Consider the following 144,179-nt stretch of genomic DNA (forward strand, 5'->3'; position numbering starts at 1 on the left):
GTTGCTCAAAGAAAACTAAAGTCGGGTGTTTGAAATATGATGTGTACCTTTGTTTAACTGTACAAAGTTATTATTTTGCAGAAGCTCATTCATAGAGTTTGCACTGGTTTGTAAGTAATAATATCTGGTTGGGCCTATTTCATATTTATTTGTTTCAGCATTTATTCTAATCAGTTAAATAACAATTAAAAATTACAGACCATCTAAAGACAATATACTCAGTTTGTTATACTACTTTTGATCAGGTATTATTAATATTTTTTCTCTTCATATTTGTTTGTACAAATTTTTAACATGTAGCAAGAGGACTCATGTATTAATAATTAATATAATTATGAAAAATATAACAAATATTGTACTTCCATTATTTAAAAGCTTATTATTGCCAAACCCATCAATGTTTCAGCCGGACTCTTTTTTATACGACCAAGACCGAATGTCCATTGTAATGGACATGCCAAAAAATAATGTTATAAAAATTATTTTCGAAAAATGACTGTAAGTACTTAATTGTAGTTCTATTATGAATATTATTCTCAAATTTGGTTAACATCGGCTGAAAAATATGAGCTTGGGTCTCAGGAGGGCAAGATTTTATTCCTATTGTATTTTATTGTACTTTCTCGTTCAATTTCTTTTGTAATCTTGAATTTTATTTTAATATTTATTTTAATCTGTTCTATTGTATGTGATTTTATTCCATTTGTAATTTATTGTTCTTGTTCAATTTCTTTGTAATCTTGAACTTTGTTTTACTTTTATTTTAATCTGTACTTTTTGGGGTTAGGTGGTAGATCAGCAACAGCTGAACCTCACCCAGCAATAAAGTCAATTCAATTCAATACTTGATTAGTTCTAGTAATTTGTTACTAGAAAAAGAAGCAAGATGGATATTTGAGTTTAGAGGCGAGACGTTGTGTCCACTAAACTCTTGATTTTTTTTTTGAGTGAAAATACTTTGAAACAAGTTACCTATTTCAAATCATTGAAAGCTAGGACAAAGGTAGTATACAGGAATCGTGATTATTGCTATTGACAGGAAACAACGATAATTCCTCATCTGACAGTGACATCCTTTGTCGCAGATACAACATAAAACAAAGAAACTCGCCTTTGAGAATTTCGACCTAAATTCATATGGCGATTTCTGTCCTACTTGCATGCAGATGTCATGTGAGGTCCTTCATGTAAGAAGAAAGTCTTTAGTGCGTCTACCAAGTGTATGTATTTAGTGTACTGGGATCATTTCAAAACAATATAAGGTGCAAAAATAATCATAAACTAATCACGATTTCTTAAGAAAACAACCACTCGCTTTGGGTATCAGCCAACGAATCCTGAATATTTTTAAGTTAAGAGTCAGAACAAGATTGGTCTGCAAAATTAACAAATATAAAGATGCTGATAAAGTAAGAAGTCAAGGGTTGGAATCTTAGAACGAAGACGTTTGTCCTCAGAACCGTCTTAGATATAATGAACTTGAGTGAAAAAATTGGAAAAATGTGTCGACTAAGATCTGGTGAATTTTGTTTTATTTTTTATTTTGATTTGCTTTATTTTACTTCGCTTTTTGCGCCACTTTTGGCTAATTTGCGAAGATGGAGATGGGTGATGACATGATGAAATTGATGAATGGACACTCACAAACATCCACGCCCAGGCCGGGATTCGAACCCGGGACCCGTACTGTCGTAGCGCGATGTGCTAACCACTCCGCCATGGGGCAGGCAATATCTGGTGAAGAAGAGCAAATATTTTATATTATGAAAACTCTGATCTTAAGTTCAATAGAGAATTTATTGCTAGGTTTGTTTCTTTTCAAGACACAAAATTGAACACAATCAAAGAAGTGGCTCGTTGTTAGAAAACTACCAATATTTCCTCCCTTCCTCTACTAATGAGAAACTGGTCGTATGGATTACTACTTTCCTAAATACTTTCAAAATACCAGGAAGAGTTGTTAGAACTAGACTTTAAAAAAGGAAGGAATCCAGCGTTTTGGAAATAGAGAAGAGAGAGAGAGAGAGAGAAGAGAGAGAGAGAGAGAGAGAGAGAGAGAGAGAGAGAGAGAGAGAGAGGTGTCCCTTACAGAAGCTTTCAAAACAGGTCAACTGTTCTTCATTTAAAGAGATTCGACGAGTGGAATCTCATTACGACAGTAGCCAGTCTTCGAATAACATTGGAATCCAGATTTGACTGTGATTAAAATGTATGATAGTTATCTCCAAGAGACCCCCAGGTCACAAGGCACAAATTTCAAAACAGAGTTTTGTTTTAACTCCACTTTGTGGAAAGAGAGACTAATCGGAACTGGCCCTACAGTTTGAAATGAGATACGAAGCACTGCAATATTCCTTCAACGGTGTAGTTTCACAAAACACGACAAATGATTTAACAACGTGAGTTTGACTTTATATCACCCCCCCCCCCTCAAAAAAAAAATTAACTCTCTGCTGAACCTTTCATGATTGAAAATTTTTAAAAAAATCTGACGTATATGGAAAATTGACAGATCGTCAGAGGGAAATTAATAAAAGAGGATATGGGAATTCTTTTCTTGTCAAGTGTCAATGTGAGATGCGTGGAATGTGATTTAGAACAAGTTATATACGTGTCCAAATGCCAGGAAACTGCACTATGTTATAAACGACGATTTGCTACCTACAATTTCATGGTATGTAAGTACTTAAGGTGCAACGTTCCACCAGCGTACTACACACTTCACGCTAAACACTACACCAGTAGGCGATGCGAAAGTGTACCCATATACGCTAGATTGTAACCAGCCGTAGACATGTACTCAAAGTATCTCAGGGCTTGCGGGGTTTAGCAAAGAAAGGTAAAAGGTAAGCCACTATAACTTTATTAATCTTTACTCACACCTGTAAATTACCAGATTAGCACACTTACACCAAATCCAAATGTCATCACTGCTCTGAAGGTCTAGAAGATAAGGGAGGACAGGGACCATACATTTGTTCCTCGCAGTGAGGTGGGTATTAGGGACCTTTTTTAATTTAGGGGCATCAATTTGTCCGTTTAGCCATATAGCCGCCTTTGTAGTCGTCACGTGCCGCGCCGACAAGGAGGGACAACGTGCGAACGCGCCCAAGTCAATTGAGAGGGACGGGCGTGAGCCCGTGGGAGTCGCCCAAGTCTCAAAGGTGTTGGGGACAAAGGACGCTGCGGGTCACTCGGGCTACTGCAAGGAACGGACAGGTCCGTTGGTATGTCCAGGCAGCAGTAGCAAGAGACGGCAAGGTACAAAGGATAGGTCCGAGCAGTGTTGCCAATCTCCGAATGCAGGATTTCCCTTTTACAAGTGTAAAATTTCCCTTTTTTGACCTTAATTTCCCTCGATTTTCAAAACACATCCTAAGCTGTATCTTTGTATTGGTATAACTGTTAATCAGGACCGTATATAGGAGGTTTAGTGGGTTCAAACCCCCAATTGAATAAAATACTAGAAACTGATCATAGTTTCATAATATAATTATCCTAAAATAAACATTTGAATTTTAAAATAAAATATTAATGTATTGAAAAAATCCCCAAACCAAAAAAAAATTCGTCTGCGGCGCAATGATTGTCGGACTTTGAAACCCACCCATTGTCAAAGCTTAGCTAGGGGCCTGCTGTTAATATTTTTCTTTTGACGCCTGTTTTGCCTGAGGAACGTACTTTATTATTATTATTATTAAATATTTATGAAAATCATAAAAGTGTGAAGTAATGGGCAGCCACTCAATACGATTTTTTTTACATGTTTCCTAGATATCTTTTCATCCGCAGATAAATCCCCACGACGTTTTCTAACCTTTTTGGGAGTTGCAGGTAACTTCCTATCAGTCACCTCTTACATTCTCCTTGCAACGACACAGGACACACAAAGTCACACACACAGCCACTAAGACACGTTCTGAAATGATGGATGGAACAAGAAAAATTGAAAATGGCGTCCCAAATTCTTTCCAGGTGCAGCGCGGCTCGTGCCTTGAGGCCTTTCTAGGAAACGCGACAAATATAAGATTGACTGGTCAAGGTCATCTATAACAGGGAGAAAGAAAGCTTACTGAAAAGTGTCACTGTTGCTAACTATTCATTTGGAAAAAGTACACGCTGAAAAAATATATTTTCAAACTTTTTAAAAGAATGAAACGAAAATGTGAGTTTAAATTTCCCTGTTTTTTAGCTATTTTTCATTAAATTTCCCTTTTCCCTTTTCCCTTTTCACCCTCAAATTTCCCTGTGCCGAGGGAAATTTCCCTGCTTTTGGCATCACTGGGTCCGAGAGCACCCAGGAGACTTGGGCTTAGGCCTCCACGACCTAAGGGACCAATCCAAGCTCGTATTGGACAGACCTGGTAGTTAGGTAGGTTATCTGCTTCTCTTCTTTCGCTTTGTCTCTGATGGACACAATTATTTCAAGGAAGTGTTTAGCCTGTGCAGGAATACATTCTAATCACATTATTTCATGCATGTTAATACAGTGAAATAAATGTGAATTAGGTTTAAGCTTGTGTTGCAAATAAAAGGCACATACTTGATTTTATGTATTCGGCGACAGTGATAGATTGATTTAATTGATTGATAGATTTGCTTTATTTTACTTCGCTTTTTGTGACACTTTTGGCTAATTTGCGAAGATGGGGATGAGTGATGACATGATGAAATTGATGAATGGACACTCACAAACATACATGCCCAGGCCGGGATTCGAACCCAGAACCCCTGGCGTCGTAGCGCGATGTGCTAACCACTCTGCCACGGGAGCCGGAGTAACAGTGATAGAAAGTGCGATGGTAGACAATCGTGAAGTTTCTCGTAATTTAAATGCATGTTCATCGTATGAGTTTTTGACCGAAAGAGTTTCTTACTCCTTTGGGGATCACTTTTCTTAGCTTACAAGTTTTGCACAACTGACAAATGTATCTGAATGTTTGCAGTAGCGGCGATTGGGTGCCAACATTTGAGGGGCAAGAACAATATATATTTCTTGGTAGAAAAGGCTTAGCATAAAGAGAACCATAGTGCGGGGGCATAAAGTGACAAAATGTGGAACTGCATCCCCCACTTCCCACTCCTAATCGCCACTACTGCATGTTTGGATTAAAATGAACGTCTTATTAGGAATAATTTAAAACATACACGGAAAACCAATTCTTTGTTCATTGTCCATGAAGTATTCCTAGGCTAATGAAAGGCTATTTTGACAAAATATCACTCATAAGTAATAAACAAGTAAGATTGAAAAATCTGTTCAGAATTGAAGAGATTATTAGCTAAGTTGCTATTCGTTTTCTGAACTGTCATGTTACTAATGCGGAAGAAACCACACACGTATGATTACATGAGCATAATTTTTTAGGTAACAAAATGATTTAGGACACAAGGAATTCACCGAAGTTCATCACCGTACCAGTAATAATTAATCTATTTTTTATAGATGACTTGGGTTGTATGGCGTTGCCATTTCGAATACATTAGAATGTCAACCTGTACAGCATACCCTGGAAACTTCATTCTTTCAGGGCAACGAGTCCCTGGCGCCTGGAACCACTGTCAAAGTAATAATTTATGAGGGTTTGTATTTTGAGTGTCAGCGTGTGTTTGTTATCGCCCCTTCGTTACTTTCATCTAATCACCATTGAACCTTATCGTCGTTATTATCAAAATTAGCAGAAAAAATGACTTTAAATAAACAAATCAACCACAACGTACTCTTCCAAAAATGGAGTTTCATTAGCTCGTACCTCTTAGAAAGTTGAGGTGGTAGTTTCAATTGAACAGCATTTCATTAGTGGATCAAGGCAGTTAATTCCGTAAACATTGACGTTGTTTTCCGAAAGTCTCAATTTTTCTCAGGCAATCACCCTCTTAAAATGGACTCATCTTCTATGGTCATAAAATGACACGTTTGGTGCGAGTTCTTTCTGTATATTTTTTCCCCAATGGCATAACGCTGTAGAATTATAATGAAGAGGTCATGTGTTGGACTCCCCCCCCCCCTCCTCTGGTAGAAGCACAATGCACACTGGTTCGTACTACACGTTAAACTGTAGGTTTAGTCCCGATTAGCCCATCTGAGCATAAAAGTGGGCTTAGAAACAAACTAACAAAATCGTATTCTGGATACTTCGTGACATAACTTTTTTTCTTTACTTCAGCTGCATCTACAGATTCTGTCGACATTTTCGGCTGATTCGTGTGGCAAATTTTATGTGTCGAACGAGGATTTCTAAATATGATAAGCCAGGCATTAGCAATTGAATAATTATGTAGCTTTTTCCATACATAACTGGTTTATTAAAATTTATTCACTTCGGTATTGTAGTGATTATTGTGATTGCTTCTTATTAGTGGAATGAATATAAAGTTGATATTTCGCATACCATATTGATATTTGAAGATGGCAGGTATATAAAAATTGTAATGAAATAAAAAAAAGACACTTCTGGAATTTGAATGCAGAGCTAATTAAAACTATATTATACTCTCTAGCATACTTAAACCCGAAGGTTTATGGCTGCAGCAACACAAGCCTTCTATCTGTTTCTATCCGGGGCAAGATCAATCCAATCTTTCCCATCCTTACCGATTTCTTTTAGGTCCATCTCAACGTTATCCCTCCATCTTCGTCTTGGCCTTCCTACTGGTCTCTTACCATCAGCTTTCCCAACAAGAATCCTGTAAACTATTCTTTTCTCTGCCATTCATGTCACATGGCCTGCCCATCTAAGTCTTCTTGATTAAATTATTCTAATAATAATAATTATTATTATTATAATTATAAAGTCGAAATAATTTATTGTGTTGCTGGAGGAAGTAACGCTAAGATGATGTTTTTATTTGGAGATTATTTTAACCTTTCCCAGGCCGGGATTGATATATACGTATGTGGAGGCACAAATACCTCGCTCCAATCACCTCTACACAGTTTCAGTTCTTTCAGTTAGAACTTCTCGCCAAGTTACATGGTGTGGTTTCTTATAATATTTTTTACCACATCCAAAGTACCTAATTTTTTCATTATGTGGTACTTTTCAAAGCAGTTTTTCCCAGTGAAGACCCGGAGTGCAGTCCTCAAGTTCACCCTAAATTCTGATCTATTCTTGATCATACCCTGCATAATTTTGAGCCTCCTAAGCCTACTAGCTGCTTCTAATCATGATCACATTTTTTATTTCAATAGCTCTAGTAATTACTTTCACTTTCTAATGACAAAATTGGCTTTATATGGGATGATAGTATGTGAACATTTCTAGCATAGACAATATTCAGGAGTAAAATGTACATGTTATGAACACCAGAATACACTTATTTATTGAATCATTCATATATCCCCAAGTACAAATGTACTTATTGAATTTGATTGGGTGGGCAATCGGGTGGGCAATCGGGTGGGCACAGAAATTTTTGGGTGGGCGCTTGCCCACCCGTGCCCACCCCTGTCGCCGTCCCTGGGCGTTACAAACTTAACACTTGTGTGCTAAACTAATCACGTTACAGTAATGATTTTATAATGTATGTACAAGACAAAGAGATTCAACAATGCAAGTTACATATTAAGCAACAATTTCTACGCATAGGATTAAACAAAAGATAACTGAATGCGTAAGTCTCGCAGGGTATTTAGCATGTTTTCCCAAACTAAATAGCTTACAATAAACTATGCACAACAATATATGTTTCATGGTTAACAACAATGCAGTCAAAATTAGATAAAGGTAAAAGTATAAGCCTCGCAGGGCATTTCGCAATCAATAATTATTATACATTAAAGAATATGGCGATCACACAGGATCGTTAAATGTGGTGACCATGCAGGGTTTTTACAAAGGTTGTAATTGCTGCTAATGGTATGATAGCATCATCACCTCGTCAAAGTTTGACAGAAATGCTTATGAATGAATCACTGTCTTTCGCTGCCACTAGGATCTATATTTCCCCTTTCTCACCTAAATCAGATAATTGTAGAGAAATGAATGTGTTGAAGCACAGTATCAAACTTCTATTCTTATAATTGAATACTTTGTTTCAGTCGAAAAATTACAATCATTTTCTACAAGTATTTTAAGTATTTTGTAACAAAAATTTTCATTTCTTCATGGAAAAGCAAGGAAAAATAGTGATAAACTACCACAATGATGCGGCATTACAATAATAGTAACAACAACTCAATACGCTAAAACATAATGCAAGAAGTTGCTCAATCAAATAATGACGCACTTTGAAAAATGTGTCGTATCTCAAGCGTTCGGACATATCACACTCGTCACAAATGGTCATATCTTGTTTACTCCACTTTTTATACCACTAGATATAACATTTTTGAAAACATTGCTTGAAAAGAAACTTTAATCTTCAGTAAACACACATCCGAAATAATAGTTTCCGAAGTGAAATATTATTTCTATAGTAATAGTTTAAAACTGTGTGAAGTGGAAAACCTTTAAATCGCTCTCCTGAAAAATTGTAAAAATTGAGATACGACACTTTGTGATGAGGTCGACGATATGTTACATGAAATCACAATGGCTGACTCTGCAAATGTACTAATGTTTATTCTTTACATAGTAAATTTTCACTTTAGCAACTTGTCAACATTTCCAATACCTTAAATGCTGGTGACACAAGTACACATTTATATATAGTTAACTACATCGCAATACTCATAAAGATCTTCCTGTTCTTGACAGAAATAATCGACAAGGGAAAAATATAGCATCCATTACTGAGTACAAAGGTACAAAATTAACCACAATGTATTTCGAAATAGGCTAATATAATTGGACAAAGTCGTAAAATTCTATTGATGTACATTATGTTTCTTTCACATCATGTATATCATGAAGCACATAATTCTTGTAAACCGGAACATAGCATGAAGAATTAAGTGAATATCCTCTACTATGACTAGAAAGTAAATGTGTCAAAAACGTGACTTTTGAACTTTGAACTGCACAATTTCAGATAACGTATGTGCAATGGTAATACGGACATATAAATAGCAATCAACATTTTTCGTATGAAATAAAGGAATATAGTAGTTACAAGTTCGGCATCCATGTAATTAACATTACCATTCAGCTATGTTCACAAATTCTTAAATGTCGTATACTTCGCACTGGTTGAACACAGACTTTTTAAATAACATATAATCAAATGTTGTACTAGGATACATACAAACACATAAATTGAGGCGATCAGAATAATAACGGCAGATCCCAACCAAAGTTCATTTTGAGAAAAATGACATTTTCTGTTTAATTTCAAAACTCAGATTTTTAATAATATGACGTAATCTTTTTAGGTTCTTTTAAATATGTTTTTTCAAGTTTATCTGCAAATTCTTGAACCATTGTGGTTAATAGTTTCACAGATTTTGTGCTGTTTACTAGGAAAAAATATACACTACACAAGTGAAAAAATTAGGTAAAATTTACTTATTGAGTTTACCTTTATTTGACATGTTGTATTAATCCAGCTCCATTCCCAGATTTTCACATTCTTCTTCAACGTCAACACCATCATGAACAAGATTTTTATAAAAATCATGATAGACGGGTAGTATATATTTCAATAGTTGCATCAGATCATTGTGTATAGCTTTCTTAATTTTTCTCTGTTCATTCTACTTCTGCTGTAACTTAAACAATGAAACATCCACAGTTTTACCTCGTTTCCTAAAATGAACTGTCCGATGCACGTCAATGTCAGAATAAGATAAACTAAATTTTACAATATCAGGATTATCATTACTGCTCGGAAGTTGAAGACCCATAAATTGCCAAAAAAAGACCTATAAAAAGACTTAAAAATGTCAAAAAAGGACCTAAAAACGAAAAAAAGGACGTATAAATGTCATCCAAATTAATTAATAACTTCAGTTTTAATTACACATTTAATGCATATGCGCGGCACCTCCTTATCTAACTTGAGATCTTGGCAGGCGTGTGCTGTCTAGTGTCTGGTCATATACACCGTGCTGAAAGCTTCAAAACAAGAGAAAGTTGTCACTATCATCCAGACAAGTTACGGTTAAAGGACCTTGTACCGTACCTGCATCAGTCGTCCAAAAATGTTTTTTCTCTCGTTTCAGGGATGGTTCAAATATATTTATTTATTTATTTTTATTTCCTTACTACAGAAAGGATGTTTAAGAGGTGATGAACTGATGATGATTCGAATTAAGAATGGGCAGTAACAACGTAGTCGAAAGAAGGTGAAGTTGCAAAAAAAGCCGTTAAGACCTAAAAAAGGCTAAAAAAGGACCAATAAGCCAAAAAACGCCGAAAAAGTCAAGAAAGTACAAATAAAACCCACCTTTTTCTGGCCTACAATGACCCAAAATGAACATATATTACGTTGGGCCTCGTCTTCGGACACTAGGGGGAAAAAAAGGATTTTTTCCTCAACTTCCGAGCTCTAATTATCATGTTCCATAATCATGGAAGTTGATTGATTGATTGATTTATTTTACTTCGCTTCTTGTGCCACTTTTGGCTAATTTACGAAAATGGGAATGAGTGATGATATGATTAAATTAATGAATGGACACTCACTAACATCCATGTCTAGGCCAGAATTCGAACCCGGGACCCCTGACGTCGTAACGCGATGTGCTAACCACTCTGCTACGGGGGCCGGCAAGAAGTAACCTTACGTAAAAGCAGAGGAGCACCATCAACATATTTTTTTTTATGACAAAGTTTGAACTAATGCTGTTTTAACTGTTTCTGTATAACTTCCGTTTGTTTATTACCCATTCACTTGAGTTTTTCACTCCTTTTTTTACCTTTTTTCGGAGATTCTGACATAACAACAAACTCAGTCATGGACGCTGCCATATTGTCTACAACGCCACTGAACTCGTAGTGGACATAAACAAAAGCACAGACAGTTGGGATATGTCATTTTTTCACTGATAATATTTTCATTTTCCTTACGGACGAATTTTAAAGGTGGAATATGAGAGTTTTGGCATATCCCAATTCTTTTGATACTTCAGCATATGAAAGGTAGATGGCATCAGTATACCGTCATGCATGTATCTCAAAATTTGAGGTCCGTTGGGATCTGCCGTTATTTTTCTGAGCGCCTCAATTTACTTGTAACTTCGATTCCCGGTGGAGGCACATAGTGGTTCGGATTCCACTTTAAACTGTAGGTCCAGTACCAATTAGCCTTACTGTGCATAAAGTGGATTTAAAACAACAAATCAATCAATCAATCAATCAATTTGCTTGTAACTGATCAGGATACAACAAGGTTTAATTTGCGATAGCAATTATTATTCTTACTCTGAAATAAATAGATTTACAGGAACTCTATATGGTACAAATCGCTCATTCAAATACATGTATTTGCCCAAAACACACGACTAATCCTTTGACATGATCAGTCCTTTTCGCATCACAGGTTGCGGCCCGTATCCGGAGTATACACGAAGTACAATGCCCTCAGATCTCGAATTGTGACACATCTATAGTTTCTTACATATTTTTTCTCGCCTGGACCCGAAGTGGCATTCCGGAGAAAAAGAAAACCTCCAACTTCCGCCAATAGTTAATTTATAGAATTTCATTAACGAGTAAGCTGATAATGTTAAATATTGAAAAGTACTTGATAATGCAGAAAACTCGGTGTAAATATCTCTTGCGGTTTTGTAAGCAAAAGCAATCTAAGTTTGGATTGCGCAACTGTTGACGACACTGTTCTTCTCAGCGATTTTTCGTGGAACTGACAAGAACGTGGTGAAACAGCAAACAGGTTCTTTGCTGGCAACCCTTGCACACTGTTAATAATTCGAAGAATGGACTTGTTATCTTGTTGTCTGGAATCGCCACGTGAGGGCTCTGCTCCCTTGTCGCTAATGTGTTTTGTTCCCATTCATTGGGCTGGTCTTGCTTGATGTTTGTTTGAGTGTCTGTTATGTTGGTTCTGGTAATAATATCGGTGATTCTCCTGGTGTCGGTTTTCAAGCGCTACGCACCGGATGGATTCCCACCTGGTAAGTATACAGGTGAAATTAACTTCATAAATAACTTGCAGTATTGTAAAAGTAATTGAATATTTTGTGCGGCGATTGTGAATGGAATCTAGGTCGGACGCGATAGGGCTTAATGAATGAATTGCTTTCTTACATGTTTCATTAATTCGGTGTCTTTATTTAGTATCTTGGTAGGCTTATTTCTGAAGAATAATTTTGAGGAGTCTATTATCTCTCAAAATTACAAGCCTGAGTTTCAACTAGCTAAAAATACAAAGGTGCCCTTCCTACACACACTTTAACAACTGTATATTAGCAAACTGTATCTCAGAAAATATTTTATGATAGACAATAGTATGCATTATGTCCCTTTAAAAAAACTTTTTTTAACCGAAAATTATCATTTTTGCGTTTGATCAGTTCTACTGGGTAATGAGTTACAATTACTTGTACTAAGTAACAGTTCGTCAGTTCAGTTACTAATGTAACGCGTTAGCACCGTAGATTATACCTGTCAGTCAAGTACTTCCACGACGGAGAGGTCAGCGTAAGGCGCTGCAAAGCGAGAGATTTTCAGTTCAAATCTTGGTTAAGACATAATTGTATCGTTGTATTTATCCCATTATCTGAGCTGAGTTGTTTTTTTTAAAACGAGTAACTGTAATCGAGTTACTTTTTAAGAAGTACCTTTTGGAGCACTTGAATACATGTAACCACGCAGTTCCAGACTATTAATGGATTGATATTATAGTTACAATAAACCAAACACGTGACTTACAATTCATGTATGTCCACTTGGTATGTCTGAAGAACAGCGGCGGAGTAAGCATTAATCATCTATGGATGCTGACGGGGTGCGGAATGAAAGTTAGGGTGTACGAAGAAAACATGAAACATGCATGCATGTTTTAACCATTACATCAAATGCCAATCAAGTTTTAGTAGCCTTCTATGAAAATATTCCAATGAAACTGAACACTACAAGTGACGCTTCGTTTTTGTTTGGTTTGACCACAAAAAAACACATGTTTTGTAATTTGAAACGAAAACAGTTTGTTTGAATTTTGTTATAAGTCCACTTTAATGCACACATAGTGGAATTGAGACTGGACCTACAGTTTAATGTGAGATCCGAACCACTATGTGCCTCCACCGGGTTTCGAACCTGGAAACCTTGATTACAAGGCGACGACGCTACCACTACGTCTTCGCAAAGTCACGAAAGAAGCTTGTTAAGGCTGGCCAATGACATATATTGCGTCTTACAAAAAAAAAGAAGAAGCATTTCTTAACCACAATAATGACGAAATAAATACAGAAGCCGCTGACCATTGCAGAGACTGTTCACAAGTGCATGAAAGTAAATGCAGCTTATCTTCCAGATAAGAATCCAAGGCTTGGCTATTATGAGAGGGGTCTCATTTCAATAGAAAAATGTATATTCTCAATATGACAACATGGTTTTAATAAGTGATAAAATAATATTACAATGCAAGAGTTAATAGTGTTTTCGGTAATAACAGGTTTTGAAAAGGGGTGCTCAAGAGGGTGCGGAAAAATTAAAGGGTACGCAAGCACCCCTTCGCACCCCCCCCCCCCCCCTGGCGCCACCCCTGCTAAGGAAGCCATACAGTAAAGTATCCGGTTTCAAATTTTCAAATATCAGACTAAAGTCTCGAATGAGACCGAGAGTGTCGGAAACTAACTCGTCCCGACTCGACAAGACTTCAAGTGTATTGTCTCGTTCTCGTCTCGATGTTGGTACCGTCCTTATCGATTCCCGGTCAGTCTGCCATTATATTCATAGCGACTAAAGAGTTCGATTACAAAGAATTTTATAAATTCAATTCCAGAATTTAAGGCCATTGTGGAGTAAAAGTAGACAGTAAATGGTAATGCTGTTTTGGACCGAAATCTAATCTACCTTTTGTCAACATTTATCCTTTACCTTGTTGCATGACAACTGAATGACTGTTTCTGTTCTACTTTTACTTATTCTACACGTGAAAAGCAATAACAACTACCTGACTTATCAATGGCCTCGAACCACTTCTCATTAGCCTCTATCTTTATGAATCCTCCCGCAACAAATTGGGGTCATTGGCAAAGACATATTACATGCACTCTAGTATTCTGCTTTGTTCTCTAATGCAATGAAAGAGTAGACAAAATTAAGAATAGACATCGGTATTACGGCTTCGAATAGCATATGCTTAAAGATGTGACCTGTAATGTTGTAATAGTCCAAGCAAACGTTTTAAAAATGTGTAGTATGGTGTAGATATTTTATAACCCATAATCCGTAGCTCGACAAGCCTTGAAGGGCATTGGGCTATCTTCCGACCGCAAGTCTCCCTCCCACAATCCTACCTACAGGTGTGGAGTTCTTTAACCGGTAATGGGGTGACGTGGGGTCAGCACGTCGAACCCTCAGCCGTTATAGAGATTTCCGAGACAGTGTTACGCTACTTACTCGTAGCTCCACAATTTCCTCACGATGGTGGGTTGCCACCGGTCCTTTACACAGGCCGAGAAGCCAGAGACTGAACCCACACAGAGAAAAATGTTTGTTTGGATTAACCATAAAAATGGTAGTGGTGAACAAATCGTTTGTTTAAATAGGCATCAATCAAACAATTGTTCACCAGTACCAAAAGATTTGGTCAAGTTCTATTTGTTTGTCGTAAACAATTTTTTGGTTACCAAAACCAAATATTATTTTGGTAAATCTAACAGAATGTAGCCTTTTTGTTTAGGAAAACCAAATAATTTAGTCAAAATTACCAAACGATTTGTTAAATAATTTATTCATATTTCATAATTACTCATGTTATAATCTGGCTAATTTTAGCTAGGGTGGATCGTTTATAGAAACTAACTGATCTCAAAATACACATTTAGAATAGAAAGTTCACGTGAAGTAACCGTTTTTGTAGCGTGTTTGTTTTTCTGCGCCACACTTCCCATACTTATATAGTCCACAATCAAAAAGGTTGCTCATGGGAGATTAACTTTTATTCACTGCAGTACATTTTCTTCTTTAATTTGTAGCTGTGATGTTCACATATCATTCGAAGAGTGTTAAAGCACAATTTTTCACTATGATTACAATCAAACGTACCATTATTTGTTGTACAAAAATTTATGTTAAATTTTGACAGAACCATCTAGCGGCCGGTGTAGGAAATTCAATATAAAGTAAGTGTATACTGACCTTTTTTCAGAACATTAGGTTACACAGCAACATAAAGACTCGCTTCAAATAATTATCTATCTACATGAGTTTCAATTTTCGACAAAGGATTTTCATGCTACACTAGACGAAACTGGACAATCGTTATTTCAAATTCGAAAGCACGCTCACGCACATACTATAGTAAATTTAACCAAACTTTTTGTTTCTCTTTACTTACATATGTATCATTTTGTTTACGAGTACCATATTTCGCCTGACCAAATTTTTTGGTATTCTTAAACAAAATTATTTAGTAATTACAAGCAACATTTTTTTATCGGAAACAAAAAGCATAACCGAACAGCTCAACCAAACTTTATTGGTAATTCCAAACAAACCAGTTTTTTCTGTGCAGGCGGACTTGAACCCATTCCGTTCCCCGGTCGGAGCCCAAAGCACAGCGCTTTAAACCGCCCGGCCGCTGAGGAGGACATGGATATCAGGTGTTTCGTGTGTTAGTTTCAAATATTTCGCCACTCACTTGTAATGCCATACTAGATTTCGAACATACGTGTTTAGCTCATTTAAGAATTTCAAGTGAAAAGCTGTAAACTTGCAGAATTGGTATATATATATATATATATATATATATATATATATATATATATATATATATATATATATATAACTAACTAACTCCCTTGCCTTCTTAAACCCGAAGATTCATGGCTGCAGCATCACAGGCCTTCCATCTTTCCCTATCTTGAACAAGTTCTATATACTCTTTTTTATCCCTACCGATTTTCCTTAGGTCCATCTCAACGTTGTCCCGCAATATACAATGTCCCGTTGAATACAAATTATGTAGTTCTAAATTATGTAACCTTCTCCACTCACCTGTCTCCTCATCCCTTTTAGGTCCAAAGATTTTCCTAAGGATCATATTTTCAAATACTCTCAATTTATGTTCCTCTTTCAATGTAAGGGACCAAGTTTCACATCCATATAATACTACAGGCAAATTTACTGTTTTGTATATTTTAACTTTTAGTTTCTTAGATACTAAACGAGAAGACAAAAGTTTATGAAGAGAGAAGTAACATGCATTTCCTGAATTAAGCCTACTTTTTTTCCCTCTTTAATATAATTTTCATTTGTTAATATTACTCCTAAGTATTTGAATTTGGAAACTGGTTCAAACGAGTTGTTATCAATAATTAGATTTTGATTATTACTTAACACTTGGTTTCGGCCTGTAAGAATATATTTAGTTTTCTCTTCGTTAACTTCCAAACCTATCTCTTTAGCAGTTTTGAAAAATAGTTTAGCATTATTCTTAATTGTATTCACATCATCCCCCAGTAAGTCTACATCATCTGCATATGCTAACAAATGAGTCACACCATTTAATTTTAGTCCTTCTTTAGTTTCTTTTACCTTCCTTACAGCATATTCTAAGGCAAAATTAAAGAGCAATATAGATAATGCATCTCCTTGTTTTAACCCATAATGAATTGTAAATTTGTCAGACATATTAATACCAACACGAATTTTACTTTCTGTTTCACTGGTGCATATTTTTATCATACTAACAAGCTTCTTAGGTATTCCAAACTCGACTAATATATTATATAATTTTTCTCTTTTGACCGAATCATATGCTTCTTTTGAAATCAATGAATAGCTGATCTACATTTTGATTATATTCCCACTTTTTTTCAAGTGTCTGTCTGATGTGAAAAATTTGATCTGTACTTGATCTGTTACGTTTAAATCCACATTGATAATCACCTATAATTTCATTAGCATATGGGGTTAGTCTTATTAAAAGAATGTTAGATAATATTTTATATATTGTTGAGAGTAGAGAAATTCCACGGTAATTATTGTAGTTCATTTTATCACCTTTCTTGAACACAGGAACAATTATGGATTCTTTCCACTGTTGAGGGATTTCTTCTTTATTCCATATTAAACAAATTAATTTATGAATTTGACATATTAATGAATTTCCACCATATTTAATTAACTCAGCTGGTATTAAATCAATGCCAGGTGCTTGGTTATTCTTTAGCCTTTTAATGGCATCTTTAACTTCAGTCAAGTTAGGTTCTGGAACTAAAGGTTCTGCTGTGTGTACTTCATTTACTTCCGATTTATCTCCTACATGAACATTTAAAAGGTCATTAAAGTAGTTCTTCCATCTATTTAGAATATCGCTTGGGTCAGATAGAAAATCACCGTCTTTATCTTTTATCAAGTTTACTTTAGGTTGCCACCCCTTTCTAAATTCAATAAATCTCTGATATCTTTATTTTTGCTGTTTGTTTCAATTTCGTTAATTTTGCTTTTCAAGTAATCTCTTTTTTACTTCTAAACGTGCTGTTAACTTCTCGCTTTATTCTATTATAATTGTTTAGATTTGTATCATCAGAGTTATTTAACCACCTAAGTCTAGCTTGATTTCTTATTTCTATTATATTATGACATTCATTACAAACCATGGCTTACTTTCTCTTGGTTTATGGTATCCTATACTTTCTTTAGCTGCTGATTCTATTGCAATACGTATGTGCTCCCAATTCTTATTTACGTCTGTTTCATTTATATTTTCATCATCATTTAAATCCTGCAAAATATCAAATCTATTTGACAGTTTAATTTGGTAATCTTTCTTAATTCATTCATCAGTAAACTTTCCTGTATCAAATTTTATAACTTTTAGATTTTGTTGCTTATGATTTATCACTGAGAGTCTTTCTTGTAATTTAGCCATTACTAAATAGTGGTCACTGTCACAGTCAGCACCTCTATGTGTACGAACGTCAATTATACTAGTATGCCTTCTCTTATCAATGAGAATATGATCTATCTGATTATGAGTTTTACCATCTGGAGAAGACCAGGTATATTTATGGATATCTTTATGTTAAAAGTGGTACTTTTCACAATTAAATTCTTTGAGGTTGCAAAAGTAATCAATCTCATACCATTATCATTACTTAATTCATGAAGACTTTCTTTACCAATCGTGGGTTTAAATGTCTCTTCTTTGCCAATCTGTGCATTACAGTCACCTAACAGAATTTTCATATAATACCGAGAAAATTTATCAAAGACCTGTTCTAACTCTGTATAAAAATCATCTTTAGTATTATCATCTTATATATATATATATATATATATATATATTGTATAATTTGCCTCCCTTTCCCCTCCCCCGATTTTCTCAAACTACGCAGGAAATTTGAAGGAATTTCGAATTGTTTTTTTTAAATTTATGACATTTTCTCCTTGGATATTTTAAAAACCATTTAGTGGGAAGGGTCCCAGACTTTTCATTCTTCAATATGTATTAAAATACTTGTTTTTGTAGCTGTTTTATGTTGGACGTTATACTAGATTTTGTAGCCATGCTTTACATAGAATAAGTTCATGCCCTGACCCACTTGTGGTAGTGGTACCGGGAAATTTCTTCCATCACTTTTGGACATGGTCACATCCGAGAGCCAGACGTTTTTCTAACGCTGCAATTCCAGTAGAATAAAATTTTCTGTCTTCCTCCCGTAACCAACCCTTCACAGCAGCCATGACATCACATTCATTGTAAAATTTCTTACCAAGCAGGCCTTCCTTTAGTGTAGGATTTAGGTTGTAGTCCCTCGGGGCCAGATCTGGATAAGAAGGTGGATGTTCCAAGCTTTTGAAGACACAGGATTGGATATCCGCTGATATGTTTTTGAGCATCTGTCATCATTCGAGGCACCCAACGATAACTTACTTTTTTAATCCCAAATGGTCAGTTAAAGTGGTATGAATGCGATCGTTTGATATGCCATCAATTTCAGCAAGTGTCCTACACTGAAAAAAATAAAGGTGTGGAAACTCACCTTTTGGGGTGAGTTTGGCTTGTCACAAATAGCCGTCCCCAAAAGGTGAGTTTCCACACCCCATATTGGGGTGAGTTTTTCTCACCCTAGTATAGAGTGTGTTTTTCCTCCCATAGGGTGAGTTTTCTCACCCTAGTATAGAGTGTGTTTTTCCTCCCATAAGGGTGAGTTTTCTCACCCTAGTATAGAGTGTGTTTATCCTCCCATAAGGGTGAGTTTTCTCACCCTAGTATAGAGTGTGTTTATCCTCCCATAAGGGTGAGTTTTCTCACCCTAGTATAGAGTGTGTTTATCCTCCCATAAGGGTGAGTTTTCTCACCCTAGTATAGAGTGTGTTTATCCTCCCATAAGGGTGAGTTTTCTCACCCTAGTATAGAGTGTGTTTTTCCTCCCATAAGGGTAAGTTTTCTCACCCTAGTATAGAGTGTGTTTTTCCTCCCATAAGGGTGAGTTTTCTCACCCTAGTATAGAGTGTGTTTTTCCTCCCATAAGGGTGAGTTTTCTCACCCTAGTATAGAGTGTGTTTTTCCTCCCATAAGGGTGAGTTTTCTCACCCTAGTATAGAGTGTGTTTATCCTCCCATAAGGGTGAGTTTTCTCACCCTAGTATAGAGTGTGTTTTTCCTCCCATAAGGGTGAGTTTTCTCACCCTAGTATAGAGTGTGTTTATCCTCCCATAAGGGTGAGTTTTCTCACCCTAGTATAGTGTGTTTTTCCTCCCATAAGGGTGAGTTTTTTCACCCTAGTATAGAGTGTGCTTTTCCTCCCATAGGGTGAGTTTTCTCACCATAGTATAGAGTGTGTTTTTCCTCCCATACGGTGAGTTTGAGGGGTTCGTGAGGAAGAGGTAAATGATCTTCGTTTAGTATAATAATGCTTACCTTTAACCTTGAAGAATCAGTCAGATCTTTTCTATCTTATCCAATATGAATTCAGAATAAGATAGAGCAATCATAACTTCATTGTAATTTCTTCCCAGATGGCAAATGTATCAAAGTAGAGAAATGCAATGTTAACTCTTGCATTGTATAATATACGACATCACAGGGGAAACAGTGTTTCTTCATTTAATGCGTTCAGATTTTAATGTGATTAATTGTCTTCTTTATAAAAAGAATACCATTCAATTCAGCATTAAATTTTGACAAAGCTTAAAAAACATAGAGGAAACTAGATGCGGCACGCTCACCAAGGTATTCATGTAGAAGAACAAGCCATCCATAAATTACATGAAGCTTGCAAGGAATATTATGTATCGATTTCTAAATCATACAAAAAAGCCGCAACTTTTAATGTACATACATATTTTCCAATAAGTCTTTTTTGAAACTTCCACTTGATGATTAGAAGCCAATTGGGACTGGATATATGTACAGTCACATACACTGCTGGGTTGTAATGATTTAATTGAAAGTCAATGGTGCTGTTACAACCCAGAAGTGTCCTTGCGTGTACAATATAACATGAAGGGGATTAATCTTCAGAAGTTAATTAAAAAATAACAACTTTTTCTGTACTGTTTGGAAAGCAACACTCATGCTCACATACATTGCTAGGATAAATAAATGACATACTTAACACAACAAAATACTGTATATTTGTATATCCGTAGATAAATTTTATGTATACGTTGGATGGAAGTATATACATACATGGTAAGGGGATAATCTCTGAAAAATACTACCTTGCCACTAAATGCATACACATTAAGCAATAATTCAACCTTACCTTTCCTTTGCTTTTGTTTCTGGACACTCAGTTCAATGCCACAATCATTACAATGTGAGTGATTTTTGGTGCTTTTAGAACCTATTTCAGTACTTTAATAAATTAATTAGAAACGAAAATGTACATTCTTAAGAAGACAGAGCAAATTTAGTAGAATTTATAAATGTTCATATACATAATTTTTAACCACTCTATTTCAAATACAGAGCTTATTTTTTTTCGCCCCAAAGATTAGGTTGAAGAAATAAAGTTACAGTTAGCAAAAAATTCAACTTTATTTACAATATTCGTACATTTCATCTTGCAATAATTCAACATAGTTCTCACAATTTTATCCAAAAAAAGAGGATTGATTTTTCAGTGCCAATTTTACTTCATTGCTAAAAATATGCATGCTGTATTCCTTTAAAATGTCTGTATGGAAAGGCGTCCATGATCTGAAAGGAGAAAAAAATGTAAGAGTAAATAAGAATATAACCAAGAATGTATTTAGGTCAGAGTGTGATAGTTTAGAATGTACTTATAACATTTATGAATCTTAATACTTCCCTGAAAAGTATACGAGTGATGTGTGCATACAAAATGATTCAAGCTTAAGTAGCCAGCCTTCGTGGATGAGTGGTTAGGAAAGCATGCTAAAACGCCTGGGGTGTCGAGTTCGAATTCCAGCCTGAGCACAGGTGTTCTTTGTGAGTGTCCTTTCATCCATTCCATCATATCATCACTCATCCTCATCTTCGCAATTAGCCCAAAAGTAGCAGAAATGCGAAGAAAAATAAACAAAATCAATCAGTCAAGCTGTCAATTGATAGATTGAGTTGGTGTTTTAAGTCCACTTTATGCACAGTATGGCTAATCGAGACTGGACCTGCGGTTCAAAGTGGGATCCGAACCACTATGTGCCTCCACAGGGTATCGAACCCGGGACCCCTTGATTATAAGGCAACGACCTACCACTGCACCATCGGGGAGGCCCTCAAGCTACTCAGTTTCTACATTGAATGAGGTAGCGCTAAATTGGCAATTTATTTTACACAGCATTTCCCATAATATTTAAAGCTCGGGGGGGGGGGGTTAAACCCAGTAACCCCTCTTGTGTACGCCACTGATTGAATGAACAGGTGGAGAGACTAAGATTATGTCACCCTATTATGCAAAGGTAATATAAACATGCATGCTTTTATTTCATAAGCAAGGAGGGTGATGATGAGGCTATAAACAGGCAGGAAAAAATATCGAAATGAGGGCTGACTACTGGGCACGCCACAGTATATAACTGGTTTGATTTGATTTGATTTAGTTTATTTTACTTCGCGTTTTGTGCCTCTTGGCTAATTTGCGAAGATGGGGATGAGTGATGAAATGATGAAATTGATGAATGGACATTCACAAACAACCAAGCCCGACCGGGATTCGAACCCGGGACCCTTGGCGTCGCAGCGCGATGTGCTAACCACTTGGTCACAGGATCGGGCAGTATATAACTGGAAATGGCACACTTTAGGATAATATTTTGTGCTGAAACATCGGTGTCGGGATGGAGGTGGAACATATCCGTTGACCCCCACCCCCTGGAATTGCCATCGGCCATTTCAAGTCACAAAAAGCAGAAGTTGTTATAACATAAATAATGTTTAGAAAGCTTTTATTGAAAAGTTAAAACTTAAAGATAAAACAGAATAACTGTGCATTTCAGTACACTAACTGTATAAAATGTAAAAAAAAAAAATTATAATCATAAGGAAAAGTTGTACTTGATATTCATTCATCTAGTAGTCCTCCCAAATGATTTAATAATAGTAATAATAATAATATAATTTTATTTTTTGTTATAATAGTTATTACTGTAAAATTATTATCATAACCATGATTCTTATTGTTAATATTTGTTCTACTATTAAGTTAAGTCAATGGGTTGCCCCCCAACACACACACACAAACACCTTTCTGGTGTCGCCTAAGAGCTCAAACACTACCATTCAATGTTGGTGTGAAAAATAATTTTTTACTAATTTTTGAGTGTTTAGCTTTAGCTTTCTTGTGTTTCTGTTAGTTCTGCAGGGTGTGAAATCCTGGAGGGACAGGGGGATTTCCCACCACCAACAATCTTGGCCTCAAAAATCCCCCCACCAAAAATTTCTGGGGGGAAGATTTTTTGTTATAACAAACGAGAGATAAGCAATTACTTTTAATTTCAAATATACTGTACTAAGTATAATATCGAACACACAAATTAGTGTAGTTGTGAGTATTGAATGCTTTCTCTCTCAAGAGATCATTAACAAATCTACAATACGCACAATTAAAGTAAGACAAGAATGCAAGAAAATTATAACTATGAAATCTAATTGATTTATATTAACATAAAGCACAAACAAAACAAAAACTTACACATAATAAAAGCACTTCAACTATTTCATAATTTATAACATCTTTAACCAAGTTACTAAAGGAATTAGTTGGCTGCTTTACAATATCTGATATGTATAAAAGTAACAAATTAATTTACTTTTAATAATACACACATGTGGCGGAGTGGGGGAATGTAGATTAAGAACTTTGTTCCCCCACCAGTTTTCAATGATTTTGCACCCTGTAGTTCTGTCCTGTCAAAGTGTATGTGTAAACATCATGTAGCGAAAAGGCAAAAAGATTTTATTTATTCTGTACATTATACTAGCATGTAACAGGCACAGTGCCAGAAGGAGAAGTGAGTGGATGCCTCATTCCATCCCTTCACCCAGCAGTCAAGAGACACATACCCTTGACAATTTTAAATATTTTCTATAGAAACAAGACATAGCTATATGAAAGTTCAACTCTCCAAAAATAAAATCATGGATATGATTCTGTTTTCAAGTAGCAGAAATAAAGTTCTATTAAAAGTTTAGTAGGCTACGAAAGAAATACATAAAGATTATAATTTGTATATTTATGTTAAGGTGCATTTTGGAAATGCATATCCAAAGATTATTAATTACAAAATGAAAGGTGTGTATGTATGGTTCGCACACGCAGCATTATATTTTACGTTCCTAGTTCTATTTATGTGATTCTGACATTTTCAGATTACATACAGGTTAATTGATGTATTTACTTACATTTCCATTTACAAAATCAGGATCATCTTCAAACATCAGAGGTGGTTATTTTAGTTAAACAGCATTCAATGCCTGAAATAAGGAATAAATTTAAATTAGATTAATCTTGAAAGTAGCAAAACTTTAACTCCTTCAATACAACAGTTTATTGTACAACTATATTTGTTAATAGATGGAAGACTATTTGAAGCGTTCAAGTAGATTTAACATATAAAAGTTAATTATCATGCAAAGTTAGTATCATTTGGATCCCCCCAGCAATTTAAATTCTCCTAAGGAATGTCTATACATACAGTGGAAGATTGAATGAAAGAAACCCAGAATGATGAAAGTTTAGATACTTTTCAAATAAGAATTAATTTCTTTATCTGTTTGTTTTCTTCTACATAACTTCTCAAAGTGAATTTAATTTCCAAAGACAAAATGTGTATGTAGGCTTTCACAGGGTAACTGATAGCCAATAAATGTAGCATCACAGACCCTCACTTTGTAAGTTGAAAAGAGAAAACAAATAAAATGTATGAATCACTTACTTCATCCCACATCTATAAGAACACTAAATTGTACACAAGCAGCAATCGATTCTCAGAACTTAAAGATGCTGACACAGAAGTATATTTGCTGTGTGGTCTAGTCAACCATATTTTTTTTCACTAATCCTCCATGAAATTAATTGTGTAACAAAGATATTAGGAAAGGTATGTAAAGAGTGAGATGCATAAATATTTCCAGGAAAAGTTCAATGGAGTTCAATTCCTTAAATACACATGGGACGTCAAAAAATATTGAAAATTATGAACAACTTGCCTGGTAATATTTTAACATCTCGCTGTACACATTGTGTAATTAGTATGCCATATCAATTTCAAAATACTTCTTAAGACAGCCACAACAAAGTTTTACACTCCAGCCTACAATGTGTATAACTATGAGTACTGTCCTTCCCAGTGGCGAACACTCCCTTTGAAACAGAAAAGACCGAAGCTGAGACACCCACCCACCCTTTCCTATTTCCAGATTTGTTGTTTGAATTTGTTTCTAAGACCAATTTAATCACAGAAAGGCTAATCGGGACTGGACCTAAAGTTCAAAGTGAGATCTGAACCATTATGAACCGCTACCAAGTATCGAACATCGGACTCCTTGATACATGTATTTAAGTATGCATGTACTTTTGACACTTTCATTTTCTTTTCACACTCACCATGTTGACTAAATGTTCAATACTAGCTGACCACCTCTAGCGTGTGCTACACCTGGGTACATATAGTGGTCGCCACTGGTCTTCCCATCTCAGCATATAAGCTTACTTCCTAAGAGACCTCTGTCATTTCAAGTTCCTACAGCTTAAAACTTATGAAAATAATGAATAATAAATTCCCTTGAAAAAAGAAGAAAATTAGATATGAACTACTCTACTTACATTGCATATCTGTGTAAACCAAACCCATGCAGGATCCTTGAAAAACTGCTCTCAGCAAAGAGTGGCTTAATGTTCAGTGTAGGTTGGAACTAAGGCAAGTGTGTTTGTGGGCATTATCCGTATCCACTGCTCTATGCATGGCACATTCCTGAAAAGGAGTTGAAAATTAAAATAATGCTTAAAATTTTATGTTACACAACCATATTTATGTGTAAAAGAAATCTAAGACAACACTCTAAAAGAAATTCTAGCTGCTGCTTGAAATTGTAAGTTTCCTTAACTTAAATTGTTAATGTTTAGAATCCCCCAAGGACCGAAAATTTGAAGATACTATGGACGCACACTACAGAAAACCTCACGAATATCAGCGTCTGAGTGTGGGAAGGCGTTCATTGCTCCCGAAAATTAATGTCATTGTCATGGCCGTAGGCAGGAAAAAATTTCGTGGGGGGGGGGGGTTTAATTCATAATTATTCCCAGGGCGTAGCCAGAAATTTGAATAATAGAAATAATAATAATAATTGTACAATAATAATTAAAATTTCATAATAATAAAACAATTTTATTCCATAATAATTATTATTATTATTATATTATTGTTATATCCTTGAGGGGGCTTACTCAATCCAGCAGATGAGTGAATATCCAGCATAAGTTTCTTTCTTTCTTTTTTTTTTACGTTTCATACAGTGTGTACTGTAATGCACAATTATTTTACTTCGTCATTAAACTTTAGATACCTTCAAGAAAATACTTTAAAAGTTAGATGGAAATTTTAGTCATAAAGTTTTTGTTGTTTGACTTTAAAATTAAATTTTTGGAATTTTGAAAAGTGTAGAACCAGTTATTCTCTTTAAAAGCTTAGCCTGGTGCATGGATTGTAACCTCAATCGTGAACGTAATGCGCTACGAAACTGGAGGTACTAGGTTTGAACTCCTATCAAGGGGGATTTATTTTCGACTTTATCGGACGGGGAATTTAAAAGCTGGAAAGGGAATTTTGGGACAATCATAAGGGAATCTTCAGTCTATATTCCTTGTAACGCAGGAGCAACACTGGAAAGATGACAGCAGAAGTGATAATGGAGGGGCCGCGGGCGGGCTGCGATTCCGAGAATAAATCCTGTTTCACTCAACTTTCAGAATTCCAAATGTATGAAAATTCAAGCTCGATCGTTTCAACATTGTCTCCTTGTATTTTTGTGATGCTTCGAAAGAAAAATTGAAAATTTGTTACAGATTTTGGTTTCTGAACATCCATTAATGCAACATGTCAGAAGTTTCGGGGGGGGGGTTGAACCCTAGAACCCCCCTCTACATACGGCCATGGTCATTGTATATTTAACTTTCACGCCCTTGCTTAGAATGTGTCTTTTTTCCTTTAAAAAATTGTGATATTAGACGCAATCGACTACAACGAATGAATGAAGTGAGTTTAAGCAGCACCTTACAAATCTTATAAACTCTTACAGAAGCCTGTTTTGTAAATAATATTTCCCATGGAAATTAACTTTACGTCCCACAGTATCCCACTGCATTATTTTGGCCTCTTTACTTAAAAATCAATTACAAATCCCTCTGGGGTACGTTCCGACAGCCAATAACGAAATATTATGAATTGTGTGCAACAAGTTACTTTACAACTTTAGGAACATCACACACCAAACGAAGGTGTCAGTCGCAGTCAGAATAGTCGACACCAAAGCGGGCTCTAGCCCACCACGAAATATTTTTGGCCCATCTCCTCCTAACACAAATAGCCAACAGTTAAAAATTAGGATTGCTTACAGCACAGCGAGAATCACACAAGGTCAGAAGAACACAAAGAGAGAGGGACAAGGTAAAAAAGAATAACGGAAATGGAAACAGAGGAACCAAGAGAGCAAAGAAAAATTGAAACATATGAAAAACGGAGAAAGAAATAAAGATGATAGAGAATCCTAGTAACAGTGATAATTGTAGTACGGTCAACATTTGTGACGTTGTCCCCCCAAACATACACATATTCTGTTTAAAGTATGTCATAAGATTATCCTTTGTTTGTACCGGATTGTATCGCATTTACTTTCGTTTGCAACATTACAGCGTTCGAGTATTCACAAATTGAACTTGGGGTGGGGTGGGGGCTTCGGGAAGCCCGTACAGTTTTATCCCAGCGCATTTTTTCGATTTTAACGTAACGGTTTGAGAGTAAATTAAATCAAAATTTGAAGTTCCCTCGCCCCCAATTTTAAAATGAAGGACAAAATCATTACGTTCTACAATTGAAATAACTAAACTAAACAACTAAAAGCTCCCCATTATGGAGGAAGAAAAATCAAGCAACTTCTTGGATAGAATTTCGTTTGTGCACTTGAAATTTTATTTTTTATCCTTATAGTTTTCCAGTTATATTTCTCCAAAAATGGGAGTGGGAAGAACGGAAACGAACTTAAACCATGTTTTCTCTGTCTCCGTAACCATAGGCGTAAATTGGCGGGGACAAGGATCCCCAAAATTTTCACATTTGTTAAAATCTTCAAGTTAGGCGACCTGAGGAGCAAAGTAATAAAGAGTAATATTTGTGATTTCGCTAGTTATTTATGAAATAATCCCTGGACTCTATTTTTATGAGATGGAAAATTTTTCGTGACTCTTCCCCTAATCTCCCAAAGTTAAGCCTCAGGTTTCATCCTCCCCCCTCAAAAGTAGGCTCCAGGTTACAGGGCTCAAAGATAGGGACACCATGACGAATCTTAGCACGTCGAGCTGCAACGCCAGGGGTCCCGGGTTCGAATCCCGCTTGGGCATGGTTGTTTGTAAATGTCCATTTATCAATTTCATCATTTCATCACTCATCCCCATCTTCTCAAAATTAGCCAAGAGGCACAAACCGCGAAGTAAAATAAAACAAATCAATCAAATCAAATCAAACCATGACGAATGTCAATCCTCGGACGAGGAATATTGAAAGGGCTCACACTGTATGCTACACAATGTCCTCTCACCGTGTACTGTCATTATTTCAAAATGTGAAACAAATTTTGGTCTAATCATTGCGGATACGACAATCTGAGTATATATGTATAAAGAAAACTTACAGTGTAAAAATATTGAAAACGTTATTGAACTTACTTACCTTTGAATGTTGCTTTCTTATCTCCACTTTCAAATACCCACTCAGCAGACAAACTATTCTGGCCAGTGGCCACCGCACAGACGACCTCACACAATGGCAAAGGCAAGCCTATTCTGGGATGACTTCCTGCTGGTCCCAGACGTCTTCGATTGGTCCTCACGAAAAGCGCGGGGTATACGACGCGTGACTCCTAACAAAAGACACAGAAAAGTGAATGTCCTTCAAACAAAGCAACGATCTTTGGGGGTGGGGGTGGTTTAGATAACTTTTACACTCTGTTGTTTGTGGAGGGCCACCGGGAGGGCCATGGGAGCGATCTCCTTTCCCAACTGCCAGTTCTTGGATATGATATTATACCTGATATTTTTGAGACTCAGATTTTGATTTTTTTTTATTTGATTTAGTTTATTTTACTTCGCGTTTTGTGCCTCTTGGCTAATTTGCGAAGATGGGGATGAGTGATGAAATGATGAAATTGATGAATGGACATTCACAAACAACCAAGCCCGACCGGGATTCGAACCCGGGACCCTTAGCGTCGCAGCGCGATGTGCTAACCACTCGGCCACAGGGTCGGGCTTGAGACTCAGATGTTCCGCCTTTTATCCCCAAATTTAAAAGGCTCGAGAATATTTATAAAATAAGTCAACTTTATGATCAAGATAAGCTAATCGGAAAAGACACTACAGTTTAAATTTGTATTTAATCACTGTGCAATATGCTTAAAAATGAAATCGAACTGAGACCCCTTGAGGGAATAGACTTTTGTGTTCTCTGCGTATTCACTATATTTCTCATATGTGCTCATTCAGTTTACATTGTGGCAATAGGAGGTCAAGAGGAATTATGATACAATAATAACCACCTATTCCACTCCTCGACCTCTATTTTTGCAAAGGAATTCTCTATCTTCTAGAACACAAAAAACAGCGTCGTTCCTGTTTACAGTATAATATGTTGTTTATATATAGCAGTGCAAGTGTGTGTTAGAATTGAGGTTCGGTGAGGTGAGGCATTCGAATGAAATTCGCCCCTCCCAACTGTAACTTCTGGATCCGCCACTGGTTTGTGGCAATTTGAAAGCGCTCTGTGGATACCAAAGTTCTAAGAAAATAAAGGACAGAATTTCTTTCCTCCACAAATTGATTGAGCTGGTTTATTTTATTTCGCTTTTGTGTCACTTTTGGCTAATCGCGAAGATGAGAATCAATTGATGATATGATTAAATTCATGAAGGGACACTCACAAAGAAAACACATCCCCACTCCTGGATTCGCTGCGCTACCCACACCGCCATGGAAATTGGCTTTCCTTCATAAGGTTAAGTACTTCATAATAATATTAAAGTAGAATATAATATTGTAATTCTCATCCAGAAACAGCCCTATAGAAGGAGGGGGGAGGATAAGGACAGTTGATTCAGGTTCCGCAACAAACAACTTCAAACTTCCCCAGAACTTATTAGTTATTAGTTGACATTGATACTTTCGAATACACATGATTAGTTGACCAAAAATCTAGATTTTTACCACCTAAAAAACTAATGTGAACATGAGAATGTTATTTTTGTCGCTTTTATATAAAGAAAGGTTCAAACTTAGTTTATTGTGTAATGCTGGTTATTATCAGTTCGTTACAATAATCTGTAATGAAAATGTGTATAATAATAAATGAGTATTTAATGTCTTATTGTTGAAAATATTGTCTTTGCATTTACTGTAGTGTCCTAATATACTGATTGGAACAAAGAACTCCAGAAAATGTAACTTATATAGTGGTCGTTACCAAAGAAAATGTACTTTTCCTGCGGGATTTGTAAGCAATAAGTTCTTCTCAATAAGGGGACCCCCATGGACAGGGTGCAGAGCTGTGGTGCAACGCTCTCGCCACTTGGGGTCCAGGTAGTTAATAACAAGCGTTAATGTGAAGATATGAAGAACGTATCATCCAAAATAGAATAAGTAACTTCAATTTTTTTTAACTGGTCGTTGCACTACTAATAAAACTGTATCTTAGATAGTGGTAAGCAGGTATAATGCTGTTTTTTTTTCTTTCTCACTGCTAGGCAGACACGTCATTCGAGGTATTACATATATCGATTGTCTTCGACTGTTGACTAGAACAATAGAATTAAAGCATGGGCGTCGCCAGAAATTTTTAAAGGAAGATCAGCCGTTGGTATAAAATTTATTATTATTATGATTATTTTGATTGATTGATTTGATTTATTCTACTTCACTTTTGTGCCACTTTGGCTGAAACCGAGCACAATTTAAAATGAAGACAAGACCGAGAGTGACAGCCGTCTGTATAATCGAGACTTATACTGTCCGAAAGCCTTGTATTTTTCAAGGGTTTGGTAAATCGTAGTGTAAATTATTTTTAGAATTCGTTATAATCAAAATTTCTTTAATATGCAAATTGATTTACTTTTTATTTAAAGATGTTTAATTTTCTAAAACTTTCGTTTTTAAGTCCTATTACTAAATGTCTTTAAACATTTTTTTTATATATTTATCATTGAGATAATCTAAACGAGACGGAGGCTTTTCCTTCGGGAAAGAAAGAGCAACGAGAACGAGTCTGCTTACCGCGACGTCTTGCGAAGAACGAAAGAGGCCAGACAGGTTCCTTCATTCACGACTCTCCCGACTCTCGTCTCAGCTTCTAACCTAAATTAATGTTCCACTTTTATTAATTTTTGTAAAAGTAATCCTATGTTCAATTCCATTGATTCACTTCATTTCACCATATTTTGAGAAATCTTACGTGCCAGTGTAATGCAAACTGTCTGTAATAAGTAAGCCGTGACAGAGCACGTTGAATAGTAGACTCAAGGATTTTTCTACAGAATGCTTGACGATCAATTAGTTGGCTTATGAACAGGTCCACACATATATACAAACCAATAATAATCTCTTGATTTAGTAGGCGACGTGCGCGTGGATTACAAGGAAGAGGAGTTCTTTATAGGGGTGGTCAGGCCAACAATAAAATTTAAACAGTAATATTAATAACAATAATTATTATCATGCTTATGATTATTATTGTTATAAACTAATTGAAATAAACCAACTTTATTCCAAAAGTATTATCATTACTATTATTATTATTATATCCTCCTTGGGGAGAATTTTCTTCTCGATCCACTTGATAAATGAATTTCCAGCGCAACAGTAACTTGACTGAAATGCATATAGTAATTAAATGTTGTTATTAACTTCTATAATAATAATAAATCGTGACTCTACAGCTCTCGAAGGGCCTTGACCTATCTCCCGGCTGCTAGTCTCCATCCCACAATCCTACCTAGAGGTGTGGAGATCTTCAACCAGTAATGGGGTGACGTGGGGTCAGCACGTCGAACCCCCAGCCGTTATAGGAGATATCCGTGACCGGGTTACACTACTCACTCGTAGCTCGCCAATTCCCTCACGATGGTGGGTTGCCACCGGTCCTATGCACAGGCCGAGAACCCAGAGACTGGACCCAGGCGGACTCGAACCCATGCCGTCGGAGCCCAAAGCACAGCGCCTTAGACCGCACTGCCACGGACGAGGACAATTAACTTTTGTACAATTTGTTCAAGAAAAAGCTTTCAAAGCTAGTTAGAAATTTTAATCACAGCGTTTATCAGCGGAATATAATCGTGTACCCGAAATAAAACACTGCTTCGACTTGTAATGTCATTTCCAGGGAAGACTTCAGGTTTGGAGCTTTGACGCGTGACGCGCACAGCAAGGGGTTGCTCGTTACAAAGGAGAGAAAGTCCAGAAACGGAACTTTGGAGGATATTCACGTGTGGTATTCAACACGTCGTTGCAAAATTTATTTGTTGCCACATCTATTTGAAGACAGTGGCTCAGAAAGGGAACCAACTTGCCTCATTCAATGTAGCGTATATTTGGAAATGAAACAAGAATAACAAATTGGAACTGAGTTTATGGTATTGTGTGCTCATTGAAATTAATTAGCCTAACCAAAATTTCTTTTGAATATTTAGAAAAGCGGACTAATTTAGAAGCTTTTATGATTTTTGTTTGTGCTGCTCTAAAGATTTCAAAGATATGGATAAGCATTTTAGGTTGTACATTGACTGTGATGTAGGGGGTGGGGGGAAAATAATGAAAGTTGAATGTCTTCTGGAGTTGCGGTCCCTTGCAAGGATAAAACGCAAAGTGGGATGAAACATTTCCTACTAGACTATTTTTTTGTTGGCGTTACCGCACTTAGGCATACCTTTTGAATAAATGCAAAAGATAGTCGTTGGTGTAGTAAACTACCAAGCAGAGGGTTCTAGGTTCAAATTTTGGGTAAAGGTTGAATATGTCCTTTTCTTTGTCTCATCAGTGTTATCCTCATCGTTACAATTAAACCATTCGTCAAATTGTAAATTGAAGTATTCGTCACATGTCATATTGGTGGCGTACATAAGTTGTTTGTCAGAGAACTTTAAAAAAAGAATTTCAAATGCAGGAAGGATGGGAATTCTAGGAACATGACTATAACACAGGCCCGTAGCCAGGATTTTATTTCGGGGGGGGGGGGGGGGGGCAGGGGCTCATCTCTTATCAGCACAGGCGTCGCCAGAAATATTTGCAGAAAGGGGACAGGCCATTGATAAAACTTTATTGGTAGAAAGAATAATGACCACAATAATTATTACCAGTTTACTACGGTTATAATTATCATTTTACAATAACAAGTATTATAAGTTATTGAAAATAAATTAATTTTAATCCAAATTATTTGTTATTATTATTATTATTGTGTAAATGGAGAGAGACTGCTACTCGATCCACTGTGTATATCCAACTCATTGTCCATTTTTTCTTACATTTTGTACAGTTAGTTTACTGAAATTCATAGTTATTGTATTTTGTTATTAACCGTTACACATTCCGTTAGAAAAAGGCTTTAAAAGTTTTTCCCAAATTTTACTCATAAAGTTTATATTGTATGGCTTGTCACAAAGAAAACTACAATTTTTGAGAGATGGTGGATCAATTTATTCTTTGGATAAAATGATAGAATATAAAAATATAAACTGGTTCCTCTATTATACACTAAACTTTTTTCGATCTAATGTTTAATCCTGCTAAGAAAGAAAAAAATAATTACCTCTATGCACTATTTAAATTAGATATTTGTAGGATTTCGGGTGGCTTCAGCCTCCTTAGCCCTCCCCCTGGCTACTTGCCTCATAACAAGAAGGCATAACCCTTCTCTTACTGTCATAATCCTTTACGATAATCCCAGTGACTTCGGAAATATTAAATTGTTAATTGTGGTGGGGTCACATTTGAAACATTAAGTTTATTTTACATCTCGGCAAGAGAATTGTCTTGACGCCTCTCGTTAAACTTACTGTAAAGTAGTAAGGTTAAACAAATTATTTAAACGTTAATAAATAATTCCAATTACATTGAGTACTCAGGATGTGTACTCCTGGTGTTATATCTGTAATCTGTGTTTTGCATAAGAGCTTCCTAATAGCCGAAAAAAATAATGAAATAAGAAATGGAAAAGTGTAATGCAGCCCGGCACATAAGCGTTATGAATGAACACTAGAAATACCGACTCCAAATAACAAAATGTACTTCTCCAAGATAACACTGATAATGAAGGCACATTATATTTTCATGATAAAATAACTACAAAGATACAGTCATACCTTACTGAAGGTTCGAACAACAAAAAAGAAGAAATATTGTAAACAAAAAAACACAGCTTTTTATGCCTTAATTTGTACGCACTTGCACAGTTGCATATGTCACACATTCTTTCAGGCTATAAACATGTATTTCCTTTGTTTAAGTGCAGTAAGAAATGTAGCAGCAAATCTAAACCTCAATATGAAATGTGAGAGGAAAAATCATATTTTTCTTTCGGCTCAAATTTTGTTAATTACTGACGTAAAGCAGTGAAATAGTACTTGAAAATATGAAATGACTATTCAAATAGATTATTCCTGAAATTTACATGTAACATACAGGTATTTATTTCGTACATTTTCTAATTATAAAAACATCACAGGGATCTCAAAACTGATAGGTTTATTCCAAGGCCGTCGACCGCTAGTATCTCCCGCAGGAACAACGTCGACGGACCTTGGGTTTTCGACCTATTTTGAAAGTATTTCATGAGTTGGTCACTCGAACCAGCGCCACTTGCAGTACAGCGCCTCTGTTGAATATTTAGAGAACTGCTACAGGGTGGTAATTTGTTGGGAAAAGGGTTCAGCAGGTAGACAAATTGCTCGGAGAGCCTGGCAGGGGGTCCAGGACCACAAACGTTGTCATGTCGGCAAAATTCTTTCGCTATGACAAGGCCTGTGAGTGGATTTTCAGTGGGAAAGTTTGTACATGTGGCATCACGGTGCAGCCGAAACTCACCCAAAGAGGTGTATAGGAAAGGTTTTCACGACAGATCTGCACTCACCCTAGGGTAGGGAGGAGAAACTCACTCAAAAGGGTGAGGATTCCGAGTATTCTGACCTTCGAAGCCACCAAAGAGCGAAACTCACCCCAAACACACCTTTTTTTTTTGCAGTGTAGTGTTGATTAGTTACTGCACACGATCGATAGTTTCCTCTGTAATGACTGCTGATGTTCTTCCGGTACGTTGTTCATCTTCACATGACTCACGACCGCAGCCGAATTTCCTATTCCACTTCTTTACCATGGAATATGAAGGTGCATTATCCCCCAATGTCTGCACCACATCATTGTGTACTTCTCGAGGTGATAGAACTTTCAACCGTAGATACTCGATCACACGTCGCAACTCTGAAGGCTTCATTGTCCAATGTAGCCTTACTTTCTGTTACGTTTACACCTCTAACACAAAAAGCTTATTAGATACAGGGACGTCGTTAGGAGAGGCACTGGCCCCTTGAAACGTTCACGTGGCTCCGATAAACTGTTCTACACTTGCTGAAAAGTTTACTTTCATGACAAATATTGCAAAATTGTGTTTCAGTAAATTTCGCTTTAAGTTTGAAACACTGTTCTTGAATGTGAGTGGCACGAACCCCAAACAATACATTTCTTTCTCGTTTTCCTGGTTGTAGCTATCGTGGATGTCAGTGTAGGAACCTAGCACTTCGATGTTTCTCGGAATTTTGAGGGAACGGTCTTTCCACTCCTCGCAGTCGCAGGTCAACAACAGGCAAGGTTGGGCGTTGGGTGTTGGGTGTTGCCATTGCGTACGAATAATGTTTCGAGCTTGAGTAGTTTGTAACCAGATTGACGAACGACTGCTTGGCAGCGGTAATCCACATACGAGTATATGCAAACAGTTACAAGTGGTCCCGAATCCGAGCACAATACACGCTAAAATAAGTATAATTGTGGCAGGATGTCTATGTAGATTATCATATCTCCGGGTAAGTAGTATTATTCGCATCACCTAATTATTTTACTATTGAGACTGTCTAAAACACGCAACTTGTTAAAAGCAATTATCTTCACAAACTGTACGATTTCTTGAGTCGCATATTTTTTTTCGATTTCGTGAAGACCGATTTTGAGAATCCTAACAAACTATGCCTCCCCGATGGCGCAGTGATAGCGTCGTTGCATTGTAATAGAGGGGTCCCGGGTTCGATACATGGATGGAGGCACACAGTGGTCCGGATCTTACTTTAAACTGTAGATCCAGTCCCGATTAGCCTTACTGTGCATAAAGTGGACTTAAAACACCAAGTCAACTCAACTCCTTAACAAACATTGCGAAGAATCGAAAATTTAAACAAATAAATAATTTTTTGTCGTTTTGAAATAAATTATTATTATTATTATTATTATGGCTATTTTTTGTTCGTATGAATCTGCCTCACACAGTAAGTTTATTTTATTGAGTCAAGTACAATAACCAACCCTTGCAATAAGTCACTGGAAAGACATGTGTGGTTGCTCATATACAAAGCATCTATAAATAAATAATAACCCATTGTTCGACAGCTCTGGAAGTGCCTTGGCCTATCTCCCGACTGCCAGTCTCCCTCCAACAATCCTACTTAGAGGTGTGGAGATCCTTAAACAGTAATGGGGTGACGTGGGGTAAGCACGTCGAACCTCCAACCGTTCTAGGGGATATTCGCAAATAATTATTCTTGTGGTAAGGAGTCGTTGTCATTTAACAAACTTTATTGATTTATTCCATCAGCATTATTTAAAATGTAGTGCCATACTAAACTTACCAACTTAACAAAGGAACATTGATTTCTTAATGAGGTATTGCCCTTGTGTTGCAGAGCAGGTTCAGTTTTTGAAGTATTGCAATATTTTACACAGTCCGTTCGAATAATTTTGAGAATGTTGATGTTTTGTCAGAGGGACCACCCCCGAATAAAAATCGTATTTAATAAGGTAATTTTCCGTTGCAACTTTCCTCCGTACAACATGTCTTTTGCCACTCAAGCTGAACAGCCGATTCATAGGTGCAACGACCTTGGCAGAAAGGAACTCTGATTGGCACCATGTTGACAAAAGACTCAAGAAGTCCCGGAAGCCGACAGAGAACTCGAAGAGCTCGGATCCTACGGTGACACACTTTGGTTGAACACGAACAGATGCATTGGTAGGAAATGCAGTGATGTTATGGGCCGTCTCTTTCTGGGAAGTCGGGGACCTTTTGAAACCACACTTTCCCTTCATGCACACCAGGGGGCCTAAGCCAGGTCACCCCCTCTCACAATCTCACAAAATCTTCTCTTCATCTGGCTCTGGTTATCGGCCGCGCCGAAACACACTGCAGGTAGCTAGGACTTCATGAGTTAATTACTTTATGGTTCAGGATGGACATAGGCTTTTCAAATTGCAAGAGAATAAAATTCTACTGTTTGTCCCTTTTCTGGCGGGAGATGAATGACAAAGATGCCGCGGTTCCTCAGGTACTCACACTCAACCCTTGTGCTCATAACCTGCAATGAAGGTAAATGCCATAATAAGCCTTTGTAATGTACCGACTTTACATCCTTCCCTGGTAGCTTTCCACGCATTTTCAAGAAACATCTGCATCTTCTTGCTCTACTGTGTTGATTGGTGGACATATTGATGACTGTCAGCTAGTTCGAAGTACAGTTTAATCCGAGAAGTGGTTTCATAATTAGCTTCTGTAAACGCGAGATTCCGGTAGGATCACGGAGTGCTTGTAATCTCGTTTTCATGCGTTGCGAGTGAAATTTCGATTGATTTGATTCATTTTACGTCGCTTTTCTGCAACATTTGGCTAATTGCGAAGATGGGGATTAGAGATGATATGATGAAATTTATCAATGCAACTACAAACATTCATGCCCAGTCCGGGATTCAAACCCGGGACACCTGGTATCGTAGCACGATGTGCTATCCATTCCGCCACGGGGGCCGGCGAAGTGAAATTGCGAGTTTGAAGCTGCCAGCTTGTCTTCCTCTCGAAAAAAAATGAAGTTGTGTCGACTGATCAACCTAATGTCCAACACATTGCCGTTCCAAATTGGTGTCGACTACCACACAGGAGCCCAGGTTTGACTCCCAGGGTGGTTGATCTCACATGTGATGAAGAATAAGTCAAGTTTCATTTTAGGAAGGAAACGATGTTTGTAGTCAACTTTTTATAGCATGCTCTAGAAATATTACGTTTCAAAATTCTGCATATGTTTGTGACTTTTTCTGATTTTTCTTCATTTAGCGTCCACCAGGAACCAAATTTCCAGGAACCAATAAGTTCTAATGGGTTTTATTGGGTTCCGTTGCAGGACGTGAATATTTTTTCTCGCACGATATAAATTAGGTCCAAGGACTGTATCATTCCATTAAAAAAAGGTTACTGGATCGTATTTAAATTGATCTGGAAAAAGATACATGTACCGAATTGGACAGCAAAGAAGGTTCCTATAATCAATGCTCGAATTCTCGATATGAAAAATCCTACCTGGGGGAGGGGGGTGCTTACACAAATTATCCGACCTGGCGAAATACCTGACGGGAATGCTCTCTCTCTCTTTTTATAAACCCAAACCTAGAAAAGTTTACTTCGAGTTACCAAACAATTTCGCCAAAACGATTTGTTGATTCCAAAAAAGCTCCACCAAATATATTTTTTGGCAATTCAAAAATGGCAATTCGATGACAACATCTCTGGCCAATAAAAATGGGACACACCTAAACTAACTAACTAACTCTCTAGCCTTCTTAAACCCGAAGGTTCATGGCTGCAGCAACACAGGCCTTCCATCTTTCCCTATCTTGAGCAAGTTCTATATACTCTTTTCCATCCCTACCGATTTCCCTTAGGTCCATCTCAACGTTGTCCCTCCATCTTCGTCTTCGCCTTCCTACAGGTCTTTTACCATCAGGTTTCCCAACAAGAATCCTGTAAACTCCTCTTTCCTCTCCCATTCGTGCCACATTGCCTGCCCACCTAAGTCTTCTTGAGTTAATTATTCTAATAATATCTGGACATGAATACAAATTATGTAGTTCTAAATTATGTAACCTTCTCCACTCACCTGTCTCCTCATCCCTTTTAGGTCCAAAGATTTTTCTAAGGATCATATTTTCAAATACTCTCAATTTATGTTCCTCTTTCAATGTAAGGGACCAAGTTTCACATCCATATAATACTACAGCCAAAATTACTGTTTTGTATATTTTAACTTTTAGTTTCTTAGATATTAAACGAGAAGACAAAAGTTTATGAAGAGAGAAGTAACATGCATTTCCTGAATTAAGCCTACTTTTTATTTCCTCTTTAATATAATTTTCATTTGTTAATATTACTCTTAAGTATTTGAATTTGGAAACTGGTTCAAACGAGTTGTTATCAATAATTAGAATTTGATTATTACCTAACACTTGGTTTCGGCCTGTAAGCATATATTTAGTTTTTTCTTTGTAAACTTCCAAACCTATCTAGCAGTTTTGAAAAATATTTTAGCATTATTCTTAATTGTATTCACATCATCCCCCAGTAAGTCTACATCATCTGCATATGCTAACAACTGAGTCACACCATTTAATTTTAGCCCTCCTTTAGTTTCTTTTACCTTCCTAACAGCATATTCTAAGGCAAAATTAAAGAGCAATGGAGATAATGCATCTCCTTGTTGTAACCCATCATGAATTGTAAATTTGTCAGACATATTAATACCCACACGAATTTTACTTTCTGTTTCACTGGTGCATATTTTTATCATACTAACAAGCTTCTTAGGTATTCCAAACTCTACTAATATATTATATAATTTATCTCTTTTGACCGAATCATATGCTTTTTTGAAATCAATGAATAGCTGATGGACATTTTGATTATATTCCCACTTTTTTTCAAGTGTCTGTCTGATGTGAAAAATTTGATCTGTAGTTGATCTGTTATGTTTAAATCCACATTGATAATCACCTATAATTTCATTAGCATAGGGTGTAAGTCTTGTTAAAAGAATGTTAGACAATATTTTGTATGTTGTTGAGAGTAGAGAAATTGCAGTTCATTTTATCACCTTTTTTAAACACAGGAACAATTATGGATTCTTTCCACTCTTGAGGGATTTCTTCTTTATTCCATATTAAACAAATTAATTTATGAATTTGACATATTAATGAATTTCCACCATATTTAATTAACTCAGCTGGTATTAAATCAATGCCAGGTGCTTTGTTATTCTTTAGCCTTTTAAAGGTCATTAAAGTAGTTCACCATCTATTTAGAAGATCGCTTGGGTCACTTAGAAAATCACCGTCTTTATCTTTTATCAAGTTTACTTTAGGTTGCCACCCCTTTCTAAACTCATTTACACCTTTATATAAATCTTTGATATTTTTGTTTTTGCTGTTTGTTTCAATTTCGTTAATTTTGCTTTTCAAGTAATCTATTTTTTTACTTCGAAACGTGCTGTTAACTTCTCGCTTTATTCTATTATAATTGTTTAGATTTGTATCATCAGAGTTATTTAACCACCTAAGTCTAGCCTGATTTCTTATTTCTATTAGATTATGACATTCATTATCAAATCATGGCTTACTTTTTCTTGGTTTATGGTATCCTATACTTTCTTTAGCTGCTGATTGTATTGCATTACGTATGTGCTCCCAATTGTTATTTACGTCTGTTTCATTTATATTTTCATCATCATTTAAATCCTGCAAAACATCAAATCTATTTGACAGTTTAATTTGGTAATCTTTCTTAATTCTTTCATCAGTATACTTTCCTGTATCAAATTTTAGAACTTTTAGATTTTGTTGCTTATGATTTATCACTGAGATTCTTTCTCTTAATTTAGCAATTACTAAATAATGGTCACTGGCACAGTCAGCACCTCTATGTGTACGAACGTCAATTATACTAGTATGCCTTCTCTTATCAATGAGAATATGATCTGATTATGAGTTTTACCATCTGGAGAAGGCCAGGTATATTTATGGATATCTTTATATTTAAAAGTGGTACTTTTCACAATTAAATTCTTTGAGGTTGCAAAAGTAATCAATCTTATACCATTATCATTACTTAATTCATGAACACTTTCTTTACCAATCGTGGGTTTAAATGTGTCTTCTTTGCCAACCTGTGCATTAGTCACCTGACAGAATTTTCATATCATACTGAGAAAATTTATCAAAGACCTGTTCTAACTCTGTATAAAAATCATCTTTAGTATTATCATCTTTATCTTCCGTTGGTGCATGTATGTTTATTAAAATAATTTTACACCACCTACCCTGTAAAACTGCATATGATATCCTATCATTAATAAATTCTACTGTTTTAAGAGCCGAGATAATTGTATTATTTATGAAAAAGCCTGTTCCAAAATTAATATTTTCAGTACCACCATAGAAAAAAGTATAATTTTTAGTTTTACAATTCCCTTCTCCTGGCCACCTAACTTCTTGGACAGCTACTACATCTAATTTATACTTAACTATCTCATTAACTGTCCACTGAAATGCCCCAGGCTGTTAAAGGCTCAGAACATTCCAGGTGCCTAATTTAATATCCTTATTCCTAACGTAGATCTTATTCTTAGTCCAGGGACCTCCCAAAGTAGTCCCCACCCGGAGATCCGAACGGGGGACTATTTTACCTCCGGAATATTTTACCTTGGGAACATGCGTGGCCTTATATTGCTGTTTCTTGACATTATTTTTTTACAGTGCAGAGTTGTCAGCTCTACGCCTAACCCCCAATATGAATGGAGGAACTACTACACAAGTCAAACACAAACACATTAGACAGCACAATTACTACAAATGTATTTAGTAAATAATCTTTGACACTATTTTTATGGGGCTGAAAACTTTGAATCTCTCAACCAAAGATAGTTCCCAAGTTCCGCCCATGAAGATAGTACCGAAAAATACTTACTCGATTGTATTCTCTGCATTGCCAACATTTCATGCACTAGAAATTGTGCCTTCACATTTTCTGTTCCCAACTGTAATATGTCTGTACCTTCTCTGGATGATACGTAAAAGGATTTTCTTGGAATTGCTGACCTGTCAAGGAAGCTATGCTTTACTTCATTTCATATCTACTTGTATGTGAAAACTTCAGTGTTTTAGGTGGACTGTCGAGCTAGGAAAAAGTCATCGTCGAAGTAGTGGATCTTTGGATTTTGTTGAACTTGGAATGGAGGAGAAAGAAATAGGTGCAAGTGGAATCAATGACACCATATTCAAAATACCGTGGTCAGCATTCAAATGATTTCTTAATTAAAATCGTTCAAGCAAAGTTGATTCTGTGTTTCGTCATTTATTTGCAGTAGTAATGTAGTTATATGAAGACATACGGATTATGTACTAGAAACACAATTTGTAATTTTTACACACCTAGATCCTGAAATATCGTCTTCCCTACAGTGCGTTGTGCCTAACCCTACGGCGATGAGAACACGTCAATAGCATATTTCAGGATCTAGGTGTACCATTTTTATTGCCGGTAACTGTACACAGTGGCGGCGATAAGGGGGAGAGGGGCAGTTACCTTTCACTTTTCACCACTTTTTCCCCCACACTATGCTAAACCTTATCTACAACGGGAAATATACTATCTTTGCCCTCCCCCAATTTTGGCACCTTGTCCCCCCCCCCCCGCTTTTCGAACCCAATCGCCGCCACTGAATTTGTATCCGTCATTTTTGTAACCATGATATATTTTCTCCCGCACCTCACTCCATATCTTGAGCATTTTAAGTTTTTTTTTCCGTGGGTATTGAAGGCTCACCCCCCGCCCCATCTATAGATCTGGTTGAATAAATTCAGCCTTGGAATTGAAACTACATAAAATTTATGATTATATTACGACATACTTCTGTATAGTAGAAACAAGACACTTCTGATTTAATTTGCGTGAGCCTATGAGGGTTAACGCTTCCCCTAAAAGTAGTGGTCGAAAACACAAAAATACCTTTTTGAATTTATTCATTACGTCGCCTTTCTTCCGATTCTGACTAATCGCGACGTTTAGAATGAATAGCGATTCGATGAAATTGGTGAAGATGCAGTCACAATTGATCTGAAAAAAAGATTCATGCACCGAATTTTAATTTATCAGGGGGAAAAAGGTTACTAGACAGTGTTTAAATGCAGCCACAAACAAGATTCCTGGACTGTATTTACATTCAACCGGAAAAAGAGTTCCTGCACCGTATTTAAATTCATACTGAAAAAAAGTTCCTGGACCGAATTGAGGCCTAGAACCCATTTGCACTTGCTAATTTTCTCTTCCATATGGGAAATTAATTTATTTACAATTCCTGGACCATTAACAACCCAGGGATTGTTAAAGATCAAGGAACGCATACATTCTAATTTGTTCTGCAGGGTTCCGTAACAGGACCGGAACCTTTTCTCTCCCACAATTTAAATACGTACCAAATTGCGAATTGTTTCGATCCAATACGGAACTTGCACCCTATTTAAACTGATCCGGAAAAAAATGTTCTTTGACCGTATTTAAATTCATCACTAAATTAGGTTCCTGGACCGAATTTTAATTAATCTGGAAAAAATATTCCTGGACCGAATTGAAAACTTTACAGATTGAAAGGTTCCTTATGGTCCAGAACCCATTTTAGGCTTGCTGATTTTCTCTCCTGAACGGGAATTGAATTTATTTAAAATTCCTGGACGGGAGTTGAATTTATTTAAAATTCCTAGACCTTTAACAACCCTGGCCTCCACCCGCAAATGCAGACGCTGTGGCTGCTGCGTAGGCAGAAAAGTTGACTACACTTACAAATAGAATTAATCCGATGTTATATAGCGAATAATAGTTACTTTCATAATATTATCATGAAATATGGATAGCCAAATTACTTATCAAGGATTTTCTGTTATTTACCTATCTTAGTGGGAGCGAAAATTTTTGCCCTTGGTGATTAGCTCGGTTCCTGCAAATTCAAGACGGAATTTTCTAATTTTCATTTCTATTTGGGCTGACAACTCCGTGGTGGAGTGGTTAGCAGGTTTCGCTACGGAGCGGTGTGTTCCGGGTTTGAATCCCGGCCTGGGCATGTGTCTTCTTTGTGGTGGTCCTTCATCAATTTAATCTTAACTCATTCTCATCTTCACGATTAGCCAAGAAGTATCAGAAAAGTGAAGCAAAAATTAACCAAGTCAATCAATCATTTCTATTTCGTTATTTTACGCCACTTTTCTACCTCTTTGGTTACATGCGACGATGAGATTGAATGATGATTCGAAGGAATAGCGATGAGCGAGAGACATGATGCAAGGTCCGAACCTGAGATCTCTGGTTTCGTAGCGCATTATGCTCATGCTTCGGGAGTGGAATCCTTTGAATGTAAATCTATAAAAGTAGGGTGAAATAAAACAACATTGTACTGTGCAAAAAAAGCCATGTTTAGGTTCTCCAAAGAAAGCTACAATTATTCAGTAAAATTAATTTTGAAGGTCAAAGAGAGAAAATGTTCCGGTCCTGTTACGGGACCCTGCAGAACAAATTAGAATGTATGCGTTCCTTGATCTTTAACAATCCCTGGGCTGTTAATGGTCCAGGAATTGTAAATAAATTAATTTCCCATCCGGCAGAGGAAATTAGCAAGTGCAAATGGGTTCTAGGCCTCAATTCGGTCCAGGAACTGTTTTTCCATTCGGTGACGCGTGGTCATCACATCGAGTCCCATCTAGTTTTGAGAGTGGAATTCGCTTACATATTGATTTCAAGTAGCTTCCCAATTGCCCTTACGATGTTGGGATATCAGAAAGTTTGGAGTTCCTACCAGGGATCGAACCTTGAACCTGTAGTACCAAAGACGAGAGCGCAATATTTTTAGCGCGCGGGAATTTTGTTATATCTATTGCCATCATATATTCAGTTTTGCACGTACAAAGAAGATTACTGTTAAGAAATTAGATGTGTGCATAAAATGTATTATATATCGTCATCATTCTCCAATGTGTACAGTACGATGCCACAAAAGACTCGGGCATGTCCCATAGAATAGTGGTTAACGGTGTCGCCTTGCACTAAAGGGCGCCGGATTCGATTCTGGTATAAACAATATACATGGGACACCTATCTTGAACTCATTACACAAACATTTCATTTTCGCACCGTTGTCATACTTGTGAACCAGATTCCAGCACTCCTTTATATCTAAAGCCACGGTGTTCTCTACTTCTCAATTTTCTTCGAGCAAATTTACTAATCTAAGGAGTAAGGACTATGTAAGGATCCGCCCTGGATCGTACTTGGTTCGATGGGTCTATAGAGCCTCGGCTTCACACTCAGTATCGCTTCGGGGCTTGAGTATCGTCGGCTCAAGGTTCGGGTTATTCCGGCTTCTTCAATCCTCGATGTAAGGTCCCTCGTAATTCTAGGTCAAAGGTTCTCAATGTACTTATAGATCTTGACCAAGATTCTATAAGCAATCGACAATCCTTTTTCCCACTAGGTTCTGTCGATATTCAGTTAAGTACTCAACTTCCTTTTCTCTTTTCAGCCTCTGACCAGAGAACTGAAAATTAATCCGTGACCACAGAATAAGAAAAGGTGTTCCCTGACCAGGGACACAAACGTTGACTACTAACAGTCTATCGACCGATCCCGAATTCTGGTATATCCTACGACAATCACAATCCTCTCAATTATATCTCCTGACCAGGAGCATAGAACCGAGAGAACATAAGCCTTCTGACCAGAAGAGCTAAGTAATTGTCCTAACGATAATCCAGAATAAACTAATTCCTAGTAGCGACGTGGAAGTAAGCGCAGAAATACGGGTGTGAAAAGAAAAGACGGTAATACGAGTTCCGTATTTATCTGGAGTTCGAATACAAAAGGCCACGGGCCACCGAGCTTCGCTGCTTATATAGGATTTCTCGGTGCCGTGAAGGATTTACAAACTTTTATCTTAACATCAATTTTACATTACAATAAAATACATATTAATAAAATGTCAATGAGGAACATAATTATCTACATGCAGAAATTACTATTTTTAACCTTCTGTGAATATTAAATATGCAATATAATTTTCATTGTTACACTCAGCATTTAATTTGACTAGGGAGTAGGGCTTCTTCCAACTCCCCTCTCTCCCTGCAACGGCCACGCGAAAAGACAACAAAGAAAAGAAAGAAAGTTTACAACGTTAAAATGTTAAGCAAATTTTTTTTTAAATACAGGTTTTGTCTTGCGCGGGCATAACTTTCGTTTACCTTACCGTAACTAAATTCTGATTACACCGTCTTGCAGTAAAAGAATCAGGGATTAATATGATATTAGTTAAATTATTGTCCGCCAAGGGACACGACAGATATAGCGTGGGGAAGACAGCCTAATCTTTCGTCTTTTCCCCGGTTTCAACGTTTACTTAAAGTTGAGTCTGCCTGGCTTCTACACAATAGCGATTGTTTTCTCGCATTGTTGTCACCGATAAAAAAAAAATTCCCAGCTCAGCTTGCTGGCAGAAAGAAACAAAATCTTTGAACTTTTATTTAACATCTGGATGTATAGTCTATATACGAGGTGGTTCCACTTTTCTTGGTAATTAACCATTAACACCCAAAAATTATAAATACCAAACAAAGGAAAATATTAAGTTTATATACATCCTTGTAACGTGAACACTGCTACACGTTACAATTGCCCCGCCTCTTACGAGAAAATTTGAACAATTTTCTCTTTCACAGAAAAATTGTGAAAATTTTCAAAACTTCACTTAATGTTCATAAACAATTCACTGACAACTCTTGACGTTCCACACTAGTCACAAGAAATCTGGCTTTCTCCGAGGATTTTTCTCCGTCGTTCCTGGGAGCAGGTGAACTTCTTTAGGTTCTGGTAGTTAACCCGATCTACAGGCTCCTTTGTAGACGGCTGCAGGAGAAGTGCGGAGTTGTCCCTCATCTGGGTAGCGATGTATGGACCGACGTACACCTCGAAGAGTTTGGAGATGGTTTGGCGACGACTGGAGCTCAGCTTACGGTTCTTTACTAGAACCAGATCTCCTTCCTTCAAGATCAATGCTTGTCCTTGATTCTTCACTCTTCTCTTCTTCTGTTGGGCTTTTTCTCTCCCTTGAGCTTGATATAATTTAAAGGCCCAAGCCGTCTTCTCATCCTGTGGTACAGGCCAATAAAACCTTTCATGAGGTTCCTCCGGGATGGCTCTATTGAAGAAAAGTTCAGAAGGAGCATATCCCGTAACAGAGGAGACGGAATTGTTCAATAACCAAACCACATCATTGATGAAGGTGGCCCAACGAGTATGCTCTCTGTAGCAAAACAGCCGCAAAAGACGGACGACTTCTTGGTTAATTCTCTCTACCACATTACTGCTGGGATGATAGGCTGTAGTGCAGACATGAGTAATGCCCTTCCTTCTCATATACTCGCTCCAGGTTGTCGAAGTGAACTGGGTACCTCGGTCTGAGAGGATGACTTTTACTCGAGGATAGTGAGCAAAATACGTCTTCTCCAATAAGTTCACAATCTCCTGAGATGTAGCTCTCCTCAGAGGATAGGCCGAAACGAATTTCGTGCCAATGTCAACGGCGGTAAAAATGTAGGAGAACCCATGGGAAGTTGGTAGCTGGCCTATAATATCAATAGACAGCATCTCATGAGGATCCTTGGGTGAAATGTGAAGCTTCTCTCTCAGGATTCCTATCTTATCCATTTTTGTCTTGGCACACATCTCACAGTCCTTCACATACCGAATAACATCTCCGGATAGTTTGGGCCAAAAATATCTATATTTTATTTTAGCTTTGGTTTTTGTAATGCCAAAGTGTCCTAGGTTATCGTGATTTTCTCTAAGTATCTGGGAAACAAATATTGCCGGCACACAAAGCTTCCAAATAATGGATTCACCCTGAACTCTTCTGAACAATAAACCTCCATGTAGACAATAATTCTTCCTAGTTCTACCTTGAGTAATGGTATCAGTCTCTTCTGGAGCTTCCAAGATGCTCAAGATGCTTTGACAAAACAAGTCCTCCCTCTGAGCTTCAATCCACTTCTCCAGTTCCTCAGTTTCTTCCCGTTCTTGCCAAATATAGTTCACCTTAAAAAGTGTCTTCGGAATATCTCCTTCTGGTGAATCGGACACAGGATACCGGGAAAGAGTGTCAGCTATCTCATTATCCTTTCCTCTGACGTAAATAATCTGGAATTGGTAAGCCTGTAGTTTCAAAGCCCATCTAGTTAACCTGCTATTAAGATCCTGAGAGTTTTTTTAACCAGACGAGTCCCTTGTGGTCTGAGTATATTTTAAATGATTGGCCTTTTAAATAAACCGAAAATTTCTCCACACCAAAAATGATGCTCAGACACTCCAGTTCATGGATGGAATAGTGTTTCTCATTGTTTCTCAACTTTCGACTTGCATATTGGATAACATTTACAATTTTCTCGCCACCTTCTGGTTCTTGGAACAATATGCAGCCTAACCCTTTAGCAGAGGCGTCGCACTGTAGACAAAAGCTTAAATTAAAGTCTGGCTGAGACAAGGCACCCGTAGTAACTAACGTAATCTTAATTTTCTGGAAAGCCTGTTCTTCCTCTTCACCCCAGCTCCACTTAACATCCTTCCTTAGGAGGTGACTTAAGGGCTCTACATCCTGTGCTAATCCAGGGTAAAATTTTCTTCTCCAATTAGCAAGACCTAAGAACTTCCGGAGGTCCTTCCTACAAGTCGGTCGAGGAAATCTTAAAATGGCTTCATTTCCAGCGGGGTCAGGTTTTACTTCCTCTCCTGATACTATATGCCCTAAAAAGCGAATCTCCTTTTTGACAAATTCACATTTCCTTAATTTAATGGTCATTCCACATTCTCTCAATCGTTCTATGACCAATTGTAAATGCTGTAAATGCTCTAGGAGCGTCTTGGAGTGAACAAGTAAATCATCCAGATACACGGTCAGATACTCCTCACTTTCTGGACCAAAATATTTGTGCATCACTGAGACAAAAGTGCTGACCGCATTCGAAAGTCCAAAAGGCATCCGAGTAAATTCATATAAGCGACCTCGATAAGAAAAAGCGGTGTATTTTCTGTGGCCAGGGTGTATTTTTACTTGAAGGTAGCCAGACGCAAGATCCAAGCTGGAAAAGTACCTGGATCCTCGGAAACGTTGCAAAGACTCATGGATGGGTTCGACGGAGCTTCTTGGAACTATCATTTTGTTGTTGAGCTGGCGAAAATCAATGCACGGGCGTATTTGTCCTTGAGGTTTATCCACTACAATTAAAGGATTCAAATAGGCAGAATTCGAAGGTTGAATGACTCCCCATTCCTTCCATAGATTTAGTTCCTTTTCTAAAGCTTCACGCTTGGCAACAGGGATCGGATAAGGCTTCCTAAACACTGGCTCTAAATCCTTCAACCATATCTCACACTGAACGTCTCTAGCACAGCCAGGTCTTTCTGAAAATACATGGTGATATTTCATAATCAAATGGAACGAACTATCCTGTTCACTCTTGGACAAGAACTGACTTTCTTCAACCTTTTCCCTAATTTTTTCTTCACTGGCACTCCACTTATCCAACACAGCGACGTTTACTCTGGCTTCCTTGCCTCCGTCGTAATCTATATTAACAGTGAGCGGGGTGCAGCTACTTTGCAGTGTCAACTCGTTCTCCAACAAACAGATATTGGCTCCATAGGGCTTAAGAAACGGCATGCCCAGTAAAACATCAACACCTAACTTCTTTATCACAAATACTTCAGTGTTCAATTCTTGGTCTTTAAATTTAATGCTAATATTCCTTCTCCCACAAATCCTTATCCGATTCGAACCGGTTACTCCAACTATTCGAATTTCTGGATCCTTCTGTAGTTTCATTCCCCTGTACTTCTCAAGTAGTTCCATCCAAATGTCGAAATTTAACAACGAAGCCTCGCTCCCAGTGTCGAGTAAGCAAACAATAGGAATGTCTGCAACTTGAGCTTTAACTTTGGGCGTACTATGGAAAGTAGTTAATTCAACAGACCTCTTAATCCCTTCTTCCACAGCTTTCTCTTCTACTTTGGTTAAGGAGTAGCTGTAATGGATTTCGTAAGCCCTGTTAAAAGTTTCGCCATTGGATACTAATCGTTCCTTACTACTTCCTTGCCCAAGCGGAACGGAACTTAAGCAAGATTCCCATTTAAACCTTGGTTAGTGGGAACCACTGGAGCGCTCCAATAGAACTGACGAGTCTGATCAACAGCTTGTTGTTGCTCAAAGGTCCTCGGTAACTCGGATTCATATGTCTGAGATCCTGAAGTCACGAATTGCCGGTTAGGAGAATTGTAGACTCTTCTTCGAGGAGGAGATGCAGACTTTCTTCTTCTCTCGACGTAACCTCCTTCTGGTGCTCTCGTCTCGGGATCAGATCGGGGTTCTTGTCTATTAGGTCGACTTCTATACCACGTCCTTCCTCTAAACTCCCTAGTTTGACGGTAACCATTATTACCTGTCCTTGGTTCCTCATGGTTACGGACGTTGTTGTTAATATTTCTTCCCGCAGGTCCGTGGTTTTCTCGGACGACTTGTCTCACTGCTGTATTTCTCTGTATTGGTTGCTGATTTCTAAACCTTCCATTATTACTGTTCCCAGCTTCACTTCTCTTGAACCAATCTGCTCTCCAGCTTTCGGCCTCCTCATTCACTTCATATCTTTTCAGGAACGCTGCTAACTCTTCCATTGTCTTTGGTGGGTTAACGAGGCAAAGTTGTCTGACTTTATAAGACATCTGTTTAATTATCAAATTCAAGACCTCACTTTCTATGAGTACTGGCGAAAGATTCTTAAACCCAGCATAGATTCCCCACGCATACTCTTCCATGGTTTGATTGGAGCCTTTAGTGTACTTTCTATTTCTCAAGACGTCCAATTGTCTTTGTTTTGCTTCCTCTGAAGCAAATGTAGCAGTAAACTTTTTACAAAATCCATTGTAGTCCCTAAAATCTTCGTAATGGGCCTGGAACCAATGCTCGGCTTGTCCGGTAAACAATCTGGATAGTAACTGGAGACGATATTTCTCTGGAACTTGCATAAGCTCAAAGTTAACATTTAGTTCCTTCAAGTACTTCTGTGCACTTTGAGTTTCAATGTTACCACTGAACTTAGGGAGTTGATTTAAGTCAGATATTCGAGGTAATTTGACATATCGTCCTCCGATTTTTTTTATCTAATTCCGAATCTGAAGATGGAGTTGAGTTCCTTCCAGGTTTCCGCCTCTTCCGACGAATCCTTCCCGGTGGTCTTTCGTCCTCCGAAGATGAATCACAAGAAGGTCTCTTCCGATTTATTTCTGTCTTCGAAGTTTTTCCAAACCTTCCAGCATCAGAGTTTCCAATGGAGGTCACAACTTTACTGTGTTTAATTCTTTCTTCCATACCTCGAACAATTTGATCTTCCACTGTAGGCCTATCATTATTCTTCCTTGAGATCTTTCTCTTTCTCAGAGGTCCACGTGCACCCTCACTCGCAACGTAATCTGACGTCTCTCCAGCTGACTGATGGTTATGAAAGCCATAAGGTGACTTAACAGCGGTTTCCTGTTGAGTTGAATCTACGCGAAGTCCTTGAAGTCTGTCTCTCAAGGAGCTTATGTTTTGTTGCATGTTTAATTTCAGCTGACGTAACTCGGTGGCCACACAAGTGTTATTCTTTGCAATGTTATCCACTTCTTCACGAACGCTGGTTATATTGTGGGTTACTTCTTCACGGAAGCTGGAGATACTAGTATTTATCTCTTCGCAAAAAGAGGAAACCTTACTTTCTCCTTGACGTAGTTCTTCACCATAATTCTCTAACCTCTCGAAGCATTCAGCAACCTTAGAACTTACTTCCTCATTTTTCCCTAGATAAGCAGTCATCTGTTCCTTAATCTCGGTTACACTCACTCCCAGAGTTTCCATGGAACGAGTAATTCCTTCCATTTCACGCTCTCGCTCAACTGTAAGCGTTGTGTGGAGTACCTCCCACTTCTCATTATTTTGGGACAGTTCCTTGCTTAGAGTTTCGTGCAGCTGTTTCCACCGTTCTTCATTTTCCGATTTATCAGCATGTCGCTTCCTTTCTTCTTCTGCTTTCTCTTCTTGTCGCTTTCTTTCTTCTTCGACTTTCTCCTCTTGTCGCTTTCTTTCTTCTTCTGCTTTCTCTTCTCGTCGTTTTATTTCTTCTTCGACTTTCTCTTTTTGTCGCTTTCTTTCTTCTTCTGCTTTCTCTTCTTGTCGCTTTCTTTCTTCTACTGCTTTCTCTTCTTGTCGCTTTCTTTCTTCTTCTGCTTTCTCTTTCTTTCTTCTTCTGCTTTCTCTTCTTGTCGCTTTCTTTCTTCTTCGGCTTTCTCTTCTTGTCGCTTTCTTTCTTCTACTGCTTTCTCTTCTTGTCGCTTTCTTTCTTCTTCTGCTTTCTCTTCTTGTCGCTTTCTTTCTTCTTCTGCTTTCTCTTCTTGTCGCTTTCTTTCTTCTTCGACTTTCTCTTCTTGCCGCTTTCTTTCTTCTTCTGCTTTCTCTTCTCTTAATATACTCCAGAACTGTTGCCACCTGTTCTCTTCAGCGATTTTTTTAGCTTTCTCTTCCGCCTTCCGAGCTTTCACCCCTGCAGCCTTTTCTATTTGACGTTTCCTTTCTTCTTCTGCTTTCTCTTCTGCTTTCTCTTCACGTCGCTTTCTTTCTTCTGCGGCTTTTTCTTTCCTTCTTTTCTTTTCTTCCATTTCGGACCAAACTGTCAACCACGGAGGAAGTTCAATAGCAGGTTCCTTATTCTCATCGTCATCGCCCTGGCAACCTTTACACCGGACGGCATCTAAATCTTGCCCTTCCACGGATTCAGCCTCAAATTCACAAACGAAATGCTTCCACTGGTTGCAGGAAATGCACCGAAATGCCCCCTTATCTTCATCTTGATCGGAGCAACAATCAAAGTGCAAATTTCCGTCTTCCTCTACAATCGTCGGCAATGAATTGCGTTTAGACTTTCTTGTTGCCATCTCGATGTTTCGTAATTTCAGAAGAACCACCGGATATATACTTCGAGCCCCAAACGTTGCAGCGCCACTTGTAAGGATCCGCCCTGGATCGTACTTGGTTCGATGGGTCTATAGAGCCTCGGCTTCACACTCAGTATCGCTTCGGGGCTTGAGTATCGTCGGCTCAAGGTTCGGGTTATTCCGGCTTCTTCAATCCTCGATGTAAGGTCCCTCGTAATTCTAGGTCAAAGGTTCTCAATGTACTTATAGATCTTGACCAAGATTCTATAAGCAATCGACAATCCTTTTTCCCACTAGGTTCTGTCGATATTCAGTTAAGTACTCAACTTCCTTTTCTCTTTTCAGCCTCTGACCAGAGAACTGAAAATTAATCCGTGACCACAGAATAAGAAAAGGTGTTCCCTGACCAGGGACACAAACGTTGACTACTAACAGTCTATCGACCGATCCCGAATTCTGGTATATCCTACGACAATCACAATCCTCTCAATTATATCTCCTGACCAGGAGCATAGAACCGAGAGAACATAAGCCTTCTGACCAGAAGAGCTAAGTAATTGTCCTAACGATAATCCAGAATAAACTAATTCCTAGTAGCGACGTGGAAGTAAGCGCAGAAATACGGGTGTGAAAAGAAAAGACGGTAATACGAGTTCCGTATTTATCTGGAGTTCGAATACAAAAGGCCACGGGCCACCGAGCTTCGCTGCTTATATAGGATTTCTCGGTGCCGTGAAGGATTTACAAACTTTTATCTTAACATCAATTTTACATTACAATAAAATACATATTAAAAAAAGGTAAAGGTAAAGTGTTCCCCTGTGCATAGCACCAAGCCATGAAGGCGTATAGGGGGTGTGGGGGTAACGCCCCACACTTTCTTGATCCGGTCGTGAGTGGGGGTGATGTGATCAGCATCACGCCCCTGACCGCCTTTACCCCCCAGGGTTTCCCCTAGGTACCCATGTTATTCGACGCTGGGTAGGCGCCGGGGCCGCTTCCACCGTTAGAAAAGTTCCCGGATTTGAACCGGCCGGGGATCGAACCCGGGACCTTGAGCATGGTAGTCAGACGCGTTACCGACTGAGCCACCGCGGCCACTAAAATACATATTAATAAAATGTCAATGAGGAACATAATTATCTACATGCAGAAATTACTATTTTTAACCTTCTGTGAATATTAAATATGCAATATAATTTTCATTGTTACACTCAGCATTTAATTTGACTAGGGAGTAGGGCTTCTTCCAACTCCCCTCTCTCCCTGCAACGGCCACGCGAAAAGACAACAAAGAAAAGAAAGAAAGTTTACAACGTTAAAATGTTAAGCAATTTTTTTTTTAAATACAGGTTTTGTCTTGCGCGGGCATAACTTTCGTTTACCTTAACGTAACTAAATTCTGATTACACCGTCTTGCAGTAAAAGAATCAGGGATTAATATGATATTAGTTAAATTATTGTCCGCCAAGGGACACGACAGATATAGCGTGGGGAAGACAGCCTAATCTTTCGTCTTTTCCCCGGTTTCAACGTTTACTTAAAGTTGAGTCTGCCTGGCTTCTACACAATAGCGATTGTTTTCTCGCATTGTTGTCACCGATAAAAAAAAAATTCCCAGCTCAGCTTGCTGGCAGAAAGAAACAAAATCTTTGAACTTTTATTTAACATCTGGATGTATAGTCTATATACGAGGTGGTTCCACTTTTCTTGGTAATTAACCATTAACACCCAAAAATTATAAATACCAAACAAAGGAAAATATTAAGTTTATATACATCCTTGTAACGTGAACACTGCTACACGTTACAACTAATGACATTGTTCTTGGTGTCTCAATTCTGACTTAAGAGAAAATACATGGATTTGTAAAGACTGTCCAGATCCCACTAAGCTAATGAGTTCATTCTGCATTTAGATTCCCGAATACTGGCCGTGGGTTTCGCAAGTCTATATTCTTAATTTTTTTTGTGTGTGTATATATATATATATATATATATGTTATGTCACATATACATATATGTATATATATAAAGCACACACTTACTGTACATATATGTAGGCCTATATGGTATATTAATAGTTTTGTTAGTTTTTAATGGTTTGATAGAAAAATCTCAAGTTTTACCGCACCCCGCCCCCCCCCCAAACTTATTAACCTAGCTACGTCCCTGATTAGATACATGCTTGAAACTTGCCACACGTACAACGAAAGGTTACATCAGTAATACTACATAATTTGGTTCATCCGACACAACCGTACTTGTGTAATTACAAGTAACGTTTTACGTTACGTCCTCACCATTGATCTACCTTCAGTATAATGTTCTATATTCTAAATGCAGCAAATGTTATGTCATATTAATGTTATGTCATGTTATGTCACTGTAGGACCAATCGTTTTGCCTGTGTTTGGAAATCTACTCACCGTATGGCGTCTGAAGAGGAAATATGTCCACCAGCATCTGGTGATGAAGAAGTTGGCGGAACGATACGGATCCGTCGTTGGACTCAATTTAGGAGGATCTTTAATGGTGTATGTTAATGGTTACGAGGCCATGCAGGAACTGGTAGGAAGGAATGAGTTCTGCTACAGGCCAGATAACTTCTTTATTCGCCTAAGGACTTTCGGAACAAAGAAAGGTAATAATATCATTACGAAAAGCTTATTATAATTGATAATACTTTTTGAAAGTACTTATGCTAACCATGTTGATTCATTGATTAACTTGCTTTATTTTATTTCGCTTTTTGTGCCACTTTTGGCTAATTTGCGAAGATGGAGATGAGTGATGATATGATGAAATTGATGAATGGACACTCACAAACATCCATGCACAGGCCGAGATTCGAACCCGGGACCCATGGCGTCGAACGCTCTAACCACATTCTTTCATGGATTGAGTGTATCAAGCGAAGTATATTTGCTTCGTAAATATCAGTTTTATTTTCAGCATGATTGTTTAATGTCCGGGAATTTTAAATAAATTCAATTCCTGCGCAGGAAAATCAGCAAGCGTAAATGGGTCTTGGGGATCATAAAGAACCTTTTTATCTGTAGGCTAAAGTGTTTCAGTTTGGTGCAGGAAACTTTTCTCCGGATGAATTTAAATCTTGTCGAACTTCCGTATTGAAATGAAACAATACGCAACTTGGACCGAATCTAAATCGTGCGAGAGAAAATGTTTTAGTTTTGTTGCGAAACCCAATAGAACACATTAGAATTTATGGGTTCCTGGACCATTAGCAACCCTGATCATCAGCCTATCTTAACTTTCTGAAAAAAACAAACAAAAAAACATTTTCCTTCCTGATGCTGACATTCATGCCTTTTCAACCCACCCTTGTCGCTTCACAAAGTTTAATAATGGTAGCAATTTATCCATCTATTTCTATGTCCCTTAAGTGTTCAAGATGAACATTGGAATTCTTCTTCAGGCTTGCGTTTGGACATGACAAGCATATTTAACTAACTGCGTGAGGTGATTTTAGCGTTTTCAAACGTTTATGTAAATCGTTATAAGTTCTGTTTTGTTATTCCAATCTAAAGATTCAAGAAACATTTTCTTTCCTTTTTATGAACACTTTTCTCTCAGATTAGTAGTTTGCATGCTTTACTAAAATGAATCCGATTAATATTTCTTCATAATATCCCACTTTTGGGGCACAAAATAACCACGAAAGTAACAAAACAAATTTCTTATGTTTATTGTGCTGTGGCTTATAAGCTCCCAAAAATGAAAATTTTGAAAAAACAAAGGTTTCATCCTCTGTAATCCAAATGGAAGACAGAGAAAAAATCTGAAATTTGAAGCAAAGTGAGACTTCTTGACGCTCTTGTATGGAATATGTTGAGTATGAAGTATAGTCATTTAGTAAAATAATTTTGTTTCAGTTTTTTTTTTAATTCAATGTAGAATTCGATGACTGAGAAATGTGAATTAAATACTGACATGCATATGGAGAAGGAACATTTCCCCAATCTTAAGAAATTGCAGACCTGCTGGCAACACTTCGAAACAAAAAAGGCAAAAGTTTTCACATCAGAGATAAATGTAATTGCCGATCCAGTGAGAGTCTACAGAAATACCCAGCAGTGACACTGATACTCTCCTCCAGGTCATCTCGGTGTTCCGCTGCGTTTTCTGGACAACCTCCGTCTGTTTCGCTTCCTAGCTTCTTCATTAGGTCGGTGCACCTCGCAAGCACAGAGAAGATACGAACGAGTTAATGTTATTATTAGGGCCGCATAGTTATGCATTTTGCACATGTAAATGCATATGCATCATATTTTTAAAGTTCTTGGATATTTTAGAGCCAACAACCGCAACTATAATTGTAGTGTGCATTGGGCGGATTGATTGATTTATTTATTGTATTTTACTTCGCTTTTTGTGCCACTTTTGGTTAACTGCAAAGATGGGGATGAGTGATGATATGATAAAATTGATGAATAGACACAAACATCCATGCCAGGGCCAGGATTCGAACCTGGGATCCCTGGTGTCGTAGTGCGATGTGTTAACCACTTTTTTTTAATTTCCCTTTTAAATCAAACAATTGAGGACTAAAAGTGGTAAACGTTGAAAGTGCCAAAAGCGAAAGTGTTGGGAAATCGCATCGTTCAGCACATCAGCCCGTACTAACGTTCACACTAGTGCCTTTTTACACGCCCTTTGAACTACATAGAGGGTTATCAGCCACTTTTTACGTTTACCACATTAAAAAGCATGGCACATTTCACAGTTTAACGTGGAAAACGGTGTTTAAATTCGTGTGGCACTTACAGCGTTTTCCAATGTTAGTCTTCAATTACAGTAAATCTTTACAAAAGTTTACAGATATGTTATTCAAGTATTACATTTAAAAAGTGGTCATAATGTAATTTTCTATAATCTTGAGACATTTGTTCATATTCTTGTATTAGAGTTAGTCCAAAATCCAAGTAATTGTAATTTTTTTCCCACAAGAAATAAAAACATTAGGTATATTGCTATTAACCATTGAACTGATTTTGCTTTGTACTTGGACAAATGAAACTCTGACAACCACTTCGCCACGGGGACCGGCATTGGTCGGATTAACTTCTTAATAAAAGCAATTCCTGTTTCCTTCCGTCTCTTCTCTTTATTCTTCACTTTCTTATACAAATCAAGCAGATAAGACTTCTTTCCTTCATCCTTGCGGGAACACTTAACATCTTATCTTTTTGGTAGAGAAACAAGAACACAGTCTATGTATGATCTCGAAATTGACGTGTCAGATACTGTAGCCTTAAAATATTGTCCAATTGTATCTTGTGAAGTAGAGCGAGATTTTTTTTCTTTTTTCCTGAGTGTAAAAATATTCTTGCCGAAAACAGGAGTTTGAGTTTCAAGGTTGAAAATTTGAGATATGTTGTTATCAAGCGCAATGAAGACTGTAAGTAATGATTTTTTTCTTCCATTTATAAAACAGAGCGTAAAGTAAACAAGAGTGTGTGGAAGAATTCAGAACTGGAACTTTTACATTTATTACGTGATAAACCATATGAGCTGAATAAGGAACACATACGTATCTCTTTACATGCAGGGTTTTTGCGGTAACTGAAATAAATCCTTCGAAAAATGTCAACTGTTTTTCTAAAGTGCATATTATTTGCATATTTTAGGTATTTTAAGTGTATAACTATCCGGGCTGTATATTATCATCGCTTACGTTGTTATTCTTCACCACACCTAATTTAGTATTTAGGCAACGGAAGTTAATATGCAAGTACACCAAATGAAGTCAGTCGTTTAAGCAGCAGCTAACCGCGACATTTCCCTTGATGTTATGGTTGCACATTTACGAAGTAATGGCGGCTGTATTGTTGCCTAGGATCTCTTCTGGGTCGTTGTATTTCATCACAGATGCAGCAGCGTATTCGAGGCCTCGGTATTCTGTAAAGGAAGACAACAACAAAAATTAAAATGGCTTAAGCTTTCCAAAATATAAATAACTGTGGTTATTAATTATGTCCTAAGGGTCAATTGCAATGCAACCCTGGGGTTTCAACCTGGGCCCGAATAACTTTTGTGAAAGGATACATTTCTTCGTTGATGTTGCTTTTCGAATGACGTAGTACCGTGCGTCCATTTCGATCTTCAGCCGAGAGATCGGGAGAAGCGTGACGGGCGGCGCTGACGGAGATGCCGACATTTGTGTTCTGTAATGACCGCTTATTTTTATGGACATATGCATACATTCATATAAATATTGGAATGCCAGCCGCAAGGTTCACGTTAGAACAAAGAATTCTTATGTATGACACTTACGTGAAAACAGACTCGTGTCGAGACGTGTGTAGGCAATTTGTACAGAAATTCCTAGGCGTTTCACCTCCACATAGAGATACGGTTAGACATCTTGTCCTTAAATTACGAGAAACTGGATCGTTAAATTTTAAAACACCTAAGCAAAAACGACGGATTCTAACCGAAGCAAAACTCGATGAAATTGGTGCAGCGTTAGAACGTTCTCTTAACAAACCTCTACGCCGTGAGATGGACGTGTCAAATTCATCAGCACATACAGCTACTAAGCTATTAAAATTAAAACCGTACCCTTATAACACAGGTTAGTGCTCGTTTTGCAATATTTATATGAATGTATGCATATGACCATAAAAATAAGCGGGCATTACAGGCTGCAAATGTCGGCATCTCCGTCAGCGCCGCCCGCCACGCTTCTCCCGATCTCTCGGCTGAAGATCGAAATGAACGCATGGTATTTCTGTGTGCAAAACCATATTAAATATACTGTACAGGGTCTATATTTTAAGTAATGAGAATAAATCCAGAAAACAAAATTTATTACAGATATCGCTACAAACCTTTAGTAGTCTTCAAAGTATGCCCCTTGAGCTTCAACACACTTCTGCAGGCGAGTTTTCCATGCGTCGTACGCTCCCTAAAAGTCAGCAACTGGAACAGCCTTCAGAGCAGGCGTGCAAGCTCCTTTGACCGCATCCAGAGTTCCGTGGTGGTGTCCTTTGAGGACTGTTTTCACTCTGGGAAAGAGGAAAAAATCTGCAGGGGCAAGGTCGGGGCTGTAGGGAGACTGAGGAATCGTTGTGATGCCAGATTTCGTCATGAACTCTCTAACCACGAAGCACGTGTGACATGGCGCATTGTCATGATGGAGTTTCCAATCGGCGGCAATTTCTGGTCGCACTCGGTTGACCCGTCTCTTCAACCTTTTTAACACCCCCACGTAGAAGGAGCCATTGACTGTCTGTCCTGCAGGCACAAATTCCTGCCCTGTGCGGGGTTCGTCCTCCACGCTCTCCCGGTCTTCTTTGAACATTTTGTGCCACCGAAACACTTGCGCTTGTGATAAACTGTCACTGCCGTACGCTCGCCGAATCATTTCCAGCGTTGCTGCACCAGATTTTCCAAGGCGCACACAAAATTTGATCGCGTACCGCTGTTCCATGCTTTGCTGCATTTTGCTCTTGCACACACTACTTTGCAGACGTCCACGCCACGCGTGATCATGCCTCAACGGACGCCAGCAGGCAACAGCCGCTTGGAGCGCTTTCAAGGTCACACCCCCCACTACCGACTCCAACCGGTCCCAGCGCGCTCTGACGTCTAGTCACGGGAGAAAAGAAATATTCTCATTACTTAAAATACAGACCCTGTATATTTCTAATACTTAAAATATATAGCAAATATACATTATGAATGTAATAATATTTTCATTGATGGATGTCAGGGAAACTACAGGGTGGCTATAAAGTCTGGAAACATAGGAGAAATGATACAGAGCACATGTTCCTAATAAAGAACGTGCTCGACATGTCCGCCATCATTCTCAACGCACTTCTGGAGACGTTTTACAAGACTTCTTTAAATTTTCTTTAACATACGTGGTTCCTGTGCAGCAATGGACATTTCCACTCAATTTTTTTTACAACAATTTTAAAAACTACACCCTGGAAAAATGACCCCTGCAAGTTCTCGCGTTTCTCTGCGTCCAGTTTAAGGCAGAAACGAGACTTCCAAAGTTGCGAGGCTAGCGTTGCGCTGAAAACACGCCGCCGCCATGTTACTACGTCACTCCTTAGGGAGAGCTCGTTTGTCGTCTGCTTCGAGCGTTCAGTTCCGGATGGGTAGCCCACGGTGAGCGAACACGTGCAGCAGTTTCACAAATCTGTACCGATTTAAATACTGGAAGGAGGAGCGATAGGAGAAAGGAAAGCTATGCTTTGTAATGATCATTCTTCTATGAAATATCCGTACTGCTCACGTGCAAGGTAAATGGAAGGGTTCAGTTGCGTGTGTGTTCTCAGGCCATACGAAAAATATTGCTTATAATATTGGTTGCTGACCAGACACTCAAAAATAATTTTTAAACTTATATTTATCGATATTTACCGTAACCTATGTAGTGCAAGATAGGAATTTTCACATTCTTCACTTTATTTATAAAGCCTATTTAACTTTCTTTTCCATAAAGCAATTTCAGTTTGTGTTCCATTTCTGTTGCGCAAATTATGATCAAATATGTTAGTGCAGATAAGAGAAAATACACTGAGAAGATTACATTAGTTGCACAGTACATATCTATACTTAGTTTATGAACGTATAATTATTACAAGGAAATAATGTGTATAACCATGGGCGTATTTAAGGGGGATTCAACGGGTCCAACCCTCCTCTTTTTTTGGTTCACTAAAATTACCAGTTTCCTTGTTCTTTCCTTCGGACTTATTTCATTCTCTTAAATTAGAGACGTATAGGACGGGATACGGATGGGAAGGAAATTTCGTAATTCCACACACCAGATGGGACTGCAGACCAATATCTGCAATTTCCTGATAGTTTCGGAATTTCTGTAATAAGAAACTGCATTGAGACTGTCAAATCAGTTATCCCCCCCCTCGAATCATATTAAAGAAATTTGGTTCTTAAAAACGTAGTGACACAAGATGAACAGAAAAGTATCAATACTAAGTAGCATGACTTCGTGACTACAAACACACAACTTTGTCGGGTCCAACATTCCCTCCCCCCATACTCCCCAACAAGCTTCCGGCCAGCAGTGTCATAGACTTACGAAATAAAGCAACCCTAATCATACCAAAAGTTGATCCATCCCTCCCCCCCCGTGAACTATATATACGCCCATGTGTATAACAATATCCCATACTGAAATAGTACGATATAATTATTTTGAATTTTGTACTGCGAAAAAAGCCGCCTCATCTCGTTACCCCGAACGCATTAATTGGTTAGTTCACAACTTCACCACTAAGGTTCCTATCGAGATGAGACATGGCAGCCTTGGTCTCGTTCTCGTTGAGAGTTGTAAATGTCTGTCTCGTGTTTATTTGTAAATGTCTCATTGACAGTCTCGTCTCAATTTATAAACATCCGTCTCGGTTTGGGAGGGCAATTCTCGTTCTCGTCTCAAGTCTAGAAAAATATAGAATTAACAACGTATGCAAAGGCTTATCATTATAAATACAAAAATATCTCTCTTATTATTTTTTTTGACTCCTCGTTTCGACGGTACAGCCCTCGAAAACTAAATATTATCCTGCTTATATATGCAAACCAAACTGCAGATTCAGAATTATCAGGAATGAACTGGCGTTGTAATGATTATACACAAAATTCATGATTTATCTGAGGAAGTCGCATGTTCAGGTTTGACTCTCGACCTGGGCATGACTGTTTCCTTGTGAGTGACATTTCATTGAACTGGAAATTGTTACATGGGAGGATGTTTGCTCGAGACTTTGAGGACAGCTTCTATTGTTAATGTTAGTGTTGCTCACGAGATGAGGCATGTTCCGTTTCGTCTCATAAAGGGAGATGGGACAAGTGAATGTTTTCGAAATGAGATGGGACAGAAGAAAAAGTTCGTCTCTTATCATGGCAGGTTGGGTGATACTCAGTTGGTGGTAGTGTGTGTGTGGGGGGGGGGGTGTACTCCTGCACCCCGACTTCGAATACGGCTTGTAGTTCTTCATCTTCATTGTAGCGATTAGCCAAAAGTGAGAAGAAATGTGATGTTAGAGATGATAATTAATAAATAATTTATAATAAATTAACCATGCGTTCTCATCGTTGCGGTTAAACAAAGTGAACGGAAAAGCGACGTAAAAGTAGGCTAAATACAAAAATTTGCAATATATATATTAACTGAAGAAAACTGTCATTTACTGCAGGAAATTGAAAAACTCACCGTACCTTTTTATACCGTATCACCTCTTATATTGCAGAAATTGGCGTGTAAACCAGTGTGTTCTAAAAGTATTATCTTAAAATTTGTGAAGAAAATATTATGACGAAAATAACTGTAATTCCAGAAAAGGCATTCCTATAATATTAAGTTCTTGCCAGTCAGAACTAACCTATGTATTCGCAATGATCAAGGCTGTTCACGTATTCAGCCATTGACTGTTACAAGGTTTGCTTTGTCACCCTAGTGGGAAAACTCTCTACCGAGTGGCTGAATTGTAGTAAATACTACTATACTGCTAGGGCATAATTCATCTCCAAGAAATGGAGCACAGATTTTTGCACTGCAAGTTGTAAGATACTTGTTTTACACAGTAGCAAGTGAATTTTCTGTCTCTTCCGCGGTTCATGCTAAGTTGTCGGGACGAGCAGAAGCCCCGCCTCCACGCATTTCTAAGTGATGACGTCAGAGGACCTCCTGTCTGTGGAGAGGACGTTTTCAAATCCGTGACGTAGGAGGTAAATTTCAGCGATGTTTGAAGGCGTGTTTCTCGAGAACCGAAACAAATATCGCCGAGATATTTTGCACATCTCATGTTTGTGTCATTATCTGTAAAATGAATGGATTTAAAACGTTTTTCATGTCAAAGTGGAAATGTCCATTGCAGTGGTTATTCTTTCCCGGAGATACTCCAGATCCAGAAATTTTACTGCATACAGCTCAGCTTTCACAATCCCCCATATGGCAAAATCCATACGCTTCAGGTTGGGTGGCCTTGCTGCCCCTTCTCCTAATTTAGTGTCCGGGAAACATGTCATCCAACTAGTGGCGTACGAAACCTGCGTAATGAGGTGGAGCCCCATCCTGCATAAACCACTCTGGATAGCCACCGATAATATCAAGTTCTGGTACCATTTCATTGCCCAACATACTCATGCATTTTTTTTCCAGTGGCTGTTGATTCAAAGAAGAATGGACCAACAATCTTATCGTCCCATAAACTACTCCATACTATCACTTTTGGGAGAGCCTTGTATTTTACTGTCGGTGAATCAGTTTGGGTTCGTTTGTGACCAGTACCTTAAATTTTGTTTGTTCACCTCCCAAGAAACGTAAAAATTTGTCTCATCTGAGGAAAAAAGATGGATTTACTGTAATTTGGCGAAGGAACCATTCACACATCTCAACCCTTCGGTTAGGATAGTAGATGATGCAGAAGCTTCAATTTGCAGAGATGGCATTTTTCACTCTTTAAAATTTTCTGCACCGTGCTCCGGGGAACACTGATCTCGATGCTCGTGCGCCGCACTGACTTTTTAGGACTATAGCGTGAAACTTTGCAAGCACTGCAGTTCTGGTTTCATCTACCGACGGTCTGCCAGAACGCCGTTTATCCTGAGTCAATCCTGTTTCACGAATTTGTTCAGCAATTTGCCAACTGACTTTCCCTGAAGCCTCCTATTGAACTCGGCCGCCATGTTCTTTCTGCGACCACCCCTCTCGTCCATAAATAACAACTGTCTCCACTCGGTGGTCTTTCGTCAGTGACATTATTCACTTGTAAACAAGCAAACACAAGAATGCAGTCATTTCTCCTATGGTTCCAGACTTTATAGCCACTCCGTATATTTCACATAAACTGCTTAATTTTCGTGAAATATACACTTTTAGAACTAAAGACTAGACTATCATAATTTTATTCTACAGATATTTTCATTAATTGATTAATAACTAACGCAAGTTCAAAACTCGAAAAATATATGCATAATTGAACTTAAAACTGCATTTATCCGAAAAGGTAATTAATACTAAATTCTAGCACAATCAGAAGCATTTAGAATAATTTCAGAGTTTAAGCAGCACTTTTTATTATCCTCAATCCACACGACAGGGAGAGGGGACAAATCGAAATTCTTGCAAAATCTGAAATATCGTCAATACTATTTTCGTTGGTTTTAATAAAAAATTAAATTCATGGTTGAAGGGGGAAAGTGTCCCTTGCCCTACCTTAAGCGTGGGCCGACAGGTAACATTCTAAATGCAATGGATAGTACGGGCGATTTGTGCGACTGAAATTTAACGCATTTTTTAAACTTTCGCAGTTTACCATCACCTCTTCCTACACTCCAAAAAAGCCACGAGTCGCCAGTGTATTTGAGATATGGAGATTCCACCGGGATCCAACCCGGGAACCCTTGAGTGCAAGAAGCTATCAAGGAGGCCCTCGTGTATTAAAGAATACAAGAGATTGATTATTTTATTATAATCCAATGCAGCACATGTATACTCAGGCATTCGGTGCATTGCGAATGACCTTCGAAATGAGACACTCCTTGTAAGTGAATGAATCATTTCCGTCGGTGAGTAACTAGAAAACAATTCTATACTCTGTTCCTTTATCTCTGGAGCGAGGCCGCGCATAGCAGCAGAGAAGAACGAAAATACAGTACACGCTCGGGCTCCCCCCCCCCCACCACGCAATCCATTTCCTCTCAGGTGTTCATTGGCGGAGCCGTGGAGGTTGGCTGATGTTACTTAGTGTGAATGTGGGGATTGAAATTAAAATGAAATGTATTTATTTAAGTGTTGTGAAAAGACTTATGCCTTGATACAATACTGTTTTTTTTAACATTCATGCATAAAACTATTTTACAGAGTAAAATATATATGCAAGTAGAAATAATTATATGACTTACCATCCGAAACGTGATTAGTAGGGTGTAAGAGATGACATTGTAATAAGGGCAGTGAAATACCAACATCTTCACAGAAATGGATCTGGTCGAATGCGGAGTAAGGGGACTCTGTTGTGTGTACTTTCTTTCCTATCCGACCCCCCACTGAGCGTGTATATAACGCACTCGCCTCTTTCATAAAACTAACCACACCATCCGAGTCCTACCATTCACAACATCGGCCAACGGGATCCCAGAGAAGGATTTGTAAAATGCCAAGACCTAATTAACATAAAAGCACCGAATACATACATGGACGTCCGCAGGATTTTTTCCAGGGAGGGGCAAGGAAGGTATTTTTGTCCAGGTGGGCAAACAAGGCACATGTTCCCCAATAATAGTGTTCTTCCCTCACGAAACATTGCTTAAATTTTAATTTACCAGGTTCGTGCAATAATTATAACATATTATTGTGTCTGAAATGAAATTATATACGTGAAATAAAAATTTTTGGTTATTTTTCATTTTCCATGGAGGCCACGGCCCCCCTTGCCCCCCTTCCGGGTACCCATGAATCAGTGACGTGCGGTGACGTCGACACTTGGGTTAGCAGTCAGTGGCGTGCTCGAGGGGGGTTGGTGTGGGTCACACCCCTACCCCCTTTAGGGCCCAGTATTCCTAAAAAAGAAGAATGCCAATAACAGGAAAAGATTGCAAAATGATGAATGAGTACTAAAAAAAGTACACGTAATTAGCACCCACATTCGAAAATAGAAAACGATTTGATTTGACTCTAAGCCAGAGATCCTGGGTTCGAATCTCGGCTTGGCCATGGAGGATATTCTTTGTGTGTGTCCCTTCATCAATTTTATCGTACCAAAAGTATCGGAAAAGCGAAGTAAAATAAACCAAATCAAGCAATCAATCAATGATTTGATTTCATTTTTGTTACTTAGCGTCGCTTTTTTGTCACATTTTGTTAATTGCGAAGATGATGCGATAAAATTAATGAAGGGACAAACACAAAGAACACCCATGCCCAGGACGGGGTTCGAACCAGGAACTCCTGGTGTCGTAGCACGCTGTGATAACCACTCCTCCACGGTTGGTTGATTTGGTGTTATAAGTCCACTTTATGCACAGAAACAAAACAGGTAACAAAACACACATTTTTGTAGTTTCTTCAATAATATTAATTTGGCTTCTTGAGTTCTGAGATACATTTTCATTCCACATTATTTCATTATTCACTGCAGAGTACAACACCTAGGAACAAGAATGCGCGCTCATCACGGGTTCGAATCCTGGCCTAGATTGTTCATATGAGGTTCCTTCATCAATTTCATTATATCATCACTAATCCTTATTTTCGCGATAACCAAATGTGGCAGAAAAGCGAAGTAAAATAAACCAAACCAACAAAAATATGAACGCCCGTTCTCTTGCCAAATAAATACATCCGTTAGAGGCCAAGAGATTAGTATATTTAAATAAAACACTACCAGTGAGAGAGAGCCTGAGCACATATTTCTAATTTAATCATTATATATTCCATATTTGAAAAAAAAAAAGAAAGCATAACATTATTGTCTGCACATAACACGTTCCCATTTCAATAAGTAATAAAACTACATCCCACATTATACATACGTACATATTGATCAACGTGTAAAAGGTTGTGTAAATACAGAGAACATAAGTACTGCAGAAAATTTTAACCTGAGTTCTTTAGAGGATTTACAAAAAAATCTATGAGAAACCAATCCCCTATCTGTCCTATAGGAGATAGACTGGGGGACCTGAAAGCCTGGGCTTTCAACCATTGCAGCGGGGACGAGGGGGCATGGGAGGTAGAGATAGAAATCTTCCTTTTTCCTTCGGGCGGCCGTTTCTACCTGGAAATTGGTCAGGCGGCGGAAGAGCGAGCTAGTATCCAGCCAGCTTTGCCCGCGGATCGCACCGATGGACGAAAAGCGCGTAGAAAAGGAAGTGTTGCATATGAACTGTGGCTTTAACAAGACAATAAATATTGTGATTTGAATATAATTCGAGATGTGAGATTGATTGATCTATCTCTGCTAGACTAGCTACTCCTCAGTGCACGTCACTGCCATGAATACATACATCAAAAGCATGTAGGAAAAGTCAAGCTGCGTCGCCGTTGGTCAAAAGACGGATGGGTGGAAGATTGGGCGATAATGAAAAGGTGAAATATAAGTGTACATTACTATTATATTCGATTATGATCACGTCTAACTATCTAGCCTAGTTCTAGAAATAGGCTATATAAGTAAATCCTATGGCAATTGCCCACAGTAGCGTACTGACACGCTCTGCGCCCCCCCCCCCTCCCGCCCCGTAACTTTCAGTTTTGCGCCCCTATTAATTTAAAATATATATTTTAATGGTGCCCACGGACCACAGAAATGTTATAGGTCATCAAAACAGTTAACATTTTTATCGTTGGTGTGTTATTTCGGCGGTACAGTCATTACAATCGTCATTTTCTTGAGGTGAAACAGTGCACGGTTGCAAGGAACACACAAATTTTGTGAAAAATGATAAACTACCAACCACATTATGTGCTCTAAAACGAGGCGAGGAACGTGTCAAGTAGATCAACGAGAAGTAAACCAACGATAAGAAAGATTGTAGAAAAGCAAGGTATTGAAAAGAAAGCAGGTAATATCGGATTTACTCTCTTAGCCTACATGTCAAATTATTTGCAAATCTCGTTGAAAGGTTGAAAGTCAGAGTTGCCAGCGCCTGTCACCTTCCCTTCTGAAGGTTATCTTCTAATCTGGTAATTCACTTTCTACTTTTCTAGTGATTAAAGTTTTCTGTTTACAGTTGCAGTGGAATAAAAATACAATATGTTTGATTGAAAATGTATTTTAACGCCGAAAGGAAAACTTTTGTGAACTATTGGTCATTCTTCATTTATCATTCTTACTGTGCCCTCGAAGCTTGTGCGTCCCCTTTGAACCTTTGAAAAGAAACAAATGTTGGTAATCGCCGCGCTTCTAGCGACTCAGAAACAATGGTATCGGCTGGTATCGGTGAAAAAATTTTCCGCTACATAATAATGAAACTAATTTCATAAGTTACAAAATCTAACAGTTATACAACCTCAAGGCCCATGCGACTAACGTAAATTTAAATGTCTCCATGCGTAGTGAAATATTATGCTCGTTGTCTACACTAACAGTGATGCTCGCGTCTGACTGCAGGAACTACACCGGGTTTCACGTGACCCGGGTAAAGAGAAAAACCTGACAGGTCTCGAGGCCTGTGGATTCTTGCTCAGGAAAGCTCGCTTGCGCATTGTCCAACACCTGGCTTGACGTGCGTGTTACATATTATTATAGGTGCGATACCTTGTAGACGGGTTTCTTCCGGGTCTCGTGTGACCTTTGAATTCAGAAAACACATCCATGTCAGTCTCTCTTCCACATACTCTGTCCCGAGAATCTCTGAAGCAAGCGAATCAAAACAAGTTTCTCTGCGCAATGAACGCGTGAGAGGGGAAGTGAGTGCATGGAGTGCAATGCGCGGCTGCTGCTACCAGTTTGCAGCGCTTTGCTCTGCGCATTCTCTTACTCGCTTTCTCTATAGTTATGTGTAGAATTTCCCCACACATTGCCGACACAGACTGTAGTACACCCTGGTCCGTATTTTTACAGACTACGGGTGTGGTCACATTGGATCTGTTTTCGGCCGAACTTTTACTCTGGAGTACACAGCAGAAAACGGCAGAACAAACTACACCACGTATATACAGGGTGGGCTCAAAGTCGCTTTCCCCAAAACAAGTCTTCTTCATTTATTGGGGAAAGCGACTTTGTGCCCATCCTGTATGTGTGGACTCGCACTGACGCCGAGCAAAACCGTATTTCACCGACATAATTTTGTTTATTTCGGTTGAATTCGCAAGAAGTATGGTGTTTGCACTCTTAATATTCGGCTTATTGCGTTCTTTGTGTGATGAAAAGTATGTCGGTAGCCAGGAGATTGTGCCTTACCCCATTACTGCCCAACATTTTATTTATGGGTGGATTTTGTTCAAATCACCTTTTTTTAGATGTAGGTAATATATGCAACATAGTCCTGACGTTGACACTCTAAATCAATTTCATCACATCATCACTCATCCACATTTTCGCAAAATAGTCAAAAGTGTTACAAAAAGTGAAGTAAAATAAAGCAAATCAATCAATCTAAATCAATCGTTTACATTGTATAATACAAGGTGCATCTAAATAGGGGCAATGCGCATGAAAGGGATGGGTGTTTTAAATATAATGATTTTATAATTTAAAACACATTAGTTATGAAATTTTGAGAAATGTCTTTATTTGTTGTTTTTTTATATATATTTTCTTGTAGTCTGTAATCCTACATCATCATGTGGTAGTGTAGTATCTTACAAGAATCCTTACAACCCAAAATAATGAAAATTATTTGTATAACTTTTAGAACTCAACTTCTCTATATTTATGACTACACTCAATATATACATAAATTATGAGTGGAACACTGAAAACCAATTGATATCGCATCCTACATTACATTTTCTGCATTTCTTTGTGGTATTTTTGTGGCATTGTGCACATCGAACTTGAGTACATATTTGAAGCATGTGCTCATATCCATCGAGACGGACTACATCCGGAACACTTCTATTTCCTGCCATTGGGCTTTTTCTAAGTCTTAGCCGATTGACAGATATGTTTGCACAATGAATCGTGTGACTGTTAATACGTCCTTATAGTCTTCCTTTCATACATGTGAGAGCCCATACAGAAACCACGCATTATTCATGCTTGCACTGAGAACAAAACCAATTAACCGCCATTATAATTTATGATTTCGTACATGTGTTCTGTATTTTTATATGTTCATATCTAAACGATCTTTCCCTCCCACTAACGAAAAGTCTTTTTCTAATCACTGAGGAACATTTGATGTTAGGTATGATTTGATAGCAATATCACACTTCTTCCAACTTCCGGGGACGAGCGCTGGTTTCTGAACACTGTTTTTCGGAAATGATGTATCATTAGGATATAACACCATTAAGCCTTGTTTCGATGATAAGAAAAACTCAAAATGCTGACGAAGGCAAACATTTATTTTATTCAAAAAAATAAACTAAACGTAACGTTTCAACCTTCTAGCAAGGTCTTCTTCAGACTCTGTACCAAGTACTAATGTAACAAGGTACAAAACAGGAAGATATATATATACACAAAAATCACTCCCCTCCAGACACAAGATTATTAGAAAGTTATTTCTGGAACATTCCAGCAGGTGACCTTCCCTTGTCAACTGTACTTTCACCTGACAGGCGATTTAGCTAAACATTTCCTTTCATCTGGAAAGTTCATCAGGTGGCCTTCCCTTGTCAGATGATGTCTGTATCTGTATGTCCACGACACAAATTCATTCCGATTTTCCTGTTCTAGAGGATCAAATATTGTAAGTGCAAAAGTGGCTTGAAAGTAAAAAAAAATCAATTTCAATGGAAATAGTTTTTCATTCCGTTCAAATACAGTGCCTTCATTTTGGCTCTGGGCCGAGATAGTGCGTACCTGTAGACGACGATGCATGGCGCGGATGCCGGCATTTTCGACCCGTGAGCTCCCGCTTATTTTTACGCACATATCTTCAGCATGCAGACAATTATATTTATACTAGCTGATTGCAAGTGATACGTGGGAACAAGTTTTGTTGAAATCGCTCCGTGCGTTCGAGAGTTATGCCAGTACAAACATACATACATACATTTTTATATATATACGTAGATTGCATAACGAGTACTAACCTGTGTTATAAGAGTTGTTCAAAGTGGTAGCCAACTGCATTCACACATTTCCGGCATCTTTTGATGACATTTTTGTTGACATGTTTGTTCTGTTAGCAAGTTGTTTTCTTGCCATTGTTAACCGGGCAGGACGCACGCTGTGTTAAAAACAACCAAAAGAAAATTGCTTTTTAAGTCCGATTGATTGATTAATTGGCTTCTTTTACTTCGCTTTGTAACGACCCTGCGTTGTCGCCACATTTAACGATCCTGCGTGGTCGCCATTTTATATTTTGTTAACAAGGTTCGGTTAAAGAATGCTTGCTAAATGTCCCTGCGAGGCATACGCTTTGTTTAAATCCAACTTCTTCTTTAAAACGTTAATAATTGTCTTTTACATAGTTAAACACATTGTTAGTAATGCAGATTTCTGTGCGACTCATTATTAATTGTATTATCTAAATGCACACAGTTTTAGTTTATGTTAACAAGTGCATTTAGCGATTTTTCCACTAGTGTTTTCTGAATATCACACCATGATAATTTTCAGTACGGAGCTCATTCCCTGCCTAAGTTCCGGAAAGAACATTTGTCATTCGACGTACTCCATGTTACGGAAGAAGAGACGCAGGGAATCGCTTGAAACGACCTCGTCGTCGTCAAAAGGTTCGACACAATCTTCAGTTGCTACAAAAAATACTGAATCGACTTCGGTTCCTGTTCGGCGATCGGAAAAAATCGTTCAAATTTTGATTTACACCGCCAACGGTGCAACTATAGCACAGAAGATTTGTTTTCTGGTTCGACGAATGCTAACATTCACCTACAAAGGGAACTGCTTGAGAGTTACCTGTTCGACACAAGAAGAGAGAAACAAGATTTGGCAAGCTCTTATTGAGGGCAAATTTGAGCAGCACCTGCAGTTCGCCACTGGTTCAGATGCACATCAAATACTTAAGGTGGTTATTCGATATATCCCCCCGGATCACTCCAACTGAGATATACAAAATGCTCTACTGCAACTCGGCTTTCATGTCATAGAAGTTATTTTCAAACAAGAATTTACTTTGCCAAAGACACCTTACTCGAGTTCAACATTAGGGTAGAAAGACTCCGACCGCAAGGAATCTTGCAATGACATAAATGTCAGAGGTTTGGCCACGAGCAGACTTTCTGCGAGGCCAAACCCCGCTGTGTAAAATGGGCGGGAGAACATTTAATTAAGGACTGTCCACAACGTTCTCCGCAAATATCAGCTCTATGTGCCAATTGTTCCGGTCAACATACCGCCAACTACAAGGGTTGTCCCTTGTATCAAAAAATCGACTCGATGCATCTCCAAAAACATCCAAGCGATCGTCCATTACAAGTTCGACGGCAGAAGACAGGAGCACAACCATCGCCTTCTGCCCCAATCCCGGGAAGACTTCAGACGTTCTTCGGAACGTACTACGACGACTGCTCAGTCAACTATGGGACCCCGATACCTTCAGGGCGCTACAGCTATTAGTGGATGGACTAGAACATCTACGAAGTTTGACCGACTCAGAAGCACGCTTCCAACATCTTCGGACGTTGGTGACGCTCTTCTGAGATATATATATGTTTCATGTTGTTCTGTCTTGTGTTGTCCCCCTTTTTGGGATTTCTTGGGAACATTATATATTTCCTTAATCATGCGACAGTTGCATGAGGACTTTGTACGTATTGAAGAAATACTTAAACTTTGTACATTTTTGTAATCATTTCCGACTCCAGTTATTGTTCAGAATAAACAATATGCTGGGATACACAAATTCTGACTACAAATAATTAAAAAAAAAAACGGAGCTCAGTTGAGTTCGTATGAACTATCCAGCCTGATCATTACCAGTGCGTAGTTACAGATCGATTAGTTCATTGAACTCTCCAGCCTAATTATTGCCTACTTTTCGTGGGAGCAGGAAAAGGTTTATTATCCATTTTGCCTTGATTCATCTCACTCAATAGGTCGCTAGGTGCCGTGGCTTTCCGCGAGTTGGTAGCTTCCGGAAAGGTTTATTATCCCGGAGCTCAGTTGGCTCCCTGATGTCAACTGCCGAACATCCAGAGAAAATCCGGCCATCCAGCCAGAAGCCCAGCAGCCATCCCAGAAGGAAGGAGGAAGAAAGAAGAAGAGCCTAGCAGCAACCTAACTACCTTGTCTAATCGCTTCGGCTGTTAGGTGCCAGGTTCTACCTGCCCGGTTTGTCTGGGAGCACCATGATCTCCTTCCTAACCTCTAATCCTTGTACAGGAGACACCGGTCGGCTTTCCGATTCCCGGCTAGCGCCGGGGGTGTCGCGGCATCCTTTAATCCTTTGCCCAGTGTCCGCATGTCGGAGGTCCCGGCTGGCTACGGCCAGTTCCCAGCTGTGGTTGGGGGTACCACGCACATACTACGTACTTTCTCTTACAGGGGAGCCCGTGACGTCGGCAGCGATCAGCACCTAAATAAAATTACGTATCTATACTCCCCCTGGCGCCTCACTGCGAGGAATACATTGGATGTTCCCTGCCCCCCTTATCTCTTTGGGACCAAAGGTGTGGTACAGGTAAATGCACGTATGGGTTACAGGTAGTAAAGACACGTGTGCTAACAGACATTATTTCATTGAGATTATAATAAACCCATATATATATATATATATATATATATATATATATATATATATATATATATATATAAAGCTGGTGTAACCTTTCATTATCCCAGTAAGCCTCAAGTAAACATACTTGAGTCTATGTTCAACGACTGGTAAGAAGTTAGCACTTATGGGTAGACTTTTGCCGTCCTCCTAATTGAAGTGTTTAGAGTTTGGTAATTGTGTGTAGGAGACACCCGAGGGACGTTGCAGATTTTTGTATCACTTTCAGCTAATTTGCGAAAATGGGGATGGGCGGCGACATGATGAAATTGATGAATGGACACTCACTCACAAACACCCATGCCCAGTGCGGGATTCAAACCCTGAACCCCTGGCGACGTAGCGCGATTTGCTAACCACTCCGCCACGGGAGCCGGCGCTTGTTAAGTGTCAATTTTAATTGTTTCAAAGCATGTGAATAATAATAATAATTTTATTAATTTTGAACATTTTTATTTCATTACTTAAAGATAAAGTTGAGAAATAATTAAAAAGAAAAGATTGCAAGAACAGCGATTTCTGCCATAACGTAAGGACGCACGCTGGCTAGAAATGCCCAGTAGAAAAATTACTTAAGTATGAATGTTAATTGTTTTAAATCATGCAATTTGTAATATCTTTAATTGATTAATAAAACTTTAGTTTTGAACATTGAGTCAAATCCCACAATTGATAAGAAACGAAAAATAAATAACATGTTGGAATACCAAAGTGAAACGTATGACTGCGCGTTGGGTGAAATTTATCCAGGCAGTGTTTCTACGGGGTCCTATTAACTGACAGCGGATTCGAAGTCCCGACACTGGAAAGAGTTCACTCACTCTGAAACTCACGTTGCAGGCTTAAATGTTCTTGCTTATCAGTACAGTTTTGTTCGTATTAGTATGCAGTGTCATGTCTCTAATTCCAGTGCGTGTGTGTGAGTGCACGTTTGTGTGTTAATATTTTCTGTGATATACTAGTGTGTGTTTAATATCCCTAAAAAATAGAGTCTCTAGAAACAATCTACGCACTACAGATGAATCGAAAGACAATATACCAACATAAATTACAAGAATTACTGAAGAGGAACTTTTGCGTGTCAATCAAAATTTCATGAAAACATGCCGGGAATGTGTGAATGTAGTATACCACAACTTTGAACAACTCTTAAAACACAGGTTACTACTCGTTATGCAATTAAATATAATTGTTTGCAGGCTGAATATATGTACGTAAAAATAAGCGGGACGTCACGAGTCAAAAATATTGGCATCCGCCCATGCCCCCAGTTTGCAGGCCTGAGCTATCTCGTCCCAGAACCAAAATGAATGCACTGTATATGTTGAATAACAAAGCAGTTAAAGGACTTTCCTGAGATAAACCTTTGCATGCTAAATACGGTCCTCTACTTTCATTGAAAAAGTGAAAATATACAGATCTCTTATTAAATAACTTCCATTATCAAAACATAGTTGTGAGGTGTTTTTAGCTGTTATATTGTTTGTATTAGGATATTAGTATCTGTATTATCATATGCTGGTATCTAAGATTGCAGGTAATACAACTTTTTTTCTTTTCAGTGAGTCGAAAATGTAAGAGGTAAGAGTGATTAATCCGTCCTGGCATCCTAATCCCTTTCGGAATCCTATTTGTTCGTACTGAAATATGTTTTGACATTCTACAAACTATTCTTTAATTTTTTGTATCACTCTCTCTTTCCTATAACTGACGTCAAAACTATAAGTCTATATGAATTACCTACTTGAGGGTCTTTGCCTGTTTTTCAAATTCGAATAATCTACAATTTTGTTTGCGAATATTGTGTCACATATCACAATTATTAAATTAATCCATGATTTCACTCAATATTCACGAATATTTGAAAAAGAAATAACATCACGATTACTAGAAAACTATCACTGTGAGAGAAAATCTAATACAGATTTGAAATCAGCGCAAAATTTGCAATGGGAATCAGAAAAAATGAAAAAAGCTTTCTTTTGCAGAACAGTGTTATTATAGTTAATATTTGAACACCTTCATGTGATTCAAGCTCTTCAATAAGTTTCAATAACTGTAACGATATATTTGCACAATCAACCACCACATTATTGAGACGCGATTTTCACTCACAATCATTCATTAACTAAATAAAAAAAAACATCAAATAGTAACCGGAACTGAAACTTTTAAGGCTAGTAAATAACCATTGCGTCCTGACCGTGAGGCCTAAAGCGCTGTGCTTTGGACTCTAACTACGGGACGGCATGGGTTCGAGTCCGCCTAGGTTCATTTTCCGGGTTTTCGACCTGTGTATAGGACCGGTGGCAACCCACCATCGTGAGGAAATTGCAGAGCTACGAGTGAGTAGCGTATCCCTGTATCTATCTATATAATGGCTGAGAATTCGACGTGCTGACCCCACGTCAGTCCATTACTGGTTGAAGATCTCAACACCTCTAGGTAGGATTGAGGGAGTGAGACTGGTAGTTGGGAGATAGGCCAATGCCCTTCCAGGGCTGTAGAGCAACGGGTTATGTTATGTTAAATAACCATTGGAAGAGATTACAAAATTGGCACAAACAAATTATGACGTCACACTATGACACAAGTATTTATTCTTATATTTAACATATTAAACATGGTATTCCATGGGAAGCTTAACAGAGATTTTGGATGGATGCGGTAAGACCGGATGGTGTGATGATTTAAAGGCACGGTGAACCGAAAGAGTTTGGTAATGACTTTACTTTAGATAATTGTATATCAGCAGCCAATGTTTCTCTTATAGGCATTACGTGCGCTGACGGTGAGTTCTGGTCGGAGCAGCGACGGTTTGTCCTGAGTCATCTGAAGGACCTGTGCTTCTCCGAAAGGAACATGGAAAATCTAATAGTGGACGAACTGAACACATTTTTGCAGGACCTCCAAGACTCTGCCGAAAAGAATCCTGCGGGGGTTTCAATATCCTTAGGCCCCCATGTAGTCAACGTGTTGTGGAGACTGGTCGCTGGGGTGGACTGCCGTCGAAGGAAACACCAGATAGAACGACTTCTCGTGTTGCTCGAGCAGAGGTCAAAGGCATTTGATATGATGGGTGGCGTTATCAATGTACTTCCTTGGCTACGCTTCGTGGCTCCTGACTGGACGAAATATAACCTCGTCAAGCAGCTCAATTCCCAGCTTAATGAATTTCTAACGGTGAGTTTCCCTTCTTAATCCTTGCATTCATGCTGGTTTTCAGGTCAAGAGTCAAAGAATTTCTAACGGTGAGTTTCCCTTAATCCGTGTAGCTATGCTCGTTTACAAGTCAAGGGAGCCTCTCAAGTGTGGACACAGCTTAAATACATTTAGTGTTGTCAGTGATTTATCTCCCCTTCAAAATTCCCCATTTCTGATAAAAGTACAATTTATGTATGGCCTTTTGCTAGGGTTCCCAACCGTCCCGGTTTGTCCGGGATTGACCAGGAATCGTTTGCTTTGTCCCGGAAGAATTTTTTTATCAATCCGGGACGCAAGAAATCCCGGAATTACAGTAATTAGTAAACGAAACGAGGAGCTAAAACAATTATTTGACTTCGTTGATGTAGAATATAAAACAGTTCTAAGACATGTGCCTACACTTTGGCTTTCATTGTATCCTGCTATTGAACGCCTTCTGTTAAACTGGAAAGCTCTTTAGTCTTAATTTTTATCCCAAGAGGAAGGAGAGTGTAGTAACATGCTGTGGACAGTATTCGGTGGAAGTGAGGATGATGATTCCATTCATTTGTGTACATTATGGTTTATCCATAATGTGCTTAAATTATTCTATACCAGCATTCAGCATTTAGAAAACAAGTCTTTTACGTTCACTGAACTGCATACCTTAATGAGTAAAGGGAAATCTGAGCTTCAATGCAAACAAAATGATAAATTTTATGGCAGTGAAGCAAAAAGAATGCTAAATAATATGAAAAATTAAGACAAAAGGAAGTTCGAAACAAATGCAAATGCTTTTTTTTTTTTTAAAAAAAAAAAAGAGCGCTAATGTACATTTCAAAGTGGTATAATTTTGAAGATTCAATTTTTAAGAAAATGGCTGTTTTGTATTTACGCAACCCACCCACATGGGAAGAAATTGAGGAGTTCATTAACTGCCTGCAGATCATCATACATTTAGATCAGCTGTACGAAGACTTTTGTGTTGTGAGATGTACAATAGACTCCCTCAATAAAGAAATCGTGGAAGAAAAGCTCCAGAATGCAAAGAACTTCTAAAATTAGTATCATTTGTGTTGTCAGTGCCTGTTGGAAATTCATTTGGTGAGCGAGTGTTTAGTGTAATGGACTATATGTATACGGACACGAGAAACAGATTAAGTAAGAATCAACTAAAACCTGAAATACAGGTAAAAATAATGACCTGCATGAAGTTCTACGATTATGTGTGCCTGACTTAGTGAAAAGAGCAAAATCTCAAGATAAATACAGGTTTAAAGTATCAGCTGTGATGGCTGCCTCTGCCACATCCAGTACGAGTGATGCAACATGCAACTGAAGCTTCGCTGTCCCTGCAATTTTTGTAAGTATCAGTATCAGATTATTAAAATAGCTTAAAATCTATTCGGACTTTTTTTTAATACTCCTAAGATTTGGGGGGAAGGGGTTGTCCTTCTCCCGGAATTGTTCAGCTCAGAGTTGGGAACCCTATCTTTTGGTGAAAAATGTATATTTACATGTCCTTAAAATCAACCATATCTACCTACCTGATGGAAAATTCTGGATAAACCTCTGATATATTGTATTCATTCCCGATTATGTATATAAAAAAATACTATTTCGTCTTAGCTTCCTACATTGTAGGTCTATATCACATCATCATTATCGTGTACAACTCTCTTTTGTAAATAAATGTTATCTTGGTGGAACCCTTACAGGAATGGTATAACATTGTGAGCGAAGCGAAAATGACAATTTTTAGACGTTTCTTTGCAATTTGACAACAATCATAATTTAGTATAGGTGTGTTTCACCTACGTCACAAACTGTTGCATTGTGGGATCGAGCAGCCATGATGGAAACCAGTTCTTGCAACATACGGAATTCAAGCGGGCGGGCAAGAGTTTTGAACCTTGTTTACGATGGTACATTGTGCGGTATTCGGTTATTTAACAGAATCTTACGTTTACTCTAGAATATTCCGAGAAAAAAAAACAGAAAGTGCACTTCACGGTATGGAATTTGATAATTGTTGATCAGAAGATTGGCGAGATTAAATAGTGCCAACATTAGTGAACAAAGCAAACATTACAGGTGTGGAGGGAACATTTCCTCTCAGGTAAGTTCATATATCACCTTTCTATGTGACTTCAAGTATAAATGGATCGAACTGGTGTGTTTAATCACACTTGAATGAAGTGCTTCCTTGTTTCTTGGTAGAAAGGTGCGGATATTCCCGATAAGTTTGACGATAAAAATGATAACATTAAAAGTTAAATTCATCTTGATAATTGCACGTATCAAAGTATCCCAAATTGATTGATTGATTTGGTTTATTTTACTTCGCTTTTCTACCAGTTTTTGGCTAATCGTTAAGACGAGACTGAGTGATGGTATGATGAAATTGATTAAGAGATACTCACAAAGAACACTCATGCCCAGGCCGGGATTCAAACCAGAGACCCCTAGCATTGTAGCGCATTGTGTTAACCACTCCGCCACCACGAAGGCCTACATATCCCAAATTTCTAAAGCAAGGAGTGAAATTACTGTTTGTCAGCAACTCATTTTGAATTGCAGCACTTGAAGAAACGTTAAAAGAAAATATAGACGATAATGGCTGAGCCTTGGAATTTACAGTTAATCTGTTCGGGATGTACGTATGTAAATATTTCAAGCAGAATGCGAATCACTAATACATACGAGAGATATTGATTCCACGTTGCTGGGTAAAGTAAATAAACACACGTGAACTATAGTTGTGCAAAGGCATAGGTCCCTTTTTATTACATTATCGTCCAGTTCAAGTGTGGATCTACACAGCAAGACTTCGCTTTTTCTCCGTATCTTTTTCTTTCGACTGCGCAGAGAGCTTGAATACATAACAATTATCGCTATTTCCAGATGGCACAACATGTAATTAATTTTATGCAATGTTACCGACATTTTACACAGTACTAGCCAGAAACGTACGTTCAGTTGGCGCAAGTGTAACGAACGCTACGTGGTGGGTATTTCCTTGCAGACGACAAACAACGTGGCCGCGAACATGGCGGCGGTGCGAATTCTGACCTCACATGAAATTCACTTATAACACCAATACTTTCACAGGCAGTCTTTTTCCAATTTTTTTAGATGAAGGTCTAAGGCTTTACCCCCCCCCCCCCTACCCTCCATGCCTCCTAAATCCAAGCATGCCTATGAGTTGCTACGTCATGGAGGAAAAAGAGGTCTACGAATACTGAGAGATTTTGATGTTGAGCTAAACTGATCCAAGTTCTTCAATATGGCGGACTTAGACCCTACCGCACACACATTTTGAAAAATATATTTGACGTGTCTTGTGCTATATGAATAGAACTGCCAGTTCGGAATCAATATTGCAATAAATGCAGCTCACAATGAAATCATTATTCTTTACAGTAATACAAAATCTAATAAAATTTTTATCTTGCTCGGTTTAATATTTTTGGAAATATTCCATTTATTTAAAAGTCAACTTTACAGCACGTCAACAAACTCAAATCTGAGAATCTAAAAATTATTTCTCATCTATGTCTATTTTTTTTAATATTATTTTAAATTTTCATTCTCTCGGTATGTGCTCCTAATGAAACACCATTTGGACTATTTTAATTCCCGGATTACTTTCATAACTAATATAATAATAAACATATTGATTCTAAATTGTCACAAATTTATTGAAAGGGTGTCGCCACTGTTTACTGTTCAAATGAGAACGGATAACCCCTCAATGAAACATTTTGTGCCCTCTCTCCTGTCTAGTTGAATAGCAAAATAAATTTTCAGGTAACGCAAATAAGCATGCAAAAATGCTAGCAACGATCAGCCAAAGAGAGCTCATGTGTTCCAATTCATCCACCCCTGTGCTGTGTACACGTGCGGGAAATGCTTTGGTGAAGCACAGGGGGAGTTGTTAAGCACCTGGCAAGCCTGAACTTATACCTACTCCATACGCAACACACAAATGCCATGCATAAGTTGAGTTGTTTAAGGTCGCTGTCCTGGAACTATTGGTGAACGCTGAGCAAATGGATAGAAAAGCGATGCATAATTAGCTGACAGTCTTCTTGCATACTCTACGTTACGACATTATGCATTAGAAACATGCCATTTCCATTGTCTGTTAAAATCATAACATACGCGAATTTATCGATAACGTAAATTACCTAAGTGACGATGACGTCTGTAAAATATCTAAAAATATGGTTTTCCTTGAAGCTTCCTTTCGCATTCGATTCTCTGTGGAACACATATCAGTTGTCCATATATCATTTTAAACTATAGGCCCAGTACTGATTTACGTTTCAGAAGCAAAAAATTGTTTGAAAATGCACTTTTGTTGACTTTTAAATTTTTATTGTAAAGATTGTTATATTACATTGGAAACGTAATATTATTGGAAGGTGGTGGTAGGTAGATCACAAGATTCGCACAACACACATCCATTGATTCGTAGACCATTTCTATGTCTCACTCGTAATTCTGAAACTATTTTTCAATCTGCAGGAAATTATTGATGAGCATAAGCGTACATACAATTCCGACAACATCCGTGACTTTATTGACGCTTATTTGACAGAAATACAGGAGAGGAAAGGAGAGGAATCAAATTTTACAGGTGAGTAAAATCTTTTTTAAAAAAAATGAGAGGGGGAGGGGAGGCAGTGTCATCTGCAAACAGCTGGAAATTTTACACTCAAGTGGCGGTATATATCTGGATGAAATTGTGGAAAATTGGTACAAAAGTTTATTTCAAAAGTATGATATTTTTGAAGGTCAATGCACGGGTTTGACTCTGCTGTTCACCGCAATCTACGGCTCAAAGCGGCCAAAATGCACTTTGCTACGTGGAAGCGCAGACATTGTTTGTGATCCAGCGATCACATCGAGAACAAGAAGGCTTGTGAAGTTTATTTTTTTCGTCTTCATCGTCGCGGTTAGGGAAAACATGCAGAAAATCAGCGCTCTTTGTTAACAGATACATAGAGTGAATGAAAGAAATGTGAAGTGTGTCTCGCTGGGTGTTACGTAAGTAATATAAATCCCGTTCTACGCAAGAACAGAAGCTCTTTTGACAATCTTTTGCTGTTAGAAAGGATTTATTTTTGTATACAAATATTGGATTAATTTGGATTAAGAATAATAACATTTCATTTTTCATTTTAATGGTCAGTGCAGCTTTTTATTGAAAACGCAAATTTTAAGGAAAATAATGCGAAAAGTTAGAAAAAATAACACCATTTCTTGCATATCTTGAACGCGAAAAATCAAGGGGCCTAGTCATTAGGTGATTTGAGGCGTTGAGAGCTCTAACTCGTAATATACATTATGATCCTCAATTGAAGTAAATAGAATTGGGAAAATGGTAGCAAATGGAAACTACAATATGTACTGTAAAACTTCCATGATAAACGAAATATAATATTAGGGTATCGTTAATTATTAGTTCAATTTGAAATTAATAAATAAATAAAAAAATATAGGCTATAAAACTAATAAATTTATTGCTGCACTTTTATTGCACTTACTTCTTTTGAAAGTGTGGATTTTTTTCTCTATTTTATTCACTTGCAGAAGAGCAACTGATGTTAATATGCCTTGACTTCTTCATCGCTGGATCACAAACAACGAAGAGCACTCTCAATTTCGCAATACTGTACATGATGCTGTATCCACGTGTGCAGGAGAAGGTGAAGCAGGAGCTCGACTCAGTTGTGGGGCCGCAGGGATTTCCGTCGGTGTCAGATCGGAAAAAGTGAGTTGCGTAATTCCATCACTCTATGCAAGTAATTTTAATTTATTGACAACATACTTGGAAATGAATGCCTCGTAACCCTTTATACTTGTTCTTCGGAGTTGCTTGTTTTCTTTAAACAATGAACATGGAACATTGTGTCGGAAACCAACTTTTACGCTATATCAAAAATTAAAGAAAATATTTTAAGCTTTCTAATTCAATTAAGATTTATGGTAGCTATATATAAAAAACATAACTTAGCAAGTTTTCTGCTCTTTCTTTTTGGTTATCTTCATTTTTTGTATACAATGCACCGTTTTCGAGATAATATATTCTTTACTTTTCAAGGTGAATTTTTGGGTCCATTTTTTCAAGATGGTGGCGATCAGATCAGAGAGTGTAGACTCTTTAAAATCGGAATCCTCTCATTTTTACTACAGAGGCAGTTGTATTAATTTCTGTCGCAATTAGTTCCCAGACAACATTATCTTTCCTCAACTATATACCCGGGGCATGATTCTCTGGATCAATATCCTTTCTGAACACTATACGTTGGTAAAGTAAACGTCACTTCTGGCGCTGTCGCCATAGCAACGGAAGACCTGGCTTAATACAACGCGCTCCCCGTACTTTCTCCCTGCAGTTAGTATGGAAACGAATCGCGAGGGATACATTATATTGTAAGTGACAGCGTTTATCAAAGTAAATGGTAATATGTACGTATCTTACACCATTGTAAAGATTGGATTCAGAAGAATAAGTAGATAAAATACAGGTTGTTTCAGGCGAGAAGTTAAAGAAGAAATGGAGAAACAAGAACAGGCATTTTCCAAGAAAGTGACCGACAAACAATTGGCGGAACTTATGATTTCTTCGGTTTAGCTACCATATGCTTGCTGGCGAGTTTCACGAAACTTTAGAGGATGAAACTTTACACACCACAAACGGTTACTCTCGATCGACCAGGTACAGAGGAAGATAACGTGAACGCCTTACATTTACATTCAGGAATGCAAATGGATATCCCTCATATTCTAGGAGGGCTTTATTTGGAAGAATTCACAACTAGTGAACCCTGCCCATCAGAAGCTGACAACACTGCGAAAAACATTGATCACTGGCAGCATTGAATCACTAGCAGCTACTTCCTAACGAAGACGATCGTCATCATCATCCTTCATACTTCCTCGCCGCAACGAAGTTTCGAGCAGTGATAGTAACAACTCATCAACTATAAAATTTACCACGATGAATCTTCTAAACACCAGTTTGTTTAGTTTTAGGGATCGTAAATAGGCTATATGAAAGCCTGATATTCGAAGTTAATTGGCTACGAGAGATGTATCGTAAGGGGGGGTATAGCTCTGAGGAGCTGTATGTCAACACTCGACCAAGAAAGGGGCTTGCCCCGTGAAATCAGAACTACAATCACGATTAAATTTAAACACTTCAATTGACTGGTCTGGCAGGGGGTGTGAGAGAATGATAGACAAGGATTTAGGAACGTTCGTTACCTGTCGATCTTGAAGTGACGATCGACTCGTTGGTTTGTAGATGAAACACTGATGAAACTCTCCTGAAATAAAACTCCTTTCCGATAGCGTACTACTGATCGTTGTAACTCCTTTAGTGCCGGTCGATAATCCGACTATAAGCCGGAGGCAACAACTATTCACGCCATAACTTTCTTAGTTCAACTGTTTGTATCATTCCGAGGCTACGACTGTGAACGCTGTAGATTTCAGATACCGACTGGGGTGAGAAATATTCTCTCGAGCTATTTAAATGAAATTCGAACTTTCGACCGTTGAGAGACCGCGTCTCTCAATAACGTGTTTTCAGCGTAAAGCTGTGTTTGCATTATGTTTCCTGCGATTCCGGAAGAATTCGTATCAGCGGATTTTTACATCACTGAAGATTGCAGGTGTCATTTGCTTGAAAGAAGCTCTTTCCCAGTTTCTTTCAAACTAGGGCCCTTTTTATGAGGTGATTATACCATCGGGCTATGGCGCCCGGGGTCCTGAGTTCGAGACATGCCTTCGGCATGATACGGAATAACACGTGCAACCTATGTTTCTTCTAATCAAATCTGTCTTTTTTTAAATCTTACGGAGGAAAATCTCCACCACTAGCTCACAGAGCAAGAAGAACATAAAATTCATCTCGTACACGCGACAGTACTCGTCGCAACTTTTTTATTTTATTATTATTCTTTCTCATACAAGATTGTGCTGACCCTTTGTCCCCGTGACGTCATTGATGGTATGATTCCACACAGAGTAGGATGGACTCCTGAAGCCGATACCGAAACAACACGACTTCCTCTTTCGCTAGCATGTTGTGTACGTAAATAAAAAGCACTACCGAGAATAATACACTAGCTACTGCCTATGGGAAGAGAGCTCACGTGTTCTCACTGTTGGCGGAGAGTATACGTTATCCATTTCATGCGCTGTAAAATTTTCATTCTGTGACTTTTCAATAATTCATAACTACCTTCAACACACCAAAATGCCTTTACAGAGCATGTATGCACCAATATCTTATCCACTCTTTCTCTTCATAATTCTTCAACTTCAAACGTCCTTCGGGCTTTGGTTGAAACGTCGATCTGGCAACGTCCTTCTCTCTCTCTGGTAACGGGCTTCGGGCAGTGTTTGGTTTTGGCGTCGTCTGGCTGGCTTCTGCGTCGTTGCAGGCGTCAGGGAAGTCGACGGACTCCCTTCTCTATTTTCTTTAGCCGCCCATAATTATGTGGTCCACGCTTGGCAAAAACAAATCACCGCGTAATCTTCACCCAAATAAGGCGCACACTGGTAACTCTCTATCTGCGATTCGTTCACGGTACGTAAGAAAACGAAGTTCACGGACACAAAACAATAATCACGCGAGAGTGTAGCGCGGAGATGCTCTCTCTATGAAATCCGGGTAAAAACTGTCTCTGGGATGGTAGCACCGCATATTTATAAGAGATTCAAATTCGTCCGTTGAAAACCACGCTAAGGTGGCTTCGCTTCGGTTTCGGAGGGGATGCGAATGACCTGTGTCCATTGTCTTGAAACGCGGTCACCGAGGCGTCTTCGATCCTTGCAGCCTTGGGCTCCAGCTGGTTTTCCTAGTCATCCGTGAAACATGGGTTAGCCCGCCCGCTGCGACTCAAGCCCGGTCTCGACGAAAATAATCTTTCCATTTCTCCGTGTTAGTGCAAATATGTCATGTTCTAAGGCGAAATGACAGTTCGGTTGTCACTCAAGTAAAACCCGTCCCCCAACTCCCGACGTCTGGCTCGGATACAAATTTATCCACAAAATAAAATACCTCACACTTTCATATTTGAACATAAAATGAATCAATAAACAAAAAATAATTTATATCGAACTGCGTTTTACATGTCACTAGATACCGTGACAGTGTAAGCTCAAACCAATTAGCCAGTAAGATTATTTGACACTGTCATTTTAAGTCTGATTGTTTGGGAAAGTACTGTATTTGAATTAAATCTCGTAAGTAAAGTTTTCTTGTGTGTTACATTCCTCTTTTTATTTTGCATTTGCTAACATGTTTACTTAAAATTACAATGTGTTATTTTTAAAATTAAAATATTGTTTTCAATTGAAATATTATTGTCAAAAAAAATTTTCCCGGTAGTGCCCGCACCACAAGTTCAGCCTAGGGGTCTACAGATCCTAAATTCGGCCCTGGCCCGCCATTTTGAAAGCCGTAATTTTGGAGTCAACGTCATTTTTAAACTAACTTCGATCTAGCGCCTGGACCTGCAGCCAGGATAATAAGTTGTGAAACTTGTGTGGTGTGCTATCCATGTGTGTTTGTGATTGTCCTTTCATCAATTTCATCTTATCACAATTCATCCTTATCCTCGTGATTAGCCAAAAATGGCAGCAAAGCGAAACAAAATACGATACACACTCAAATGAAAGCCGTAATTTGTTTTTTGTTTCTTATCTAGTAGATTTCTGCATGTAAAACTGCACAAGTTTTCTGCAGTTTAGCGTAGGCCCATTGCTGATTGACACAGACCCGTACCCAGGTTTTTTTTTTTGAGGAGGGTGCCAGACCCATAGGCGAATTTTCATAAATTTTCTCTTATATTATACACTGTATGTGTGCGTGTATGTATGTACATATATATATATATATATATATATATATATATATATATATATATATATATATATATATATATATATATATATATATATCAGAGTGGCTACAAACAAGCAGAAATGAAATTCCCTGACTTTTCCAGGTTTTCCAGGACAAAATTTACATTTTCCCCTGACAATTACAAACGAAACTAAATCGATGTTTTTGCAAATGGAAATAATAAACTCATACAGATCCACGTATGGTTGTGTTAAGTACCAATATTATCTTCTATGAAATTGGCTTAATTTCTCTATTCTCTATGATAAACTGCAAAATAGTGAATTTGGAAAATTATTACAATTCACAAGTGTGACGTCTTGCTCAATTTCGATGTTGTTTGGAACAATCCGTCACAACCCATTATTTATTTTGGAAGTACGTGCTTTTTTTCCCTGGCTATCTCCCTGTAGAAGAAATAACACACCCTCCACAAAAGAAAATACTTACAATATATATATATATATATATATATACAGGGTGTTTCTAAAGGTCGTTTACAACGCTTGGGAGGTGATTCCTCACACGAAAACAAGCAAAAAGTCTAAGTTCCATTTTTACGACTGAGGCTTCGTTTCCGAGATAGGAGCCTCGCAAAAGGTGACAAAGTGAACGTCACACCTGACTGGGACGAATACTATAACAGATAGAGAGGCGGTTCCAAGGGAATCATAAAGGAATCGTATGTGCTCAGTCCGGAAGTCACTATGAAAAGTTCACTGCACGCATGCGCAATGGAGTCCTCAAAGGAATTGGGGATTTCCAGCAAGAACAATGCATGGAAAAGGTATGTAACGCAGCAAGAAGGACCGTGACAATGAGAAATGCGTTCAAGACAACACATCCCGACCTCAAACATCAAAACATGAGCACCGAACACAAAATCCGAAAAGTTGAGCACGGTTGCATACCCCAGTTACACGCGAGGAATGAACGAATCATGTCATGTGGCAAACGAGAGACACATTACTCCACCAGGAGGAGGGAAAGAAAAACACAATATCAGATGATTGCGACAACGTGTATTTTTACACGCGACAACTACGTAATATCCCCCCCCCCTCACAACAAACAACAAATGCTACAATGTCTTACGCACAGACAGTGCGTGTCATTTAACACCAACTGAAGATGTCACTTTCACCACACAAAGGGGGTGGGGAGCAATACCAAGAGTGTTCTCACTGGTATTTGCCGAGGGCAATAATCACAGACGGTTTTCAAAATGTCTGCCGTTTACTTCTACGCAGAGATGACAGCGACGAATCAAGGATTGTCGAGTACGATCAAACAAGCCAGGTGTATCTGCTACCGTCGCGGCGGCGACGTTGATGCGAGCAACGAGGTCCTCAGCTGATGTGACAGGTGTGTCGTATACGAGGGTTTTCATTTCTCCCCAGAAGAAAAAATCGCGAGGGTTGAGATCTGGCGACCTCGGTGGCCAAGGCACAGGCTCATCCCTACCAATGAACCTATTGCGAAACACGTCATGCAGGAAATGTTGTACATTACAATCGAAATGAGCTGGTGCACCATCGTGTTGATACCACATTTCTTGCCGCAGTGCCAAAGGTACGGTCTCCAACAGTTCAGGCAGAACCTCACTAAGAAATGCATGATACGTGCGACCATTCAGGCGAACAGGGAGAATGTATGGTCCAATTAAATGATCATGTACTATCCCGCACCACACATTCACTGAAAACCTGTGCTGGTGATGGGCCACAAAAAGTGCATGTGGGTTGTCAAAGTCCCATACATGACTGTTTCTACTATTGAAGACATCCATCCTGGTGAAAATGGCTTCATCTGTCCACAATACGTTTGCCTCGTAGTGAGGGTTTGTGTCCAGCTGATGCAACAACCATTGGCAAAACTCCATACGAGGGCGAAAGTTACGAGGTAACAGTTCTTGTACTTTCTGCAGTTTAAAAGAGTGCATTCCTTCCTCTGACAACACTCGCCAAACATTCACATAAGACGTGTTTCGTGTCCGAGCGAGCACGAGCGTACTGGTGCCAGAATGTTCTGCGACCGCTGTTAACACATCTTCTGCAAACTGATGTGTGCGTACATTTCTGGGTCTTCCAACTTCTTGCCGCTGTGGAAACACTGACCCTGTTTCACGCAGTCGACTGTACACTACCTGAAAGAAGGTGTGAGACGGTAAACGTCTATGTGGAAAGCGTTCTCCATAAAGACACCTTGCCTCACAGCTATTACCACGTGCCTCCCCATACATGAGATGCATGTCTGCTAGCTGCTGGGTCGTATACGCAGTCATCTGTGTAATAGGGAGCTGGAACTGGAAAGTATTGTTTTTGTTTAACACTGGCACACTGCACAAATTGGCCGTATCACCGTACGAACACCATAGACCAATTGTTGCGATACTTGACTTGCCCACTCCACCACAACTTCTTTCAATACAACATACTAGTACTCTTCAATGCGTATGACAACCTAGAGCGAACTGCTGATCGTATCCCAGCACCTGCAACACGACTGGAACGACTGCCGGAGAGAACCAACCCTTCGAACTCCTCTCGCGGGAACAGCAGTCATGAAGGTCAAACGTAGACTACGAGAGCCAGACTTGCCTGTGCAGCGCTTCCAAAACTGGTCTCTTTTACGTCACAATGAACGCCTGCGAACACTTTTGGTATTGCTCCCCACCCCCTTTGTGTGGTGAAAGTGACATCTTCAGTTGGTGTTAAATGACACGCACTGTCTGTGCGTAAGACATTGTAGCATTTGTTGTTTGTTGTGAGGGGGGGGGGATATTACGTAGTTGTCGCGTGTAAAAATACACGTTGTCGCAATCATCTGATATTGTGTTTTTCTTTCCCTCCTCCTGGTGGAGTAATGTGTCTCTCGTTTGCCACATGACATGATTCGTTCATTCCTCGCGTGTAACTGGGGTATGCAACCGTGCTCAACTTTTCGGATTTTGTGTTCGGTGCTCATGTTTTGATGTTTGAGGTCGGGATGTGTTGTCTTGAACGCATTTCTCATTGTCACGGTCCTTCTTGCTGCGTTACATACCTTTTCCATGCATTGTTCTTGCTGGAAATCCCCAATTCCTTTGAGGACTCCATTGCGCATGCGTGCAGTGAACTTTTCATAGTGACTTCCGGACTGAGCACATACGATTCCTTTATGATTCCCTTGGAACCGCCTCTCTATCTGTTATAGTATTCGTCCCAGTCAGGTGTGACGTTCACTTTGTCACCTTTTGCGAGGCTCCTATCTCCGAAACGAAGCCTCAGTCATAAAAATGGAACTTAGACTTTTTGCTTATTTTCGTGTGAGGAATCACCTCCCAAGCGTTGTAAACGACCTTTAGAAACACCCTGTATATATATATATATATATATTAAGTTTCTCAACCACGGGTGGCTGCGGTGCTGTAGGGAGAAAACCAAAAGGATCTGACAATCAAAATGGGCACAAGTCGAAACTGCTAATCCCAGTTTTACTTTTTTTTTGGTATTAAATAGTGCGTCGCTCCAAGATCTTGCATATACCGCCAGCTGGTCCGGAGTTTTATAGCGGGCTCGTCTAGTCCCACTCCCGACGAACTGACGTGTATATGAGCAACCAAAAATACAACTCCCCTTTTTTGTGACCCTTTGCCAAAAATAAAAAATATATATAATAAATCTGCTACGCAAGAAATTATACCGGAAGGGGTGAAGTTATCTTAAACAGCGCCCAGCGCTTTGCGTAATTACATTAATAGTAAGATTAGATATTTTCTCAAAATACTTTTTATTTTGCTTAACAAGTGCAGAGTATTTGATTTGTTACAACTGTATTAACAATGTGTTCTCATTTAAATAAGTCGTTTCTTACCAGAAAAAGCAGTTACCAATTACCCCCCACCCCTTCTTGACAGATTTTCACAAAAACATTTTTTACAATGACGATCCACGTCATAGATTCATTTTTACTTTGGATTCCCACTATCTCTTGCATCACTTATGCTACCAAAACTAAGTCCATGATCATTCCCTTCTTTTGACTATATATATACTTTGGAGGAATTAGACCCCGGCGATAGGAAATTATTATAAAAAAAAATGAAGTTACGATCTTTTTCCAAAAATGTTTAAGTAAAAAAAAAGGAAGATGAAAGATTAAAAAAAAATGTCTATTAAGGTAACGCGATAAAACTAAACCATTCATGTAATAATACTTAACTCCATATCTGCAAGGTTTCCACGTTCTAGTCTAGGCTCACAGGTGTACCGGAAGATAAGAGCTGAGTCACGCCACTTTGACTGAGCCAGCTATCACGCCGTGGAACACCGTTGCTGGAGTTGCTGTTATCGGAATCGGCCCGGGGAGAACACTGGTTCGCCCAACAAGGAAAACTTCTACCCCGAGAAGCTCGGTAGGTGGCAGTCTCGTCGGCCCCCATGCGAGTCTCTTTGAAAACAAACGAAGTTTCTCCGCGAACTGACAATCTCACGGATCGGTCTAATTCCTCTATACAGGGTGGGCCGAAGAATGTGGCGAAACGGGATAAACAAGTCCCGATTCACCACACAAGCTAGGGAAGGATTACGGAATTCTGTCATACGCAGTAAGTTTAAAATAAAATACTTGATTATTTTTAAAGTTACGACTGAATGAGGTAAGAGTGAAGAGTGATTGACTAAGAAATACAGGGTGTCTATAAAGTAACTTATTTCAATGAACTAATGACAAATCTTTTCTTTTTTCCAAGTGATCTGATAAAATGTACTCTATAGAAGAGAGAATAGCCGTTGTTTGGAATGACGTATGAACAGGTGCGGACGGACTTCACTCGGAAATTCAGAAAACCAGGCCCCACCAGGCTGGCTATTAAGAACCTGGTCAACAAATTCAAGTGAATAGGTAGTGTTGAGGATGAAGAACGTCCTGGTAGGCCAGCCATAACACCACAGATTGTGGAAAATGTACAGGACGCGATCACACGTAGCCCCACCGCATCGACCACGCGACTCAGTATCCATAATCCCAGCATCTACCAACTATGGCTCATAGCACGGTGGATTGGGGCACACCAAGCTTCTTACTATGCACCAACAGGATGGGATGCCATCATCGTTTGTGATCACCTAAATGACGTTTTCACCGGTAGATGGATTGGTCGTGCCTCGCAACGGGGAGTAGCCCCCCTCGATCTGACCCCATTAGACTTTTACATTTGAGGATTTATCAAGTCTAAGGTGTACGGGGCGAGGATTCACAGCATAGCCCAGTTGAAACAATGCATTAAGGCCCCAGTTGCTCAGATTACACCAGCTATGTTGGAGAAGGTGTTTCGGGCTGTGGTAGATTGTTGGCATATGTGCCTAGACTTGAGGGGTGGTCACATTGAGTTATACTGATTTTGTGTCCTACTGTGATATATGTTTCAGTACATATTGTATTTTGCACCATAAATCCTGTTCATGCAGAAATGTTAACTGACTTTATAGACACCCTGTACAATTTGTAATTTATCAGTCTCCTTATACAGTCTCGATATTATATGTTGATATTTCCACTGAGGTTTGGAACCCCTGCACTTTTCCATGAAGGTGCATAGTAGGGGTGTGGAGTTAGGGCCCCACACTTTCTTGATCATGGCTGAAGGTGGGGGTAATGTGATCAGCACCACGCTCCTGACTACCTTTATCCCTCAAAGTTTCCTCAAGGTACCAGCTTCATATGATGCAGGGTGGGTGCCGGAGCAGTTTGAATAGGTGGAAAACATCCCGGTTCTCCCCCGCAGGGGATCGACCCCGGGTCTCTCGCATAGTAGTCAGACGCCCTAACGACTGAGCTCCATTATTACTCAGTCGACGTGCGAAAAATACGAAGATGTGGCTCCCGTGTGACGGTAGATATGCACTCGATCTCCTGTTAGAACCCTGTCACTTTGCTCTGTGATGCAAATGGTTTTGATAGAAGTTGAAAAAATCGTGGGAAATACATGATCTAATGTGGCTGTCGGAATTATTCCATTTACGTATAACCCTATAGTTTACTCTTGAGTAAAATGTTGGAAAACTTGCATGTTCTATGTACACAAACATGTCCTAGAAAAGACAAGAATGTTGGATTTCATGAAATTTTTCGTTGTTTTAGGACATTTCATTAAAGAAATCGCTAAAAACGTCAACAATTCGCATTATTTCGATATTTCAAACGGGCAAAAAATGTGTCCAGACATCACTGCCCATTCCTAAACATAACTTCGCAGCAATTAACATTTTGCATGGTTTTGGCGTTTGCGAAAAATCAATGTCCCTACTAATCGGAAATTACTTTCTGGCCACCCCTCGTATAAATCAGGAGATGGAAAGTGAAAATGTAGCAGTGCTGACAGAGAAAAGTCAATTCTTGAAGAAAGTGATTTGCTTTTATGATTGAATGATTCGAGTAAATTAAAATATTTACGTATTTATTATTAGTATTTTATTTCATAATATTGGACATTAACCTTACTCAATGAGAGATTAATTACCATCTCTCACGAGTTTAAACAGAAAGGACAGAGAGTGGCGTTAATTTCATTGCAATAATAGTGTTGCAGTAAATTTGAGGTTGGGAGCATGCACTTACCATTTTTATAACGTTCACCAATGCCGATTTATGATCCACTTTTCGTGATAGTATTCAATATATATCCCGTTTGGTTGGATACTTCTTGATATCTAAGAATAGTGCAATGTCATTGTAAACGTATGTTAACTTGTGCGAAACCAGTAATACGTCAGGATGATGAAAAAAACCTTCGTAAGAACTGCTACATTAAATAAGGTGAAGTGAGCCAGAAGAGTAACAAAATTCGAGCAGCATATTTGCAGTCTCAAGCTCTTCTTGTTTATGCATGCGATTTTTGTAGGATGTTGCAGTCCATGCAATTTCTGTCGCATATTGTAGTGAGATACTTTGTCGGGTGGCGATATTCGACAAAAATCGTATGTATCAATGGAACCTATTTGTTTCCATGTTCCTTCAGTTTGCCCAACAAAATGCCTTACTACGACGTCTGACAACTATCGGACGGCGCCACCCGCTCTTATCCCCTCCATTTGTTGACAAGTCCCCTTACTACTCCCATATGGACAAGAAAAAATGATAATTCAATGAAATTTTCACGTAATATTTAGAGGCTTAACCTTTACTCCCCCGGTTTATGTGTTTTTTTTTCCCATTGGAATTCGGAGGTCGTGCCCCAAACCCCCTTCCTCGGTTCGGCGTTCTGAATTGTACACGGTTGCATGCTCTGATGTATAAGCTGAAAAACAAAACTTATCCGAAGTAGATTGCTCCCATAGTGACCGAGTTATAACTGTTTTCCTCCAAAAATGGAAATGACCTATTTTTCGTAAAAATAAATAAATCACATTTTGGCTTATTACTCAACTTGTATGGCACCCAAGAACATGAAACATGTTTCATTCTCTTGAGAAATGTCCAATCTATGAATAGAATACTAAAGTTCGCGCCTTCTTCCCAAAATAGTGGGAGAAGAGGGGGCAAACTCCACATTTTTTTTCATCGAAATTCGGAGGTCGCGCCCCCCAAACCCCCCTTCCGCGATCCGAAGTTATGATTTGTACGCGGTTGCATGCTCTGATGTTTTAGCTGAAAAACAAAACTGATCCGAAGTAGATTGCTCGCATAGTGCCCGAGTTATAACAATTTTCCTCCAAAATTGCAAATTACTTATTTTTCGTAAAAAAAATCACATTTTGGCTTATTATTCAACTTGTATGGCACCCAAGAACATTAAACATGTTTCATTCTCTTGAGAAATCTCCATTCTTTGAAAGGTATAATAAAGTTCGTGCCTTCTCTCCAAAATAGTGGGAGAAGAGGGGGCAAACTCCACATTTTTGTTTTTTCCCATTGAAATTCGGAGGTCGCGCCCCCAAACCCCCTTCCTCGGTTCAGCATTCTAAGTTGCACATGGTTGCATGCTCTGATGTTTTAGCTTCAAAACAAAAGTTATCCGAAGTAGATTGCTCCCATAGTGCCAGAGTAATAACAATTTTCCTCCAAAGAGTGTTCGAATTTCAAATTCCCGCCGAGAAGCCCGTGCGAGAGAAATTTCTCTCTCTATCTCTCTCTCTCTCCTCTCTCTCTCTCTCCACCTGCCATCACTGGTTTCTGGCGCCATGGTTGTGTTGTGCATAAAATGGGCCTAAAAGTTTAGGCCGAAACTTACGAACGACATTTCCTGTTCACGTGCAGAGTTCCATAACGATATCTTCAAATAAATAAATAAAATAAAAAAGTAAATGAAGACGAAATTCCCTGACATTTCCCTGACTTTTTTTGACACCTCAAATTCCCTGACTTTTCCCGGTTTTCCAGGTTTTCCAGGTCTGTCGCCACCCTGATATATATATATAATGTGTGGGGGGGAGTGTATGAGAGAGTGTGGATAGAGAATTATGCTCATTTTGCTACGAAATGTTAAAGAAAAGTATTATTAACCTATATGAACGCAACCACGTGACAAATATTTGCAGTTAACACTGACATTTGTTTCTGTCAGAGAGCAAATAAAATGTATATGATACGGGTAGACTTGAAGTGTGCATAACGCAAGCAATTCAAAATAACCTACGAAAAGCAACATATGTGTGTGGTGTTGATAGATGAGGGTTCACACCCATTTTGCAAAGTCCCTGACTTCTCCAGGTATTTTACATAACTGTGTAATGATTTAACATGCTAAAAAATAAGAGTTACACTTCAACTTTATAAGTTATTCAAATGAATCACGTTTGTTGAACATTTTTGAAAATAAATGAAAAATAAAATGAAATAACCATTTTATAAGCAATATTACCCAAAAAGGAAGGTTGTTGGGAAGATGAAATGGTGTTTCCGATTACAATTCTGCCAAGCAAAAATCATTTAATTCCCCTGACTTTTCCAGGTTTTGAAAGCTTTTTTCAAATAATCATTTGTTTTCAATAACCTCAGTCGTTGCCTTGTTTTCCTGACTCCTCCAGTTGTCAAGGACATCGGAGTCAGTCATATTATCTGAAGGGAACGACTAATTGACTTCACCCTGGCAGTGTGTCTGCTGGCATAATATTGTTTCCATGGCTTTTAGAATCTTATTGGACAGTAAAAATAAATGCCAGTGGCAACCAAGAAGCTATTAAATGGGGATGCATACATGTGAGATAGAAAATGACATTTTCAACGGCTCGTAGCATCGAATTTTTTGGCCTTGATGTCTTCTGCACACTGTGAAATTTGTCTGTTGTACGGTCACACCACTGTGTATTTATGTTCAAGACAATTACAAGTAGAAAAGAAGAAAAGTTGCAGTAAAACAAATTGCGATCGGCAGAATTTCGTAAATAATAATGTACTTAATTTTTTGAGTATTTTGGACAAATAAGAATATATGTTAAAAGTACTTCAAGCAATTTTTTACCACAAAAATCTAGCAACGGTTCTGCTGTGAAGTGGATTCTCCTATTTACATAATATTAATTAACCCTAAGCCATTGAGTGGGAGAATGGACATCAGTTGCAGAAAAATCCTGATGTTGGAGAAAGAAAAAAGTTTTTTATCATTCTGCTCAGTGGTGACGAAAAGGGATGACAGACCTCTAGGTGCGGATTGGCTTTGTATTGCAGTCATTGAGGAACCTTTCTTTCATAATGCAAAGAGTATAGAAAATTCCCTTCTATTCTTATTATGTGAAACATTAGTGACATTGTAATAGAAGAAATCATTCAATAATCAAGGGGTTCTTATTTGTCGAATGTCGTCAAACAACTGTTTTTGAATAAAATAGCCCAATATTGCAGACTGCGGACTTCCAGAGCCTGCCTTTGTCCAGAAACAACCTATTCATTTGTGCAAGGACAAAATCGAAATTTATGCAAAATTTGAAAAACCATCAACGTAATTTTTGTAGGTTTATATACGTGCAAATTTAAATTTTCCATGGCTCGAGGGGAGGCCATGGCCCCCTGCCCCCCTTTGGTACGGGCCTGGATTGACATATGTTTTCAAATCTGAGTTAGTGTCTGTATACCTCAAGAAGAAGTACGAGGTCTGATAATTAAGTTCGCGAACTTATCCTATAGAATATGCTACATATCTCATTGCTGAATAGCGCCTTGGTAACCTTCAAAATACTTCCCTTGGGAAGCTATACACCGATGCCAGCGCCTACCCCACTCTTCGAAGCAGTTTTAGAACTCTGTTTCTGGAATGGCCTTCAGAGATGCCGTCGTATTAGCCTTAATGTCCTCAATGCCATCAAAATGTCTTCCATTCAAAACTTGTTTGATCTTCGGGTAAAGAAGGAAGTCATTGGGGCAAGATCAGGTGAGTATGGCGGGTGGTCTACCAAAGATATTTATTTCATGTCCAAAACCTCCCGTACAGACAGTGACGTGTGCACAGGTGCATTGTCGTAATGCCATGAGTTCTTTGAGAAAAGTTCCGGTCGTTTGTGTCTCATGTTTTCACCCAACCTTTGCAGCACTCCCAAATATTACACTTGGTTAACTGTTTATCGTGGTGGCACTTGGTCTGTTATGGATCTCATGGTCAGTCGCCAATTTGCACGCACAATTTGACGAGTATTGGCGATGTTTTCGTCCGTTCGGATCGTTACTGGCCGCCCTACTCTTTCTTCATCGGTCACTTGTTCCCTCCCCCTCAGAGAAACGTTTAATCCATTTGTACGCCGCTGTTCTTCTTCATGGCATTCTCGCCGCACATCTGCACTAACATTTCCCGTCTTTCACTCCCACTCTTGCTCAGTATCACCAGAAATTTGATGTTTGTTCGTTGCTCTAATTCCAGCTCAGCCATTTTCAAGACAGCGCACACACTCAAGCCCAAACAACAATGCACGCCACTGAGCACAAATGCCCCACGCGTCAACGCGAACACTGCTGTGAGACACTGAAATGCCAGGGTTACAAAATCTTACAGAGCTTCTTGTATAGTGCTGCCTTCAGCTCTAAACGGTGGCGAGTTCGCGAGCTTAATTCTCAGACCGCGTATATTTGACATCTATGTGCAGTCACTTATGAGCCACTGCGAAGGTCTTTCCACCCATCTGCGTGCGGACTGAGGCCATTGTCAAACTTTCTCCTGTATTTGTAAACTTGCTGGTGTGGTAAGCATGCATATAGACATTGAATTTTAAGTTGCAGTAGAATACCTATAAGTTTTAGGCTTCCAGAGGGCAAGAAACCACTGCTCTTCGCTGATGCAAGTGCGTAGAGGAGGCGCCATCTTTAAAATGACAAATGTTGTGTTCTGAAGCTCACTTGATCAGTGCTGCAGCTTTGATGTTGTTTTGCAAAGAACAGTCGATACTTCATGTAAATCTGAGCTGTTTACATTCTGTCCTGTATTTTTTTTTAAGACTTTTAAGTTTTCCATTTGACTCTCCCTCGTAAATGATTGATTGATTTGATTTATTAAACTTCGCTTCTTGTGCCACATTTGGCTAATTTGCAAAGATGGGGATGAGTGATGATATGATGAAATTGATGAACGGACACTCACAAACATCCATGCCCAGGCAGGGATTCGAACCCGGGACCCCTGGCACCGTAGCGCGATGTGCTAACCACTCCGCCACAGGGCCGGCCCTCGTATATGAATTCAATCAATTATATAAATGTTTAGTTTAATATATTTCACTTTTCATTTCTTTCATCACTTATTTCGTATATTCTCATCATCTATATACTTTCTATTATGTTTCTAGTTTCACATGTGCATTTTTCTTTTTCACCTAGCGTTAACTGATTGTGGACACCAGGTGTGTTCAACAATTCTTCCTTTTTTGATCGTTTACTTGTTCTTTCTATCTTTATTTTATAGTTTTTGCTGTTTCACCGAATTGAAAACACTAAGTTGCTGACCAAGGCAGTTTATTAAGATTGCCTTGGTCAGCAACTTAGTGTTTTTAATATGGAAACAAGGCTTAATTATATTACCTAATTGAAGCTGACAATTTCTTCCTTGCAGTCTTCCTTACGTAGAAGCAGTGATCATGGAAATCCAGAGGATAAGCAACATAGCTCCGCTGATTGGTCCACGAACAGTCACCCAAACCACCGAGCTGTGCGGTTACAAATTGCCAAAGGTGTGTTTACAGGGTAAATGAAAAGAATGCAACATTTTTGCATATTTTATAAAGTAGCTGTTTTATGATGGAAGTACGTTTAAAGCACCAATGGATAGAAAAACATGTTTGATTTGTACTTTGCTGGTGCATTCAATTCCTCAAATGTGGTTTAAAACGATAACAGAATGATTAGGGCTCGGAAGTTGATGACCTAAAAAATGCCAAAAAATTACGTATGACCTAAAAAGAATTTAAAATAACCGAAAGATAATTTTCGGTCTGGAAATACAAGCTTGATTTTTCATAAATTACAAGAGAGTAGTTGAACAATTCGATAAAACCAATTGTTCGGTGGTTTAAACTACAGAAGCAAAGGAATAAAAGGAATTAAGTGCTAATGTAGTTTTCTTTCACTTCAAGATTGCATAAAATACATCGCAAGTTTTTTCTGTATAAGTCATTCATCCTCTTCCAGAGTGAACCTTCCACGATATAGTAGTTGGTCAGTGTTTTGCGTACATCAGATTATATTTCTCTCAAAAATTGTGACTAATTTTACTTTCAAACCACAAATTAAAGCGATAATAGAGGCCACCAATAGAACCTCAAAGTAGGCATCACACTAAGCATTTTAAGTTTGCTCGAAGAAAAATAAATTTACCAAAAGAAATAATTTAATGCATTGCCAAACATTTCAGTTAAAATAATATTGTACCTTTCCATTGACCGTATTTTCAATTAATGGCGAACTTGCTAGACGGACCATGTCAGGAAATTTAAACATGTATACGTACATGAATTTAAAATCCACGAAGCAACAAGGGAGGAGGAAAAAAGCCTAAAAAATGAAGAAAAATACAAAAAAAACATCAAATACTGCCAAACATTACCTAAAAGCCAAAAAAATCCCCAAAATGCAATATTAATAATAATAATAATATTTTCATGTTCTAACTGAAGGGAAACGGACTCATATGAGGTTTAGCATTGTTTTCAAGGCTTAGAAAAAATATGATTTGTCATCAACTTCCGAGTTCTAGTAATGACAAAGAAACACACACACACACACACACTTTGACATTTTTACGCTTGTGGGAATAAAGCTCTCAATAATGTTATGATAATATTAGTACTACAAACTGACAATGAGATTTTTTAAATATAGTGAATGAATTGGAAAAGCCAGGGTGGAGGGGCATGGAAAGGGAAGACTTAACTGACAGCTTGGGTTTTGCCTTAAAAACACCGATAATTTCATTTCTTGGTCGAAGAAAATGAAGCCTACATAAATATAACCAGACTTTGATTCTCTCACAGGAGAAAAAATCTAAGACTTGTCCACAATCTTGACATTTTATCGTTCGATATCACTCAAATAAAAAAAAAACTATATATTCATTTTTGGTATCTATTAGGTATAAAAGTTTCAACTCAAAAATTATTAATTTACGGGATTTTTTGTAGTAAATACATTGATCGATTACCACTCTTCGTATTATATTTGAAAAAATATCGAAAAGTTGTTGCAATACAGGTATCTTAAAATTGTTAATTTTAGTTTCTTAAAAAGTTTATAGCACTGCATAGCGCACGTAAAGTAGCCAAAAACTCTTTCCCTTTTTTTTATTATTATTATTTTTTGGTAGGATTTAGCTAAACATATCTATATTTGTGGGAGTTACCATGGTTACAAAGTTGATGAATTGCTCTCCTTTTCAACTTCACTCTCCCTCCTAAATCGCTAATAGGCTAATCGAGACTGGACTTAACAGTTTAAAGTGATATACAAAACACTGTACGATGAGCATCCACCACTACCTACACAGATGCTCACACACTGTGACCATTTTGAACTATTTTGGTGCTCTACACATACATAAAACGCGGCATCGAATTTAGATTCCACCATAGAGCTCTCGCCAATGGAGAATTTTCAGTACTTGGATGTCAAAGGAAATGTCTGTCTTGAATTTTCTAATTCCACTATTCTTGCAACCAGTGCAATGAAAAATCGTTATCTCTTCCTTTACAGAACACAACAGTATTCGCCAATGTGTGGAGCCTTCACATGGACGCTGACCATTGGACTGATCCAGAAGTCTTCAGGCCCGAGAGATTCCTTGGAGAAGATGGTCACGTAATACACGACAAATATTTCATGCCTTTCGGCTTGGGTATGTATATATACACACAGGTGAGGTCTCAAGTTAATAAATAATGATATAGTTAGCTTTCAATGGCTTGTTACGAAGTGGCTGGGTAAGATACTCTAGCTGTGACCCAGAACAGGACCAAAAAAGTTGTACAACTCGAGAAAACACTGAGAACTAAACCAGAACTTATGTGAAGTCGTATTGGTTCTTCTCTTAAGTGTAGGAGAAAAGCGTAGACCTTGTTTACCAGAGAAGACACCCTCCACGCAAGCTAGTGTTCTTCTCTGCGAAAGAGATCTAAAAATGTAGTACTGTTTATATTAGAGATGCGGTTCAAAACATAGTCCCTATTCTGCTCCTCCTCCTCCTCCTCGTCTCTCTCTCTCTCTCTCTCTCTCTCCACCCCCCCCAGACATATATATACAGGATGTTTCTGTGATCGTGTTACAGACTTGCAGGCATGATGGACCACCCTGGTCCAGAAATGCCTCATTCAAAAGTTACAAGCCAAAACCTTCGAAGGGCAAGCAACCACGCACAACGCGGAGGGGAACCATAAAATATATCTGGGGAAGTAGAAAACAAACATAGAAAAATCACTGTAGCGGTTTTAATGAGTAGTAACTGAAGCCATCATTACACCAGTTGTTCAAAGTGACGCCCCCCTGCCTCAATACAGGAATGACAGCGTCACAATAAAATCTGTCGCATCCGCTCTACTATCCCAGGCGTCGTTCGGGCCAGATCACAGGCTGCAAGGATTCTTGCCAAGAGTTCCTCTACATTACTCACAGGTAAAAAACCTTTGACATGACCCCACAAAAAAAGAAAATAATAAAGTGGGTTCAGATCAGGTGAATGGGCAGGCCAAGCAACAGGTCCGCCTCTCCCTATCCACTACTGTGGGAAGGTCTGCGTCCGAATATCACGAGCACCAGTTACGAAGTTGACTGAGGCACCATCATGCTGAAACCACATGCGTTGCGAACGAGAAGTGGGACATGTTCCCATAACTTGGAGAGGATGTCTCTCAGAAACACAGTGTACACTGGTCCATAATCGTGGCGGTAAAATATATTGACCTATTAAATGTTCGCCAACAATGCCCGCCCACATGTTTACAGCAAATCTGTCTTGATGGCTCTTCACGATTGTACCACGGAGATTTTCATCGGCTCATACATGGCTATTGCGACTATTCAGCATGCCTTTTCTCGTGAAACATGCCTCATCAGTGAAAAGCACACAGGCGTGGTGCAGCTCCTGCTTCCTCAGACCTTTCTAAACAGTCAGTACTATGGGCCACATCAATTTCACATGCCACAGCCCGTGTACTAATGGATCGTTGTCCTTCCACCCGATCCAGCACTGCTTCTTCAAGGTCGGGTGTCCTTGTAGTTCTTTGTTCTCCTTGTTCGTGGAATTAAGGTCGCAGTTGCCCCGTTTCCCGTAGTCGTTGGAAAAGTCTGGGAAACATAGAGTGCGCTAGATGTCAGCGCTGTGGATACGTGGTCCAATACAACCTTTCTGCTTCCAAACAGTTCCTATTTGCTCGTCCATACACAAACACCTTATCAGCCAGTTCCTCTAGCGTATACTCCATTGCACTGATTGCAGCCGCTACACTCGTGCTCCTAGACTACACACGTCGAGTTTGACGTTACATCTTCTCCAGGGCATGTGCGGTGGATTCTTCCCCCTTTCATTTATGATTTCCCTCCACGTTGTGCGTGGTTGCCTGCTCTTCGAAGGTTTTGGCTTGTAACTTTTGATTGGGGCATTTCCGGACCAGGGTTCCTATCTTATTTTGTTGCGTTTGTTGCCTTCCATTATCCCTGCAAGGGTCACAGAAACAGGGTCTGTAACAGGGTCACAGAAACACCCTGTATATGTATGTATGTATGTATGTATGTATGTATGTATGTATGTGTATTGTTACTCGCCTGGCCCCCCACACTTTACCTCCGCACTCTAGGTTCAGTGCACTTCGTACTCGACTCAGATTTGTCTAGGGGTATCTTTCTTTGTACGACAATGCACGTGGGTTGCTACAAGTCAACATAATTATATAATTAACTACAATAGACAACGGAAAACCTTTTGCGAAACCTTTATGATCAGGGGGATAAATTACCTTGTCCAGCATGTGTGAAATTAAAAACGGAAATTTTGGATAATTTCTATAGTTTAATTAACGTAAAATTTAAAGTATATAATCCGAACGTTCATTTCTCTAATTATCGGGCCAAAACTCTAATTTTGATGTTGGAATCTCTATTGTTTGTACATGGATGCTTTACATTGCATGAATTACATCGGGAGTACGCTTGTCACAAGGTAGACTCGCGTTACTCCAAGAAACGTCTTAACAGGCGCTAGGCCGCCCGACGTGTACATTTCTCAACCTCCACGGTGACAAGGCACTAGGCTGCCCGGCGCACCGTAATTACTTCAAAATAACATCCAGTACAAACTACCCTTTTACCTGTAAACTGGACACCAAGGCACTAGCTTGCCCGGCAATCCAATCTCTTACAGCATCCGTTTCGGGAGATCTGTCCTCCGGTCCTAGCTAACCGAAGCAAAAACAGCCTCTCCCTTCCAAGTCTCAGTTCCAACAGCCGACCTCCCCCACTCTCATCTGGGAGTTTATATATGTTTGGTTGGCGTCTGTTGCCAACCGCCCTTCTTTCAAAATTTTTAATCTATAACAGCTAAACTGCCCGCCTTTTCCTCGAACGTTCGAAATATGAAGCAAGAACAGAGAGCTACATGGTATTTATACATGGAATAATATGAACCTAAAAATGCATAATAAATTGATTTACACTAATAACACATATATATGTTTATACACGTAATTACCTAATTAATTAACATATTAATAAAATATTTCAATAAGGAAAAGAAACACTGTTGCCCTGACACGGGGGCAGGGTAACAGATTCCCCCTCCCCAGCGTTACAATTCAAATCTGAAATTTAAATTTCAGTCTGTGTGAATTGTCTTAAAGTTACTGAGAAAAGTTAAGCACTGTATCTGAAAAAGAAAATGTTCACTGATAACCTTATTTTCACTACACGTCAAAAACGTCTCTCTGAAAAAAGAAGAGTCTCGATTTCACTGCACTAAATGTCCTATTTCCACACGAATTCTTCCTCCTGGAATCCTGGAATCTCCTGGACATCTCGGTCATCTGGTCATCAGGACTGCTCCAAGGTGCAGACGTATTCAGCTCCTCCACCTTCCAACGAACATGTCCGACTCCCGCTCTAGGGTCGACTCAGCCTCCTCCCCGGTCCATCCGAAGAACCCCCGGCTCCTTAGTCACCTAGTCCTTGCGTCTGGGACATCCGCGGTACTCGGTTCGACTCCTGCCGAATTTCAGCTTCAAATGCTTTCCAAGGTTCTATCGTTCGATCACACGACCCGACTTTAAAATGACTTTCCCATTTTTCATCTTTAAGGAATTCTCTTCCTTCTTCGGGCATCGAACTGCCATCCTTCTGCATTCTCTTAGCGATGAAAATCTCATGTCTTCATGTTCACAATTGTCACCACCCTTTATCGGCAAAAGGTTGACATAACATAAAATACAACAGTCCGTAATTTAAATCTTATATTCACATGAAATAAATTTACCAGAACTCAAATGTGTAGCGACAATAAATCAGGAACTTAATTAACTACTGTACAAACTACAAGTCGACTTTTCGGCTTCTTTTTCATCATTTTTCACAGCCCTTCTACCCCCTCCCCATTGAGATGGATTCTCAGGGTAGAAGTTAGGGACGAGTGCTTTCCCTCACACTTCTCAAATTTCTTCCCGGAATGACCTTCAGCTGGTCAGCGTTAGCCAGAACTCTCTTCCCCTCACCTTCCTTTTCCAAAACAACATTATTTGGAGTAGTGAAATTCAGAATTCTGTAGATCCCTTTGAATTTCGGGAAAAAGCACGCAGTTTGCTTATTAAAAGCAGACGAAATCCTATGCTCTTGAAGCAGTACTCGATCTCCGACACGAAGATTAACCCTTCTTCTGCCCTTATTGTAGGCCCTTGACGCCTTTTGCCTCGTCTTTTCTTCTTTTTCTCTTGCAAATTCGAAAGCCGCGCCCATTCTTTCCTTTAACTGTATGACGTAATCCAACTGTCTCTCCGCCGTGACATCCTCCCCGGTTCCATCTTCCCTCTGAAGCTCTATTTTCCGAGTGTCATGCGGTGTGTACAAATCACGTCCAAAGAACAAGAATGACGGTTTCAATCCAGTCATCGAATTCGTTGCATTATTGATGGCAAAACTTATCGCGTCCAAGTTTTCAGCCCACGACGAGTGTTCCTTGCAGAACTTGCCTAGTGCTTGCTTGATTATCTTAATAGCTGCTTCTGATTTGTTTCCCTTCGGTCTATATGGCGTAATATAGACAGGCTTGCAATTCACAGAACGGAACGTTTGTGAATACAGTTTGCTTCGAAATACACTCTGGTTGTCACTGACAACGTATTTCGGGAATCCTGATTGAAAACAGTACTTCAAGAATGCTTGCGAGATCGTCCTCGCCGTTGTAGTTCTAAGCGGTGTCAAACTAATGTGCCTTGAGAACTCATCTTGAATGACTAAACAGTACTTGTATCTCCCCTTCGTACTTGTAGGCAGTGGTCCAAAAATGTCCAGAAACACTTTGTATCCAGGCGCAGTAGATTTCCTCGAGTTCATAAATCCCATCTTTCTGCTGTTGTCAGGATTATACTGAAGACAAGTGATACAACTTTTGCAATAGTTACTGACATCTTTGACTACTCCGTCCCAAGTATAATTCTCTAGGACCTTAAACAATGTCTTTCCATGTCCTAAGTGCGCAGATAATAAATCATCATGCGAAGATTTAAGTACTTCACTCTTCAACTTCTCTGGTACCCACAGCTTCAATCTGGAGCTAAACGGTGGATAAAGTCCAGTGTTTTCGTCAACGAAACGGTAAAGCAGTCCATCATCGTCGAGACAGGAATGTCGCAGATAAAAGTCAAATTTTCTCTTCTCTCGAGCATCCTTTATTTCAACTTCTTCTCCATTTAAACATCCAATTAATTTCGACAAGTAAGGATCACTCTGTTGTTCTCTTTTCCACATTTCTTTATCGTTAAGATCTACGGGCGGCGAAGTTTCTTTCTGTCCGTCCGTCTGTCTTCCATTTACAGTGTTGCCAGCTGCATCTGTAAACATCGCTTCCGTTTTCCTTTTCTGCTTCCGGTCGAATTTCTGACACACTTTGCCTTCGACTTTAGGAATCTCATGGTGTTCCATTATCGTCCCATCAGGCATCTCTAATCTGAAATATCCTTCAGGCTTGATGTTCTCTATCGGATAATTCTCTTCTGCATCCGAAGATCCAATGTAATTCTCCCTCTCAGAGAATCCCGCTTCGATCCTCGACAAGTAGTCAACCGCTGTGTTATTTCTACCGGCAATGTATTTTACTGTAACTGGAAACCTGGTCACCCTGTTTATCATTCTGTTTATGTGGCTCGGAATATGAGAAGATTTCAAGATATCCACGAGCGCAGAATGGTCAGTGTAAGCTATCACTTCCGGTGCTTGCAGAAAGTAATATTCAAATTTCTCCAGACCCATGGTCAACGCAAATAACTCTTTCGCTGTCACAGAATAAGAACGCTGAGTTTCAGACAGCTTCTTACTCCCAAATGCAACAGTCTGCAATTTTCTGGTTTTATCGTCCTCCTGAGCGACGATATAGCCAAGCGCTGTGTCAGAGCAGTCTACAAACAAGTGAAACGGTTTCGAAACGTCAGGAATCTTGAGATCAGGGCTATTTACAATTGCATTCTTCAACTTCTGTAAACTCTCTTCTTGTTCTTTTCCCCAAGAAAATTTCCTATTTCCTTGTAACAAGTCCGTGATCGGTTTGGATATCTTTGCTTGGTCCTTTATGAAATCTGACAGAAAATTTAAGAAACCTACTAGTCTCCTAACTTGCTTGATATTTCTCGGGCGCTGCAATTGCTCTGCCTGTTTCCTCTTACTTTCCGCACAAGATATCGTATTTTCTGTAATTGTAAACCCAAGAAAATCAATTTTCTTTCTGAAGAGACGCGACTTTCGATAACTAATCGTCAATCCTTTGTCTTTCATCTTTCCCAGGACAGAATCCAACACTCTCAGTTGTTCTTCCTCGGTAGCGTTCGCAATAACTACGTCATCATAATAACATATTGCATCAGTTTGATAATGCTCTCCTAGCGTCTTCTGCATCAGTTCTGCAAGGTGAAAAGGTCCACTACGACAGCCATAAAATAACCTTTTGTATCTAAACGTCCCCATTTCTGTCAAGAAACCTGCATATTTTCTTGTATCTTCAGAAATCTGCATATTTGCAAATGCAAACGGAATATCCAGAACTGTAAATATAGTTCCCCCAGAAAGCTTACATATTGTCGACCTAATATCAGGTATTTCTCTACGTCTAGCCTCCAATCTCTTATTCAAGCCTTTGCTGTCGATGATCACTTTACATGTGTTATCTCTCTTCACATGAAGGATAGGCGGTGAAAGGTAATCTGTATCACCCCTTTCAATGATCCCGTCTTCAAGCATCTGCTCAACAGCCTGATTCATTAATTTCCTCTTTTGCTCAGAAAGTGGCCTAGGTTTCGCTCGGAACGGCTTCTCGTTATTCACATCCAAACGAACCTCGTAATCCTTTGCTAATCCCGGTTTATCTTGAAAAACATCAATATGCCGTCTCAGTATGGCAATCAATTTCGGCTTGTTTTCCTCTGAGATATCGGTACCCTCCATCAGCATGGCAATCCTTCTCTCTTCGTCAACCCCCTTCCCTTTGATGTCGCTGCTACGTGTCTCCGCTCCGCAAGCAGAAACGTTCTCTCGGACTCCTTCGACTCCATCCGTGGTCGAACCCAGTCCCCTAGAACCAACAGCATCAACGCTGTCACGTGTCGACGGCGCATCAAAAGGCACGATTTTCGAAAGATCAGGCTCAATTGCCCACCCGTTACGATGAATCATGGGTATAAGTCCCAGCTTAGCCATTAATGTCCTTCCCATTAACATTTCATGATTAGCATTAGATAACACAAATATCTGATCCCGAGCCTTGTGTCCGTGAAACTTAATATTCACGTAAGCGCTCCCCAAAGATTCCACATTTCCTTCCGCAAGTATTACTTTTGTTTTACAAGCCTTCAATTTTACTCTATTTGTCTTCATCTTCTCGAAGACCTCCAAAGACACAAAGTTATTGGACGACGCCGTATCAATACATGCGTGTACTTCCACGTTAGCCACGTTGCATAAAACAATAGGTTCCCTTACGTCTTTTACATTTACATTGTGAGGTGAAAAATTTTCCTTCCGCGTAAAATTTGCAGTTTCCACGCCACGAACTTGACAAATTCGTGGCGACTCTACGAGTTTTTTGTTACCTCCTTCCCTTGTTCATTAATCTTGTTTTCCCTACGGTGATTTGAAGCTCTGCAACCTTTCTGTCCTCAAGTGTAGCATAATTTATTTCTCTGGCAATCTTCCTTCCAAAAGCGGTTCTGTTTGTTTTCATCCCTCACCGCAAGCCGCGAGGGTGGAGGGCGTGAAACCACATGTTCAGCCCTCAGGCGCTCGACTTTCGGGCGGTCAAAACCAATGCTCACAGGGTCCAAGAAAATATCAGATTTCTTTCTCCCCCTCTCCTCTTCGAATTCCTGGTTAACGGACTTTCTCAGAGCCAAGTTGCGAATTTCGTCTTCAGAAACGAAAGACTTGAATCTCTGCCTTTCCAAAAACTCCGATTGCAATTCTAGCGAGTACTCGCTCATTTCTCTCATAGAAGTGAATGTCTTGTTGTACAAATAATCCCTAAATACCGGATTGCAGTGCGATTTCACAAAGTCAATTCTCTCCTGTGTAGAAGCCGAATTCCTTATCCTACTAAAATGCCTGTCAACTTTGCGAACGTATTCCGCCAATCCCTCGTTAGCAAGTTGAAACCTCTGAGACAAAAATAACTCCGCTTCTCTCTGATAATCCAATCCATGAAAAGCCTGCAAGAATTTATGCCTGAATTGTGAAAAATCACCGAACGGTTCCGTGAACAAAAACCACTCCCTCGCTTCATTTCGCAACGAAAGAGGAATAAACTGCTTCAGAAGATCATCTTCAGCAATTTTCAGCGTTCTCGCGTAATCTTGAATCCTATCCAGATACGAAAAAGCATCTTCCTTCCCTACATTTCCTTCAAATGTTGGAAGCGGCAAACGAATTTCCTCCGTTGTCACTCTCGGAACGCACCTCTGTTCCTCAACAACAGAAAGTTCTGACCCGGTCGGGCTGGACCTACTCGAGTTACCAAGCGACATTCTTGTAACTTCCCCCTTTCTGTTTCGCAAGATCATCGGTTCGATCCTCGTCCGTTTCTCTCCTTAACTTTCAAAGCAAAAATCTCGTTCAATATCCTACGACTGGCCTCAAATAACTAAGTTCAATCGCGGACAGAGCCCCCAAATAAATATGTTCAATCCCGGACAGAGCCCACAAATAAATATGTTACTCGCCTGGCCCCCCACACTTTACCTCCGCACTCTAGGTTCAGTGCACTTCGTACTCGACTCAGATTTGTCTAGGGGTATCTTTCTTTGTACGACAATGCACGTGGGTTGCTACAAGTCAACATAATTATATAATTAACTACAAGAGACAACGGATAACCTTTTCGAAACCTTATTGCTATAGGGGATAAATTACCTTGTCCAGCATGTGTGAAATTAAAAACGGAAATTTTGGATAATTTCTATAGTTTAATTAACGTAAAATTTAAAGTATATAATCCGAACGTTCATTTCTCTAATTATCGGGCCAAAACTCTAATTTTGATGATGGAATCTCTATTGTTTGTACATGGATGCTTTACATTGCATGAATTACATTGGGAGTACGCTTGTCACAAGGTAGACTCGCGTTACTCCAAGAAACGTCTTAACAGGCGCTAGGCCGCCCGACGTGTACATTTCTCAACCTCCACGGTGACAAGGCACTAGGCTGCCCGGCGCACTGTAATTACTTCAAAATAACATCCAGTACAAACTACCCTTTTACCTGTAAACTGGACACCAAGGCACTAGCTTGCCCGGCAATCCAATCTCTTACAGCATCCGTTTCGGGAGATCTGTCCACCCGGTCCTAGCTAACCGAAGCAAAAACAGCCTCTCCCTTCCAAGTCTCAGTTCCAACAGCCGACCTCCCCCACTCTCATCTGGGAGTTTATATATGTTTGGTTGGCGTCTGTTGCCAACCGCCCTTCTTTCAAAATTTTTAATCTATAACAGCTAAACTGCCCGCCTTTTCCTCGAACGTTCGAAACATGAAGCAAGAACAGAGAGCTACATGGTATTTATACATGGAATAATATGAACCTAAAAATGCATAATAAATTGATTTACACTAATAACACATATATATGTTTATACACGTAATTACCTAATTAATTAACATATTAATAAAATATTTCAATAAGGAAAAGAAACACTGTTGCCCTGACACGGGGGCAGGGTAACAGTATGTATATACATGTAAACAGTGCGATTCATTGAAACAGACCGCCGCGTCGGTGTTTGCGCCATCAGCAAGCGAGGTACTCGCAGCCGTCTGTCGATATCTTAGTGTGTTGGTATATAGCAAAGAACGCAACCAGAGAGGATTATAGAGAGCAATACCGAAGCGTCGGTTCCTTTGATCTTTGTGTCCCTCGCGTGGCGGACAACGTGATTGGTGGACGGATTTTGAGCGCAGCGCGCCTGCACCGCTGCAGGTCTCCCCAACGTTTGGCGCGTGCACTGTTCAAAGTGACTGCGGTAAAAAGTGTGGTTTGAAGTAGGGATGGCACAACGGATCCGGATCCGGATCCGATAGTTTCGTATCTCAATCCCATTATAATATTACCACACCTTAAAAGGTATTATGAACTTCGATTACAAAGAAAGTTTTCATTTGTTAGTCCTACAAGATTTTTTTTCAAGTGTTGTTCCTAAAATAATTTGCTACTCATCGGCTAACACACTCGTGCACAAAAATAATCTTACTTGTTTAACATAAAATGTCAAAGGTGATTTTGTAAATTCCATTGAAACGAATATGTATTCATTCGAATGTATTTTAAATGAAAACACACATAAATAAGAGACATTCCATTCCAGGATGAAACCTTTAACACATTTAACAAGATAGAAATGTTATACAAAAATTATACAATTCTTCTACAGTTACAGTTTTAAAAATTAAAACAAAACATTATAATATATGCAGTGTTATATAATTACAAAGTGTAAGACTAACAAGGGAGGTTATCTAAGTGTCCCCCTCCGATTTGCATGAAACTTGGCAGGTGTATAGAGGGGCCCAAAGGAAGAAATACGTGTTTTTTTTTGTTTCAGCTAAAAAACTGTTCTAGGGGGCAACCCCCCTCAAATGTTAAGATGAGGACAAATTGAAGTGGGGATCTTACCCCTGTGTCCCCCTCCGATTTCCATAAAATTTGGCAGGTGTATAGAGGGACCCTATGCCCCCTGTTTCTTCCTATGCCATATTTACGTTGTTTCGGGGTCAGATCCCCACTTCAATTTCTCGTCATCTTGACATTTGAGCGGGGGGGTGCCCCCTATAACCGTTTTTTTTTTCTTCCTTTGGGCCACTCTATACACCTGCCAAATTTCATGGAAATCGGAGTGGGACACAGGGGTCAGATCCCGCGTCAATTTGTCTTCAGCTTGACATTTGATGGGGGTTGCCCCCTAAAACAGTTTTTTAGCCGAAACAAAAAAACACGTATTTCTTCCTTTGGGCCCCTCTATACACCTGCCAAGTTTCATGGAAATCGGAGGGGGACACTTAGATAACCTACCTTGTAAGTGTATTAATTACAAATCGCGCACGCGCACTATATATATATATATATATATATATATATATATATATATATATATATATATATATATATATATATATGTATGTATGTATGTATGTATGTATGTATGAGTTATGTATATTAGCAGGTAACAATATGTTATAAACACATTCTTACTTTCCAAAGAAGCGCTCATGTGGGATGGCCAAACGGATCCGGATCCGAAAATTCCGGGTGCGCTGATCCGGATCCGAAAGATTTTAGGATCCGGATTCGAAAGTTCCGGATTCGAAAAAAATTTGGATCCGGGACCAACCAGATCCGGATTTCGGATCCGTCAGGATCCGGATCTGGCCATCCCTAGTTTGAAGCAGTACAATGAGGAGAAGAGAGTGGGCTTGGTGTTCTGCAATAAATTGCAAGAACAATGGAGGAAGAAAAGATGTACAAGGAAAGCATATAAGTTTCTTCAGCTTCCAAAAAGAACCAGGAAGGTGCTGTCTTTGTATATTCATGCACAGAACAGAATGTTTTGATAGTTGCACAACGTTTAAGTTTGATCGTCAATAACATGGAAACTGTTAGAAATATCCTCACCTTTTTTGATATTTAATATATATATTATAAAGATCCGTCCACTGGGTGTTTTTAAAATATTTCTCTTACTTGTTTGTCACTGTCATATAATGTCGTCAAGAAATTAATAAATATCGCATCCCCAAGTGTATACTGATATTTTATATTTTACAACTCGGCGAATCAAGATCTACCAAACAGTTGCCATGATGTGATTTATTGCTGGATATAATTAGGCAAATACAATGTCCACGTTTCCAGAAGGAACACCTTTTTAAACTCTTTGTACGAATGAGGAGACTTTTCGAATAGAGCTTGACACAAGAAGAAAGTTTCGTAAAAAATATTGAAAGTTGTGCATTCATAACATATCCATTTCAGGTGATTGTAAAGTTCTATTGTTACAGAATTGCAATCTTCTGTATGCATATAGTGTTATTTCATAATATATACATCATATTTGACAACCATGAGCTGATTTATAGACTTGTTTTATTTACGAGGACATTTGAAAATATCTCATGATTTCTTTTTTAAATCCAATGATAAATTTTATTGCCATAATCGCTTTTGAGAACTAATTTAAGTAATGTACATTATTATTTTTTGTCGGCCGCGGTGGTCTAGTCAGTAGGGTGCCTGACTGCTATGCGGCAGACGCGGGTTCGATTTCCGGGGTGGGTGATCTAAGGTCGGAATTCTTCCTGCCTTGTACCCCTATAACGTGACTCCAGGGCTCACCCAGCCTCAAATCTATGGGTACCTGGGAGCAACCTTGGGGGTAAAGGCGGCCGAGCGTGGTGTTGATTACACCACCTCCGAAATGGCAGAGACCGAGAATGTGTGGGAACCTGTACTCACGTTCCTAAATGTGCTTTCGCGGCATGGTACATATGAACGTACATTATTATTTGCATTGCAATTACTATTATTATTAACATTGTTATTAGTCCTTTTATTACCATTATTAGGGAAAACTAGTTCACAAAGCATCCGCATTGCTAGAGGAGCAAGTAAGGAAATTTTAAAATCTATTTTTGAAAAATGGGAAACATAATTTTAATAAGGACCAATATTTTCATTGTAACATGTAGAAATTCTGTTGTGGTCAAAATGAGCTACAAAATTGTTACTATATATATATTTTTGATTTTTTCAAATCGAAAACAATATCAATTTAACAGGTCGTAAACACTTCCAAAATATTATTAACTTTTAACACTGTGCAAATAGGTGTGGTTCATACAAACATAAAAGGCACGAGCGTAGCTGGCAAAAACAATTACCAAATTTTAGATAAAAATTTATAATTTAGACCGACTTATTAGAGTAAATGTTTTATTTGACGGGTGAATTCACCCTTTTTTGTCGTCCCTGTGGATGCCTTTGGGAGGACGAGTGCCAGTATTTGTAATAGTGGATACAAATCAGTAGGCCTAAGCATGCATACACAATTATATTTAATGGCAAAAAATTGTAATGGAAAATCAAGAATTGCCTACAAGAAAAAGAAATACGCAAATATGAAACTACCACACACGTAGAAATTATACGAGAAATAGTAGATATCATATATAATTAAAACGATGAAGAGAAAGATAAAAATACTTGTATAAAATTCGAAGCTTGTTCCTGTATAAGTTTGCTTTCGTTCAGTGCCTGGTACAAATCAAGTTGCACTTAGACACTTGAACGAGACAGTCGTATGATTTCAAGACGACAGTCTATATTCGGCGTCAGTTTTCCATAAAACTAATTCCATCTTGAATATTCTCTTTCGTGAGGCTACTTTTAGATTTGCTTGCTGGCCTGGGAGCTACAACCTTGGTGACAATGAAGTTCGACCAGAAAGGAATACGTGATTAAATGCACAGAGGCATAGGCGGTGGAATGGGTGACCCGCAGAAGTGACGCATGTGTGTAAGAGGAGGCGTGTGAGCAGGCAAGAATCGTGATCCCAGCATGTTTCACCCAAGGTCACGTAAAGAACGAAAACGGGGAACTATACGAGTGACATTGAACTTCGACCAGGCACCAGACCCATACGGAAATTCCAGATAGTGGCGCATTCGACGGAAGCATGACGTCACGGACACGATAAGGGAGTCCGCCATATATAAGCGCGTGCTGTGCACCGAGGAACCGCAGTGCATCATCACCATGGCCAGGGGCAAACCTATTGACTACACCGTGAGGAGAAGAGTGGTGGAGTTGCAACGGGATGGACTCAGTGAACGGGAAATAGGGCGCCAACTGAACTTACCCAAGTCAACCGTCCACTGCATCATCAAACACCACCAAAATACGGGTACTACAGAGCCAGGTAAGGCCCCCGGTCGAAAACGCCTGCTGAGCGTGCGTGACCTACGGATATTTAGGCGCTATATCCAGACCAACAATCATGTTTCTGTGGCCGAATTACGACTGTGGACTCGAGAACGCTTTCACATTGAAGTGTCAAACAGAACCATTCGCCGTTACCTACAGCGATGCGGTTACCGAGTCTACAAGGCGAAACGTAAACCCTTCCTTTCCATGTTGAACAAAGGCAATCGACTACGGTGGGCACGAATGTAACGGGGATGGACATTTCGGCAGTGGAAGAGGGTTTTGTGGACGGACGAATCCATTTGCAATGTTGTGTACGGGAAAATACGGAAAACAGTCATTTGTCGGAAGGAGGAACAGAATGAAGCAAAATGTTATGCACGTCGGGTACAGAAACCTGCGTCAGTGATGGTATAGGGATGCATGACGGCATCTGGGGTTGGCCCACTACACGTCTGTGAGGGCATTGTGAACGCACACGCCTATACACGCATACTGGAGCGGCATCTTCCCACAGTGCGAAGGCACCTGTTCCACAGGCGGCGTCTCATCTTTCAACACGACAATGCCAGGCCTCATACAGCGCGGCTGACAAGAGAATGGTTGACTCGCCATCACGTGCGAACTCTGTCATGGCCACCATCGAGTCCCGACCTCTCGCCTATTGAGAATGTGTGGCGTGTTCTTAAGCGACGTGTGCAACAGAGGGGACCCACGACAGTGGATGCTCTTATCGCCTGCCTGCAGGAGGAATGGCACCGCATCGATGTGGAATACCTTGAACGACTCGTCCGCAGCATGCCCCGACGCATTGGCACAGTTATTCGCCGACGGGGCGGCGTCACACCATGGTAAACAGGATCCCCTCTAACAGTGGTCGAACTTCAATGCCACGTGTAGATGGACGAAAATGTTTTATTTTGTGTGGACACCATACATTGCTGCGTTGCAACGGAAATTTATGTTTTCCTTTGTTCCATGTAGCCTGCTGAATAAAATATGTTCAGCATATGTATGTGTTCTCCTTCTTTCACAACGCACTCCTATATTTGTGACTGGTCGAACTTCATTGTCACTAAGGTTGTAGAAACCGGTTTTTACAGAGGTCCTGAAAGTTGACAGGAGACTGAAGTGATAAGGGTCCTTGATTTGTATTGTGTGGCCTGTTTATTCATGTGGTGATTGTGAAGTGATAGGGTGCTTGTTACTTACTTTTTTTTTCTACAGTATTCAACCGCAAAGTGTGTTATGGCTCAGCATATGTTTTCCATAATTCATCTGTGTTAACTCAATCGGCACGCGAAGTTCAAAGGTGATTTGAAACAAGATTCTCGGGTGTAAAAGTTCAATACGATTTTTATCTCTGGGGTAGATTTAGTATTGCTGTATACAAGTCAAATCCGCACACCCTGGAAGAACTGAAACATAACATCAGCAAAGAAGCTACCAACATTAGTCAACGAGAACTGTAGCGAGTTATAGGTAACTTCATCAAGCGGTATCAAAAACGTGTGGACAACGAAAGCGGCCAGTCTCAAACCTTCTTTCATAAATTGGTAAGGAATAAATCATTATTTAAGCTAGTCACGGAAACTTGCGCTCTTGATTCACGGACAATCTACAGTACCGAGACACGGCCACGAGCGCCTCGCTTGCCGAAAGCGCACTTCAATGGATCACTCTGTATTTTTAATTATGCAGACAAGTATTTTAAATGGCACACGGAAGTTATTTGTATCACTCGAGACAATGTCTAGAACGTAGACCTTAACCTTAACTGAAGACCAGTCCCCCTTGCTCGACCTCTGATGCCATCACTGGTTACTGCTGTTGATTTGGAACTGTAACTGCCTTAAATTTGATGATATAATTACCTGTTATATGTAATGTGTTTCTTCACATTTCATCACAGGATGGGTCGAATTCGAAATCAGGATTTCCTCTAAAAATATTCTGATCCGCTCCGAAATACGGAATTTCAGTTTTTATTATCCGGACGTTTAAAAATCCGGATTTAGTCATTACTAGTTTCGAAGAGCACAGATGTGAACTAACTTGAAGCACAATGTAGTAGAATAGGTTTACGGTGGTATACATTATTATGGAAAGGAAGATAATGTTTGTAAACAATATACACTTTTTTTGTTGAGCTATTAGAAAATAGGACCTTGCATCGGTCATGTCATTTTAGGGGGGTACAAGGGGTACAACTTGGATTTACGGATTTAAGAGGGAATTGTACATCCATCGAAAAATTTGAGAGGGTACAATTTACCCCTCACCCGTTCCTGGGCCAATGGTTGCAAAATGCAATACTCGACTCCGAAGCCAGTCTAACACTGCAGTTAGGTACGTGTTCACTTCCCCATCAACTTCTAGCTTCCTTACTTAACGATCGTGTGAGAGCTTTCAGTTACCGACAGATTTAGAAACCTTCTTTAAACACATCGTTAACACCATATAACTACCAATTGACGAGCACATTGGCCAGCTGAAGTAGGGAGATGAAGAGGGAAAATAGATGTTCGACTGTTTATTTAAGGCAGCTTGAAAAAAACTAAAACATTCGACCATTACAACTATATGAATGAGGAAAATTTATTTCTTGAGTGAACAGTCTGCTAATTATTATTGTTTAAAATAAATAGTTCACAGGTCTAAGTTTCCTACCTGGATACTGGTATTTTATTTTCACAACCGACACTAATACCTACTATTTTGAAGTGAACACTGAACAGACACATATGTTGGTTAACAAATAGAGAGACAGTGCTGTGTGTAGCACCGCAGTAAATAAATCTGCTATTGTTGTAATGATATATAAATTATGAATTGCAATTATCTCTTCATGGCCTTCAAAGTAAATCTCACAATAAGCATTTTCTGAGCAAAGACGTGTCAATGTAATATATATATGGCGACTTAATGTAAAGACCACAATTTTTACATATTGAATGTTGTGAAGTTTATGTAATTTATTTGACTAGTTCGTATTGCGGATTAAATTTCAAAACTGTACGGAGAAGGGTTTCATTAGAAGATGCAACGCTAAGGATGACGAATCGACCCTTCTTAATAGAAATATGTATGATACACCGTTGGAAAGGATATGAATCAAGGATTCCAGAAATGTGAAATTTAAGGTGAGGAAACAATTCGATGTGGGAAAAAAGTAGTATTAATTGCACCCCGATTCCGGGCTCCGCCCCTGGGGTAATTGACCTACCGCCCCCTACAGCTACCGCGGCCCCGCCTTTTTCTATAGAGTCCCTTTGAATAAGAACATGAAAAAATACGAATGAGAACATGATTTTTAAAAAAGTTGAATCCTAGTGGAAATTCGCATGTATATTCACGTTGAAAACCAAAGTTCGACCTGGCAATATTGTGTGTTTACAACATGGATTAGGTTCAAGGAAACCAGCTATGGCAAGTAATGTTGTAGTATTTTTTCTTATTATTTCATAGAAATGTAACTTCAAATTTAGAAATGCACAGTGGCAATTCGAAGTGTTAATTTAAATACGTACTATTAGCACACAACATTTTTTTTTTACTTTCAAACGGTAAAACACAAGAGTCGATTGTGCAGTCTAGCCTCAACTTGAAATAACAAATGTTATACATGTATGTCACAATTACTGCTACGGGCTACAGGTACTGTATTTTTCAACAGTGCCAATTGTCACGTTCCCGGATTAACTTCAGTTGATATAGTTACTATTATTCCTTTTCGGAGAACACAAGACGTACCAGCCTACAATGAGGCCTCTTGAAACGTAGGAATCACTTATGGGTATTTTTATGACAAATATATTAAATTTCGCACAATCAGAATACTTGATCTTTATATCACACACGTGCACGCGAAAATGAACTTCTTGCTAGAAATAAAGCTGTATTAATCTTGTAATTATTCCTCGAGTACACAAATTAAAATATTCATTTTAAAATTAACTTCCATCAGCCATCAGAATCAATAAATGATATCACCTGGCAACCAACACCCAAATGTCTCAAGGTTAGTAAAATAACCATTGTAACAGACTACAAATTTGAGTCAAAAAAATTATGACGTCATTGAATAACACATGTGTTTCTTTTTATAATTAACATATTAAACAATGAATTAGTAATTTATGTGGATGCGTTTCAAAATGTTATTCTCTTATTCTTTTAAGAGAAAAAAATCCCTTATCTTCTGCAGTTATTAGCATCTAAACTTGTGAAATTGCATACACTGTTTGTGCAGTCGCCATTTTTAAAGATGCTGTTTTAAGGATCGTATGATACCCCCTTTTGTTGTCTTCGCGAACTGAAGATGTAAAACAATTTTATGGTAGTTTCCAGTCGGAGGTGGGTCGGAAAGTGAAGACGTACGTACCTAACTGTAGTGTGAGACTATATTTGCAACAATCCGAAAGCTGTCTCTTGAGCGTTTTCCAGGTCCAATTTGTTCCCCGAGTGAAGCTGTCACTACTCTCTTGCTAATTATCACGTCCTTGGACCGCTCAAAGAGGCGCTGGGAGGCAAGTATTTTAAGTCTGATGAAAAGGTGAAGGAGGTGGTGCAGGAGTAGCTACGTTTACAGTAAAATTACTTTTTTCTTGTAACTTTGTACTGTGTATTGCACGCCATGGTGACTACGTCAAAAAATAAAATAAGAATAGGAAAGAAAGAAGGAAAGAAAGAAAGAAAGTAGAAAGAAAGAAGAAAGAAGGAAAGAATGTATAACTTCAATGCATTTGAAGAATAAAGAATTTCAGGTTTTCATTTGTTTCTTTCTCGTGTTTTTGCCTATGTGTGTGTGTGTGTGTGTGTTGTGTGTGTATTGTGTATTGTGTATGTGTGCGCGAGTACACGCACGCACACACACACAAACAAATACGTATCTTTATAGGAAAACGTCGTTGTTTGGGAGAGGTTCTGGCGAAAGGCACCTTGTTTCTTTTCTTTGCTGGCATGATGCACCGCTTCAAATTTTCTTCGGTTTCTGGAGCTCCGATGCCGTCTACATCACCTGTTCCTGGCATCTCGCTTTCACCTGAACAATTCCTCACAGTGATCACAAGGCACTGACAAAGGAAAGTATTTCAATGCATTGCCACAGAACGAAATAGGTAGATATCATGTAAATCTTCTGTACAAGTATTAATAAGTAGAATAAATGAAGTATTACACACAACATCGTTGTTATTTATTTATTGGAAAACAAATTGTTCTATTTGGCGATAGTCTTTGGAAGTACTGGAAGTGAGATAGTCGCCTATGGTGTATACAAAGGAAGAGAGACAAATGGTTGAAAAAGTACGTCAGAATTTAACATGTGCTTATCTCTAGGGAGGAGAAAATATCCAGCTCTTACATATTAGGCCTTAATTGACACGTATGTTCTGGGGGGTATTCTGAATTAAACGTTTTGGGGGCAGTATTCAACTCTAGGTCTTAGATTATGACGTGTATTTTAGTTAGAGGGGGATTGTGCATAGTAGAGATGTGGCATAGTCTTCTGGGCCACCCCCCCAAAAATTTAACAATTTTATAGTGATCTCTTCAAGTGTGATTTAATCAAAAATAGAAATTTAGCTGTTTTTCTAAGTGTAAAAAAGTGAAAATTTGCTTCACGCGAGAGCTCAACATTCAATTTTTATAGAGTAAAATCGCAAGATTTAGATAATTTGCTCTTATTTTTTAAAATTTTGTTTTTTATAACTAAAGCGAAATTTATATGTTTTTCTAAGTGTAAAAAAATAATTGAACCCAAGTTCAATTTTAATTTTTTTTTGCAAAATATCTCAATATCAATTCGGTCCATTTATCTGAACCAAAGATACTGTACTTGCATATTTCCATATTACCATATGTACTAATCAACTTTTTTATAAAAAAATAACCAAAAAGAAATAATACCCATGAACTTGTTTTTTGTTTAAAAAACATATTCAAGAAATAGAGAGAATTCCAGTAAACATGGATATCATTAGGGATATTCATCGCAAAGTAAGAGGCCTGGTTATCATTCATCTAAAGTTGATCAGGATACGGGTAAACAATGACATGTATTTAATAATAACCATCATATAAAATTTCTGTCAGTGGAAAAATTCAAATAAGTATCTCTCCATCCAATGCAGCAGTTGTACACGTAGGACTAAATTTGTTTAGAATTAAACACAATGCAATAGATCCCAACACAATATACGATGTGGAAGCAGGTGATTTCCTCTATGCTGAAATAATTGGGGAGTATGATAAATTAATTCCTCTCTTCATCGAAATAAGTATAATCTATCCTCCCATCAATATATAAAAATACCAAACAAAGAATAAAATAAATAAATAAAATAATGGATATATTTGGAAATAGAAGACAAGAGATACCAGATAATTCCAATGATATTGCTAGATTAGATGAATGTCTTAAGAAACTTAAATCAGATTTACTAAGTTTACAAAATTCATTAAATGTAAAGATACAAGCTGAGCTCACAAATCTTCAAACTCAACTGATTGACCCCATAGTAAAAATTGATGGTGAACGGAAATCCCTACTCGAGAAATATACCAATTTAGCCTCAATAGACAATCTTCAAAATTTGGAGGAAAGTGTAGCCAAATTGAAAAATTAACTTAATAAATTTTGACAAAGCCAGATAACTATTACGGAAAAATTGAAGCGGCCCCGGCGCCCACCCAGCGTCGAATGACATGGGTACCTGGGGGAAACCCTTGGGGGTAAAGGCGGTCAGGGGCGTGATGCTGATCACATCACCCCCACTCACGACCGGATCAAGAAAGTGTGGGGCGTTACCCCCACACCCCCTATACGCCTTCATGGCGTGGTGCTAAGCACAGAGGAGCACTTTACCTTTTTTATTAAACGACCAGACGAATAGTATTCGTACCGAACTGAAAATCATCATCCAGAGTATCAAAACTCAAGAGGAATATGAACAGGTAAATGCTAGTATTGCCAAATTACAAGAACAGTTTCAATCTTTCGAGATTCCTACACTGGAAAATATTAAAATAGAATTGCAAACAGATGAACTGCATGCAGCTATAACCCAGGTTCAATCCAAACTTCAAACCCTGGAAGACTTTAGTAATAATTCGCCTTCATCTACTGAACTCAATGCCATTGCTCGTAGTGTAACAAATATTAAAGTCCAGCTGGAAACTTTTGAGAATTTTGGTAAAATACAAGCAACCATAGCTCACATCGAGGATACTCTGGCAACCATGAAAAATGACTTAATTAGTGTACAGGAAACTCTGGAAACAAAACTGCAAGGTATCACTGAAATTCTAGCTATAGTCCAAGAGCAGATTACTAAGTTGGAAAACCTCAATACCGAATCTGAACTATCACATTTCCATCATATGATTGATGACATACAGAACAAATTAGAAACACTGCAACAATCGACACCTACGCAAAATGACATAACACAACTCCAAGGAATTTTGAAAACTGTAGCTGATGCAACCGAACTGGATGCTGTAAAATTAACTCTGACTACACTTCACAATACTGTAGCTGGGTTTCCTACTTCTCAGGAAATCAGAGCCATGAAGAGAGCGGTAAATCGAATACTCAAATCAGAGGATATCAAAAACATTCATGGAGAAATTGTACAAATCAGAGAAACTATTGCTACTCTTCCCACCAACCAAATAATCAATGAACTCCACTCATTATTTATGAACAACAGAAATCAAGTACACGATCTTGCTAGCCAGATTTCGAAATTAAAACTCGTAGAGAGTTTACTGCAGATTATCTCGAACATTAAGTTACAAATTAGCACCATTGAAGCAGCTCAAGAATCAAACGTATCGAATTTTACCATTCAACTCCATGATTTGAAAGAACAACTCAAACAACTTTATGCCGATGTAAAAATAAAACCGGGTTATGATGAGTTGGTTCGTACTATCAATGAACACCTGGAACCAGTAATAACCAGATTGGATGATGTAGATTCCCGTCAATTTTACTCTATCAAGATTGTTAGATTACAAAGTGTTCCAAATGCTCGAGGGCACTGGACATATGTTAATGCTGGTAATGTTTACAAATTATATCCATACACACATGCACACGAATTTTTCATCAATGGCAATCTTCGATTTCTGAAGTTTAGATTTGTAAAAAATGGAAAACATGTTGAAGTTCCTCAATTTACTATAGTGAGAAAAGATGGTACACATAAGGCAGTTCAAATACCTATAGCATACTGGGATGAGTCTACCAACAAATATAAAATACATGAGGATGAGCAATTATCTGTTTTTGATATTGAAATTGGTGATAAACTAATTTTTGATATAAAACAATTATACCCTGAAAATAATCCATTTTATATAATATTCTCTCTTCGTACTAAATGTCTAAACAAGATATAGTTAATGAATTACACAGACCAGCCCGTCGTAACTACAAATGATTATCTGTAGTAACAAAAGGCATAGATGATCTATGTCAGTCAGACTTGATTGAAATAAACACAGGCATTTTTAAAAAATTATATAAGATAAATCATGGTAACAAATATTTACTCACTGTAATAGATACATTTAGCAAATATGCATGGGTTCTTCCTCTAAAATCCAAAACTGTTACTTGTGTTACCGAGGCTTTTAAATTAATATTTACTGAGGGAAGGATACCGAATTATTTGCAAACAGATAGAGGAAAAGAATTTTACAATTCCACATTTACCAAATTAATGAATCAACATAATATTAGACATTATTCTACATACAGTGATCTTAAAGCAAGCATAGTAGAACGATTCAACAGAACATTAAGAAATCACATGTGGAAACAATTTACTCTACAGGGTAACTATAAATGGGTACAAATTTTGCCTAACCTAGTTCATAATTACAATAACTCGATACATAGAACTATTCATATGAAACCTGCTGAGGTGACCAAAGCTGACGAGAAAAGATTGATTTCTACTATTTATTGTCAAAAATATAAATACACAACCAAAAAACCCAAGTTTAAAATAGGAGATGAAGTGAGAGTCAGTAAATTCAAACATTTATTTGAGAAGGGTTTCAACAATAAATTGGAGCACAGAGTTGTTTACTGTGGTTCGAGTTTTACCAGGGAACAGGTATACATATATAATAAAATATAATTATAATAAAATACTGAAAGGAAGATTTTATGAAGAGGAACTTAGTAAAACCAAATATCCAGATACATATCTTATTGAAAAAATATTAAACAAAAAAAAATAACAAATTGTATGTTAAATGGCTGGGATTGCCAGAAAAAAGTTGGATAGATGCAAACCAGGTGATTCTATGATACCAACTTGGAATGTTGTAGAACGTTTACCAGATTTAGTGGAAACTTGTAAAAAAAATGGTGATTTGTTACCCGATAATATAAGATGTCTCATAGTAGGTCCCTCTCGTTGTGGAGAAACTACACTGCTGGTAGATAATTTTTGCTTGCCCCCAATTGGTTAGATTTGAAACATAGACACTTGTATGTATTCTCAAAGAGTTTGGAACAACCAAAGTACCAGCACGACACAGGGGAATAGATTGTTTTCATTTGGCTCAAACTTATTCCAAGATTCCCAAACAGTTACTGAGGGATAATACAAAACCTAATTTGTTTGTTTCGTCAAGATCACACTACTCTTAAACATGTTTATGATGATTATGTGGGGGGAGATTTAAATTACAACCAATTTTCCAAATTCGGTTCATCCTGTTGGAACAATAAAATTGTTTTTGCATTTGTTACAATTGATATGACTCGAAAACCCAACAATGGAAAATTCAGAAAAAAACTCAACGATTTTATGAACGTAGAATCGATATAAAAAACGTTATAACATTATACAATAACCTCTAATCAAAAATATGACGAAAAATAAAATCGAAGACGATTTGAAATTACGTGATTACCTGACCAAACGATTTAAAGGCTGGAAATCAGATAATCAAGGATTCTATAAACAACACAAACGTCAGAACCAACCAATTATCGATGCAATCAGTGGTCTCGGTAAAGAGAATAAGGGTGTCACAGAACAAAATAAAAATCTCATAAATGAATTGTTACCTCTTACTGCTAAAAATTATGCAGATTTTCCTCCTACACCATTATCTAGTATTCACACACCTCTGACCCACAAACAACCACCTACTAAAACTATAAGTGAACCTGAAAAAATTGAGTTGGGTCCCTTGGCAAGGGATTACCCAAGTACTGGAAAATTTGAAAATGATGAAGTGTTTGGATTGTATCCGACCATGGAACCAAACGAGGGTGTGGTATGGAAAATTGGGAAATCTAGAGTAACATTTCAAGGCGATGATGTGAAAATTAATTTGGGTGAAAAAAACAGCTGGTCCAGATATCCTGGTACTGTGGGGCTGTTGGAATTGATTACAAAAAAACACCCCAGAGATTATACAGATGAAGACTACCAGAGTTTCTCAGAGATTTTGATATTGTCTGATGCTCCATACCAAAACAATGATGCCAGTCAGAATAGAGTTAAATCAAGCAGTGGCGACAAATGCAAAAATCTGATTAAACCCATCTGGAACCAACTTATTTTTTTTTTTTTTATTTAGTTTATTTTACTTCGCGTTTTGTGCCTCTTGGCTAATTTGCGAAGATGGGGATGAGTGATGAAATGGATGAATGGACATTCACAAACAACCAAGTCCGACCGGGATTCGAACCCGGGACCCTTGGCGTCGCAGCGCGATGGAACCAACTTAAAACCGGTAGTGATATCAAACAATACAATACTCTACCTAAAGAGTTTGTGTGGGTGGATGATGTGAGAAAACTTATAGATAGATTGCTGGTTATAGCCGGAGAAGAAAATGCTGGGAACAATAATTTCTATAATGAAAAAATAGGCATTGTAAACATGATTAGTGACAAACTAACCAATTTTATTGTAAATGATTCCAAAGGTATAGGATACTTAATTAAAATTATCAATACTCTACCTCCAAAATTCTGGAATATATCAGAGGGTCAAGGCTTGCTTAATAATATTATTTAATAAACTCCCATTCGAATGACATGTACGTGCTTACCAATACTGTGGTCCGGGGACCAAACTTGAAAACGGTTAAAAAGAGGAGATAGGGGAATCAATCAACTCGATGCAGCTCGTAAAGATCATGATATTGCATACAACACACACAAAGATCTCGATAATCGTCATGTAGTTGATCAAAAATTGGATCAGGCAGCATTTGGAAGATTAACCAGTAGAGATGCTTCTTTGGGTGAAGAAATAGCAGCATTGCGTACAACAACTGCTATGAACACAAAACAAAAATTAGGGTGGGGTCTGTAATATATAAATACCCCTTAAAAAACATGAAACCAAAAGGAGTTGTATATCAAATTCCATATCATGATCTTCAAAATTTAAAAATTTTAATCCAATTTTAACTAAAAAAAAAACAACACGAAAAAAGAAACAATGTATATCCAAAGGAAATGGGATGAAATTATTAATCCGTGCACCCCAATTAAAACGTTTGGAAACTATAAGAAAACACCCATAGTGGTGGATTCATATTCAGTATTCCTGCCATCCTAGCAGCTTTAGGTGCCGTGGGAAGTTTAGCTGGTGGTAGTGCAGCTATTGCAAAAACTGTTCTCGATTCAAAAAAGAATAAAGCTGAATTAGAGGAACAGAAACGTCATCATTTGGCCATGAAGAAAAAATTAGGCAGTGGTGTGAAATTCAGAGTACTCAGAAAATTTAAAAATAGAAAAGACACTTACGAAGGAACACATTCAATCTTTATTTAAAATATCTAAAATTCGATATTTCAAGGGAGTTTTCATGTCCGATTCTCTCCCTCAAGATAGTCCCCATTCTCGAGAATGTGGTGTGGTTAATTTGGATAAGTCCGAAAATATTGGTACCCACTGGATCTGTTATTATAAACAAAATAACAATGTATTTATTTTTGATTTTTTTGGAGGGAAACCACCTATAGAATTAGTTAATTATTTAAACCATCTTAATATTTATTACAACGACAATAGTATACAAGATTTCAATCAAATTATATGTGGTCATATTTGTATTATGACATTCACAATATTAAATAAAATACAACACATCAAATTACAAGATTTTCAAAAAGCAATATTACATATAAAATATGGGAATTTTTCATCTTTCTAGTGAAACTTCAATCTTGGAACTACATCTCCACGATGATATTATCTATCCAAAATCCATAGCTCTGAGAGCGTTCTACAGCATGTATCTGATTCCAAATATAACTTCATATTTCAATACTATATTTGTAGGTAAAAATTTATTATTCCTCCTGGACAATATAACTTATCCACTCTACAATCTGAATTTCCTAACACTGTATTACTCTCTCAAAATTCTGTAACACATAGAGTAGAGATCGTATCCACCAAAGAAATAGTAGATCTATCTAACATGGGTGAACTTCTAGGATTTCCGAACAATTCAAAATTAGAACCTGGTATTAGACACACAGGTAAATTTATACCGAAATTCCTAGCTATCGAGACATTGAATATTCACTGCAATATTGCCAAAGGAATGATTATCAAAGCTGAAGAAAATTCAATTGGTACTCACAAGGAGACAGGTATTATTGACACATTTAAACCGAATTCGGAATTTATGGAACCTATTATCTATTCCACAATCTCACCAATCTATTTTCCTGTTTTTTATGATAAAGTTAATTACATAGAGATAAGAAATACAAATGAAAAAAATGAGATAATCGATTTTGCCGGTGCTAATACTACTGCAATAATAGAAATTAATATGTAAATAAATACCAATCGAAAATATCGAAAGTTATGAATTACAAACATTTCCTCGAAACAGAAGGACATTTGCTAATCTTAATGAACCGAATAAGGAAATCCAATTTGATATTACAGTAGGTGATGGTTTTATTCATCCACATAGATCGGATCTGTATATAAAATTTGATATTGTAAAAAAAAAAATAATAGTGAAGAATATCCAGCTACTGCTAATGTAAAACTTATAGATAATTTTGTTCCATTCTTATTCTCACAAATTGAAATCCAAAAGCATGGTACAGTCATTGACAGAATTGATTATCCTTTAATTACATCCACTACAGTGGGGACATTAAAATTATCCAAATCAGAGAGTGTAGGGGAGACCGGGGTAATTAGAACAGGAAACAGCCTGTAGAAGTTCCACTGTAAATTACTCAGAAAGTTACTGATGGATTTTTTAAAAATTTCTACCATTTAAAAGGACATCTTTTGCATATTTTTGAAAAAAATAATGACCATACCTGCATTGCAAATACTTATCCAAAAAAAAAAATTGTCATGACACTATAAAATTGTTCCAATTACCCCATTTGGGGTTAATGGAACATAAGTTAGAAATTTCAACTGAATAGCTTTAGATTGCTGTTGGAGTAATACGAACATCATATATAAATGTCCCATTTACCCTGCAAATTTGAACACAATAGCTCTACTTCTTCTGGAGTTATCAATGCTTGTTTAAATAAAATCCCAAGTTAACGTCTTTTTTTCATAAAGTTCAATTTCCCAGCTGTGAAGCAAATATGTGTGAATGAAAATCAGTGTTCTATGATTTATTTGAAAGGTTACAGGCCATTCTACAATGTAGTAAAGAAAAAACTTCTAATAGTTACATGTACAATCTAGTATACCCAAGCGAAATCAAGCAAATTACGCAATGTTCTAATAACCCATTTGCAGAAATTTTTGGGGTAATAAGAACTTTGCTTATAAAAACCAGGCAAATTGCCCATAGACAACCAAACTCACATGAAATGATGTGTGCCCTTATGTTTTATTATAGGGGTGAAGAAAATTTTGAAAGGGTTCTTTCATTCACATCCAGTATATGCAGAAGCAGAGAAACACCAAGCATGCGTCACATCATTTTTGCAGGTGTATAATAAAAGTCAAATAAAACTTACTTTTGTGTAGTTATTCCAATAACAAATTTTCTGCATGTAGGTTTAGTGTAGGTACATAGGTATGAAATGTTATTACACCAGTCTTTTCGTTTTAAATTATTCTACAGTAACATGTTCCAATAACCCCATGTTCTAATTACCCCGGTCTCCCCTATATTATAAAATTGGTGGCTTCGAGGCTGGAACAAAAATCATAACAAAAAGTCACACATTATTGTTCCCCATGAGATTGCTATTTGGCTTTTCCTCTGATTATAAAGAAATTATGTGGAAAGGTGGTTTAAGTATCATATTTTGCAGATCACCCATTGATCATAATTCAATAATGAGATACAAAACTTTGAATCCAGATGGAACAGGCAATGATGATAGTTTACCCGAAGCTGCAAAATGTGTGATTCAGTCTATTGAGTTGCGTATGCCTATAGTTGAATACGAATCGAATTATGCTCTCAAATACAAAGCCAACATTTTGAAAAATCCTCAAATTCCAATACAATTTTACACATATCAATGCATACAGAGGCCAGTTGAGGGTAAATTCTTTGAATTTGATATTACAAATCAGTTTCAATCTCTATAATACGATATGGCAGAGTTTGTAGCTGTATTGTTTCAGACATGGAGATATGACAATCAGGAGAAAGATAGCAGCCAGTTTGATAATTGAAAAATTAAAACTATATATCTGAAGAATGGTCGAAATGAGGTATTCCCACGTAAAAATTACAATTTAAACATTGCAGATCAAGATTATATGAAATTATGTGAAGCATTTAGTGCATTTAAAAGAGTAACTGAAGGAAACATAGATATGTATTATAATCCAGACGAGTTTATAATTCACAGACCAATGTTTTTAATAAATGCATCAAAAAGAAAATTGGTAGTTATTAATGAACGAACAAATATTAAGTTAGTATGTGAGTTCCATGAAACTTTACCTGAAAATACCATATGCAATGCAATTTTCATTGTAGAGAAATCATATATATATGATATAAAAATGAGAGAGTGATAGAACAATTTTAATAGAATAGAATAGAAGAGATATTTTTATTTATTTACTTCAGAGCAAAATTTAGCCTTAGGCTACTCTATACCACCTAATTCTGCAAATAGATATTACAATAAAATATAAAAATTAATTATATAGCATAAACAAATTAAACATAAATAAGAAAAATGTTAAGAAAATGTAATATTAATATCTATATCAATTTTAAGAAAACTTGGATTAACATTTATCATATTGTTTATTTGTATTATAGTGTCCATATTCACTAGTATGGATATTGCAATCTAATATTTGCAATTTATTATCATTGCCATAAAGAGCTATTTTATTTTTTATTGTAGTATAGACACCATCCAATTTGCTAGTGAGATGATATGCAGACATTATTTTTTTTTCATTTTTATTTTTTAAACAGTGTATGAAATCTTCTATTGTGAGTCTTGTTGTACATACTCGATTCACACCCTTAGCTTTTTTAATTTCTTCTTCTCCATCTATTTTCAGGCAATACATTTTTGGTCTGAGTCCGACAAATTCTAATATTATAGATAATGATGCCTCATCTTTCATTTTCCCAGGAATCATCTGGTTTTCAATATTGTATAATAGATCTTTTTCTGAATAGTTGCTAAAATCGAAATATTCTTTCATAGCAAACAAATCACTATATAAATCACATGTTTCTATCACATATATAAAACTGTCCGTATCTATATAAGCTACTTCAATATTATTTTTGTATTTGGGTTTCACAACATCATAATAAATTTATACATCTCCAATTTAGATAATTCTAGGACAGTAACACCCACAGCTATTGGTGCATCACACATTACATTGATAGTGGATCTTTCAATAAGTCAGATAATCAGTAATTCTTGTAAAACTTTGTATGTGGGATCGGCAATAGGTTTCTGTAGTTTTTTTCGATCGGACACCAAATTACACCTTACTCGATTTCTTTTTTTCTCTAGACATTTTCCATATATGGAGTTACTCATTAATTTATAAAGATTTCTTTCAACTTTCGAATTTGTATGTATTCGATTGTCTGTATTTTTCTCAATATATTGAGCTAACCATTTTCTTCGTCTTATGGATTTTTATTAATTTCATACCATGTTTCAAATTATTTTGTAACAGTCGATAATGAAGCACATAATTATTTTTGCTCTCAAATGATAATATCAATTTTGTTTCCTCTGTACCCGAAACTTTTTGAGAAACTGGTGCCATAGCTATTCCATGGTGTTCGTCATGGAGATTTGATGGATATTCCAAATCAACTTCCAGTACACAACCTTTTGGATGATCTTCAGACCAGTTTAAGACATCCCTGTTTTTAAGTTCTGTATCGGTCATCCATTCGTAATTACCAATTGGAAGTGATTGAGTCATGACATACCCATATAAATTATTCATATCATTATATTGAATATATTTATTTTTTCATCACCATTATAATTACTAGATAAATATTTATTGTTGGCTTTTGAATATCTTAAAGTAGACTGGACTATACCACCACGTTTACCAGATTCAACGAACATGAACTGCTCGATATCGTTGATGAGACCAATTTCAACTCTTGTATTTAAAAGCATAACCTGCCAGGATAAACCGGGTGTTGTATACTTAAAAACAGGATCCAAATTATATTTGTTGAAATAATTTTCTCGAAAAATCTCTAAGACATCAGCCAACAAGAGAACATCTAAAATCAAGTACTTGTCATGATATTCTCCCATTGATTTACAACCTAGTGTATTCCAAATTGTCTGTGCATATTGATAACACTGGGGAACAGTGAAATTGCGGCACAGTGTTTGAGAGCTAATTTAGGGCAATTTCATGCTGCTGAATAATGATATAATAATATATTTCCTGAATTGGCTCTAATTTATGAAATAAATGCAACTAAACCAAAATGGCGGAAACATAAGACATACATATAAATGAACTTCCAACAACAATTTAATATTTCTTTTTGTGATTACAATCATTATTATAAAAATAAATGTATATAGGCCTATGATCAAAATAATTAAGAAAATATGTACACAATGAAGTAACAAACTATGTGAAACGTTTTCTATACGATTTCCTGCTGTATTGCTTTTTAGGACAATCCCTCCGTAAGCTCCAACAGTGGTCGGCCATCATGTGGCGATCCCACCGTCCCTGGTACATTCCTTCCATTATCCTTATATCCTGATGGAACCTTTCTCCCCGTTCTTCACTAAAATCACCAAGGTTCTCAGGGAATCTGTCAATGTGGCTATGTAGAAAATGTATCTTCACACTCATATTAGCTCCCAATTTCTCAAAATTTTTCAACATATTTCCAACTATATCGGGGTACTTTTCTGCTCTGTGATTCCCCAAAAAGTTTTTGACGACGGACACAAAGCTCAGTCAGGCCTCAGATTCGATGTAAGACATGTAAGTTGTAAAATTGGCATCATTTATGAGTGTACGAATTTGTGGTGATCCGTCAAAGATTCCTGCCTTCAATTTTTTCAATACTTAGTCCTGGAAAAGTGTGGCATATATATTTGAAAAAATCACCACTTGTATCTAAGGCCTTGACAAACTGTTTTATCAACCCAAGTTTAATATGCAGTGGCGGAAGGATGATTTTGTCCCTATCTATCAACGGTTCATGAATGACATTAGCTTTTCCCACTAATATTTTCCCTTGGAGGCCAAACTTTTATCGTCCAATGCTTTTCTCTAGCACGACTATCCCACAAACATAGGAAACAGGGATACTTTGTGTACCCACTTTGCTGTCCTAGTAAAAAAATCACCATCTTCAAATCCACACACACTAGCCACTTATGTTCAGCATATTCAATTTTTTTCTAAAACCATTTTTATGTTTTGGTATTCTTCCTTAAGGTTTGTTGAGTGTCCGATATATTGCCTAGCAATGCTTCATAAGTTGCCTAGCAACAATTTACAAATAAATAAATAAGTTTATTATGGGAATTTCAGCCCATTATCAAATTTTGATATTACCGAGAAAAGCGTGGAGTAATTTTACCTCCTATATTTTCCATGGTGTGTTTTTTTATAACTGGAGTCAATTCAACTGAACCAATCATACAATTGGCAATCACAGCTGTTTTGTGTGCTGAAACTGTTATTAAACTTTATGCCGCAAAATAAAATCTTTTTTTTTGTTCCCCAGTGTAATCTAACTCGCTACATTCTTCATCCTGAAGATGGTTATAAAATTTATCTCTCGATGGTAACTGTGTCTCATTAAATTTATTAAAACTATCCATGTATTGATAGGGGTAGACTCCGTATCTCCTTAGCAATTTCAAGTTATCACTACCAAAATATTCTGTTGTATTAACAAATTCATCATCGGTTAATTGACTCACCAGAGTAGCTAAACTGCTGGAAAGAAACTGATATGAATCCAGAAATCTAAGAACAACTTTTTCTACATTTTCTAATTTGATAGTTTTCTCTATATCAATATTTTTATCTTTACTGCCTGGTAAAATATTAATATTCTCTGCATCATATCCCAATTCAATGATAAATAAATGTGCATCAAAATTTTGCAAATTGTGAATAAATACTGGAATATACAACGTAATTTGGTTTCTGTATTTTCAAGTTACATGAATTACAAATTGTATGAATATATTCTCCATTAAAATGGTTGTGGTGTCGAACTTTTGGATAATCTGAATTAAAATTATTTTTACAGTATTTGCATCGTATGGTATTATCATGTTCCTGTTGTTGTTCTGGTGTAAGATCCTTCATCGGTTCTATATTATGTAAGATTGGAGCAAGAGTTTTCACCCACTCTCGAAGTGTTTTGATAAATATTTGAGATGCATCTTTGTCTCGATAAATATATAGAGGTGGATTATTTTTTTCCATAAGTATTTACTATTTTCAGTGCAAAGCTACAGGCTTCATGCTTAGCTATATTTGTTGTGTATGATTCATCTAAATCTGGAAAACATATTGCCATTGGTTTGTGTATTGTTTAAGAATCAGCATAAATTACAAATGGATGTTGTACCAATGAATTATAATTAGAAAATTTTATATTTTTGTATGATGGGAATTTGTAAGTTACATGAGGATAAAGATAACAATTTTCAATATGTTCTTCTAATTGCTGTTCTCATGTTTTGTTACCCTTTCCATAAAATATTGACAGGCACCTATCACATTTAGTAATTTTTTGATGATGTGGTGTTATTTGTTTATATACCAATTTTGGGAGATCCTGTATGAGGCAATAGTGTTTCATGTTTTTCTCTGTAACATATAATAATCTTATAATATGTGCACCATCTGCTGGTGGATGGTGTCTGAGTACATAAATATTATGATTTTCATTATAACCATAAACATGCACAGCTATCAATTGATTACACTGTCCAACAATGGTTTTGTTAAATGTAAAATTTCAACGGTTCTTTATGTTTTGCCACCTGCTGATTCCGAAAATGAAGTCAGAAATTGTCAATCACCCACCATTTTTTTGTAACAATAAAAATATAATTCTGCATTATTATTGCAGCATGCAGTCCATAATTAGCTGATTGGTAGGCAATATTTAAAATACTTTTGTCTTTGCTCCAACAATTTGCGTGAATGACAACAATTAAACTTGTTAAACAATCGAACTGAAACATTTGACAACGATTAACTTTTCAACACAATACTGTGATTTAACTGTTATGTCTACTTCTCATTTCAATAGCAAGTTGTCTGGAGGAAAAAAGCTTTCCTGAGTGTTCTTCAGTTCCAGTGAGTGTTTCGAAGCAAAGATAGAATCATGTCAAGAAGTTGCGTAAACAACAGGAACAATTTATGTTATATCTGTGGTGAGTTGACCTTAAAAGCAAATAGGAGAACATTTACTCCTTGTGTAAGAAGAGCTTTGAGTGTTACTTTGACAATAAGATAGACGAAAACAAGAAATGGGCCCCTGATATCTGTTGTGCGAACTGTGTAACGCTTTTGAGTGGTTGGCTGAAAGAATCTCGTCATATGCTTTTTGGAGTTCCTATGATATGGCGGGAACCTGAGGATCATATAACAGACTGACATTTTTGCTTGACAAATATATCTGGGATAAATTCGAAATCAAGGCATACTGTGAAATATCCATCACTAGAATCAGCAACTCGACCGGTGCCTCATGGACCTGGAGTTCCCATACCTGCTCCACAAGATGACATAAGTGTAACGGAAGAAAGTGAAAGTGTTCCTAACAAATGTAGTAAATTGCATAATGATCCTGATTTTGTGGGGAGTGTTTCAACAGCTGAACCTCACTTAATAACTCAAGAGGATCTTAACGATTTAGTTCGAAATCTAGAGTTAAGTAATGGTAAAGCAGAACTGCCAGCATCGCAATTAAAAGGATGGCATTTGTTGGAGAGTGACACTAGAGTTACTTTTTTCCGGCAACGCCAAAAAGACTTTGTAGATATGTATGCTGAAGATACGGACCTTGTTTTCTGTTGTAACATCGATGGTCCATTAGAGTCAATACGTGTTGTCTATAAAAGTGAAGAATGGCGTTTGTTTTTAGACTCTTCCAAAACAAGTTTGAAAGGAGTGCTACTGCATAATTGAAATAAATATCCAATCATTCCCGTAGCATATTCCTGGGGCATGAAGGAAAGTTATGAAAACATGAAACTGTTATTAACAAATATCCAGTACTGTTAATACTCTTGGCAGATATGTGGAGATTTAAAAGTTATTGCTATCGTCTTAGGATTAGGTTACACCAAATTTTGCTGTTTCCTGTGTAAATGGGACAGCAGAGATAGAAAAAATCATTATGTTAAAAAGAACTGGCCGAAGAGAGAGTCACTCATTGCAGGACAGGAGAATTTTGTTCATCCACCACTTGTAAGTTCAGACAAAATCTTACTCCATCCTCTCCACATAAAGCTTGGTCTGATGAAGAATTTTGTAAAAGGAATGGACCGTGAGGGTGGTGAATTTATGTTCTTCAAAGAGAGGTTTCCGCAAATTACTGAGGCGAAACTAAAAGAGGGAATATTTGTTGGCCCTCAAATCAGGAAACTAATGAAAGATAATGATTTTGAAAAGAACCTAAATGAGCTGGAATTGGCAGCTTGGCAATTTTTCAAGGAAGTTTGCATAAATTTCCTCAGAAACTACAAGTCAGAAAATTACAGAGAACTTGTCAGTAATTTGATTCAGAACTATCATGCTCTGGGGTGTAATATGTCTCTGAAGATACACTTTTTAGACTCCCACCTCGTTTCTTCCCGCAAAACCTTGGGACAATGAGCGACGAACATGGAGAACATTTCCACCAGGAAATTGGTGAAATTGAAAGGCGCTACCAGGGAAAGTGGACAACAAATATGTTGGCAGATTATTGCTGGACACTAAAAAGAGATGTTCCTCAGGCAAAGTAGAGCCGAAAATCAAGTTCCAAAACATTCTAGATATGCCATTGTAAATAATATTGCATCATATCACTATAAGGCTATATAAGATTTGTATGCATCCTGTTACTCAAATTTCATGGGTGATGGATAAATTCTGTAATTAGATTTGAAATCAGCACATCAAATTCAATTAGAATCACCCACAACTTCTCTTTTAACAGACAAAAACTTCAATTTTGTTGGACAGTGTTATTATAGTGTATATGTTGTTTTTCAAATTGCTCGATAGCTTAGATGTCTACTTTATATTTTATTCCTGACATGGATATTTTAAATTTTGAAACAAAATTTTTGTATTGGGAGACACGGTATTTATGATTTTCAACTGGATGAAAATATGCTGTGATGCACCAGAGAAAACATTTATTATCATTATTTTGAATATTCAATACAACTTTTTTATTTTCAATCTGTTCAGGCAGTTTAATATAACTAGATCCACCAAATGGGGTATATTTTGCTATTTTTAATTCACGTTTATGGTTTGTGTTACAAAGTGACAAACCCGAATCTCTCCCTTCGAACTCTTGTTGTTTTATCTTAAGTTCTTCACAAATTCTATCATAAATATCATCTAATCGAAGAATGTCATTATAGTGTAAAATTAACACACGGGTAGGATGAAAATTCATTACGAGGATTTCTATACATTGATGATAAAATAAAATATATTTTGAGGGAACATTCTGTAAGTTTTTTACAGATTTCGTTTTTCATTTTGGATTTAAAATTAGCTAGAAAATTTGGAATATCTAATGCTTTATTATTTATATTTGTTGTATCATATACAACATAATATAAAATTTCTTTTTGTTTTTGTTTTTTTTTTGGTTTGGTTTAATTTTTTTGTTATTCATTTTTTATAATTAGGTTTTATATATATAATTTTTTTAGGTTAATATATTTAATTAACAATAATTATAAATTTATGTTATTAAAAATCTGTAGAAAAACAAAAAAATATAAGAATATACTATACACTGCAATAAATATTTATTTTTATATGTTTCTTCTCAAAAACTATATAATTTTAGGTAATTAATTATTAACAAACCTCTTCTCACAACCTACAATTCTCAAATAATAATTTAAGATATCAAACCTTTATATTTATAACCTCAATTTACTAATCGGGAAACTCTTGTTTTATGAAGAAACTCTGAATAACTCATTCACTGTTAACATAAAAATCTATTAACATAAAAATCTATTAACTGTTAACATAAAAATCTATTAACAAAAATCTGTTAACATAAAAATCTGAAAAATGTATTAAAATAAACTTTGCTCGCAGTCATGTGTTCCAAGAATGTGTGTTTGGCGCTTTTCCGACGTGAATGTGAAGTTTTATACTATAGTTGCATTGCAAGACATAAGCGATATTCTCGATATTCATTAATAATACCACTTCTTAAAATATAATGCTTAGTGTTGGTAGGCCTATATTGCTTAATTTAAAACAGGTGCATCATTTGGAACAAAAATATATCGAATCAGCATTTCTAACTTCTTGTCACAGGAAAATTTTATTACTTTAACGAGTTAAATTGGCACTGAAGATAAAATCCACTTAATTTTTATTATGGGTTACTAATATAATATTATTTATCGCAAGAAAATGGGGAGGGGGTGAGTTCTTTGAAAGAGGAATCGCATTATATTATCGCCCTGAGCTTAAGAATTTCTAGCTAGCGTTCTGTAATGTCTCGTGAAACAATAATTGATTCGGTCATACGGCTGGAGCATGTTATTTCGTTTGTCAAGGTTTAATTTTCGAGTTTTATAAAGCAACTCCTAAACACAATTTATATGCATATTTACATAATTTAATTTGCTACATTCAACCAATCAATGTTTTAGCTTTACGTTTTTTCGAAAATCGAACAATTGAAAAATATGGACAATTTAGCATGGTATTTCATTCAATATACATCAATTATTACGTATTTATCCAAACTATTTTGGTGGGATTGTGATGAACGATTTTAGGGGCGGTCTTGAGTGATGGACACCCCTGTTTAGGAGGAGGGACAGATCAAGTATAGTGTACACTAAAGCTGAGCAAAAATTTAACTTCACTTAACCAATTCACCGAATATATTAACTTCACTAACCCTGTGATACAGAGGACTATCTCATAACAACCACAATTTATCTCAAATCGCAAATATTTTATTCGAATTCGCCGAATATATACAACGTCACTTAGCCGTTCTTTCCTATTCAACGAACATGTTAACTTCACATAGCCCGTCAATTTATTTCAAATCACTAAATTTCTTTCCCAGGTTACCGAATATGTTAATTTCACTTAACCCATGTATGTAGAAACTATCTCCTTACAACCACATATCTCAATTCACTAAAATTGTACTCCAATCCAGGGCCTCCCCGATGGCGCAGTGGCAGCGACGTCGCCTTGTAACCAAGGGGTCCCGGGTTCGATTCCCGGTGGAGGCACATAGTGGTTCGGATCCCACTTGAAACTATAGGTCCAGTCCCGATTAGCCTTACTGTGCATAAAGTGGACTTAAAACAACATATCAATCCAATCCGATGTACTCCAATCCACCGAATATATTAACTTTACTTAGCTTCTGAGACAGAAGACTATCTTCCAACAATCACAATTTATCTCAATTTACTAAAATTCTATTTCAATTTAGCGAATATATTAACTTCTCTTAACCCGTGTATGGTAGAGCACTATGGTAGAGCACTATCTTCGAAAAAAACACAATTTATATGTTTCCACTAAAATTCTAATCTAATTCAACTAATACATTAATTATTTCTATTAACCTATATGAAAGAGCACTATCTAACAACCACATTTTAAGTCATTTCACTAAAATTATATTCCAATTAACTGAACATATATAACTTCACTTAGCCCGTTTGTAATAGAACACTATCTTCTGACAATCGCAATATATCTCAATTCACTACAATTATATTCTAATTCACCAAATATACCGGGTGAGTTTTTTAGCTTGACACAACGAAATATCTCGAAAAGTACGCATCTGATCAAAGAAAATTCTGAATGAAATTTGTTCGTCTCGAAGGGGCTCGTCCAATGGTGCGGTGTTGTTTCGCACGGTGTTGTTTCGCACGATAGTCATTTTCGTGTTTGTTCGCACGGTTTCTTATCTCGTCGCAATCAGGGTGTTGTTTCGCACGGCTGCACCAGGCAAACAGAAAGCATAGAGGAATACGAGATCAGAAAACGACTTGCGAACTGCAAAAAGAGAGCGCGGGAAGAAATATTAACGCCGGTATCAACCATTTTTAAGGAGGAAATGGCTGTGGCCGTTAAGCAGGGACTTGACTTAGTGACCACCGTTCCAGTATACAGTAACCGCAAAGGAGGTTTGAAAGATGGAATACACCAAGAAACACCTACCCCGGCCAATGTATCTTTTTCCCTCTCGATGTTCTACGTTTCGAAGATGAAACCTCGTTTTTGCAATTTGACAAAGTGGAAGGAGAGAAACGATTATTATGTTTCGGATACGAGGGTATGGCGGCCGCACTACGGGGAAGCAAAGAATGGTTTCTGGACGGAACATTTAAAAGTTGCAAGCACTTTTCGCAGTTGTACACAATACAGGCAGATCTTGGAAGCACAGTTGACTGCACAGCAGTTGTTCCTGTGTTGTACGCATTGCTCTCGGACAAAACCCAGAGCACATACAGTCAACTGTTTTCTTTTGTGAAAGCCTGGTGTGGTGGGTACCAGTAGAGATTTGACACCAGCCACTCAAAGAAAGAGAATAGAGAGAGAAAGAGGAAATGAGAAACAGGAAGAGAGAGAGAAAGAAAGAGGGAAATGAGAAAGAGGAAGAGAGAGAGAGAGAAATAGACAGAGATAGACATAGAGAGAGAGAAAGAAAGAGAGAGAGAAAACGAGACAGAGAGAGAGAGAGGGGGGAGAGAGAGAGAGAGAGAGAGAGAGAGAGATTTCCTGGTCAAGATGTTCCGTTATGTGTTATTTAAAAATCTATGACGTTGATGGGAGTGATGTGGGTTGGTGTATATAAACTAGCACATGTTCTGTGCAGTTAGTGTGTTCATCGTGAAGTAGCAGGAAAGAGAAGAGCAAGATGGAGAAAAACGGTTCTGTCAAGTCAAGAAGAGTGCAAAGATCTGGTGGTGCCGAAGTATCTGTAGTGTCCAAATCTGCTACACGTTCGGGAGGAGTTACTGCAACGTCAGCTGTAGCACCTGCATCTCTACAGGGAGGAAAGGTTTGGAATGCGAAAAGAAAACTTAATTTTAGTTGGTTGTTTGGCACCACAAATTAAACTCAACAATATCCAGGAGTTCTCCGCACATATTTTCGCTTGTAAAGGCACTTAAGGATGACGCTGCAGCGGCTTTCAATTGTTTCAGAAGAATTGAGATTGAAGGTAATCATCACAAAAGAAGGAAAACGACGTATATTAAACTTGAGGCCAGGATAAAATCTATCCAGGAAAATCTGGTAAGGAGCGGTGATCTTAAAACCTGTTTGAGAAGATTGTTCTACGTAAAAAAGTTATGTTAGTGTTTCCTATAAGATTTGTTCTTCTTGAAACAATACATTGGAAAGAAAATATAAATAAATCTGTTTTTAACATTCAATTTTGTTAGTTATCTTTCTAAGTCATTTTCCTTTCCAAATTGAATAATACAGAAGGTTGATCCGTCTATATGTGTCCGAATTTAAACCTTCACCCCTGATCACAGAATCGACCGATCTGAATGATTCAAAGAGCAGAAGAAAGCCAAAGGCCTCTAGTATCGTGCCAAGTTCGTGTGTGTGTGGTGTGTGCACCATGGCTCCCAAGGTGAACCGATTTTGGGAAGTTTACGTCATAGCACTTTTCCACCCCAAGTTTTCCGTGACACAGATTCAAAAACAGTGCGGGGAAAATGGATGTGCATTGGGGTTAACGACCATCAAGAACATAATTAATCGACATAAACACCACGACGGTCCAGCACTTCGTTCACCCACAAAGGGGAGTAGAAAGCGACCGTGTACTGCGGTGACTCCACCTTTAGCTCGGAAGTTGCGCCAAATGTCCCTACAGGAAAACCCTCCTACGCAACTTGTGATGGCAAGACGAGTGCACGTGGCACAGTCAACTGTGAACCGCAACCTACGTGACAAATTAAAGCTCCGGATGGTGTTTAAAAGTCATGGACACTTCCTCACTGCGGCCCATCGGAGGGAGACAAAGACTCACTGCAGGCGCCTCTACGAACGCCATCTATCCGAGGAAAAGTGGAAGGTTGTTGACACACTCGATGAAGCATGGATTTATCTACCCGATTGTGTCAAAATTCGAGCCGTAACATACACCCCACGAGACGCAAGAACCCGTGCTGACTTCATCCGTCCGTGCAAAGCAAGTTTCGCGAAGGGATTTCTGGTTGTCGCTGGATACTGCTATGAAGGCAAGTTAACGATTCGGCAGGTGCCTAAAAACTGCAAAATCAACTCTGCATTTTATCAGCAACATATCCTCACACCAATTTATACAGACGATCTGCCCAGTTTGTATGGAAATGCAATAAATCAGGTCCGTGTGAATATGGAGAAGGCCTCATCACATACATCTCGTTCTACACAGAGATTTCTGCAACAAATGGTGGCAGACACCGGGATCCAGGCTATTCCCTTCCAGGACATAACAATGAAGTCACCTGATGCCAGTCCGATGGATTTTTGCGGGTTTGGCCTATTGAAAAGAGCACTTGCATCTCGTCGTGTTACCACTGTCCGTGGCCTCTGGAAAGCCTGTCAGGAGGAGTGGCTCAAGATTCCCGTTCCTGTACTTCAACGGAGCCTCCTACAATGGAAGTTACGGTGCAGGGCTATTGCCAGGACCCATGGTGCTCACATGGAGGGCAACCGCTGGTGGTCCCGTGGTTTTTCCTAAAGTAGGTGAGACGTCAAAATCGGACACATATAGACGGATCAACCTTCTGTAGTAGGCCTATTTATTAATGTTTTGCATCAAAGGGCGTATTAGTATCTTTATTTTGTTCTCGTATGTGGTTATTTTCATTCCTCATTTTCTTTGACTTTCATTCTATTAATCTTTAATTTCTCTATGCTATCTGTTCGCCTGATGCAGCCGTGCGAAACAACACCCTCATTGCGATGAGATAAGAAACCGTGCGAAGAAACACGAAATCAAAGTCGTGCGAAACAACACTCCTCAATCCATCCAAATGATGCAAACTCCACCCCCACCCCACCTTCTGGGGGTGGGATGAAGGGCAACTGTAAAATCTCAAATGCGAACCCCCATTTTTTATTGCAGATTCGGATTCTCCAGACAAAAATACGTAGGTTTTGTCTGAAACTGTTTTTTTTTATTTGTGATAGCTGGCGCTGTAATCGCAAAAAGTAAGATTTGGCGCAAGTCTCGAGAAATACACTGTCCTCTTCGTCAGGCTTCGTGGCAGATTATGCCGTGTCTGTTTGACCAGGAAACAAGGTGTAATGGTTTGTAAGGTAAAACATGCCGTCCTGAAACATGCTCGGCAATCTGTTAAAAACGAGGTTAACCAATTATAAAACTGTAAAACGTTGAAGAAAGGGAATGTAGAGGAAAGATGGGTAAAGATGTTAAAAAATGGAAGAAGATAAAAACAAATAGGCTTTAATGCAACGAAAGAAATGACACGGCCGTTCGTGATGATAGAGGAGTTCCAAGGCGGGTGGATGACGTAATAATGCAGGAGTGGCGGGGAAAAAAGGGGAGGGAGGAAGCAAGTGGGCGGGGCCAGTACCAGCCATCGGCAGCACATCAGCAGCACAACATTAGCTGTGAAGACGACTAACTCGACGATCCATTCTGCGGAAGTGAGATTGTTTATTTTCACATGATCAAAGATTTTTAAGGAGCTTTGAAATCTTCAACGTTTCACAGTTTTATTAGTGGTTAACAAGGTTTTGAACAGATTGCCGAGCATGTTTCAAGACCGCATGTTTTCTCCTGAAGACCATTTGACCTTGTTTCCTAGTCAAACAGACACGGCATAATCTGCCACGAAGCCTGAAAAAGAGGCTTCCTTGACTCCATTAGTGGTTATAATGCAGGCTATAACGGTGCAAGAGAAAATTGAAATGGTGTACATTTATGGAGAAAGTGGCAGGAATATCAATGATGCTGTGATTCTTTATGCTCAACGTTTTTCAGACCGGGTGCGATCGCACGCTTCTTTTCGCAGAGTTGTTCAACAGTTCTCCACAGA

At 38.2% G+C, this 144,179-nt stretch overlaps 1 protein-coding gene and 1 long non-coding RNA gene across 2 annotated transcripts; one reads left to right on the forward strand and one right to left on the reverse strand.

Moving 5' to 3' along the window:
- The first annotated feature begins 11,903 nt into the window (after window positions 1-11,903).
- On the forward strand, window positions 11,904-120,602 carry LOC145991381 (methyl farnesoate epoxidase-like). The gene is made up of 8 exons (XM_083127373.1): window positions 11,904-12,013; window positions 55,259-55,510; window positions 76,997-77,406; window positions 81,937-82,048; window positions 83,005-83,185; window positions 99,345-99,462; window positions 101,477-101,618; window positions 120,328-120,602. The coding sequence occupies exons 1-8, from the start codon at window positions 11,935-11,937 to the stop codon at window positions 120,504-120,506; spliced, it is 1,473 nt and encodes a 490-aa protein (XP_082983499.1). The 5' UTR covers window positions 11,904-11,934; the 3' UTR covers window positions 120,507-120,602.
- On the reverse strand, window positions 23,886-28,492 carry LOC145991380 (uncharacterized). The gene is made up of 3 exons (XR_014442048.1): window positions 28,427-28,492; window positions 25,309-25,456; window positions 23,886-23,957 (listed from the first exon to the last, which is right to left on the reverse strand). It is a non-coding gene; the product is annotated as an uncharacterized LOC145991380 (long non-coding RNA).
- Window positions 120,603-144,179: the final 23,577 nt, after the last annotated feature.

Source organism: Lepisma saccharinum, chromosome 8 (genome assembly GCF_977018435.1).
Source record: "Lepisma saccharinum chromosome 8, izLepSacc3.1, whole genome shotgun sequence".
Taxonomy (NCBI): Eukaryota; Metazoa; Arthropoda; class Insecta; order Zygentoma; family Lepismatidae; genus Lepisma; species Lepisma saccharinum.

What these genes read in the sequence shown, in the direction of transcription:
- LOC145991381 (XM_083127373.1), top strand. Translation starts at nt 11,935, where the DNA reads ATGTTGGTTCTGGTAATAATATCGGTGATTCTCCTGGTGTCGGTTTTC. An exon ending in GACTTTCGGAACAAAGAAAG is followed by an intron (nt 55,511 to 76,996) that starts GTAATAATATCA and finishes TTTCTCTTATAG; the next exon opens with GCATTACGTGCGCTGACGGT. An exon ending in TCGGTGTCAGATCGGAAAAA is followed by an intron (nt 83,186 to 99,344) that starts GTGAGTTGCGTA and finishes TCTTCCTTGCAG; the next exon opens with TCTTCCTTACGTAGAAGCAG.